Source organism: Taudactylus pleione, unplaced genomic scaffold (assembly GCF_031769625.1).
Source record: "Taudactylus pleione unplaced genomic scaffold, aTauple2 ptg000166l, whole genome shotgun sequence".
Taxonomy (NCBI): domain Eukaryota; kingdom Metazoa; phylum Chordata; class Amphibia; order Anura; family Myobatrachidae; genus Taudactylus; species Taudactylus pleione.
In genome coordinates, this window is record NW_028284568.1 from 1,009,058 (window position 1) to 1,153,236 (window position 144,179).

A 144,179-nucleotide genomic window follows, 5' to 3' on the forward strand; every position below is an offset into this window, starting at 1 on the left:
GAAGTAGGAACACCACTACTTTTACTAAACAATTGACCCTCCAACAGTCCTTAGCGAGGAGGATGAAGTACGACAGCAGTCATCCTGAAGCAAAACGTATAACTGAGGCCTTGACCGCTATGTTGGTGTTAGACGTGCGTCCGGTATCCGCCATTAGTGCAGTGGGATTTAGACAATTGATGGAGGTAGTGTGTCCCCGGTTCCAAATCCCGTCTAGATTCCACTTCACTAGGCAGGCGATACCGAGACTGTACAGAAACGTCAGAAAAAGTGTCCTCAGTGTCCTGAAAAATGCCATTGTACACAATGTCCACTTAACCACGGACATGTGGACAAGTGGAACAGGGCAGACTAAGGACTATATGACTGTGACAGCCCACTGGGTAGATGTATCACCTTACGCAGCAACAGCAGCAGCGTCACCAGTAGCAGCATCTCAGAAATGCCAGCTCGTTACAAGGCAGGCTACGCTGTGTATCACCGGTTTCAGTAAGAGGCACACCGCCGACAACCTCTTAGAGAAACTGAGGGAAATCATCGCCCAGTGGCTTACCCCACTTAGACTCTCCTGGGGATTTGTGATATCTGACAACGCCACCAATATTGTGCGGGCATTACATCTGGGCAAATTCCAGCACGTCCCATGTTTTGCTCACACAATAAACTTGGTGGTGCAGAATTTTCTGAAAAGCGACAGGGGCGTGCAGGAGACGCTTTGGGTGGCCCGAAAAATTTCTGGCCACTTTCGCCATTCAGCGACTGCGTGCCGAAGACTGGAGCGCCAGCAAACACTCTTGAACCTGCCCCGCCATCACCTGAAGCAAGAGGTTGTGACGCGGTGGAACTCAACCCTCTATATGCTTCAGAGGATGGAGGAGCAGCAAAAGGCCATACAAGCCTATACATCCACCTATGACATAGGCAAAGGAGGGGGTATGCACCTGACTCAAGCGCAGTGGAGAATGATTTCCGTGTTGTGCAAGGTTCTCCAGCCCTTCGAACTTGCCACACGTGAAGTCAGTTCAGACACTGCCAGCTTGAGTCAGGTCATTCCCCTCATCAGGCTTTTGCAGAAGCAGCTGGAGAAAGTGAAGGAGGAGCTAAGACGGAGCGATTCCGCTCGGCATGTGGGACTTGTGGATGAAGCCCTTCATTCGCTTTGCCAGGATTCCAGGGTGGTCAATCTGTTGAAATCAGACCACTACGTTTTGGCCACCGTGCTCGATCCTAGGTTTAAAGCCTATGTGGTGTCTCTCTTTCCGGCCGACACAAGCCTGCAGAGGTGCAAAGACCTGCTGGTGAACACACTGTCAGCTGAAGCGGAACGTGACACGTCAACGGCTCCTTCTTCATTTTCTCCTGCAACTGGGGCTGCCAGGAAAAAACTTAGGTATCCTAAGCAACCCGCTGGCGGTGATGCAGGGCAGGCAGGACCAAGTTTGGACATCTGGTCCGGACTGAAGGACCTGGCAACAATTTCTGACATGTCTACTGTCACTGCATATGATACTGTCACCATTGACAGAATGGTGGAGGATTACATCGGTGACAGCATCCAAGTAGGCATGGCAGACAGTCCATACCTGTACTGGCAGGAAAAAGAGGCAATTTGGAGGCCCCTGTACAAACTGGCTCTATTTTACCTGAGTTGCCCCCCCTCCAGTGTGTACTCCGAAAGAGTGTTTAGTGCAGCCGGGAACCTTGTCAGCGAAAGGCGTAGGAGGTTGCTTCCACAGAATGTGGAGAAGATGATGTTCATCAAAATGAATTATCAGCTCTTCCAGGGAGACCAGCCTCCAGAAGGTACAGAGGGACCTGTGGTGGTGGATTCAAGTGGGGACGAGTTAATACTTTGTGAGGATGAGGATGTACACACTGAAGAGGGTGAGGAATCGGTGGATGAGGATGACATCTTGCCTCCATAGAGCCAGTTTGTGCAGGGACACATTAATTGCCAGCTTGTTTTGTGGGGGCCCAAACAAACCAATCATTTCAGCCACAGTTGTGTGGCAGACCCTGGCGCTGAAATGATTGGTTTGTTAAAGTGTGCATGTCCTGTTTATACAACATAAGGGTGGGTGGGAGGGCCCAAGGACAATTCCATCTTGCACCTCTTTTTTTTCTTTGCATTATGTACAGTTTGGGGCCTAGTTTTTCAAACTGCCATCCTGTCTGCCACTGCAGTTTCACGCCTAGATGGGTCACGTGTTTGTGCCGCCCACTCGTGTCGCTTAGCATAGTCATCCAGCTACCTCGGTGCAACGTTTTGGACATAAAAACACTATTGTGAGGTGTGAGGTGTTCAGAATAGACTGGAAATTAGTGGAAATTAAGGTTATTGAGGTTAATAATAGCATAGGAGCAGAAAAACCTACAAATTCTGTGATTTTAGCTGTTTTTATGCTTTTTTAAAAAAAAATACAGATCCAAAACACAAAACCCAGAACCCAAAACACGGAAGGGTGGTTTTGGCAAAACCAATCCAGATCCAAAACACGAAGAAAGATCCAGATCCAAAACCAAAACACAAAACACGAAAAGTGGCCGGTGCACACCCCTACTATTTAGGCATCTAATCTTGTGATTATTAAACTAAAAGGTGCAGAGAACTATACCACATGGAAGTTTGCTATGGAAATCCAACTAAAGCAAGAAAGACAGTGGAAAGTAACAGTACAGTAGATTCCAGGGACAGTCCAAACCCAGATGATATAAAACTGTGGAGCAACATGTATACTAGAAATGTGTGCAGTCCCCCGTGTTTTGGTTTTGCCAAAACCACCCACAAGTATTTTAGTTATGCATATGGATTTCTTTAAAAATTGATAAAAACAACCCAAATCATGTAATTTGGATTGGTTTTTGTTCCTACAGTAGTAGTAACCTTGATTACATTCATTTACAGTCAATTTTGACCACCTCACAGCTCATAATATTGTTTTCAGTTTTCACCCATATTGGCCAAAGGCTGCAGTGAGCTGACTGGCTAAACTAAGTGACAGAGCGGTGATAAAAACACCTGGCAGTTTAAAAAAGAATATAGCACATCTAGGAAACATAGTGGCACTGCAGTGGCAGACATGATGGAAGTTATATATGAACTATATGATACTATAGAACATTTTCATTAATCAGGAACTAGAGCAGAGGCTCAAGGCCAGCACAGGTAAATACAGGTGAAGTACTATTTTAAAGCAGAAGACATTGTCATATCATCGCTGTGAGAATTGTTTTGGGGTGTAGATAAAGAGTGGGAAAACAGATCACACAGAACAGTAATATATGCTGCATTACTCGGCGCAACAAATAACTTCTTGAAATACACCTCTATTTTATACAAAGACTGCAAAAAATGTATGACCCAAATATCTTCTCCTTTTGATTTTAGCCTGTTAAGGTATGAAATTACTCAGGAGAAATCAAACAGTAACATTTCAGTAGTACTTAAGAACTGTGAGCAGTCTAAAAGTTGAGTAGTGTCGATTTCAGTAACAGCACAGTAATAGATCGGACTTAGGCCAGTCTACTGGCCAGTGGCGGGCTGGGCCGGGGGGCAGGGTACCATCTGCCCCCCCGGGCCGGTACAATTGTCCAGCACTAGGGGCCGCCGCTGCGCTCTGTAAGAAGATATCAGTGACAGCAGGTTCCTATGCCTGCCTCCTGGCTGCTACTGTCAGATTGCAGCAGTGCAAGTAATGAAGGTGTCAGCAGACACAGACAGGCACTGGGGAAACTACATGGGTGGTCAGGGGCTGCACCGCACCACCCGTCCTGGCCGCGGCATTTACAAAGTGTGCCGAATCCTAAAGCTGCCTGGAGGTTGTTCTCTCTGCTCGTGTAAGATCAGGCGGTGCCTCCACTGCTCCAGCCGTGTGTGTGGGGGTGATCAGGGGAGCTGTGTGTGTGTGTGTGTGTGTGTGTGTGGGGGGGGTTCTGAGAGGTGGAGGCTGTGTGTGAGTGTAAACGGGGGAGCTGTGTGTGGGGGTGATCGCGGGAGCTGTGTGTGTGGGGAGAGTCTGAGAGGTGGAGGCTGTATGTGTGTGTGTGATCGGAAGAGCTGTGTGTGGGGGGGTTCTGAGAGGCGTAGGCTGTATGTGTGTGTGATTGGGGGAGCTGTGTGTGTGGGGGTGGGGGGGGTTCTGAGAGGTGTAGGCTGTATGTGTGTGTGATTGGGGGAGCTGTGTGTGTGAGTGGGGGGGGTTCTGAGAGGTGGAGGCTGTATGCATGTATGTGATCGGGGGAGCTGTGTGTGTGTGTGTGATCGGGGGAGCAGTATGTGTGTGTGTGTGTGTGGGGGGGTTCTGAGAGGTGGAGACTGTGTGTGTGTGTGATCGGGGGAGCTGTGTGTGTGTGGGGGGGTTCTGAGAGGTGGAGGCTGTATGTGTGTGTGTGATTGGGGGAGCTGTGTGTGTGAGTGGGGGGGGTTCTGAGAGGTGGAGGCTGTATGTGTGTGTATGATCGGGGGAGCTGTGTGTGTGTGTGATCGAGGGAGCTGTATGTGTGTGTGTGATCGGGGGAAGCTGTGTGTGAGGGGGTTTCTTAGAGGTGGAGGCTGTGTGTGTGTGAGATCAGGGGAGCTGTATGTGTGTGAGGGGGGGTTCTGAGAGGTGGAGGCTGTATGTGTGTGTGTGATCGGGGAAGCTGTGTGTGAGGGGGTTTCTTAGAGGTGGAGGCTGTGTGTGTGTGAGATCAGGGGAGCTGTGTGTGTGTGTGAGGGGGGGGTTCTGAGAGGTGGAGGCTGTGTGTGTGTGTGTGATCGGGGGAGCCGTGTGCGTGTGGGGGGGGGTTTATGAGAGGTGGAGGTTGTATGTGTGTGTGTGTGATCGTGGGAGCTGTGTGTGTGCAGTTGGGGGGTGGGTTTTCTGAGAGGTGGAGGCTGTGTGTGTGATCGGGGGAGCTGTGTGTGTGTGGGGGGGGTTCTGAGAGGTGGAGGCTGTGTGTGTGTGTGATTGGGGGAGCTGTGTGTGTGTGGGGATGGGGGAGGGGGAGTTCTGAGAGGTGGAGGCTGTATGTGTGTGTGTGATCGGGGGAGCTGTGTGTGTGTGGGGGGGGTTCTGAGAGGTGGAGGCTGTGTGTGTGATCAGGGGAGCTGTGTGTGGGGGGGGTTCTGAGAGGTGGAGGCTGTGTGTGTGTGTGTGATTGGGGGAGCTGTGTGTGTGTGGTGTTGGGGGGGGGTTCTCAGAGGAGGAGGCTGGCTGTGTGTGTGTGATCGGGGGAGCTGAGTGAGTGGGCAGAGAGCTGTATGGGGGGATATGAGTAAGTGGATGGAGCCATGTGGTGGGGGGTCTGTGTGTGAGGAAGGGAGAGCTATAAGAGGGTGGGATCTGTGTGAGGAGGGGAGAGCAATAAGAGGGTGGGGTCTCTGTGTGAGGAGGGGAGAGCTATAAGAGGGTGGGGTCTGTTTGAGGAAGGAAGAGCTATAAGAGGGTGGGGTCTGTGTGTGAGGAAGGGAGAACTATAAGAGGGTTGGGTTTGTGTGTGAGGAAGGGAGAACTATAATAGGGTGGGGTCTGTGTGTGAGGAAGGGAGAGATATAAGAGGGTGGGGTCTGTGCGCGCTCCAGGTTGCACAGCGTTACAGATACACGCCGTGTTATAGTACCTGCGCTCTAGGTTACACGGCGTTACAGATACACGCCGTGTTATAGTACCTGCGCTCTAGGTTACACGGCGTTACAGATACACGCCGTGTTATAGTACCTGCGCTCTAGGTTACACGGCGTTACAGATACACTCCGTGTTATAGTACCTGCGCTCTAGGTTACACAGCGTTACAGATACATGCCGTGTTATAGTACCTGCGCTCTAGGTTACACGGCGTTACAGATACACGCCGTGTTATAGTACCTGCGCTCTAGGTTACACGGCGTTACAGATACACGCCGTGTTATAGTACCTGCGCTCTAGGTTACACGGCGTTACAGATACACGCCGTGTTATAGTACCTGCGCTCTAGGTTACACGGCGTTACAGATACACGCCGTGTTTTAGTACCTGCGCTCTAGGTTACACGGCGTTACAGATACACGCCGTGTTATAGTACCTGCGCTCTAGGTTACACAGTGTTACAGATATACGCCATGTTATAGTACCTGCGCTCTAGGTTACACAGTGTTACAGATATATGCCATGTTATAGTACCTGCGCTCTAGGTTACACAGCATTACAGATATATGCCGTGTTATAGTACCTGCACTCTATGTTACACAGTGTTACAGATATACGCCGTGTTATAGTACCTGCACTCTAGGTTACACAGCATTACAGATATATGCCGTGTTATAGTACCTGCACTCTATGTTACACAGTGTTACAGATATATGCCATGTTATAGTACCTGCGCTCTAGGTTACACAGTGTTACAGATATACGCCATGTTATAGTACCTGCGCTCTAGGTTACACAGCGTTACAGATATATGCCGTGTTATAGTACCTGCGCTCTAGGTTACACAGCGTTACAGATATATGAAGTGTTATAGTACCTGCGCTCTAGGTTACACAGTGTTACAGATATACGCCATGTTATAGTACCTGCGCTCTAGGTTACACAGCGTTACAGATATATGCCGTGTTATAGTACCTGCGCTCTAGGTTACTCAGTGTTACAGATATATGCCGTGTTATAGTACCTGCGCTCTAGGTTACACAGCGTTACAGATATATGCCATATTATAGTACCTGCGCTCTAGGTTACACAGCATTACAGATATATGCCATGTTATAGTACCTGCACTCTATGTTACACAGTGTTACAGATATAATCCGTGTTCTAGTATCAGCGCTCTGTTACCCAGCGTTACAGATATATGAAGTGTTATAGTACCTGCGCTCTATGTTACCCAGCGTTACAGATACACGCCGTGTTATAGTACCTGCACTCTATGTTACACAGTGTTACAGATATATGCCATGTTATAGTACCTGCGCTCTGTTACACAGTGTTACAGATATACGCCATGTTATAGTACCTGCGCTCTAGGTTACACAGTATTACAGATACACGCCGTGTTATAGTACCTGCGCTCTAGGTTACCCAGCGTTACAGATACACGCCGTGTTATAGTACCTGCACTCTAGGGTACACAGCATTACAGATATATGCCGTGTTATAGTATCTGCGCTCTAGGTTACCCAGCGTTACAGATACACGCCGTGTTATAGTACCTGCACTCTAGGGTACACAGCGTTACAGATATATGCCGTGTTATAGTACTTGCACTCTATGTTACACAGTGTTACAGATATATGACATGTTATAGTACCTGCACTCTATGTTACACAGTGTTACAGATATATGCCATGTTATAGTACCTGCGCTCTATGTTACACAGTATTACAGATATATGCCGTGTTATAGTACCTGCACTCTATGTTACACAGTGTTACAGATATATGCCATGTTATAGTACCTGCGCTCTAGGTTACACGGCGTTACAGATATATGCCGTGTTATAGTACCTGCGCTCTAGGTTACACAGTATTACAGATATATGCCATGTTATAGTACCTGCGCTCTAGGTTACACAGCATTACAGATACACGCCGTGTTATATTACCTGCACTCTAGGGTACACAGCGTTACAGATACATGCCGTGTTATAGTACCTGCGCTCTATGTTACACAGTGTTACAGATATATGCCGTGTTATAGTACCTGCGCTCTAGGTTACACAGTGTTACAGATATACTCCGTGTTATAGTATCTGCGCTCTAGGTTACACAGTGTTACAGATATACGCAGTGTTATAGTACCTGCACTCTATGGTACACAGCGTTACAGATACACGCCGTGTTATAGTACCTGCGCTCTAGGTTACACAGTGTTACAGATATATGCCGTGTTATACTACCTGCGCTCTATGTTACACAGTGTTACAGATATATGCCGTGTTATAGTACCTGCGCTCTAGGTTACACAGCGTTACAGATATATGCCGTGTTATAGTACCTGCACTCTATGTTACACAGTGTTACAGATATATGCCGTGTTATAGTACCTGCACTCTATGTTACACAGTGTTACAGATATACGCCGTGTTATAGTATCTGCGCTCTAGGTTACACAGTATTACAGATACACGCCGTGTTATAGTACCTGCGCTCTAGGTTACACAGTATTACAGATACACGCCGTGTTATAGTATCTGCGCTCTAGGTTACCCAGAGTTACAGATACACGCCGTGTTATAGTACCTGCACTCTAGGGTACACAGCGTTACAGATACACGCCGTGTTATAGTACCTGCACTCTATGTTACACAGCGTTACAGATATATGCCATGTTATAGTACCTGCGCTCTATGTTACACAGTGTTACAGATATACGCCGTGTTATAGTACCTGCACTCTATGTTACACAGTGTTACAGATATATGCCGTGTTATAGTACCTGCACTCTATGTTACACAGTGTTACAGATATATGCCGTGTTATAGTACCTGCGCTCTAGGTTACACAGTGTTACAGATATATACGCCGTGTTATAGTACCTGCGCTCTAGGTTACACAGTGTTACAGATATATGCCGTGTTATAGTACCTGCGCTCTAGGTTACACAGTGTTACAGATATACGCCGTGTTTTAGTACCTGCACTCTATGTTACACAGTGTTACAGATACACGCCGTGTTATAGTACCTGCACTCTATGTTACACAGTGTTACAGATATATGCCGTGTTATAGTACCTGCGCTCTAGGTTACACAGTGTTACAGATATATGCCGTGTTATAGTACCTGCGCTCTATGTTACACAGTGTTACAGATATACGCAGTGTTATAGTACCTGCACTCTATGTTACACAGTGTTACAGATATATGCCGTGTTATAGTACCTGCGCTCTATGTTACACAGCGTTACAAAACAGCCTGGAAAAGAACTTTTACATTAGTGAGACCAGTGATGATACTTTCTTTTCTTCAACAAAGAACTTAATGATAAGTTATGGCCACACTCCCTCCTCACCTCAAGACTTCTGCCATGATGAACATACAGAGTGAAGTAAGCTAGAAGTAATGAAGATATATCTTCTATTATAAACAAGAGTCCATGTTTGCTGCAGCTAAAGCCTTTCCCAGATGTAACAATAGCTGGTGTAGACTAGAGATGTGCGCCGACCCCCGTGTTTTGGTTTTTATCTCCTCTGGTTTTGAATCTGGATTGGTTTTGCCAAAACCGCCGTTCCGTGTTTTGTTTTTTGTTTGGATCTGTATTTTTATTTTTTTTAAATCATAAAAAACCAGCTAAAATCACATAATTTGGGCCTGTTTTTGTTCCTGCAGTATTATTAATCTCAATAACATTTATTTCCACTCATTTCCAGTCAATTTTGACCACCTCACAGCTCATAATATTCATCGAGTTTAGGCCCAGAATTTGCACTAAGCTAGCTGGCTGACTAAAGTAAGCGGCAGCAGTGGGTGGCACAAACACATGGCAGTTCTACTTCCAACATGGCACATCAGGAAACAAATGTTTATATTATTCAAGAGGCCTGAGGGAGTTGGAGTATGTAAGTAGTTGAAGGCAGGGACAGGAAGGGTTGATTGGTAGTAAATTTAATTAAATTTTTTGATTCCAAAGTAAATTTATGAGGGAGAAGTAGATTTGAGGCATTTACAAAATAAATTTTACTCATTCACATCAGTCCTTGCCCCAGAAAAATCCTTGAGCACCGTGCCCTCTGCTGGGAGTGGAATTTCATCTCAGAAGGGGACCAGGAAGACTTCTAGTAGTAAACAAAGTTTTAAACTATTGCGATCCACACTTAATAGGGCAGCTCAGGACCACAGTGATATTCACAAATCATCAGAGTAGCATATAATAAAGAAAAAAAGCCCAGAAGCGCTAATGGGGATTTCTTGTAGTAGGAGAAAAAAGTTTCCTCTTTAAAATAATTATTACATAAATGTTCTTAATCACGTAGATTGTGCATTGTTCATAGCAGGTATTTAAAAAAAAAATATCAGCAGTTCTTAATTTGTTTAGAATGAGTCCAGACAATTCTCTTAACCAGTCACAATATCGCGTTATATACAAACTGTGATTTCAGACGTAGAATAGTCACTCCAATTCCTGGAATATTCCTCCTTCGCCTCGGACCACTTCTACTGCATACAGACCTCTCCGTATGCAGGGCCGTTTCTAGGGGCAGACTGTGCAATCGCACGGGGCGCACCGCCTCCCTGTGAACTGCCGGGCTCCCTCTGAGATTCAGTTACCAGCGGGCGTCCGGCAGAGCAGCCGGAGACGGAGGCTCCTGCTCCCCCAGTGTGCACTATGGGAGGTCGTCATGACGCCTTTCCCATAGTGCAGAGGAGCAGCCGAGCGGAGCGGACGCCGGAGCGGGGCTGAAGGTAAGTATTAGTGAGGTTTTTTTTGTGCAGGCAGCTTTTACTAGGTACAATACTTGGGGGGGGGGGACAACCGGGCACAGCTACTAGGGACATTACTCTGGGGGTACTTCTACTGGGGGAGACTCCACCACTGGGCGCACCCAGGCACTGCTACTGGGGACATTACTCTGGGGGCACTTCTGCTGGGGGAGACACAACTACTGGGGGCACCCAGGCACTACTACTGGGGACATTACTCTGGGGGCACTTCTGCTGGGGGAGACACCACTACAGGTGGCACCCAGGCACTACTACTGGGGACATTACTCTGGAGGCACTTCTGCTGGGGGAGACACCACCACTAGGGGCACCCGGGCACTACTAGTGGGGACATTACTCTGGGGGCACTTCTGCTGGGGGAGACACCACTACTGGGGGCACCCAAGCACTATTACTGGGGACATTAATCTGGGGGCACTTCTACTGGGGGAGACACCACTACAGGGGGCACCCGGGCACTACTACTGGGGACATTATTCTGGGGCACTTCTGCTGGGGGAGACACCACTACTGGGGGCACCCAGGCACTACTACTAGAGGACATTAATCTGGGGGCACTTCTACTTGGGGAGACACCACTACAGGGGGCACCCGGGCACTACTATTGGGGACACTTCTGCTGGGGGAGACACTACTACTGGGGACACCCAGGCACTACTGCTAGGGACATTACTCTGGGGGCACTTCTGCTGGGTGAGACATCACAACTTGGGGCACCCGGGCACTACTACTAGTAGGGACATTACAAGGGGGGCACTTCTACTTTGGGAGACACCACTACTGGGGGCACCCGGGCACTACTACACGGACATTATAAAGGGGGCACTTCTACTGAGGGAGGCACTACCACTGGGGCACCCAGGCACTACTACTGGGGACATTTCTCTGGGGGCACTTCTAATGGGGGAGACACTACTACTGGGGACAGCTGGGCACTACTGCTAGGGACATTACTCTGGGGGCACTTCTGCTGGAAGTTTGCCAACACTGCTAATTAGGACCCCCTATTCACATTGGACATTGGACTTGGTAATTATCTGGCTTGGAATATACAGCATTTGAGCACCAATTACATTGGACTTCATTTGGTCCGAAGCACTTATGGACTAGTCATTTATGGTGGATTGGATGACTAGCTTCTTTAACTTGCTGTCGGCCAGAGTCTATCCCATACAGCTTTTCTCGCCCCAGCGATTTGCGCAAAGCACGAACACTACTTGCACCAGACTCTTCATTGGGGGAGACCATTGCAATTTCACAGGGTCCATTTTTATCTTATTCAAATACTAAAAAAAATAGCCTGAAACAAAACAAGAATTAAGAGAAGAATTAAAATAAGAATTTAAAACAACATCATATTAGAAATCAATACATTTTAAAGAAAAAAAAAATCGGAGGTGGGGGAGGGTCAGGGGGCTCTATCAAGATAGCGGCAATTTAAAAAATAAAATGACCAGATGACCAACTTCTTTTTAAACTCTACGCTTAGAACAACTTCTGTCTCTCAAACATCCAGCAGAAGAAGTATGTACACCACCGATGGATCTTTACTGCTCTGCATGACATCTGGGCTCCCCGTCTCCATATTATGTCCTGCAATGCTTCCCAGCAGTGACTCTCTGTAACTGGGGTACTTGCCTGGCCTGCTCCAGTACAGAATGTTGCATTACAGTGCAGGGTCCTCACACCCCTCGCTATGCATGCGCACTCCAGTACTTTCACAGGAAGTTTTCTCCAATTATTGCAGGTGTCTCCTGGACAGGAATATAGGTATGTATGTGCTAGGTTCATTGGCTGATGGCTAAACTGTACCCTGGAATTTAGAACTGCAAGCTCCAAAAGGGACAGAGGCCCTCATTCAGAGGCGGTTGTAAGCGGCCGCTCGGTCGTACGCCTAACGATCGAGAATCAGAAAAAAAAACAATCGCACGGCCGGGCGATCGCAACCACAGTGATGCCCATACATGAACGAGTGATAACATTTAGCGATCGAGTCAATCGATAATACATAAGTCGCTGTATGTTAATTTTCTTCTGATGGATGCGGCCGCTTGTGTTGTGTGCAAATTACACCAAAAATTAACAAAAAAAACGCATAGAATAAGCCATCCCCATGAAATATATTTATTCTTATTATTCGCTAATGCTAACGCAGCTGAATCAATTACAAGCCAATTAGCAGTGTTATTAGCTTCATCAATCGATTATTAGCTGCTTGCATTGTGTGGCACAAAATAGAAACATCAATCCTAACATCAATAACATTTGATAGTATCGATTATAGTCTGGGGCTTGTGAGAGCACGTACCCAACCTCAAGCTGTACGATCAGCCAGGCCTCTAACCTGCTCGCAGAACGACGTTTTACTACTTCCGGCCTTCTATGTCGGTCGTAGCAGGTAATTTATGTACGAACCTAAAACGCCCTGAAAACGGTGAGGAACGCCTGCGTTTTTAGACCACCACCCCCGTCAACACCCACAAATGGCCTTTCATGTCAATCAATCTCACAAGCCACTTCCTGCTCGTAAGCCGTACGATCGACAGCATTTTGGATCGCAAGGTCTCGTACGCACATGCACACAACTAACCTTACGCATGCGTGGTTTGGAAACATCGGATGCGTATGACAGAGCGGCTGCTTACGACAGACTCTGAATGAGGCCCAGAGACTGATGTGAATGACAAATGTTCTCTGTACAGCGCTCGGTCATTAGAGCTCCTATATTATATATATATATATATATATATATATATATACACACACATTGTGATAGGATCACTGGTAAAGTGGTCTGTGGCAGGTACATTTGTCCCAGATTCCTGTCTTTTGTGTTTTAAACCCCCAGGAGAAAGTCTGCAGTGTAGCAGGCTTGAGTTTCGGTTTGTTTGAAAAGCCGGTTTGGGACCTGGGGGTTGTGGGTGAGAGGAGAGGGAGGGCTCCACCCACGGCCACTCCAGGTTTTGGTTCTCGCAGCCTGGTAACAGGCTTGTTAGTTTTCCACCTGAGAGTGGCCAATATAAGCCTAGTGTGTTTAGGGCTGAGTGTCTCACCTGGGAGAGCAGGCAGGGAGTTTGCTCAGAGACACTTGAAAAACCTATTTGTGAGTACTGTGCTGTGCTTTGTTGCTGGCGAGGGCATTAGGCCCTGCCAGGTTCTGGTAGTGAGGGAACTACCTGTGAAGTTAGTGCCCCGACAGGGCTAGGATTTATATTTATGTTTTCTTTATATTTCTGTCATTGTACAATAAAGACTGGCGCCGACCAGCTTGTACTTGCATCCAGACTGGTGTGCTGCTTCCCTGCTGCTGTGTGTGTGTGTAAGGAAGGAGTCCTCTACCCAGGAGAGGGACCCCCTAACCTAACTGTGTCACAATATGGTGGAGAATGCGGGCACCCACACACACTGAAGTTGCAGCGAGAGGAAAACTTTCTGTTTAAAAATTAAAGGGACAGACACCCAATTTGTGTCCTTGGAGTCCCATAGAGGAGGCATCAGCCAATGCTCAGAGAGGCAAGGTTTAGCTTCCAACCTACACCCCAGGACAAAATGGAGGATATTATTAAGGCCTTGCTTCAAGCTACAGCAGCTCAGCAGGAGACAAACAAACTTCAGCAGGAGACTAACAGACTTCAACAGGTCGCCATTGAGGAAACCCGCCAGGCCTTAGCGGAAAACAGCCAGGCCATAAGAGAGGTGGTACAGCGCCTGGTCGCCCGGCCCAGAGATGTTAATACTGGTCCTCCCACCACCACTCACTCCGTACGAGCCAGTCACTTCCTCCAAAAGATGACTTCGGGCGATGATGTGGAGGCCTATCTCGCCGCATTTGAAAGAACGGCCGAGAGGGAGAGTTGGCCCAAGGAGCAGTGGGCAAGTCTGGTGGCACCTTTTTTGTCTGGGGAGCCACAAAAAGCATATTTCGACTTATGCCTGGCTGATGCCAAGGACTATAAAAAACTAAAACAGGAGATCCTAACTCGCTTGGGAGTCACCACCTTTGTTCGTGCCCAACGGGTCCGCCGCTGGGAATTCCATAAGGACAAGCCTCCACGTTCACAGATGCATGACCTTGTCCATCTGTCCTCAAAATGGCTACAGCCCGAGACGCTGACGGGACCACAGATCGTGGAAAGGGTCGTGATGGACCGGTACCTGCGATCATTACCTGTGACTCTGCGCAAGTGGGTGAGCCATGCAGACCCTAAGTCCGCGGACCAGTTGGTCGAGCTGGTGAGAGGTACGTGGCGGCTGAGGAGCTGATGAGTATGCCCCACCGAGCCCCGATGGCGCACCGGCGAACTCCCACAGACACTGGTAAGACTGTTCCAGGGGAGAAGGGTGCTGGGTGGTGGAATGTACCTAAGACTGAGGGTGTAGAACCTGGAGACAGGCCTGCCAGGCCAGGAAGGTTCTTGCCCTGTAAACGACTAGACATTAATATGACTCAGTGTTTCCGATGTGGTGGCTTCGGCCATATTGCCGCTAATTGTGCACTTACAACTGAACCTATGCAATGTGATACTGCTCATGTCTACCGCAGGGGGTCTTTCTTTGCACAGATAGCCTGTACGGCTGACCGGCAGGCTGTGACTGATAAGCACATGTGTGTACTCACTGTAGATGGCAACCGACTAGAGGCACTGTTAGACTCTGGTAGCTTGGTGACACTTATAAAAGCTGAGCTGGTGAACCCCTTGCGACGTGAGGGGAAAACTGTTGGTGTGACCTGCATACATGGGGATACTCGATATTATGTTACTGCCGAGGTGAACATCGAGACACCATGTGGTTCTGCTATAGTTTCTGTAGGTTTGGTACATGGTCTGATGTACGATGCACTATTGGGGAGAAACTTTGCTCACTTCTGGAAGTTGTGGGAAAGCCGTTTTGTTCCACAGGTGAACAACCCCGATCCATTTGAGAAGGTTGTCAATGTAGTGGAGGAGGGAGTTTCTTCTGAGTCAGAGTTATTCCCTTTTTCTAATATGATTGGCGAACTAGAGAATGCGGAGCGTGACGGTGGCCCGCCAACTGATGTGCCTCCCATTGAGGTGGGAAGTGTTGTTGGGCCAGGTGATCGTCTGCCTGATTTAGAGGTCAGAAGAGAGGTCTTTGCCGTGGAGCAGTTGAATTACCCTACTTTGGTAAAAGCCAGGGAGAATGTAAAAGTAGTTGATGGTAAACCCGTAGACCCTGATAGTCCTTTGTTCTATCCCCACATGGCAATGTGGCAGGATTTGTTATATCAGGTGACTAAGAAGGGGGAAGATGTTGTGGAACAACTAATAGTTCCCAAAGCCTACAGAAGAACAGTGTTGGATCTGGCCCATGGTCATATAACGGCAGGCCATCTAGGGGTAGAGAAAACCACTGAGCGAATAATGCAGAGGTTTTTCTGGCCCGGGCTTCATAAAGAGGTATCTGACTTTTTCGCATCCTGCCCTGAGTGTCAGTATCATGCTCCCAGGCCACATTTTAAGGGTCCACTAGTTCCATTGCCTATCATAGAGGTGCCGTTTGAAAGAATAGCGATGGATTTGGTCGGACCCTTAATGAAGTCTGCCAGGGGACACCAGTATATTCTGGTCATAATGGATTACGCTACCAGGTACCCGGAAGCGATCCCGTTGCGCAATACGTCAACCAAGACCATTGCCAGAGAGCTAGTTCATGTCTTTAGCAGGCTGGGTATACCTAAGGAGATACTAACTGACCAGGGTACACCGTTTATGTCCAAAGTCATGAAAGAGTTATGCCGCCTGTTCAAAATCGAACAGTTAAGAACTTCGGTTTATCACCCCCAAACCGATGGGCTGGTCGAGAGGTTTAACAAGACGTTAAAACACATGCTTAGGAAAGTGGTCGACAAGGATGGTAGGGATTGGGACTACTTATTGCCGTATTTATTGTTGGCCATATGAGAAGTTCCCAGTCCTCCACCGGGTTTTCACCCTTCGACTTGTTGTATGTGAGACACCCAAGGGGGTTACTAGACATTGCCAAAGAGACATGGGAGGGGCAGTCTAGTCCTTACAAAATGGTGATTGAGTATGTTTCTCAAATGCAGGAGAGAATTGCTGCGGTAGTGCCGATAGTGAGAGAGCACCTGGAACAGGCTCAACAGGCACAGCAGAGGGTATACAACCGCAATGCTCGGTTACGCAGCTTTGCTCCTGGGGACAGAGTGTTAGTATTGGTTCCCACTGTGGAAAATAAACTTTTGGCTAAATGGCAAGGGCCCTTTGAAATCTTAGAAAGAGTGGGGCAGGTCAATTACAAAGTTTACCAGCCGGGGAAAAGAAAGCCGGAACAGATATACCATATAAATCTGTTAAAGCCCTGGAAAGATAGAACGGTACTGTCGGCCGTCCGAGACCCTCCAGTAAGTCCAGGGCCCTTAGTTCCCGAAGTGACAGTGGCAAAAACCCTGTCGGCAATTCAACAACAAGAGGTCAAGGAGTTTCTGATTAGAAATAGGGTGCTGTTCTCTGACGTACCTGGGAAAACCTCGGTCATTAAACATGACATCATCACTGACCCAGGGGTTAAAGTTAATCTAAAGCCCTATAGGTTACCAGAAGCACAAAGAGAATCGGTGTCGAAAGAAATTAAAAATATGCTAGAGTTAGGGGTTATTGAAGAATCACATAGTGAATGGTCAAGTCCCATTGTGTTGATTCCAAAGCCCGACGGGAGTGTGCGTTTCTGCAATGACTTCCGAAAGTTGAACAGTGTTTCAAAATTCGATGCCTACCCGATGCCAAGAGTGGATGAACTGATTGAGAGACTAGGGACGGCTAGGTATTTAACCACTCTTGACCTAACCAAAGGGTATTGGCAAGTACCGTTAACCGAGAGCGCCAAACAAAAGACAGCTTTTTCAGCACCAGAGGGCTTGTTTCAGTACAAGATGTTGCCCTTCGGGCTACATGGGGCACCTGCTACCTTCCAAAGAATGATGGACAGGATTCTAAGGCCCCATAGACGGTATGCGGCTGCTTATCTGGATGACGTGATCGTTCATAGTCCTGATTGGCAGTCTCACTTACCCAGGGTATAAGCAGTGTTGGACTCCATCTATAAGGCAGGTTTGACAGCCAACCCAAAAAAGTGTTGTCTAGGCATAGAGGAAGTAAAATATCTGGGATACACCATTGGCAGAGGCCTGATAAAGCCTCAGCTCAATAAAGTTGATGCCATACAAAACTGGCCACGGCCTCTGAATAAGAAGCAGGTGAGAGCCTTCTTGGGAATTACGGGGTACTACAGGAGGTTTATACCCAACTTTGCCACCATGGCAGTCCCACTGACTGACCTGACCAAAGGCAAACAAAAAGTCATGGTAGAATGGAGTCCTGAGGAAGAGAAAGCTTTTCAGGAGTTGAAAGTAGCGTTGTATTCCCAACCAGTCCTGATGACTCCTAATTTTGAAAGGGAATTCATAGTACAAACCGATGCATCAGAAGTAGGTATAGGAGCGGTCCTGTCCCAGAACAAGGAGGGTGAGGAACACCCTATTTTCTATCTAAGTAGAAAGTTGAATGTACATGAGAGAAACTATGCCACAGTGGAGAAGGAGGCGTTGGCCATAAAGTGGGCGTTAGAGGCTCTCAGGTACTACTTGGTCGGAAGAAAGTTCAAATTGATCACTGACCATGCCCCTCTGAAGTGGATGTCTGAAAATAAGGACAGTAATGCGAGAATTACAAGATGGTTCTTGGCGTTACAAACTTTTAAATTTCAGTGGACCACAGGCCAGGAAGCCAGCTGGCCAATGCTGACGTGTTGTCACGCGTTCATTGTTTGGGGGCTTCAGTTGTTCCGCCCCACAGGTCGAAACAAAGGGGGGGATATGTGATAGGATCACTGGTAAAGTGGTCTGTGGCAGGTACATTTGTCCCAGATTCCTGTCTTTTGTGTTTTAAACCCCCAGGAGAAAGTCTGCAGTGTAGCAGGCTTGAGTTTCGGTTTGTTTGAAAAGCCGGTTTGGGACCTGGGGGTTGTGGGTGAGAGGAGAGGGAGGGCTCCACCCACGGCCACTCCAGGTTTTGGTTCTCGTAGCCTGGTAACAGGCTTGTTAGTTTTCCACCTAAGAGTGGCCAATATAAGCCTAGTGTGTTTAGGGCTGAGTGTCTCACCTGGGAGAGCAGGCAGGGAGTTTGCTCAGAGACACTTGAAAAACCTATTTGTGAGTACTGTGCTGTGCTTTGTTGCTGGCGAGGGCATTAGGCCCTGCCAGGTTCTGGTAGTGAGGGAACTACCTGTGAAGTTAGTGCCCCGACAGGGCTAGGATTAATATTTATGTTTTCTTTATATTTCTGTCATTGTACAATAAAGACTGGCGCCGACCAGCTTGTACTTGCATCCAGACTGGTGTGCTGCTTCCCTGCTGCTGTGTGTGTGTGTGTAAGGAAGGAGTCCTCTACCCAGGAGAGGGACCCCCTAACCTAACTGTGTCACAATATACACACACACACACACACACACACACACACACACACATACATACATACTAGGCATGTATGTATATAAGTGATAATTAAAAGCAGCCCCTTTTTACAATCACGTTAGGTCACCTCCCAGTCTTTACTCTGAAACGCTCAGGGATTGCAAACCCCTTCTCAAGCGTTAGCGATGTAATACGCAATTGCGATCATCATCGGACACTTGGGTTTGCTCATGCACATTAAGGATTTCTAGGACTGTTTTCATGCGCAGTAGCAAATAATCGCTCAACTGTGGGAACCTAGAAACTGAATGAGACCCAGCATTGCCTACAGATCCCAGAGTCTCTGGCAGGACTGATAAATAAATGTGGGAAGATAGTATCACCGAGCAAGACCAGAGACCAGCTGTTGTGACTTATTAGTGTACTGTACATTACTTTTACAATTTTTAAACATTTCCTAATTAATGCCAACAATAGTTTTCCATGATTATTTAACTTCTGCTATTTGTTAAAGTTACTTTTGGGCATCGCCCCATGTCGTACTTACCAACATTTTGTTTCACCCCCTGGGAGTGTTTCCGGGAGGAATGATGCAGGACGCACAGTGAGGGGTGGAAGATTTGCGGCATTATGGCCCCCCATGACGCAATTGTGGTATCAGCGAGGAGATGGGGCCAGGATGATGCATTTCATAGAGAATTGCGTTATTATAGGGGAAGGAGGGGGCTGGAGGCTGCAGTGCTTCTGAGGCACTGATGGTGCCCCCAATGTAAGGTGCTCATCCCCCCGTTTAGCATGACTGCTCCCTTTCCCACATAGCGACGCACACTCTGTCCCAGATAATAGACCGTTGAGTCTTTTTTTGTTGCTTTTTTTGTTTTTTAATTACTATGTTTGTTATTCTGGAAAATAATTCTTTAACTTTTTTTAAATATAAATAATAATATTTTCCATTTTTCTTTGAATTGATCTCTCTTTAGTTTGCAGCGTGTTACAGATTTGTTGTCTCTCTCCCTTGGAAGGATTGGCTATATCCCGGACTTGGCATGTTGCATGCTGGCAGTCGGGCTACAGTATAAGGCTGGCCATACTGACTCAGTACACAAGCCTGTATGCAATTTGCTGAATGCTGGCATGCTCTCGCCACTAGAACAGAATGTCCTTAGCTGCTTTTCCACCCTCTTGTGTTCAGCACCCAAATGAGCAATCCTGCTACTCTATCCTACGTGTCTCCCTGCACCGTTACTATATTCTGTCTGCATATTTACTATCTGGCTGGCAGGTGGGGGCCAGAGCTACTTACACTGTTCACAGGAATTGTCCGAGGATCCCAGTTGGAGAGATGTCAAAGAAAGTTCCTCCACAGAGGGAAGACGGAGCTGCCATACTACGCTCACTACAGAACGGCATACTTGCCAGCTCTCCCTCATTGTCAGGGAGACTAACTGTAATAGCAGCAATCTTCCTGAAGAGTCTATTAATCTCCCTGATTGCACCTTACCCCCACTATGTAGCTGTTATATATTTAAAAAAAAAACCCAGAGCTGTATACATTCAAATGGGATCATTAGTATAATTTCCCTGTATTGGGTATAAGGCACAATGGGGGTCATTCAGACCCACTCACGAGCGGCAGTACGCTCGCAAGTGGGTCGATGTTCCCCACTGCGCATGCGCACGACGGAGGGAGCTCCGTCATGCACATGCGCGAGACCCGGCGAGCGACGGGCTTTCCATCGCTCGGGGTCTCGCAACAAAGGGGGCGTGCTGTCGATGTTGATTGACAGCACGCCCCCTTTGGTGGGCGTGCCTGCCAGACGGAGGCGTTCCCATGGGTGATGTCAGTGGGAGTGATTTTGGCTCTGATAGAGCCAAAATCACTCCTGGCCTTGCGGCTGGGAAACCCGACCGCAGGGTTTCCCTCGCAAGTCCGATGGTCGCGATGGTCAAGACCATCGCGACCATCTTTTTGCACGCTCGTATATGCTGTGGGTGGTGACCCACAGCTATACGAGCGTCCAGGAGGACGCTCCATTTTAATGGAGGAGGGCCCTGATTCAGAGCGAGCGCTCTGGTCAGAGCGTCCGGCTCTGAATCAGGGCCTATGATCCCTATGGCTACATGTATTAGTATAATTTCCCTGCATTGGGTATAAGGCACAATGATCCCTATGGCTACATGTATTAGTATAATTTCCCTGCATTGGGTATAAGGCACAATGATCCCTATGGCTACATGTATTAGTATAATTTCCCTGCATTGGGTATAAGGCACAATGATCCCTATGGCTACATGTATTAGTATAATTTCCCTGCATTGGGTATAAGGCACAATGATCCCTATGGTTACATGTATTAGTATAATGTCCCTGCATTGGTTATAAGGCACAATGATCCCTATGGCTGATAATTATCATTGTGTTTTCATCACCAAGTAAAGCTTAGTAACTGTTTTGGGGCTCATTTACCATTGGATGCAAGTCAGTATTAGGACACACCCCTCAGATGTAGCAGTACACGCCCCTCAGATGTATGACACGCCCCTCAGATGTATGACACGCCCCTCAGATGTATGACACGCCCCTCAGATGTAGCAGTACATGCCCCTCAGATGTATGACACGCCTCTCAGATGTAGCAGTACACGCCCCTCAGCTGTATGACACGCCCCTCAGATGTAGCAGTACACACCCCTCAGATGTAGCAGTACACGCTCCTCAGATGTATGACATGCCCCTCAGATGTAGCAGTACACGCCCCTCAGATGTATGACATGCCCCTCAGATGTATGACTCGCCTCTCAGATGTAGCAGTACACACCCCTCAGATGTATGACACGCCCCTCAGATGTAGCAGTACACGCCCCTCAGATGTATGACACGCCCCTCAGATGTAGCAGTACACGCCTCTCAGATGTATGACACGCCCCTCAGATGTAGCAGTACACACACCTCAGATGTATGACACGCCCCTCAGATGTAGCAGTACACGCCCACGTTACCTCCGCACTCATAGGTGCTGCTCTCACACTCTCCCTTACATGCTATTACAGAAGTAGGTAAGTATTACATTATTATATTGTCCAGGGCCAAATTAGGAGCCACATGGTCTTGGGGCTAAAAATGATCCAGGGCCTATTGTGGGAAGCGGAGGAGCGGTGACCAGTGCTGTGTGGACATGTACAAAACCTACACTATCAGCCCCAATATCTCACTATGGAGCCTATTTGTTATACAACACTGTGGTGAAAATTAACGTACACCTACTATTACAGGTCACGGATAGCTCCTGCTTACCTTTCAGTCCCGATCTGGCCGCTGTCACTACACAAACACTACACTATGGGGACCGAAACTCATCAAACTCCAAATATACTATATTATCAGATGGCGCAGATTCCCAGACCCTACTCCTTCCCAGGGGCAGAGAGAGCCGGGATGGGGATGTGGCCTAAGCAGAGGAGGCGTTAACATGCCCCCTTCGGAAGAATAATAAAAGCCCCTCAGTCCAGCGCAAATCCAGGGGGACGGGGGGAAGGAAGAGCGCAATCAGTGTAATCACTCCCCCCCCGGCCCTCAGGCAGAGGAGACTGCTGCGATCAGCCTCACCACCCATGTAAGAGAATGCATAAACAGGGAACGATGGCTATCCACAATCTCACAATGACTCATTTTACTGTAATTGCAGTCCACTTTTAGCTACAGCTTGATTGATGGCAGGGGAAAATTCCAGGACCATTGAACAAAACAGGGGCATGACTCCCTCGTTTTGTAGGTGTGACGAACCCAGGGTCTGTGTCGTTGGATGCAGACTACCTGGGCCCGGCAGACCAGTTGTGATGGCTTATGCAGACTGGCCGAGGGCTGTGATCATCGCGACCGGTGGTCACGATGGTCGGGATGGTGATCCGACGCTGCGACTTTATTTTCGTCTTAGGCGCAGCACTTGGATTGCAGAGGCGTGCATTTGCATTTTAGTTGTTCGGGATTGCACAGCAGATTCCCTGCTCTTTCTGTCCCTGTGTAATACCGTCCACATCAGATCAGACGCAGTGTCTCCACAGTAACATGTATAATAAAATACTTGTGTGCTTGTCTGACACATGGGTGTGGAAGAGTTACTGAAAATGTAACAATATTCCTCTAAATGCAAAAAGACAAAGACAAACACATTTTTAAATGAAGTTTGACAGGATAAAGAAGTCATAAGGTGCAAAATAATAACAGGTGACAAATCATAAAATAATCTGCGCAGCAGCTGCATAAAACAAAAAGCTGATGAAACAGAAACTGAGAAATTAAGATTTTTTGACAGCAACTATGAGGCAGTAGCCAGCTTATTAGTATTACAGTGATCCCAGGAACTGACCAGCTTTTACAGTGCGTCATGTAATGTGGAGACACTTTTTTGCACCTCTGCCTCCCTTCCATACGAGGTCACTACAAAAGGCTGTGTACATGCCTATGACTCAGTGGCATATCTATAATGGGTGCACACAGGCCCCTGGCCACAAGGGGGCCACACCATGCCCCCATTGTTATACTTACCTCTCCGTAATCTCAAAAGTGCTGCCCTGCATCGCTGTGCCGGAACTGGAGAGCAGCAAAGATCACAGGGAAAATGGTGTCGGCAATTTTCCCAGTGACTTGAGCATATGCAGTAGAGATGCCCCCTGGAATAAGATGCAGCCGCCATTTTCCAGGACACCTGCACATGAGCAGTAGATTTTGGTACCAAGCCAGAAATTACTACACTGCCTGAGAGGAGGGGGCCCACACTGAGTCTGCACACAGGATCTCTCCTCTCTTAAAATGCCCCTGCTATGACTGTTATACGCCCCTGCTGTGACCGCTGTACGCCCCTGCTGTGACCGCTGTAGGCCCCCGCTGTGACCGCAGTACGCCCCCGCTATGACCGCTGTATGCCCCCGCTATGAATGCACATCCGCCATAGCTGGGGAGGGTTCCGGTGGATCCCTCTGCCGGCTAATAGCTATGGGCTACACCGAGCACTAACGTCATCTTCAGATGGCGTTAGCTGCAGGGACAATATCTGGATGCATCGCATTATGGATATTGGTACATTTGTCTGCATCGCATCCCCCAAAGAAACCTATAGGGGAGGGGGCTGCCTACAGGAATGGAGGGGTCACAGCAGGTATTGGAGATTCCTGCTGTGGTCCCTCCTTCATACATAAGGGGGATACTTAGTATTTGAGGTAAACCCCCGAAAACGGGTCTTTTCTGGGATTTTACCTCAAATACACTTTGATAAATGAGCCCCTCAGTGAGCTCACAAGTGCCTGTGAGCCAGACGCTTCCGGGTCTGGGGCAGGGCTGGCGTTACCATTAGGAAGCTTTAGGCAGCCACCTAGGGCATCGGCCACTAGAGGGCGCTGCTGAGCTTAGCCTGCTACGACAATAAAGGCTGTCGCCCTGACTACTAATCACTCTGTGCAGACATCTGCATACACACAAAGATATCACGTACGTTACTGAGGAATATACTTTATTATCATCTCTGCTCTTCTGAGGGGCACCTAGTACAATGTGTGCCGGGTGTGTGGTGCACAAGATCCCTGAGTCACGGGGGGCTAATATAATGCAATGCCTATTCTCCTCTATGGGCTAATGTAATCTAATGCCTATTCTCCTCTATGGGCTAATGTAATCTAATGCCTATTCTCCTCTATGGGCTAATGTAATCTAATGCCTATTCTCCTCTATGGGCTAATGTAATCTAATGCCTATTCTCCTCTATGGGCTAATCTAATGCCTATTCTCCTCTATGGGCTAATGTAATCTAATGCCTATTCTCCTCTATGGGCTAATGTAATCTAATGCCTATTCTCCTCTATGGGCTAATATAACATAATGCCTATTCTCCTCTATGGGCTAATGTAATCTAATGCCTATTCTCCTCTATGGGCTAATCTAATGCCTATTCTCCTCTATGGGCTAATGTAACCTAATGCCTATTCTCCTCTATGGGCTAATCTAATGCCTATTCTCCTCTATGGGCTAATGTAACCTAATGCCTATTCTCCTCTATGGGCTAATGTAATCTAATGCCTATTCTCCTCTATGGGCTAATGTAACCTAATGCCTATTCTCCTCTATGGGCTAATGTAACCTAATGCCTATTCTCCTCTATGGGCTAATGTAACCTAATGCCTATTCTCCTCTATGGGCTAATGTAACCTAATGCCTATTCTCCTCTATGGGCTAATGTAACCTAATGCCTATTCTCCTCTATGGGCTAATGTAACCTAATGCCTATTCTCCTCTATGGGCTAATGTAACCTAATGCCTATTCTCCTCTATGGGCTAATGTAACCTAATGCCTATTCTCCTCTATGGGCTAATGTAATCTAATGCCTATTCTCCTCTATGGGATAATATTTAAAGATTGACATTTTTGACATACCTCATTGCGCAGATCATAAAAAGGTACACAGGCCTTTTCAAATGATCAATTTGATTATAAAGTACAGATAAAGACTAAGGGGTTGGTTCAGACCCGGACACTAAGCCACGATCGCTCTCATCCAAAAGGGGCCTGGTATGCAAATTCCACGATCGCACTGTCTGGTGTAAGGATGCCCTCTATGTCTTAGAGAGCGACGGCAGAGTGAGCGCACGCCGGTATAAAGACGCCCACTTTTCTTTCTAAACATGTAATCTCCAGGAAGTGTATGAATAATCAGAACCATCGATAACCATCGGAGTTGCGCCCAGACATGCCGGCGTTCGCAGCACCACTCCCCCATTCACAAGCACGTTCCCCTGTTACCACCCACATTCGGCACTATCTGTCACTCAAAGTAGCGTCCAGTCTGTGTACTACGAGCGCACAATTCCCAGACGCAGTGACTGGTTCGCGCATGCGGATTTTGACGCATGCGCATGGGCAGACGGGCGATAATCACCCATAGCCCGCGTCCCTCAGCTTAGCGACCGGGTCTGAAGCAGGCCCTAAGACCATTGTTTCTTTTTTGTATATTTGTCATTTCCCATGCATAAAATAGACATAAGTAACCAGTGTAATATATAATACAGTGCAGTGAGAAGGACCAATCATTCATTGCTACCAAGTATATTGAAAATGCCACAGAACTAGTAAGACAGAAGTTACATAAGAAATGGGAAAAAAAAGAAAGAGGAAGAAGCAGAGTAGAGGGAAGAGAGAAGGAGAGGTAGGAGAAGGAAGGTATAAGGGGGAACCGGACTAACTCATGGTAAAGACTAAAGGGGATATATTTACTAAAGTGAGAGTTTTTATGATTGGTTGCTATAGGCAACATCTCCACTTCTAAACACTCTCACTTTAGTGAATTTACCCCGAGATGTGCGCTGATCCCCGTATTTTGGTTTTGTATCTGAATTCATCTTCGCGTTTTGGTTTGCAATCCAAAACCTAAGATTCAGATTTAAATTCTGAATTGCTGGAAGACTAGAACTTTGACTCCGATTTATCCAGATTTCCTTAGGAGATTAGAACCGCGACTCAGATCTGTCTGGATTCACAAAATTTGGGTGGATTCGTATTTCTTGAGAACCGAACCGCACATCTCTAGTAAAGACTATGAGGTAGATGTACTAAGCCTTGGAGAAAGATAAACTACCAACCAATCAGCTCCTAGCTGCCATTTTCTACATGCGGCCTGTAAAGTGACAGGACTTGATTGGTTGGTACAGTATTTTATCCACTTAATCTCTCTCTAAGCCTTGATACATCTCCCCATACGGTATGCATGTGACTGAGCATCCTACAGGAAAATGTGAAAAAAATAAAAAATCCCAGGGCACTCTCTCAAATATATAAAAAGAAATGACCAGCAGGAGCCATGGACAACCAGTGTCCATTAAGGAATTTTAAAGACATGGCAGCTATAACTGTACATGAGAGACTCTAAAGCTTTGTACACAGCAGACAGAGAAGAGAATGACCCCGATCCTTTGCACATCTGTTTTACTGTTTACACACAACACAACTATCAGCCCTATCTGAAAGATGAATGCCATTAAGGTGACGTTTTTGGATGCAGTTTTTGGGGCCAATCATGCACACAATGGGCACGATTCTATTCTATGCGATGTGAATAGCGCCGGGAGTGAACTCCCGGAGCTATTCAATACACCGCGCTGCCAAGTCCGACTAGGATTTCTTCTCGCATCCCCCCAGGGATGAGAGCAGAAATCCGTCAAAAATCCTGGCGCGAGGCTGTTTTCTGCCCTTAGCACTGGTAAAACAGCATCGCGCCGGGAAGTTAGGTCGGGGAATGCCCGTTATCGCGCCTTCAACAGGGTGTTTAGTCGCGAGAACGGGCATTCTCCGACTAAACACCGTGCACAATCGAATAGCTCCGGGAGCTATCTCCCGGCGCTATTCACATCGCATAGAATAGAATCGTGCCCAATGTATTTATGGCACAAAATTAGCACATCAGGACTAAGATGGTCATGCAGCTGTTCCAGCTGGTTTGTGAATGACTGTCTGGTCCTGGTGCTGTGTACACACTGTGCAATAATCAGAGCAGCCAGCTGCTTATCTAACTTAGGTCTCTGTGACTTAATAACCCAGCTGGGTGACATGACAGTCTTTGAGGTATGTTTAACCTAGCTACACCATCAGGGGCATATGCAGGATTTCTAAATGGGTGTCCAGATCTTGATTGATAGAGTATAACCATAAATGATAGAGTATAGTCCATAAAGAGGAATAATTAGCACTTGACATGCTACAGTCTTCCTAATACAAAATGTTTGTAATACCTGAGACATATACAGGAGAGCGATCACAATAACTGATGTAGTAGTACAGTCAGCCACCTGAGCTGGGTTTTTTTTTTTCCAGATGTGGGCACCATTCCACAAACCATGTCCCATGATCTGTGGAGCATAGGAGCAAGCCCGCAGTCTTGGGGAGCAGCAGAAGAACCTAGCACTGGCACTGAACATATATGTACACATTGGTCTAGTTCAGAGGTTCTCAAACTCAGTCTTCAAGACCCCACACAGTTCACATTTTCTAGGTCACCTAGCAGGTGCACAGGTGTATTCATTATTCACCAACACATTTTAAAAGATCCACAGGTGTAGCTAATAGGGATGTGCGCCGGACCATTTTTGCCGGATTTGGTTCTATTTCGTCATCCGGCTTTGGATTTGGATTTTCCATACTGTGGTGCCTGGCTTTGGATTTTTTACAAAAATTGTCAAAAAAAGCTAAAATCACATAAATTGGGCTTTTTTTTTCTTCCTAGAGTGTTATTAACCTCAATAACATTAATTTCTAGTCATTTACAGTCAATTTAGACCACCTCACAGCTTAAATTATAGTCTTCACCATTATTGGCCAAAGGTTGCAGTGAGCTGACTGGTTACCAAGCGTCAGAGCAGTGGCACAGACACCACAGTATAAAGCACATCTATGAAACATTGCCACACAGCAGTGGCAGGAATGAACGGTAGTGCAAGATGGAATTGCCCTTGGGCCCTCCCACCCACCCTTATGTTGGATATTAAAAAGGACATGCGCACTTTAACAAACCAAGCATTTCAGCGACAGGGACTGCCACTTTGTGGCCGAAGTGCTTGGTTTGTTTGGGCCCCGACAAAAAATCTACCAATCTGCTAAAGGAAACAGGTCTACAGTGGCAAGATGTCACCATCATTGGCATCCTCACCCTCATCAGTGTGCACATCATCTGAATCCTCACACAATATTAATTCATCCCCGCTGGAATCCACCATTACAGAAGTATCTGTACTGTGACGTGATTGGCGGGTTTTCCTCATGAAATTTCCAGTTCATTTTAATGAACATCATTTGTTCTACATTTTGTGGAAGTAGCCTCCTACATCGTTTGCTCACAAGGTTCCCGGCTGTACTGAAAACTCTCTCCGAGTACACACTGGAGGGTGGGCAGCTTAAGTAATGCAAAGCCAGTTTATACAAGGGTTTCCAAATTGGCTTTTTTTTCTTCCAATATTCGAAGAAAATCTGTGACATGTCTTCTTGTATGGTGTCCTGAAAATAATCCTCCACCATTCTTTGGATGGTAATCGTATTAGATGGTGTTACGGTAGAGGTGTCACTGGTGTTGGGCAATTCTTTTAGACCCGACCAGATGTCAAAATGTTGACTTGACTTATCTGCATCACCACTGGGTCTTTTGGAAAAGGTGAATTTTTTTCTGGCTGCTGCTGGAGAAACCGAAGGAGGAGACATCACCGTAGTGCCATGTGTCACCCATAGCGTGCATCCAAAGCTTAGTGACTGGGTCTGAATCGGGCCCTAAGACCATTGTTCTTTTTTGTATATTTATCATTTCTCATGCATAAACAAAACAAAAGTAACCAGTGTAATATACAATATAGTGCAGTGAGAAGGACCAATCATTCATTGCTACCAAGTACATTGAAAATGCCACAGAACTAGGAAGACACCTTACTCAAGCTAGCAGTGTCAGCACTCACTTCAAATGTGGCAACTTCAAATGGTTTGAGCACCTTGCACAAGACAGAAACTACTCTCCACTGTGCTTGGCTAAGGTACATTCCCCCTCCTCTCCCAATGTCATGGCTTGTCGTATAACTATGGATGGCTTTTTGCTGTTCTTCCATCCGCTGAAGCATGTAAAGGGTGGAGTTCCACCTCGTTACCACTTCTTGCTTCAGTTGATGGCAGGGCAAATTAAACTGCTCTTGTAGGTGCTGCAATCTCCTGCATGCTGCTGCTGAATGCCGAAAATGTCCCGAAATTTTTCCGGGCCACAGACAGTATCTTCTGCACACCCCTGTCATTTTTTAAAAAACCCTGCACCACTAAGTTTATTGTGTGAGCAAAACAGGGGATGTGTTGGAATTCACTCAGCTGTAATGCTCTCATAATATATGTAGCATTGTTAGAAATCACAAATCCTGAGGAGAGTCCAAGTGGGGTAAGCCATGTTTCTATGACATCTCTGAATGAGCTGGCGTTATTTGTTAGATACTGCTGCTGCTGAAGGCGATTCACCCACCCAGTGGGCCGTCACAGTAATGTAATCTTTAGTTTGTCCACTACCGCTTGTCCACATATCTGTGGTTAAGTGGACAGTGGGTACAATAGCATTTTGCAGGCCAATAATTAGGTTCTGTTTAATGTCCTAGTACAGCCGAGGAATGGCTTTTCGGGTAAAATGAAGCAGAGATGGAATTTGGTACCGGGGACACATGACCTCAATTAACTATGTAAATCCCACTGCATTAATTGTGGATATTGGACGCAGATCTAATAATAGCATAGCTGTCATGGCATCAGTGATCCACTGTGCGACAGGGTGAGAGCTGTCATACTTGCTTCCCCTTGCAAGAAATTCTTTAACAGTGAATTGTTTTTTTGGTAAACTACTACTAGTAGTCTTCTTGGTCCACTTCTGGGATGAAGATCCACCCCCAGCAGCAGCAGGCCTAGCACTCAAAGATTGTTTCTTCTGAGGTGCCCTGGAAAGTAGAGTCACCGTGACTTAGCATTAACAAATTGGATGCTGGACTACCACTGATCATTCCTGAGGATATTGAAGAGGAAGGTGTTGTCAGTGGAGATTGCAGGTGCTGGGATTTAGTAGAGAGAAGGCATCTAGCTAATGCTGGGCTGCTTGTTGTTATTTTTTTAGCAATAGTTTCTGTTATCAAACACCTGTCATGAGCTTGCTGCAGATGACGTAATAGCGTGGAGGTTCCTAGATGCTTAACGTCCCTACCTCTACTAACCGTGATCCCACAACGGCTACAAATGGCTTGACAAATGTTGTCAGGTTTGGGTAAAAATAATTCCACACAAAATATGTGGATTTGTTGGTTCTATGCCCAGGCATGGCAATGTCCTTCTTATCTTGGCCAAGAGCTTCTTCCTCTGGTGCCTGACTCATACAAACAATATCCTCATTCTCAACATCCTCATCAGTGCCAGCGTCAGCTGCACATATATTCCCCTCACCATCTTGCAATTCCCCGGTGGCATCCTCAATTTCTATGTCCTTGGCAATACTGCTCATCCCCATAACTACAGATGGAACAGAAACTGTGGAGGGCAGCTTCTCTGAAAGGTCAGGCTTGCACATAGCAATACCACTCGTGGACCCACTTAGACTCTCCTCAGGGATTTCTGACATTTGTGTTTCTGAAAACACAGTTTGATCTACTGCCATATTGGTTTTACATTTTTTTTAGACTTCTTCTATAGTCAGATTGAAAAGGTCTTTTATTGTCATGAGAGGTACAAGATGCCTCACTGACAGTTGCAGAACCGCCACTTAGAAATAAAGGGCAAAGCCTGAGTCTTTCCTTGCCGCTATGTGTGTTGAATGGTATGTTGCCAATTTTCTGTTTCTCTGCAATAGTAGTAGTCTTTAGAGGTTTTTTTTTGTCTTTACCCGTGTGAAATCTAGATTTTTTGATTTCAGGTTCCCTAATTTTTTAAAGCCTCTCCGCTCTTGAGCATCAGCTGTAGATGATAGTGATAGACTTCCAGTCGCTGCAGTGCTAGCATTTGCTTGATGTTTCTGCTCTCCTCTCGGTTTGTTCTAATGACCCATATTAATTTATCAGTGTGAACTGGAGTCACGGAGCTTGTATACACACAGGGCCTGATTCAGAACCACTCGCAAGCGCTATGCGCTCGCGGAGACCCACTCGCAAGCACTATGCGCTCGCGAGCAGATTGATGTTTGGCCACCGCACATGCGCACGCCAGAGCCAGCTCCGATGTGCGCATGCGCGAGACCTGGCTAGTGACGGGCACTCCGTCACTATGGGTCTCGCACCAAAGAGGGGCAGCTGTTGATTTTGATTGACAGCTTGCCCCGTTGGAGGCAGGCAGGAGAAGGGCTGGCCAAATGGAGGCATTCCCAAAGGAATGCCTGCCATTTGGGAGCGGACCCACTGACATCACAAGTGATGTCAGTGGGTGAGCTTCCGGCTCTAACAGAGCGGCCAGGAGGCCACACAAAATAATAATAAAAAAAAAAACGCCCTGATTCAGAGCGAGTACTCTTTCAGAGCATTCGGCTCTGAATCAGGCCCACAGTGGGCTAATGCCCAGTCACGGAGCTTGTATACACCCAGTGGGCTTATTGTATACACACAGTGGGCTAATGCCCAGTCACGGAGCTTGTATACACACAGTGGGCTTATTGTATACACACAGTGGGCTAATGCCCAGTCATGGATTTTGTATACACACAGTGGGCTTATTGTATACACACAGTGGGCTTATGCCCAGTAAGGTCACGGAGAATGTATACACACAGTGGGCTTATGCCCAGACACGGAGCTTGTATACACACAGTGGGCTAATGCCCAGTCACAGAGCTTGTAATGCACACAGTGGGCTTATTGTATACACACAGTGGGCTTATGCCCAGACACGGAGCTTGTATACACACAGTGGGCTTATGCCCAGTAGGGTCACGGAGCTTGTATACACACAGTGGGCTTATGCCCAGACACGGAGCTTGTATACACACAGTGGGCTTATGCCCAGTAAGGTCATGGAGCGTATATACACACACAGCGGGCTTATGCCAAGACACGGAGCTTGTATACACACAGTGGGCTTATGCCCAGTAAGGTCACAGAGTTTGTATACGCACAGTGGGCTTGTGCACTTTCAATGAGCTTGTATACACAATGTGGGCTTATGCCCAGTAAGGTCACGGAGCTTGTATACACACAGTGGGCTTATGCCCTTTCAATGAGCTTGTATACACACTGTGGGCTTATGCCCAGTAAGGTCACATAGCTTGTATACACACAGTGGGCTTATGCCCAGTAAGGTTACGGAGATTGTATACGCACAGTGGGCTTATGCCCAGTCACGGAGTTAATATACACACAGTGGGCTTATGCCCAGTAAGGTCATAGAGCTTTTATACACACAGTGGGCTTATGCCCAGATACGGAGCTTGTATACACACAGTGGGCTTATGCCCAGTAAGGTCACAGAGCTTGTATACACACAGTGGGCTTATGCCCAGTAAGGTTACGGAGCTTGTATACACACAGTGGGCTTGTGCCAGACATGGAGCTTATATACACACAGTGGGCTTATGCCCAGTAAGGTCACGGAGCTTGTATACACACAGCCGTCTTATGCCCTTTCAATGAGTTTGTATTCATACTGTGGGCTTATGCCCAGTAAGGTCATGGAGCTTTTATACACACAGTGGGCTTATGCCCAGATACGGAGCTTGTATACACACAGTGGGCTTATGCCCAGTAAACTCACAGAGCTATATATGCCCAGCCCCAGTCACTGAGCTTTTATATAGCCCTGTCACAGAGCACACACAGTGGACTTATGCTGCCCAGTAAAGTCACGGAGGTCATTTATTTATAATAATATTAATCAAAGTCAGAGGGCTAATGCCCTTTGAAAGTCCAGCGGCAAAAATTTTGAAGAAAAACTACACTAACAGTGCACACTGCACACTAATTAAGTCTACCTAAGTCCTTCCTCTGCTCTGCCTCTGCAAAATGGTGCGAGTCCCGGGGGCGCCGCGCCTTTTATAGAGGCCGAATGTCACCCGAGTTTCGCGAGGTCTCGCGAGAATGTAGCGCCGGCCGAGTGATGTTCAGGCCTCAAGGTGGAATCCGAGTCAGGCGGGAACACCTGAACTTGCGTTCGGGTGGACTCAGATTCCACCTGTTCGGAGCGGTTCAGATTCCTCAGAATCCAAACTGTTCATCTCTAGTAGCTAATTATCTAACTTGTGATTGGGTGAGGAGACCTTGAAATCATGCACTGTTTGGGGTCCTGAGGACAGAGTTTGAGAACCTGTGGTCTACTTGTACACTATATAGTGTATGAAAAAATAAGAGTTATGGAAGACTTACCATTGATAACTTTCTTTGAGGTCCATAGGGTTCACAGGGACACCATGGGGGCACCAAACAGTAAAGCTTTCAGCTCCCAGGATGCCTCAGGTCCTCCTCCACATATACCCAACCCCCGGCCGCAGGCATTAAGTTCTGTAAACAAGCCCAAAGCAGGAGAAGGAAGGACAATCATACAGCAGAAACGCTCACAGAAAATGAGGGAATACCATGCCCGAAAAAATTACCCAATGGAGCCAGATGTATCAGGATGTGTGCCCTGTGGACCTCGAAAAAAAAGTTAACAATGGTAAGTCTACCATAACTCTTATTTTCTTCTTCAGGGACCATTGGGATCCACAGGGATCATGGGCATGTCCTAAAGCAGTTCCCCTAAGGGTGGAGATGCTCCTGAACAGAAAGGAGAACTCGTCGCCCAAAGGAAGCATCCCGAGTGGCAAAAGTATCAAAGGCATAGAACCTAAGAAAAAAGTGTGGACAGAAGACCATGTGGCTGCTTTGCACAATTGCTCAGCAGAAGCACCACAACTAAATGCCCATGATGGCCTCACAGACCGGGAAGAATGTGCTGTTGCTGTGTTTGGGACAGGGAGATCAGACTGTGTATACACAGTGAGAGAAAGTCATACGTAACCATCGAGCCAGAGTCTACTTATTAGCTGGCCATCCTCATTTGCGAAAACCATATAGCACACAGAGCATCTGATTTTCTAACAGTTTGTACAATCCACATAGATACAGAGCACAAACTACATCCAGGGAGGCTTCATCTACAGAGAGGTTTGAAGACTGAAAAGCTGGAACCAAAATCTCTTCATTCACAAGAAAACTGGACACTACCTTAGGAAGGTAACCCTCCCTTGTACAAAGAACAGCTTTATCCTGGTGAAAAATAAAAAATGGGGAGCGACAAGAGCGCTGCCATATCAGAGACTCTGCATGCAGAAGAGATAGCGAGGAGAATAAAAGTGTTTTCGCTGTCAACCATCTCAAATCTACTGATTCCATAGGTTCAAATTGGGGAGCTTGTAGCCCTTTGAGTACCAAAGACAAATCCCACGGTGCTACTGGTGGGACAAATGGTGGCTGAACTTGGAGAACTCCCTGAAAAAAAATTCTAACATCTGGCAGATAAGCAATCCTTCTCTGAAACCAGACTGACAGTACAGAGACCTGTACACTCAGGGTGGCCAGGCAGAGACCAAGGTCTAATCCAGCCTGGGATACCCTAAACACCTTAGGGTCACATTTTCTGTTGGAACACCATCGACTAAAATAATGCTAAACTCTGTAACAGATGCAGGCAGAGGAAGTCTTTTGTGCCCTAAGCATCGTTTGAATCACAGAGCTGGGGAAACCTTTGGCTCTTAAGATGGAAGATTCAAGACCCATATCGTCAAAGAAAGGTGAGGTAAGTGCGGATGCAGGCAGGGACCCTGCGCTAATAGATCCGGCCATAGAGGAAGAGGATAAGGACTGCCTATGGATAGATTCTGTATGTCAGTGAACCAATGATGTCTGGGCCAAGCAGGAGCCACTAGTATTACTGTTCCACCTTCCTGAGATCCCTTGGGAGGACGTAAATCAGAGAAAAGAGATACGCCAGCTTGAAGGCCCATCTTACTGCCAGTGTGTCCATGAAGGCTGCTGAGGGATCTCTGGTTCTGGACCATTACCTGGGTACCTTGTGGTTGTGACGTGATGCCATGAGGTCTGTGTCTGATAGGCCCCATGTGTTTACCAGGAGTTGAAAAAACCCAGGGTGGAGAGACCACTCTCCAGCATGTATGTTCTGACGACTTAGGAAGTTCGCTTCCCAATTGAGTTCTCCCGGGATGAATATTGCCAAGATCACCGGAAGATAACGTTGTGCACAAATCAGAATGTTTGTCACTTCCCTCATGGCTGCATGACTTTGCATGCCTCCCTGATGATTGAGCTACTGTAGGCTACTGTGGTTGAGTTGTCGGACTGGATATGGACCAGCCTGCCCTGGAGCAGTTCCTGTGCCACGATGAGTGGTTTGTATACTGCTCAAAGCTCCAGAATGTTTATGGGCAGATGACTTTCCTGATTTGTCTATCTTCCCTGAAAGGTGTGATGACCTGTCACTGCCCCCCATCCACTAAGACTGGCGTCCGTGGTGAGAAGCACCAAATTTGGAATCCAGAATGGGTGACCTTTGTCCAGATGATCCTTTTGTAGCCACCACAAGAGAGAGAACTCAACCTCTGGAGTGAGAAGGATCCTCTAGGACCTTATTAGATTATATTGTCCATTCCACCTGGAGAGAATCAAATTTTTGCAGAGGCCTGGGATGGAACGGAGCATACCTCACCATGTCAAAGGTGGATACCATTGACCCCAGGACCTGCATCGCTGATAGAATAGATACACTTTGCTTGTGTATCAATTTGTGTACTTGCAATGATAGGGCCACAATCTTGTCCTCTGGCAGAAATACCCCGTGTGCCTGAGAGTCCAGAAGTGCCCCCAGATGTACCATCTGCTGTGTTGGAGAAAGAGAGGATTTCTTCCAATTGGTGATCCATTCTTCTGTAGGCTGTTGGAGATGGTGTTGTAAAACAGCTGGAGACTGTGCCAACATCAGAAGGTCATCCAGATATTGTAGTATTCTGATTCCCTGATGCCTGAGTTAGGCCGTCATAACCGCAATTATTTTGGTAAAGACCAGAGAGGCCGTTGATAGACCAAAAGGTAGTGCTTGAAATTGATAATGTTATTTCAGGACAGCAAACCATAGAAAATGTTGGTGGGATGACGTAATAGGAACATGCAAATATGCATCCTGAATGTCCAGGGAAACCATAAAATTCACAGGCTCCATTGCCAAAAAAATTGACTGAAGAGTTTCATGTGGAACTTGGGTACACGGATAAACTTGAGGGTTTTTAGATTTAGAATAGGGCGGTAAGACCCATTCAGTTTCTGAACCAAAAATAGAGTGGCATAACAACCCCTTCCTTGCTGAAACATACCGGGATTATCACCCCTGCTTGAAGCAGGAAATAAATAGCCTCCTGAAGGGCCAAGGCCTTGATCCCATATAATGGGGGATCTGTGCAAAAAAACTTCTGGGGAGGATGCCTCCGGAAAGTGAGAGCATACCCCTGAGAGACCACTTCTCGGACCATGGCTTCTGTTGTTGTTTGATGCCAGTAATCCATTGTAGAAGTCAGCCTCCCACACTGGGATCCCCCAGGAGGAGGCCCGCCCCATCAGGCAGAAGGTTTGTCATAGGCTTAGAAGTTGGATGTCTGGCCGGTCCAGACCTCTTACAGTAGTTTGTCGCTTGGTTGTCCTGCAAAAACTAGATGGCCTGGAGTGGGAGATATATGTCAGCTGTTCTATCATCTGGTAGAGAATCTTCCAATGCCTCCGTCCATTCTTCAACAGCTTTGGCTAAGAAAGCCCCAGCCATAGCTGGTCGAGTAACAGCTCCAGATGATGAAAATTCTGTTTTAAGACAGGTTTCAATTTTTCTATCTGTGGGATCTTTAGATGGCGAGAGCAATGCGGTCCCCACTGATGACAATGGGGAGCCAACTTTATCTCTTTAATACTGTAGTTTATCCTTATGTATCACTATACTATTTTTTGCATTCTCTATAACAACTTTCTTCTACCCCATTTTGTATGAAGCGGTAGTTCATTTCTTCCATTTGAATGTAAAAAACTTAATTTTCAGTAGTTTTGTTTTATCCTTTTAAGTTGTCCTAAGGGTATTGAATTCCATCAATTTGGATGATGCTGACTGTTTGCATCTATATAGTTGTTTTTCTATAGTTCTTCCTATTTATAACATTATTTTTTATACAGATCTATGAAAATTAAATGATTGGTGCTATATTGAAATGTGAATGTAATATTGAGATCATTACAGTTGAGATATATGAAGAACTATTCTAGCTCTGAAATACAACATTACCAAATGAAAGACATCATCGTTCTGATGGTGCCAGGACACCAGATTCTCCCCGTGATGATTGTTATGACAAAATGTTTATGTTCCACCTCACTATGAATGAATTGTTAAAACTCAGGGCGAATCTGGTGCCCATAGCTGTCCCGACTTGTATATAACAGTTACCCTCAAAATAGAAAGAAAATATTTATCAGAATAAATTCAATACGGTCTAGAATAACCTGTTTAATTCAGATCATATTCAGAATGCAACAAAAATGTCAGGATTCTGCCTGGGATCGGCTGTTACTTACCGCAGCACCGGCTTCTCCTCACTAGTGGGCGCAGTAAGATGCCAGGTGCGGTGGTGGGTGATGCGGTGAGCAATCTTCCCAGGGCCCAGGTGACTTCCACACAATTCTTCATATTGGAGTTCCTGCGGTGCTGGTCATGGGCACAGCCATCTTGGCTGTATCACCTGATAGATCCTTATCCAATGGTAGCCGTGTCAGTTCGCAGCTGACTCCTTCGTCCAATGGACAGCTACAGTACCTAGGGGTTAAAACAGGACTCCAGGTAAACAGGAAGTACTGAGTCCTAGTGGCTTATTCCAGTGTTCATCCTATGTTGGATTTCCAGTGTTCTCAGAACCTCATCCAGTACAGTTTCCCAGAGCACTACTCTGGTGCTCCCCTTTTGACAAGATCCCCAGTGTGTACTCAGTACATCACCTGAGTACTGAATCTTAGTGTCCCATTCCAGTGTTCACCCTGTACTTGGATCTTCAGTCTGTTCACGGAACATCATCACTACTGGTGTATGCTTGTTGTCATTCCATTCCAGGTTCCTGTTCCCCTCCTCAGAGTTATTGTTATATCATCTTGTTATAATCTTCCGGGGCATATGGATTTGCACATTGTGTACTCAGTACACACCGCTGAGTACAATTATCGAACCATCCTCCAGTGCATTTGAATTTGCACATTGTGTACAATTACCACACCATCCTCCAGTGCGTCTGGAGTTGCACTTGGTGTACTCTGTACACACCAACTAAGTATAACCACTGAATCACCTTCTGTACCAATGGTGCACCAGTATCCACACCGTGCAGTGCAACCCCCACCCTCCTCCAGATCCAGCTGAGTATCCTACTCTTCAGTGGACCTTCCCTCTTGTCATTCTGTACCATTACTGCAAGCAACCCCATTATACCAACTCTGTACAAAAGGGTATAGAATATGTATTAGTACTTCTCCAAATTACTTCCTTTGGGCCATAGTGGTGTACCTCTCTCCATTTCCCACTCGTATCAGATACCTGACCAAAGGGTCGCGGCCTGCTTGTCAGAAGCAGTTAAACCAATATCCCTGCTTGGAGGGGTCACTGGTGAACACCTTCCGGCAGGTTAGACTCCATGCCTTTGGTCAGGTATCGTCAACATCCGATACTTGTGGATGAGGAGAACTTACATTCAGGCCTCTTGCGTCAGATTCCTCAACCCAGGACCTCAGCTTTCATCTCCTCAATAGGGGATTCCCCGAAGCAGAGTGTGACAAAAAACTTCCGTACTGCATTAATACCTTTAATGTGGCTAATTATAGAATGCAAAATGGTTATATTACCCATTACCAGGATGTAACCATCTCCAACACTGTATTGATTACATCTTCCAGAACATTGATGGTATCTTTCAAATATACCCTTGTGAGTTTTTATATGTTGGCTGTATCTCAAGACAATTAAAAACATGTCTCAGTGAGCATGGAAGAAATATAAAAATGGGCTTCAGAAATCATTCTGTTTAACTCCTTTATAAAAAAAAAAACGTCACACCTACTCAGAGAAATACAGTACATTAAATGTTTTTGGGGTATACATCAGATTCAAGATAATTGTAAATAAAGATATACTGAAGAAAGATGAGTTAATACGAATGCAGCAGATATTTAATCTAAGAACCTGGGGTATATTAAGAGCTATTGGGTCCCTGACCATAAAATGGGCTCTCCCCCCATGCCTGTTACAATGTGCCAGTCTGCACAGCATCCCAGGTCCATATGCTCATCCTGAGGTGGCATCTTTCTGGTGATAAATTTGGAAAGTCGGCACATGTGCAGAAAACAGTCTATATCTGAATATATCATAAGAAAGATGGCACTGCCCAGGCAGGCCCACTGGTCAGTTCTGGATGCAGGGGGTGTGGTTTAAGGACCCATGTGTACTGTACACCCCGCACCCATGACAGATACACAACTTCTAAAAACTCTAGTACTGAAATGTCCTGTAGATGATTTCTTCTGTGAATACAAGGACACAGACTTTCATTGGGACCCACACACAGGGCTGATGCAAGGTTTCTATGCAGCCTAGGCAACATTTTAGCCCATCACCCTATCCCGTCATTTGTGTCCCAGCTTGCTTACCCCCCATCTTATCACCTGTAATTTGGCTCCTCTGTGCCACTTCCTCCCATCCCATCACCTGTGTCCTGACTCCACTGTGCAACCTCCTCCCATCCCATCACCTATGTCCTGGCTTCTCTAAGGCACTTCCCCCCATCCCATCAGCTGTGTCCTGGCTCCTCTGTGCCACTTCCTCCCATCCCATCACCTGTGTCCTGACTCCACTGTGCAACCTCCTCCCATCCCATCACCTATGTCCTGGCTTATCTAAGGCACTTCCCCCCATCCCATCAGCTGTGTCCTGGCTCCTCTGTGATGCTTCCCCCCATCCCATCTCCTGTGTCCTGGCTCCTCTATAGTGCTACCCCATCTCGTCACCTGTGTCCTGGCTACACTATGATGCTTCCCCCCATCCCATCACCTGTGTCCTGGATCCTCTGTGCCAGTTCCTACCCCCCATCCCATCACGTGTGTCCTGGCTCCACTGTGCCACTTCCTCCCATCACCTGTGTCCTGGCTCCTCTGTGCCACTTCCTCCCCCCCATCCCATCAGCTGTGTCCTGGTTCCTCTGTGCCACCTCCTCCCATCCTATTACCAGTGTCCTGGCTTCTCAAAGGCACTTCCCCCCATCCCATCAGCTGTGTCCTGGCTCCTCTGTGCCACTTACTCCCAAACCATCACCTGTGTCACAGCTCCTCTATGATGCTTCCCCCATCCAATCACATGTGTCCTGGCTTCTCTGTTGCACTTCCTCCCATCTCATTACCTGTGTCCTGGCTCCACTGTGCCACTCACACCCATCCCATCACCTGTGTCCTGGATCTTCTGTGCCATTTCCTCTCATCCCATCACCTGTGTCCTGGCTCCTTTGTGCCACTTCCCCCTGTCCCATCACCTGTGTCCTGGCTCCTTTATGCCAATTCCACCCATCATATCTCCTGTGTCCTGGCTCCTCTGTGCCACTTCCTCCCCCCATCCCATGACCTGTGTCCTGGCTCCTCTGTGCCATTTCCTCCCATCCCATCATCTGTATCATGGCTCCTCTATGATGCTTCCCCCATCCCATCACCCAGCTCCACTATGCCACTTCCTCCAAACCCATCACCAGTGATCTGTCTCCTCTATTATGCTGCTCCTCATCCCATCACCTGTGTCCTGGCTCCTCTATGATGCTTCTCCCCATCCCATCACCTGTGCCCTAGCTCCTCTATGATGCTTCTCCCCATCGCATCACTAGTATCTTGGCTCCTCTATGGCACTTCCCTCCATACCATCACCTGTGCCCTGGCTCTTTTTTTCAAATATCTTTTTATTTTAGTTTTCAGACAAGAAGAAAATACAAAAAGGTAACAAAATACTCGAGTAAGTATAACAATAATAAGTCATTAAATATGACTGAGTAAATACAAACATACTGCTCCATGAAATAAAGACATAAAGACATAAAAGTCGACCAGGAAACAGTCATTACCAAGTATCTCAGACTGAATACAAATGAGTTCGAACAATGTAGAAATAAGGAACTCTAAAAGAAGTTCCCATTTCAAAAATCACATAAAAACTGTAACGATTGAGAACTTCAAGGCTCCAGCTTCTGGTATACTATTAGATATAAACACTTTATATCCTTAGCCAACTAATACAAAATAATACAATAATATAAAGAAAAACTAAAATAAATAGACAATATGCATAATGAAGAAGAAGAAAGAGAGGGAATAGAATAGGGGGGGGGGAGGGGAGAGATAAGTACCCATATTTTTAGGAGTTTCTAGGACTGAGTCTTCTATAGTAGAGACCTTTTAATAATTTAATACCGAAAATTTGCACAAAAGTCTTCCAAAATCCTCAAGGAAAACAGACATAATATATGAGTTAAACCAATTTTTGGTGTAGGTACCATGAAGTGGTTTCAAAAATGTTGTTAATATGGGTTTGAGTGGAGTTATCCAAGTGAGATATATAAAAGCCCCATTTTCTCTGGAAACGTTCCACCCCCTTCTCTATATCCGGGAGAGTATCTCGCCGGTCAAAATAAAGCACTTGAAGTATCATATGTTTAACATCACCAAGAAAAGGAGGGGTCCTTACTGTCCAATTCATGAGAATCGCTTTCTTAGCGATCGTCACTATTGTCGCAAGGAGTGGAATAACTGTTTTCTTATTATGAGGGAATACATTCCAATTACCAAAATTCGCAAGAATTAAAGCTAAGGGATCTTTTAGTAGACATAGTGATAACAAATCATTTATAAAGCACATAAGTTTATCCCAAAATTTGCGGATGCGTCCACATTCCCATATATTGTGCCAGAAAGTGGCTTTAGAGGCTTTGCACTTCACACATTGTCCAGTCTCCTCTACTAACATATGAGCTCTGCTACTCTGTGAAATATAAGCCCTGTGTAAAATCTTCACATGGACTTCCTGTAGGCGTGCAGAGTGTAAAATTTTCAGGGTGGATTCATAATAACTTAAAAGAATTTCAGGAGAATCTATTGTGGGGATATCTACGGCCCATCTCATTGCGCATTTATGCCATAGAGATTTTGCTTTAGATGAAGTGAATTCAGTCGTCAAAAATTTAGTTTTGTAATTATTTTGCATTGTGAATGTAAATATGGAATCTAATGCATCTTTTGCATTTGGGTCTGTCAAAGCAGGAGATATGTGTTGAATAAAATGTCTGACTTGGAGATACATAAAAAATTGGGAGTTAGGAAGATTGAATTTATCCTTAAGAATTTGAAAAGAAAGAAGGGTGCCCCCTGGGTCAAAAACATCTTTGATTTTTGCAAGGCCTTTAGCCTTCCAAATGAGGAAGTGGGAATTATCTAAACTTGGGCTAAACATCGGATTACCCCAGAGAGTGATGTATTTAGTAGAGCAGGCGTTTCGGTTGAGTCTCTGGTTAATGTTCCACCATGCCTTGTAAGTGTCACAAAAAATTATATTACCTAAAATTAGATTAGGGAGTTTGGGTTTAGGTGTGTGTAAAAGGGCACTTGGAGCAAAAGGAGAAAGTAGTTTTGTCTCCAGAGACAGATCTGTATAGATACTACGTCCAAGACACCAATCCAACACATATCTATAAAATACAGCTGCTGAAAAGTCCTTCAGATCTGGAATGCCCAAGCCACCTCTCCCTCTGTCACCCTGAAGCTCAGCAAGAGCTATTCTGGTCTTCCCGCCCCGCCATAAAAACTTGGAGGTAGCCTTCGAGTAAGCATTAATATCATTTTGAGTAAGAGCAATAGGAAGCATTTGAATCAGATAAGCGATCTTTGGAAAAATTATACTCTTCAAAACTGCCACTCTACCCATCAGCGACAAAGGAAGTTCCCGCCAATCCTCTAATTGTTTATAGATTTTTTAGAGTATTGGGGAAAAGTTACAGTTGTAAATTTTAGTAGTTATTTCGGGGATGTAGATTCCCAAATATTTTAAAGTGTTCTGTGATCTCAAAAATTGGGAACAAATAGTGGGTAGGATAGGAGGTGGATCCGTTCCTAAATACAACAATTCAGATTTGCTAAAATTTACTCTATATCCCGAAAAAGATCCAAAACGTGTAATATTTTCTAACATTGAGGGAATAGAAGACTCTGGATGGGATACAAACAACAACATGTCGTCTGCAAATAGAGCCAACTTGGACTCCACTACACCTATCCTAATACCTGAGAACTGACTATCATTCCTCAGCGTGACCGCCAGAGGTTCCAGTGCTAATGCGAACAACAAGGGGGACAATGGGCATCCTTGTCTCGTCCCCCTGCCTATCACAATGGGATGAGATAGGTAACCATTACAGTTTATCTGGGTTATTGGATTGGTATAAATAGCTGAAATTAAATTTATGAAATTATCAGGAAAGCCAAAACGTCTTAGAGATTCGAACAGATGGTCCCATGTTAGTAAATCGAACGCCTTTTCGGCATCCAAAGAGAGAAGTAAAGGCGTCCCCCGGCTCTCTTTGAGTTCTAATCCCTGCATAATCGAAATAACTCTTCGAATATTGGTCACTGAGTGTCTACCCATGATAAAACCTGTTTGGTCAGTAAGTATTACCGCTGGCAGGCATAGTTTAAGACGATCCGCCAAAATTTTTGTAAAAAGTTTATAATCCGAATTTAATAAAGAGATAGGCCTGTAAGACCCTGGATGTTCAGGATCTCTTCCTGGTTTTGGGAGCAATTTAAGAATGGCGCTGTTAAAATAAAGTGGCAGAGATTTATTTTGAAGTATATCATTATACATTTCTAATAGGGTATCTCCAAATTGGGGGAAGAGAATTTTCAAATACTCTCCAGTAAAGCCATCAGGACCTGGAGCTTTATTGGGTTTGAGAGAGCGTATCGCTTTAGAAAGTTCCAATATCGTAACAGGAGCACAGAGATTTTCTGCGGTTTCTTGACTAATCTGGGGTAAGTGTAATTGTTCCCAGAATCTATCTTTTTGTGTATAGTCTATTTGACTGTTTGCATAAAGATCTGAATAAAATATCCTAAGAGTTTCGGATATTTGTGTACCAGTGTGAATACGCTTACCCTTTGGATCTATTAGGGATTGGATGATATTTGTTGTACGAGGGCCACGTAATAAATTGGAAAGTAGACGCCCTGTTTTGTTGCCGAATTTGTGGAATTTAAAATCGGAGATATATTGTGATCTATCATGGTAGTTTGACACAATGGAATCAAAAGTAAATTTTTTATCTAGGTAAATTCTTTTATGTATGGGAGAGAGAGTCAACTTATATTTTTGAAAAGCGTCAGTTAGCTCTCGTTGGGCCTTATGGTAATTATTATAATAATTCTTCGTATGTTGTTTCACATATGATATTATTTCGCCTCTTATTACTGTTTTGGATGCTTGCCAGAACAGGGTAGGGTTTGTGAGCCTGTGTTCTTCATTATGAGTTTTATAGGTTTGCCAGGTGGACTCAAGCATAGATCTAAACTCAATGGAGTTGACCAAATGTGTGGGGAATCTCCATTGTCTATAAGGACCTTTGTCTATTTCTTCATTAATAGTGACCCAAATCAGTGCGTGATCAGAGATACAAATTGTTTCAATATGTGCCTCTTGCACCTTAGGAAAAAGGTTATTCGAGATTAACAGATAGTCGATTCTAGAAAGAGAGCCATGAGCAGCTGATAAACATGTGTATTCTTTTTCTAGTGGATGCAACGCTCTCCATATGTCTATAAGATCTAATTGTTGCTCAAAGGCTGAAATACCAAGCCTAGGTGGTTTAATTGGACAAGTCCTAACTGTTTGTCTGTCTAGAATTGGAGACGAAATGATATTAAAATCTCCTCCCACAATAAGGTTAGTCCCAGAAGGCGAATTTAATTTACGCAGAATTTTTTGGAAGAAAGGTCTGTTGTATACATTTGGCGTATAAACATTGCACAGTCTGTAATTAGTACCATTAATAGTCACATCAACTATTACAAAACGACCCTCTGGGTCCAGGACAGAAGAATGTATCACATAGGAGTGTTTTTTATGTATTAGTATTACTACACCTCTTGCTTTGGAGGTAAACGAGGCATAGGCCATAACTTTATATTGAAACATGTTTAATTTATTTATTTCAGGGTCTAATAAATGGGTTTCCTGAAACATCATTAGATCAATATGTTTTTTGCGGATATAAGTAAACACTCTCTTCTTTTTAATAGGAGAATGTAACCCACCCAGGTTCCACGAGCCAAATTTCAGTGAGCTCATTGTGCAGGAGAAGACCAGGTCTCACACTAGCAGCACTACCAAAGGTTACTCCATATAGTAGTAATAAACTCTAGAACATTTTTAAAAAACTCATGTTGCATATTAAGTATATTATCCTCATCAAGTCGGGGGGAGATGTGTGGGTTAGCAAGTGGAAAGAGAAGAGAAGGGGGGGGAAAGAGAAAAGAAAACATTCAGAAAAATAATTGCAAAATAAAAACACATATAATTACGCTCCAAAGGGAGGTAATCCATAACTGCAGCCCTCAGGCAACACATGAAAACCACTGATATGATTAGCATCAATACCCAAAACCTCAGGTAAAAATATAGAAAAAGAACAGAAAAAAAAACAGTATAACACAATATATTTTTTAGCCTGCCATGGCCCTATGATATATATGTTGACATTTAACTTAAACAGCTAGAGGAACGTTAAAATTCACCAGCAGAAGAAATAAAAAAGAAAAGAAAAAAGGCATTTATGAAAATCGTAGTAATTACCATACTCAATATACACTTTTCATTGACATATTGAAGAAAGTCTCTAGGTCACTCCACTGAAGGGGCAGAGTGAACGGGTGGAGAAACCTGAGCCGTCTCACCCTCTTCCGATAGGAATGCCATCGCATCGGCTGCCGTGGAGAAATCTTGATACGAGGAGCCATCAAACAATTGAAGGCGTGCAGGGAATAATAGTGCGAATTTGCGACCATCTCTAATCAGCCGAGAGCACACTGGGTTGAATTCTTTACGGGCTCTGGTGACCTCGGTAGAATAGTCCTGAAACAAAAATAGCTTGGTGTTTTCCCACATTAGATTGCGCTTGCGTCGAGAGGCTGACCAGATGGCTTCCTTATGTGCAAAATTTAAGCATTTGAAGATGACCACCCTAGGTCTATTTGAGCCTGTATCTCTGACCGGCCCCAGGCGGTGCGCTCGTTCAATTACTAAATCAGAGCTAATATCATTCAACTCCAGCAATTCAGGAAGGGACTGACGTAAGAAATGGTATAAGGCTGTTCCTTTGATAGATTCAGGAAGTCCCACTAGACGCAGGTTGTTCCTTCTGGAACGATTTTCTAAGTCGTCGATCTTATTGCATAGTTGATAATTAGATTTTTCCAGCGTTTCACATTTACTTTTAAGGATTTGTATGTCATGGAAGTTGACCCCCACTCTATTTTCAACTGTGTCCACAAGAGTTTCCACCCGTGCAACATTAGACTTAATATCTGCTATAGCCTGTGTAAAAATGGTTGCTTGATCTTGTAGCATCGGACCCATTGTGTCTATTATAGCCTGCACCATTGATGCGTAACTTATAGGCTGTTCGGGATTGGAATATATAGGCTTATTAGCGATCAAGTCGGAAGTTTGTAAGTTAGAGTCTTTCGCTTGCGGTTCAGTAACCGCGGCCATGGTGGAATCTCTGCGTCTGTCTCCTCGTTATTTCTGACTAGATTTCCCTGGCATGAGTGGAGGGAAAAATTTCTCCATACAGTGGAGACACTGAGCAAGAGACGTAACAAATTAAAAGAGGGGGGGGGTCACAGACACCTAAAAGGTGTTTAATATATGGTCGGGGTGGCAGTGAAGATACAATATAGAACTATGCCATATCACACCGGAGGTTCAGGGTGAGTAGAAAGCGGTTACTACATACTTGGGAATAATAAACAGGCTTGTATAATGAGTAGCAGGCTGGGAATGAGAGTGAACAGCATGCACCAAGTGAGGATAAATGACATTGACCGGTAGATGTGGAGAGAGTCTGCCTCTAAAATATAGAGAGTAGTGAGATTAATAAATCTCCCTTCACCAGAAGTTGTGTTCTGTAGCCGCGAGCCGCGACCAGCTCACTGCTCGTAGCGTGTCTCAAATGGCGCCTGTGTCTCTTCACAATTCCTCTGTGTACCACATTCCAGAGGGCAGCTCCGGCTCCTAAAGACTGCCACGAGAAGATGGGGGTGAGTCTCGGGCGAATCGCTGCAGGGCGGAGGACGGGGGGGGGTGAGTGTCCTTGGTGAGCCGCGCGTATGTTAGCCGCGAGTCCCGACTAAATGCAGCCGGAAATCGAGGCCGTGGTCTGTAAGGCGATCGGAGGCCGCAACCCGCGGCAGCGGTAATACTCACTGCCCGATTCCGCGGACCTCGCGCGCCCGGTACTGAGTGACCCGGATGGGTGAAGGAGGCAGAAATCAGCCACCAGCGTGTGTCAGAAGCCGATTAATCCCTTCAGTCAGCGGGAGCTCCGGCTGCAAGCGTCCATCTTCTTCAAAGCTCAGGCCACGCCCCCGTGCCCTGGCTCTTATGTGCCACTTCCTCCCATCCCATCAACTGTATCCTGGCTCCTATGTGCCACTTCCTCCCAACCCATCACCTGTGTCATGGCTCCTCTATGATGCTTCCTTCTATCCCATCACCTGTGTCCTGGCTTCTCTATGATGCTACCCCCATCCCATCACCTCTGTCCTGGCTCCTCTATAGTGCTTCCCCACATCCCATCATCTATGTCCTGGCTCCACTAGGCCACTTCCTCCCATCCCATCACCTGTGAACTGGCTACACTATGCCACTTTCCCCCATCCAGTCACCTCTGTCCTGGCTCCTCTGTGCCACTTCCTCCCATCCCATCACTATATATATCATGATGCTTCCCCCATCCCATCAACCGTCTCCTGGATCTGCTGTGCCACTCCCTCCCATCACCTCTGTCCTGGCCCCTATGCAGTGCTTACCCCATCCCATCATCTATGTGCAGGCTCCACTGGGCCACATCCTCCCATCCCATCACCTGTGAACTGGTTCCTCTGTGCCACTTCCTCCCATCCCATCACCTGTATCCTGGCTCATCTGTGCCACTTCCTCCCATGCCATCAGCTGTGTCCTGGCTCCTCTGTGCCACTTTGCCCCCCCATCCCATGACCTGTCTCCTGGCTCCTCTATAGTGCTTACCCCATCCCATCATCTACGTGCTGGCTCCACTGGGCCACTTCCTCCTATCCCATCACTTGTGTCCTGGCTCCTCTATGATGCTTCCTCCTATCCCATCACCTATGTCCTGGCTCCTCTATTGTGCCTCCCCCATCCCATCACCTATGTCCTGGCTCCACTGGGCCACTTCCTCCCATCCCATCAACTGTGAACTGGCTACACTTTCCCCCATCCCGTCACCTGTGTCCTGGCTCCTCTGTGCCACTTCCTCCCATGCCATCACTATATATATCTTAAGATACTTCCCCCCATCCCATCACCTGTCTACTGGCTCTGCTGTGTCACTCACTCCCATCACCTCTGTCCTGGCTCCTCTATAGTGCTTACCCCATCCCATCATCTATGTGCCGGCTCCACTGGGCCACTTCCTCCTGCCCCATCACCTGTCTCCTGGCTCCACTGTGCCACTTCCTCCCATCCCATCACCTGTGTCCTGGCTCCTCTATAATGCTTCCCCGCATCCCATCACCTGTGTCCTAGCTCCTCTATGATGCTTCCTCCCATCCTGTCACCTGTTTCCCTGCTACTCTATGATGCTTCTTCCCATCCCATCACCTGTGTCCTGGCTTCTCTATGGCACTTCCCCCCATCCCATCAGCTGTGTCCTGTCTCATCTATAATGCTTCCTCTCATACCATCACCTGTATCACTGCTCCTCTATGATTCTTCCTCCCATCCCATCACCTGTGTCCTGGCTCCTCTATGATACTTCCTCCCATCCCATCACCTGTTTCCCTGCTACTCTATGATGCTTCTTCCCATCCCATCACCTGTGTCCTGGCTTCTCTATGGCACTTCCCCCCATCCCATCAGCTGTGTCCTGTCTCATCTATAATGCTTCCTCTCATACCATCACCTGTATCACTGCTCCTCTATGATTCTTCCTCCCATCCCATCACCTGTGTCCTGGCTCCTCTATGATACTTCCTCCCATCCCATCACCTGTGTCCTGGCTCCTCTATGATACTTCCTCCTATCCCATCATCTGTGTCCTGGCTCCTCTATAATGCTTCCACCCCATTCCATCACCTATGTCCTGGCTCCTCTATGATGCTTGCCCCCCATCCCATCACCTGTATCCCTGCTCCTCTATGATTCTTCCTCCCATCCCATCACCTGTGTCCTGGCTCCTCTATGATACTTCCTCCCATCCCATCATCTGTGGCCTGGCTCCTCTATGATGCTTCCCCCCACCTCATCACCTGTGTCACCTGTGTCCTGGCTCCTTTATGATGCTTACCTCCGACATAACTGGTGTCCTGGCTACTTTATGATGCTTCCTCCCATCCAATCACCTGTGTCCTGGCTCCTCTGTGATGCTTCCTCCCATTCCATCACCTGTGTCCTGGCTCTTCTGTGATGCTTCCTCCCATCCCATCACCTGTGTCCTCGCTCCTCTGTGATGCTTCCTCCCATCCCATCACCTGTGTCCTGTCTCCTCTGTGATGCTTCCTCCCATCCCATCACCTGTGTCCTGGCTCCTCTGTGATGCTTCCTCCCATCCCATCACCTGTGTCCTGGCTCCTCTGTGATGCTTCCTCCCATCCCATCACCTGTGTCCTGGCTCCTCTGTGATGCTTCCTCCCATCCCATCACCTGTGTCCTGGCTCCTCTGTGATGCTTCCTCCCATTCCATCACCTGTGTCCTGGCTCTTCTGTGATGCTTCCTCCCATCCCATCACCTGTGTCCTCGCTCCTCTGTGATGCTTCCTCCCATCCCATCACCTGTGTCCTGTCTCCTCTGTGATGCTTCCTCCCATCCCATCACCTGTGTCCTGGCTCCTCTGTGATGCTTCCTCCCATCCCATCACCTGTGTCCTGGCTCCTCTATGATGCTTTCCCCCCACCCCATCACCTGTGTCCTGGCTCCTCTATGATGCTTCCCCCCCATCCCATCACCAGTGTCTTGGCTCCTCTATAATGCTTCCACCCCATCCCATCACCTATGTCCTGGCTCCTCTATGATGCTTCCCCCCCATCCCATCACCTGTGTCCTGGCTCCTCTATGATGCTTTCTCCCATCCCATCACCTGTGTCCCTGCTCCTCTATGATGCTTCCACCCATCGTAATCACCTGTGTCCTGGCTCCTCTATGATGCTTCCACCCATACCATAACCTGTGTCCTGGCTCCTCTATGATGCTTCCACCCCATCACCTGTGTCCTGGCTCCTCTATGCTGCTTCCCCCCCATCCCATCACCTGTATTCTCACATATTATAATTAAGCAAGGGGAATTAAAAATAAATCTTTTCTTGTGAGCATCAAACCTAAATTCATTTTTAATAAAGGAAGATCACATATGTCTTTGTGTAGACATCAGACATAACCATATAATGCTGATTGGTTGAGCCCATACTCCGTTTCTTCCATTGCCTGCATGACCACCAGCTTTATTTGGTGCATCAGATACAATCCATTGTGAACATGCTTTTGGTTACTCCTAACATTGATTATAAGGCATGTGTTTGGGCTGGGATTAGACCCAGGAACATACCCGTTCCTGTTTCTGCATCACGTCTCATTAGGTCACATCTCCAAGTCTGCATGCTACACTTCTATGATCACACCCTTTCTGTACTTAACGATTGCAGCGCTATGAGACAGCAATGCTAGCCACTGCACCACCCAGTACATAGCAGCTCTTCTACCACTTATAGAAATACTGTAAATATTTGTTGTCATTGTTTCATTGGAATCTACAGTGTAGGGTAGAAACATGTTGACAACCAGCAACCAATCAGATTGCATTCACGTACAGGATAGATCCATGCCCATAACAGAAACTGACAGCAATTGGGTTAACAGGGCGTTTTACATAGCAGTGCAGGGTTTTGGTTGAGTGCATAAGATAACCATGTCGTACCCCTATAGGCATGAACTGCTTAGGCTAAACAGGAGTTTTCAACCTGAAAGCATGTTTCTCATATTTGTTTTATATGCATGCACACGCGTGCACAAAACAGACGCACACACACACAAACATAAACAAGTCCATGTACTTAGCTGGATATTCTATTTAGATAGTCTGAAACATGAGCTCCGGCGTCATTGAGCGATGCTATCGTGCCGAGTAAACACAGGGATGTTTGACTTGTGTCCAATGAGAACAATGAATTGGATAAAGATGCCTGGAGAAATAATTGCAATATAAGCCATAGGGTGCAGACAAGCAGAGGCTGCGTGTGACTTGGTGCCTGTATAACGGCAGAGGAGCGACACTACTGATCAACACGACGCCTACAACTTTTATTTTTTTATACTTTCTTATTTCCAATACTTGTTGCCAATGTTGATGTTTATGGAGTCACTGAATGTTCTGAAAATTGTTCCATGTTTAAAGTACAGGGTTTTAAAATTGCGATTAAGCCTGGCCTACAAGGGTAATGTCCCACCTACTGGAAATTATAAGGATAATATAAATTGCTCCTTGGTGAACTAAAAGTTCCATAATAACTTACAATGGAGGGGGGGGGGGGGGGTATTATTTATCCACATATAATTTACAGGAGTCTAACCATATATTAACATCACCTGTGTATTATATCATATTTCTGAATATGTTTTTTTCTCATATGTTTGTAAATGCAATGAATGGATGCTGCCCTATGAATTACAGGACTATCACTAAGAGATCACAGGAGGAACATTTACCAAATGGCCATGGTCACAAATAAAGCATCTGCCAGTCACAAAAACACCATTTTCATCATTATAAAGAATTGTACAAAATGTTCACTTTAATAAGGCAGTAACAAAGCTACTAGATACAACAGTAACTCCGTGTTTGCAAGTGAGACATTCACTATGGCAGGGGTGTACAAACTTTTTTCTTGGCATGCCATACTAAGAAAATGGCTTTGAATGGAGTGCCACAATAATTTCCCACAGTTACCTCCCAGCAATTAGGCAAGGGTTCACACTATACCACACTGCATTGTCTACAGGCCACATTATACCACTCTGTAGTGACCCCAACTCAAATTATGTCACTCCGTATTACTCACAGGTCACATTATATCACTCTGTAGTGACCCCAGTTCACATTATGTCATGCTGTATTGCCTCCAGTTCACATTATGCCACACTGTATTCTCCCCAGTTCACTCTATATCATATGCTTTACTTCCCCCAGTTCACATTATGCAATGCTGTATTTTTCCCAGTTCACATTATGCCACAATGTATTGTCCCCAGTTCACATTATACCATGCTGTATTGTCCCCAGTTCACATTATGCCATGCTGTATTGACCCCAGTACACATTATGTCATGCTGTATTGACCCCAGTTCACATTATGTCATGCTGTATTGACCCCAGTTCACATTATGCCACACTTGTTATGGACCCAGTTTACATTATGCCATTCTGTATTAACCAGTTGATATTATGCCATACAGTATTGCTCCCAGTTCATATTATGCCATGCTGTATTGCTCCCCATTCACATTATGCCATGCTGTATTGACCCTAGTTCACATTATGCCATGCTGTATTGACCCCAGTACAGATTATGCCACACTGTACTGACCCCAGTACACATTATGCCATGCTGTATTGACCCCAGTACACATTATGTGATGATGTATTGACCCCAGTTCACATTATGCCATGCTGTATTGCTGCCAGTACACATTATGCCATGCTGTATTGCACCCAGTTCACATTATGTTATGCTGTATTGACCACAGTTCACATTATGCCACACTGTATTTTCTTCAATTCACATTATGCCACAATGTATTGCCCCCAGTTCAGATTATACCATGCTCTATTGTCCCCAGTTCACATTATGCTACTCTGTATTGCCCACAATTCATTGTGCCATGCTGTATTGCTCCCCGTTCACATTATGCCACACTGTATTTTCTTCAGTTCACATTATGTCACACTGTATTGACCCCAGTTCACATTATGCCATGCTGTATTGCTCCCAGTAAATATTATGCCACACTGTATTGACCCCAGTTCACATGATGCCATGCTGTATTGACCTCAGTTCACATTATGCCACTCTGTATTGCCCCCACAATTATGTCATGCAGTACTACCATCAGTTCACATTATGCCATGCTGTATTGGACCCAGTTCACATTATGCCATGCTGTATTGGACCCAGTTCACATTATGCCATGCTGTATTGCTCCCCATTCACATTATACCATGCTGTATTGACCCCAGTTCACATTATGCGATGCTGTATTAACCAATTCACATTATGTCATGCTATATTGCTCCCAGTTCACATTATGCCATGCTGTATTGCTCCCAATTCACATTATGCCATGCTTTATTGCTCAGTTTGTTAGAAAACAGTGTGCTCCCGCATGGTCTCCTCACTGTGCAATAGAACCCAGAGTCTGCAGGGAGGTCCATCCCCCAATTTGATGTTTTACTTCACACTTCTGACTGCAGCTCTCTTTACTGTGAGAGAGACATATTGGAAGACAGTAGTCTCCTACTTAGCTCCTAAAGAGAACCTGGTTAATACCTGCTATAAAGCTGTTCCAGCATCCCTGGACTGCTACCCATTTGCAGCATACACTCACCAGCTGGTGAGCTATATAGAACCCCTCTCTGCACAAGCTCCACTCCATTACCAGCATACATGTAACAGTGAGTACGGCTGTTCCTGCTATCTATCAGTAAACCATTAGTGGGTAAGTAACTGGGCTGTTCATAGTATGAGTCAAACGCTGGTGTGTGCCTATATACAGGGGCACCAAAAGGGGGAGCAGGTACTATTTACCCAGGCCCGGGCTTCCTGAGGGAGCCGGCGGAGGCCCGGTACCACCCCCCTCCTTCTCTCTCCCTCACAGCAGCCCAGCACACAGCACATGGTGAGCTGCAGTGGGAGACTGCTCGTGGCTGCTGAGCAGCAGCCACAGCAGTCTCCTATGCCTGTGGGGAGGGAGTGATCACACTGTCGTACCCCCCCTGGCTTTGGGCTGGGCTGAGGGGTTCACAGCACCACCCCAGCATGCAAAAGTGTGTTTTTTTATTTTTCCCTCAAGGGGGCGTGGCCATGTCTCTCGTGATTAGGCCACGCCCCCTCTGTACCTGGGCCCGGCAAGTCTCCACAGCCCTGCCTATATAACTCTGCAATATCAACACCTACACACATCATTTCCAACACAGTTCACATTATGCCATGCTGTACTGTCCCCAGTACACATTATGCCATGCTGTATTCTCCCCAGTACACATTATGCCATGCTGTATTCTCCCCAGTACACATTGTGCCATGCTGTATTCTCCCCAGTACACATTATGCCATGCTGTATTCTCCCCAGTACACATTATGCCATATGCTGTATTGTCCCCAGTACACATTATGCCATATGCTGTATTCTCCCCAGTACACATTATGCCATATGCTGTATTCTCCCCAGTACACATTATGCCATATGCTGTATTGTCCCCAGTACACATTATGCCATATGCTGTATTGTCCCCAGTACACATTATGCCATATGCTGTATTGTCCCCAGTACACATTATGCCATATGCTGTATTCTCCCCAGTACACATTATGCCATGCTGTATTTTCCCCAGTACACATTATGCCATTCTGTATTCTCCCCAGTACACATTATGCCATGCTGTATTCTCCCCAGTACACACTATGCCATGCTGTATTCTCCCCAGTACACATTATACCATATGCTGTATTCTCCCCAGTACACACTATGCCATATGCTGTATTCTCCCCAGTACACATTATGCCATGCTGTATTCTCCCCAGTACACATTATGCCATATGCTGTATTCTCCCCAGTACACATTATGCCATATGCTGTATTCTCCCCAGTACACATTATGCCATATGCTGTATTGTCCCCAGTACACATTATGCCATATGCTGTATTCTCCCCAGTACACATTATGCCATATGCTGTATTCTCCCCAGTACACATTATGCCATATGCTGTATTCTCCCCAGTACACATTATGCCATGCTGTTTTCTCCCCAGTACACATTATGCCATGCTGTATTCTCCCCAGTACACATTATGCCATATGCTGTATTCTCCCCAGTACACATTATGCCATATGCTGTATTCTCCCCAGTACACATTATGCCATATGCTGTATTGTCCCCAGTACACATTATGCCATATGCTGTATTGTCCCCAGTACACATTATGCCATATGCTGTATTCTCCCCAGTACACATTATGCCATATGCTGTATTTTCCCCAGTACACATTATGCCATGCTGTTTTCTCCCCAGTACACATTATGCCATGCTGTATTCTCCCCAGTACACATTATAACATATGCTGTATTCTCCCCAGTACACATTATACCATATGCTGTATTCTCCCCAGTACACACTATGCCATATGCTGTATTCTCCCCAGTACACATTATGCCATGCTGTATTCTCCCCAGTACAGATTATGCCATATGCTGTATTCTCCCCAGTACACATTATGCCATGCTGTATTCTCCCCAGTACACATTATGCCATGCTGTATTCTCCCCAGTACACATTATGCCATGCTGTATTGTTCCCTGTACACATTATATCAGGGACAAGTTGAAAAGTAACCAGCTTTTACCTCTTATAGAAACATGGTTAACTGAATGGTCACAGACACAGTTATGTTACTTGCATGATGTCAGCTGAGGCGCATGGAGCTTACGGAGCATATGCAGAGAGATATATGTAGGTTTAGGAGCTAATGTTAACAACAGAAGAGAATTTACAGTAGTACCAATGTTTTTAAACCATCATGTCCTGATAGCTTCCATAGTGACACATACTCAGCAGGTTTCAGGCCAAGTTACCTGATGGGGGCAAATGCTATTCAGTAGGAATAAGTGAAGAACAGGTCAACAACAGAACCACTGGGCCTGTCCAGGTTTTGGAGAAGGTAGAGTAGCAAGACAACCTTAGAGGTCCCAAAGAGTCTCAATGCATGTCTAAGGGGCCAGAATATCATGCACAAATATTAGTTAATGCAACATTTGTTCCAATTTATAAAAGCCTAATGCAGAAATATCACAGATATCCCCTGCACTCATTTAAGGAGTGATGCACAGCTGATTTTCCTATTTATCAAGATCCAAACTGTACAAGTTTTTCGAGCCTGACTTTGACAGCTAATGCAATCTTCCGATGGGGCTATATAAAGGGTTCTGAGAGACTGAGAGAGCAAGGATGGATCCATCCATTATGGTCTTTAGCTAAATGGGTGTCACTGCGCAACAGCTGGGCATCAGCAAGAAGTCACTAGAATGTGGGAAACAAGATCCGTAAACTCTGGGGCTACACTGCATTACTAGAGGTGAGGACAATAACAGGATCTTCGACAGAGGTCCCTGCAAGGTGGATTGGAGTCTGCTGCATGTAAAATGCAGGACTTAGAACTCCAAGTGAGTACCAGAATTGACTTTAAAAAAATATTGGAAAGATTAGAAGAGAGCCACTGGAGAGGTATGAGGTACTACAATGAGCAAGCAGCTCAGGATACTGGAGCTCTGCACAATGGTGTAACTTGGAATGCTGTAGCACAATATACGGTACCTGATTCTGACCCTTGATCCCAGCATATGAGTGAGATGAATACAGCACAGAGAGATACAGAGCAGTGGAGCCCAACACACAGGAGTGAGATGAATACAGAACAGAGAGATACAGAGCACTGGAGCCCAGCACACAGGAGTGAGATGAATACAGCACAGAGAGAGATACAGAGCTCTGGAGCCCAACACACAGGAGTGAGATGAATATAGCACAGAGAGATACAGAGCACTGGAGCCCAGCACACAGGAGTGAGATGAATACAGCACAGAGAGATACAGAGCGCTGGAGCCTAACACACAGGAGTGAGATGAATATAGCACAGAGAGACACAGAGCTCTGGAGCCCAACACACAGGAGTGAGATGAATATAGCACAGAGAGATACAGAGCACTGGAGCCCAGCACACAGGAGTGAGATGAATACAGCACAGAGAGATACAGAGCGCTGGAGCCTAACACACAGGAGTGAGATAAATACAGCACAGAGAGAGATACAGAGCTCTGGAGCCCAACACACAGGAGTGAGATGAATATAGCACAGAGAGATACAGAGCAATGGAGCCCAACACACAGGAGTGAGATGAATACAGCACACAGAGAGATACAGAGCACTGGAGCCTAACACACAGGAGTGAGATGAATACAGCACAGAGGGGTAGATGTATTATAGCATCACTTAACGTGCTGCTATAACGCTTCCTGCTTTGCCTCTTTACCGAGGCGAAGCAGGAAGCACTACCGATGTGATATATAAACATCTCATCGGCCGGAGAGGGGGAGCGTTAACTCCTCCCTCCGGCGCTACCCGCTGGAGACAGCAGCGCATCAGCCTAGTGCTGATGCGCTGTGTCTCTCTCCCGGCCTGCTCCACTGAGCACGCGCGGGATCTCGCAAGTATCGCAAGATCCCCGCGTGGAGCCTTGGAGCCGTTAGCCACTGCAGCAGGGACAGCGCTGTCCCTGCTGTGGGGATAGGCTAATGCCAGGCTGTAGCTGTTGATAACGACAGCTACAGCCGGCCGAACAGTCATGCGTTATGACCGTTCGTACATAGCCCTGCCGTCGGCGCTGCTATCTTGTAGATAGCAGCGCCGATAATGACAGGTGGCGCATAGCACCCCTGTCATTTACCGCCCAGGCCCCCGATCATACATCGGGGAGAAGCAGTATCAGCGCACATAACGTGCGCTGATACCGCTTCTGGGCTTCGTACATCTACCCCAGAGAGAGATACAGAGCGCTGGAGCCCAGCACACAGGAGTGAGATGAATATAGCACAGAGAGATACAGAGCGCTGGAGCCCAACACACAGGAGTGAGATGAATACAGCACAGAGAGATACAGAGCGCTGGAGCAAAACACACAGGAGTTAGATGAATACAGCACAGAGAGAGATACAGAGCGCTGGAGCAAAACACACAGGAGTGAGATGAATATAGCACAGAGAGATACAGAGCGCTGGAGCCCAACACACAGGAGTGAGATGAATACAGCACAGAGAGAGATACAGAGCGCTGGAGCCCAACACACAGGAGTGAGATGAATACAGCACAGAGAGATACAGAGCACTGTAGCACAGTACACAGAAGGGAGATGAATATCGTTACCTCCAGCTTACAGAACACAAGTGCTTAGCCTATAACAGCCCAGTTTCCTAGACCAACTATCATTCACTGGTACTCGGCAGCCACTAGAACTTCAACTCTAAATAGTGTAAACTCAAGATAACAGACACATACATTTGAAGGGAATAGTACACCTCACAGAACACTAGAACTATATGTAGAAAACAGGAAGACAGATTCTCAGTATAGCACTGCCAATTTGCACTGGAGTATGCTTGCCATTTTCCCCATTAGCACTAATAAATGTTTTGCTGGACAATGACTTCATATAGCAGTTTTTTCAGAATAGAGAATTAATGACAAAAAACAGGTTTTCTGAATGCACATTTAAATTAGGGATGTGCAGGCTCGGATAGGTTCGAGTTTGCACGTGGAGTTCGGATTTTTCCCTCCAAAAAAACGGAACTCAGAACGAGGCAAAACGTCATCTTACATGGACGAACATCATCATTCCTGGACAAAAGACCAGGAATGATGATGTTCGTCCATGTAAGATGACGTTTTGCCTCGTTCTGAGTTCCGTTTTTTTGGAGGGAAAAATCCGAACTCCACGTGCAAACTCGAACCTATCCAAGCCTGCACATCCCTAATTTAAATGCTTTGTAGAAAAATACTGAACAGTTCTTTCCAATAGCAAAAGTATTTTCCACAGTAGAGAATTGGTGGCAAGTAACAGGTTTCTAAATGCACAGGTAAATGCTTTGTAGAGAAACACTGAACAGTTCTGTCAAATAGCAATTATTCACTGTCGAAAATACTTGCTAACAGATAAGGAATTTCCAGAACAGCATGTACTTTATGCAGCAGCAAGCTATTGAGTAGATCTTCAGAACATTTCAGATTAGTTGTACTGTAATGAAATGCTAAACAGTTTTTTAATAGGCACAAATAATTTTCACTGTAGCAAGATACTTAGCAGATCTTTAGAAGAATCCAGGTTAGCTTTACAATAGAGAACTATTACAAGGCAACAGGTTTTCCAAATGACACTGGCAGATGAGGCAGACTGAGCAGCTAGGAACAGGAATCCATACATGTAGAGGACAAGACAGAATCAGACTGATTACAACTGACAACAGAGTGTTCATGGAGACTGCCTATAAAGACTGAACATCCAGTCTGTACTAATCAAAGAACAGAGCAAGGCTCTAACCCTAGCTGTAGCAATCAGCAGCCCATCATGATGAGACCTAGTCTGCACAGATGACTGGTTGCCAGGAGACTGATTGTAGCTCATATTAAAACAATAAAATATGTAAAACCTAAGACCTTATGTCAAGAACAGTTGCCACCATACTAACTGGCTAGTTTCTATTCCCACTGGACAGTTCAAACAGTTGAAAAGAAAGTGTACCAATGAGAAGGTGTTTCTTGATTAAGCCAATGAGAGGAAAAATAGTTTGTCGTGTGGATATGAAAGAGGGGAAATCATAACTACCTTAATCTATTTCACAAGAAAGGATAGAAGAGATATCATTAAAGGTCATAAGAAAGTTAATGAAGATGAAAAAAATTATAATAAATTTGAGTAGGCTTTTGTCACAAATTATTCCTCCCAACACTGATAGGTGATGAAACTTTTAAAGAAAATTGGAACATATTAAAGAAGGACCCCATAATAGGACCAGATTACCGGATATCCCTGTTTGCATTTTTAAAAATCTCCATATCTAAAGTCTAAACTAGTTAATAGCCTGTGTATTGATTTTTATAGATGCGGGGGTTGCCTAGGATGTAAGAATTTAAAGAATAATTTTGGGGGGTAAAATAGAAAAGATTGTAATCAATGCTAAGAAAGACAAAAATTACAGATTTTTTTCTTATTCAAATAACATTATTTATGGTATTGAATGTACATGCTAAAAATTTTACATTGGTATTACCAGTATATGCCTACAAATAAGGATAGGGGGACATCTAGGTAATATTAAAAAGGGAGTAGTTTAGCACTTTCAATGCATGCTAAAGAAGTACTTTAAAGTAATGTTGCCAATATTACATTTTTATATGGAATTATAAAAGTGGAGGGAACATTGGATCCAAACATATGACATGTAGACTAGCTATGGCAGAAATTAGTTGCATTCATATTTAAAAAAAAAAACTTATTTCATCTGGTTTAAATAAGGATTTTTAGTTAAAATGGTTTTTATAATTTTTATTACAACTTTATTGTGACTTATTCACTATGGAAGGGCATACTTTAATATATGTTTTTCTAGTTTTTAGGTGTGATGTATTGGGACCATTCATTAATATACTGTATATATATTTCCAAGATGGCCTCTGTTCTTTATATTATGTCAGTTACAATGGGGACCACCCAGTTCCCTTGGTAACCAAACCCTAACCATTTTAATTGAGATGACAGTCTGGTACTGAACTTTCTTCTGATTTGGGGTCTGAAACTTGAAGTGTGATGGTAAAGGAATGAAGAAGTCTGGGAAAAGTTCCACACCAGTTCTGAAGCCTGTGGATGGAAGTCAGAGGTTCTGGCGGGAATATCAGTTTAAGGAGGATTTCTTTAGACTGAAGAAGAAATCATTGGAGCGGACTTTATAAAACTGAAATGGATTCTATAGGGCTTCATATGGACAACTGGGGAATGTTTAGTGTAGTGAATGCATGTCTAGTTTTAGGATGTTTCTTGTGATTGTCCTTCACTGGACAGCTGTGGTATAATTACTGCTGTTGGAGATTTCCTCTCCTCATGCCTTATGAAAAGATACTAGAGTATTGAAATACGATGGTGAGAAAGAGAATCCAGCTGGTGATTCGTATCCTGAGGAAACCCTTTATCCATTCATGCCCAATTGTCTACCTGCATGTGTAGATAACTTAGCTTGTTCTTGACATGTATAGATGTTTTTTAATTTCATTGCACCTTATTCTATAAATAAATCTGAATTACACTAAAGGGGGATATTGTTTCCTTTATCTGAGCACAAATTGGAGGAATTAAGAACACATTCTGCAGGAGGTGCCCTCGTTAAAAAAAAAAAAAAAGGATCTTCTACATTTTTAAGCACAATAGTCTACCAGCATGTGTAGACTCAACATCTGGTAGGAGTCCATTATTTGGATGTTATTATATTATTATTGGTTTATTCAGGATGACATTGTTTTTTCTGTATCTTTCTCTGTTTTTGAGTTTCATCAAAGGATTCAGGTCATCAGTATGTGTATGAGTCTTCAGTAACGAAAACAAACAAGCTTGTTACACCAATACTAGTTACATCACCACTTTAGAGGACCTTCACTTTTAACAACAAAGGGACGTATTGTATCATTCAAATACAGCACCGGTGTGTTTGTAATTTTTGTTTTCTATCAACAGGAGCAGGCTTAATCATGGACATAAAAGGGAAGACTTTAGACTTAAAAGCAGGCTTCAATAGAGAACAGTAAAAAAGAAATTGATATCTTGAGTGAAGGTAGTAAGGGTCAATACATTTTGGACCCAACTATTGAGATCTTTGCTTAATCCTCAAATTCTGAGTAGATACTTATAAAGTGTCTCCCACCTTGAAGCCATAAGATCTTCTGTGTTTATTAATTGTCCTACAAGAATGTTCCATAGCTCTTCTGAGGGCCATTTAGGTATTTTTTTCGTATTCTGCCAAAGTGAATAGAAACTTCTACTGGAACATCTTCTTGAGGTAATACAAATGAAAAACCTTTAGGATTTAATACATAATTACAGAAAAAAGTTGAAATACCTGAAACATCATATATCATGTTATTTTATGCAAACATGGCCCATGTTAACCAATTCTTTTGATGTTGTGACACATAAAACCTCAAAAATTGTTCCAATGTCTGGTTCTAACCTGCTCCGTCTGTCCATTAGTCTGGGGTTGATATGCAGAAGAAAAACTCAGATTAACTCCCAGCATTAAACAAAAAGACTTCCAAAAACTGGCATAAAACTGTGTTCCTTTATCGAAAACAATGTTACTGGGGATCACATGCAACAGAAAAATATTGGAAACAAAATGTTTTGCTAACTCCTTAGCTGAGGGTAAACCTTATAGGGTAACAAAATGTGCCATCTTAGAAAATCTATCCACTACTACCTAGATAGTAGTGAAACCCATAGATTCAGGGAGTTCCACAATAAAATCCATAGACAGGTGCATCCACGGTTTAGCAGGTATGGGATGTGGAGTAATAGAACACATTGGTTGACCTCTAGGTACTTTAACACAGCCATAATCTAGACAGGAAAGCACAAATTCTCTAGCATCTTCTCGACCACCACACATACTGTGACAACAACTTTAATGACTTTAGACTACCAGGATGGCATGATACTTTAATGGAATGAGTCTCCTGAAGAACCACCTTCAGAAAAGAATCTGGAACAAACAAATGATTAGCTGGTAACTACAGAGGTGCTTGTGCTTGAACGGATATTAACTCTTTGGCTTAGTTCTTAACCAAGCCTAATAACATTTTTCCAGATGGAACAATCATTGTATCAGGAACAACTGTGAATGTAATAGACAGGGCTTCTGCCTTTAAGTTTACAGAGCCAGGGTGATTGAGATGGCAAAATGAAATCTAGAATAAAAAAATGTCCATCTGGCTTGTCTTGAATTCAGCCTCTTGGCTTCCTGTATATGTAGCAATTTTTTGTGGTCAGTATAAAGCAATCTTATACTTTGCTCCTCCTAGCCAGTGTCTTCACTCTTCTAGTGCCCATTTAATAGCCAGCAAGTCACAGTTACCCACATCATTTCTTTCTGAGCCAAAACTTTATTTGAAAAAGGCACAAGGATGAAGCTTGTGGTCGCTGTATGTGCAACAAATGCAGCCTTCCGCTCACCCCCTTCACAAATGCATATCAGGTTACAGGCACCTCTCAAATCAATCTTCATATAGACAGATGCACCCTTCAAATGGTCAAAATATTCTAGAATAAGAGGTGATGGATACCTATTCTGAATCATTATCTTGTTTAGACCTTTATAGTCCATACAATGCCTAAACCCCCATCTATTATTTGCCACAAAGAAGAGGCTTGCTTCCGACAAAAACCTTGAAGGTCTGATAAACCCCTTTTCCAGATTCTTAGTAGCAAAATCTTCAATAGCCTTTCTTCCAGGAACAGGTAAATTAAACGAATGCCCCTTGGGCAAACGACTTGCAGGAAAAAGATCAAATCCACAGTGATATGAGAAATGTGTAGGCAGGATTCAGCTGACTTCTTACTGAATACATCTTCAAATTCCACATAAACATAATGACTCAAAATTACTGTAAGCTAAGATGATAATAATTGAATAGGACGGGTCAAACACGACTTTCAACACTTAGACCTCTATTCAGAGTTTTGTCCCGTCTCCCAACCAATAGTAGGATTATTTGTTTGAAGCCATGGATATCCTAAATTACCGGAAAATAGAGAGAATAAATAACAAAAAAAAATTATCTTCATGCAAAATTCCAAGAGACAACCGAACTGAGAGCCTGATTCAGACCAGGACGCTACGCTGTGCTTGCTCGCATTGAGCAATTTTTTGCAATCTGCGCATGCGTATGAGTTGCAATGCGCGTGCGCAAACCAGTCATTGCGATGAGAAAGTGCTCGCCCGTAGCTTGCAGTCGGGCCGCTATTTTGAGTGACAGTGCCGTTTGTGGGTGGTAACAGGGGAAGGTGCTTGTAAAATGGGGTGTGGATGTGCGAACGCAGGCATGCCCGACCGTCAGAACGACGTTTAATGGGTGTGCATAATTAGCAAAGTAGCGTCATTACACACGTGACTGGGTTGTATTTTAGCCTGAACTGCTTGCAATGTTGTGGTGGGAAAAGGCTACCACAAGCGATGCGAGCAGCTCCGATGGCTCTCGATGTTCTCGATTAATCCTACAACTTCCAGAGAGGATGTGTGTTGCAAGTGGCAAAGGGGCATCTTTATACAGGTGCAAGCGCATAGTGTGGCCACTCGCTATTACTAGGTCCAGAGACTGTCATAGAGGTGATGGCCCTTCCTGAAAGCAAATGTCCATAAAAACCAGTAATAATGACTGGAGTTTCCAAAGGTTGGACCATCAGATTACATTTTTTAACAACTTGTTGGTCAAAAAAGTTCCTTGCTGCTCCACTGTTAATTAAGGCACATAAGGAGGCTGAAGTACTAGAAGTAGAATGCAACAAAATTGTAACATTGAGGGAGTTAACCATATTACTACTCAAAGCAAACAAGAAAGCACTCCCCTTCACCACCTAGGCTTTGAAGTTTTCCAACTTCTTAGGGCACACATCCACCCAATGGCCATTATTTCCGCAATAAATACATTTAAATCGGAATGGGTATGAAATACCGCCGGTCGCATGGCCGGCGGTTCGATTCCCGTCAGCGGCAGCCCGACATGAGCAGAGTTCGAAGCAGCGGAAGCCCGACAGCGCTGGAAATCCTGATCGTGGATAGGTGAGTATCTACTAACCTAACTACCCTAACCCTCCTTAGGGGTGCCTAACCCTACCTTCCCCCCCAAGTGCCTAACCCTAATCCCCCCTCTAAGTGCCTAACCCTAACCACCCCCTTCCCCGCTGCCTAACCCTAACCCTCCCCCTAGCCTAACCCTAACCCTCCTGGGGGGGTGCCTAACCCTGAGTCCCCCCGGGAGCCCTAAACCTAACCCTCCCCCCCGCGGCTGTCCGCTCGCAGCGCCCGGCATCACTATGATCGGGATGCCGGGCGCCGGTCTCCTGGCATCGGGGAAATGCGGGCGTCTACTTCTAGACACCCGGCATTTCACCCTTGCCGGGATATGACAGTCAGGAAGCCGGCTGCCGGTATTTAGGCTGTCGGCTTCCCGATTGCATACCTTTAAATCTGTCTCTTTCTCTTCCATAGATAATCAATTAACTCCAACTTGCAAGGGTTCTTCCTGATTCCTGTAGCATATCATTTGAGAGGAGGATACTGACTCCATAACAAAATTATGTTCTCTAAAACATTGTTCAATCTTAATAGACAGCCCTATCAAGAATTCCAATGATTCAACCACAGGATACTGTAACAGGGCATCCTTAATAGATTCAGATAGCAGTCATCTGAATTGATTTCTCAAGGCTGAATCATTCCAGGTGGAATCTAAAGACCACTTGTAAAGCTTAGTAGCATAATTCTTCCACTGAATAAGATCCTTGTAGTAGGGACCACAATTGTAACTCAGTTGATGCCACATTATCTGGTTCATCATAGAGCAGGCCAAGAGCACTGGAAAACTTATTCATGGAAGATAATGCCTCACAACCTAATTTCAAACCAAAAACCCATGTCTATGGATCACAGACACAAATTTAAAGGTAATAAGTCACCTCACTAAAAGTATAAGTAGAAAACACCAAGCTAGATCCTCATTATAGTACTGGCAATTTCCACTGAAGAGTATGCTTGCCAGTTTTCCAAATAGCACTGATAAATGTTTTTCTGGACAATTCCTTCATATGGCACAAGTTTTTTCACAAATAAAGAATTAATGACAAATATCAGGTTTTTTGAATGCACATATAAAAAAATACTGAACTGTTCTTTCAAATAGCACAAGTATTTTCCACAGTAGAGAATTGATGGCAAGTAACAGGTTTTCTGAATGCACAGGTAATGCCTTGTAGAGAAACACTGAACAGTTCTGTCAAATAGCAATTCTCTACTGTGGAAAATACTTGCTAACAGATAATGGATTTCCAGCAGCAATCTATTGAATAGATCTTCCTAGTACTCCAGATTAGTTGCACTGTAATGAAATGAAATGCTGAACAATTCATTTTAATAGGCACAAATAATTAGCACAGTAGCAAGATACTTAGTGAATCCAGGTTAACTTCACAATAGATAAATATCAGCAGGTAACAGACTTTCCAAATGACAAAGACAGATGAACTGCACTGGGCAGCTCAAAGCAGGTATCCATGCATGCATGAGGACAAGATAGAATCAGATTTGTTATAACTCACAACAGCATGTCCAAGGAGACACCCTATAAGGGCTGACCATCTAGTCAGTGCAGTCAAAAAATCTAGAAAGGCTCTAACCCTGACTGCAGCAATCAGGAGCCAGAACAAAGCCCAGCATGATAAGATCTAGTGTGCACAGATGACTGGTTGAAGCTCACATTATTAACCTGACAACTATCTACTAAGCTGTGCATATTCCAGGTTCTAACAGAGATATAGAGCACTGTAGCCCAACACACAGAAGTGAGATGAATACAGCACTCAGAGAGCTACAGAGAGCTGGATCCCAGCACAGAAGACTGCTAGCTGAGCCCAACTGATAGGGTCATTGGCGGAGTTGATCAGCTGACCAGAGTTTGCAAATGGGAGACTTGGGGGCATGTTCAATTAGGTGCAAGAATAGAAAAAAATCTCACACCTGTGGGGTTGTTCCTATAGGTGCGGGATTTTTTCTATTTAATTAGGTGCAGGGTTTTTCAGTTTTTGAACACTAGGAGGTTGTTTTCCTCGCATCTCCAGAGCAAGTCTGATTTTTCTTAAAATAATAAATTTTAGGAAAAATCTGACGGACTTGCTCTGGGACCATGGCGGAACCCCCTCTGAGAACTAATGAAGTAATTTGAAGTTTCCAATAAGCTTAATTAGTCCTTAATTACTCACCTTCTGAAGCAGTGTCTTCTTCCTCCAGCGTCGGGACCCGGTCTCCTGCAGCAGAGGTGAGCATGTCATTGTGTGTGTGTATAAGTGTGTATGTGTGTGACACACCCTCCCTGTAACGGGTGCTGGAGAACTAAATCTCCCAGCAGCTCTTGCTCCTCCCACCAGCCCCGAAGCCTCCCAACAGCCCCCGTGACTCAAAGCAGCCCCCTCCCCAGTGAAAAGATGAAAGGGAGGACACCGGGAGCTGCGGAAACTCCTGGACACAAATATAATTTTTTTCCACGTACCACCAGCTCTGAAAACCCCACAACCATTTTCTTTAATTGGAAATCACGGGTATCGGGAGCGTGAATATACGCAGATGCAGTATTACAAAATTGACCTTGCTAATCCTCGCGCCAAATTGAATATGCCCCTTGGTCTTACTCTGAAGCAGTGGCGTTTCTATAATGAGTGCAGGGTGTATGGTGGGCATGTGCCCCTGGGATAGGACCAGCATCATGGTTTACAGGAGGAATGGCAGTAAGGGGCCTGGATTGCCTAGGGGCCCACAGTGATCAGACTTTATTTTATATTTAAAGTGCTAGACTCTGGCTCCAGGAGGAGAAGACGGCCGGCCACTGCATATCCTGGTTGTCCATTACCCCTCATCTGCTCCAAAGCCTAGCAATTCATTGCAGGCATGGAGAGGTTGGGTTTGGGGCCCTGCCCTATTATTTGTACTGGGCCTTACAATTTCTGATAGCAGCCAGACTGCACCCCCTGCATGGGAATGTTATCTGCAACCATTGACTTACCTACTTACATTGACCTCCTGTCTGCAGCATGCACAGATGTCTGACATCAGCTTCAGAAAGATGGTGCTGGTGCCATGTTTCCAGAGACTGTATTATACACAGAATGGAAGTTGCTCATAATCATTTTATTGCAGAGTGCTCGGGGAATTTGTGTCTAGTGTTTCCTTTTTCAGAGACCTTTGGCCTGATTCAGATTTGGGAATAGAGTAAAAAAGAGGCAGTAACTGTGTACCTCAACAAAACATTACAGAATGAAAAGCGGAGGGTTTCCATTGTAGCGCTAAGTTAGGGGAAAGTGTGTGTGGGAGGAACGAGCAATTTATGATGGGAACCCACGGATAATGGACTGGAATCCCAAATACACAAAATTAGTACAATAAGGATAGTTTCATACACTTTATAGGCACGTGTAGCTTTAAATAGCAGGACTGGACTATTACCAATCTAGATGTAGAGATAAATCTGATTTCAGACTGATCTTTTCCACCAGATGTAAGGCTAGTGCATGTGCACACTATTAGTGATGCCTATTTTCACCAGTGAATGGATGGGACCAGTGGTGGCTCCAGGGGCAAGGCTGCAGCACAGTCCAACATTCAAGTAGGGGAGTCACACCAACTACCACACCAAACACTGCCAAACATAGATGTTTGGTACTCACTGGCAGTTGGTGTCACTCCCCTATTTGAATGTTGGACTGTGCTGCAGCCTCACCTCTGGAGCCACCACTGAATGGGACACATAGTTGCGTATCACTGGGAATATGGGTGAAGATCCGTACTTAGTTCTGAGTATGCAATGCGGCCACATTTGTGTGTAACTCTGCATCTGGTGCACACTGTCCCCTGATCTCCTTACGCCTTGTCAGATACTTTGCATATTGTAACTGAATATAATTTGATGAAAATAAAATATGAAAAATGTACATTAGAAGAACAATGTTATTTTCTCAAAGTTGAAAATAGGATCCTGGTGCAAAAATTCATCTTGACTTGTTTCCCTTCCTTCAGATTACACTCACTTACTACACGCCCCGATCCTGTAACTCACTAAGGGGTATAATTACTACATGCCCCCTTCTGTAACTCACTAAGGGGTATAATTACTACACGCCCTCCTCCTGTAACTCACTAAGGGGTATAATTACTACACGCCCCCTTCCTGTAACTCACTAAGGGGTATAATTACTACACGCCCCCCTCCTGTAACTCACTAAGGGGTATATTTACTGCACGCCCCCTCCTATAAATCACTAAAGGGTATAATTACTACACGCCCCCCTCCTGTAACTCACCAAGGGGTATAATTACTACACGCCCCTCTCCTGTAACTCACTAAGGGGTATAATTACTACACGCCCCCCTCCTGTAACTCACCAAGAGGTATAATTACTACACACACCCCTCCTGTAACGCACTATGGGCTCTATTTATTATCATTATTTTTACTCAAATAATGTGAAAAAGGGTGTTTTGTGTTTTCTCACCCTTTTCACATTATTTTAGTAACACCTAAAAACTTACTAAAGGGCAATTGGAGTAGAATTAATAAAATTCTACTCCAAGCCCTAATTATCACATATTTTTCGTAGTTACTAAAAATACTGGGGAAAGCGCTGTGATAATAACGCCACCTGGAGGTGGCATTATACAGGGTCTCCCCTGATTTCCAAGCTCCTGCTCTGCTCCAACAGACAGAGCAGAGCATGGAGCCGATCACACACTGATCACTGATCATATACATAATGGAAAAAAAAAAACAACTTACCCGAGTCCATGAACCAGTGATCGGGGCTCCGGTGATCGCAAGCTCTGTCCCTGCAAGGGATCTTTAGTAAATCCCTGGGATATTGTCTGAATTCACTCAAGCACAGGAGTGAAGAGAGAGGGGTGAAGAGACTGCTGATGCGGACGCATCGCAGGGATGGGCTCCTTTGGTGCCTCTGTCCTTGCATGTGAACTTCAATACATTCGGGCAGTACATCATTTCTTATTACTGCGAACTAGCCGTGATAAGAAGTTATAATTATCAGGTCCAAAAATACATAAATATGCCCCAAAATAATAAATAGTCTGAACATTTACAAACCCCTTAACTTTTTTAGTACAACCTTCTGGCCCTTTAAAAAAGTAGCACTATATAATTTCATTACTATTATTACTAGTATGCCCGTGGCGAACATTTTGCCAATTTAAACCCAGAACATAAGTATGGAAAATGCTTCGCTAGATAATGGCTACATCATATGTTAGTATGACGGAATTGGGTAATAAAAGGTGTGCGTGACGCATAACCGGCTAAGCCACGCCCTTTAATGGTTTTTGGGGATTTCTTTATTAGTAACATTTCACCAATTTGTAAGTGCGATGATACATTTGGCCATGGACTCTGAAAATGGACCTTTTGCAGGGACTGCGAGCTCAGCCTCTATAAATGCAAATGAAAATGCACTGTTACTCCGCCTCACCGTCTCCCAAGCCTCTCGCCAATTAGCGGCAGTCGGCAGCTCTCGTGGAAAGCAAAGAGGCGTTGCTTTTGAGGCACAAACTGGGGGCTGATTGGCTGGGAGTTTCGAGCCTGGAATCGAGTAGTTGAAGAAAGTAGGTGAGGTAAGAGCGCCCCCTACGGCAGCAGCCACACGTGTTGTGCCACCCGCGCGCCCTTCCTCATTATGTAGTAGCTACGTCATGCAGCCAGGCGGCCAATCAAGACCCGAACTGGGAAGAACGTAACAGTGCCCGCACTTGGCTAGGGCCCATGTGAGAGCACAGACCACCAGTACTGCGTGAGAACAGCAGCTGGTGGTCACCCCTATCCCGCTTCCCCTGGGTCGCTGTGCCAGCTCTGTGTTCTGGTAACTTTGTTGACATTTTAAGATTAGCTATACCAAAGCATTTATTATGGTTTTTGTCGATTTTTTTCTTTATCAACATTTTGTACAGTTTTATTCCAAATTCTGTAATTTATTGCCGAATGAAATCCATCGCAACAGAATCACATTAATATCTTTTCTTTTTTCGCTCTTAGTCTTTGAGATATTCAAATTCAAAGAGCGTTCCGGACAAAGTATATTTTAAGATTACTACTATTATTATTACAATTATTTTTACTACTATTACTACTACTACTACTATTATTACTGTTATTGTTACTACCTGTATTATAATTATTATTACATAAATAACACATGCAAGCACTGAGTATGCCTGGTAAGGAACTGGTGCTGCATTTGCTCAGTTTACATGAGATCAGGGAAGCCCAAGCAGGCTGTGCTCCCCATAATCTCTGCCCCATCTGGCCTCTAATGGTCATCCAGGGGCACTGACTTCAACAACAATTACCTTCAACATGTGGAGTTGACACTTATTCCATTTGTACATTTCAAGCTGTCCTAGAATATTCCGGCCTTAGCACTGGCACAGCCTCACATTACTGGCTCCTGAGGACAATCTCTAATCGTGGTCGCAATGATGAGGACAATGGGCACCAGCCTTATTTAAAACTATAATACTATTTAAAGAAGAACAACTACTGAGGCCGCATAGAGCAAATGAGTGTAACAGCTTTGCTATGTGTAAAGCACATATGTAGACATTCCTGTGACAATGGCTTCTATTCTAGTGCAAAAAACAGATCAGGATTAATGCTAAAAAACAAACTTCACTTCTAGGGGTGCAGAGATGATGATTACTGTACATTGCAGACCGGGACTTATGGAGCATACACACGGTCAGATTTGTCAGATGAACAATTTGAATGATTTTACCAACGATTTGAACGATTCTTGACTGCATTAAAATGAATGGAATCGTCCAAGTCTGACTGCAAACACATCAGATGTCAGATATCGTTATCTGACCATCTGGAACGCACATCGTTCAAATCTTCATCTTACAGATCTGACAGGTGAGATATGAACGATTGAATGACTTTTTAAATCATTATCGTTCAGATCTGAAGGAAAAATCTGACAGTGTGTATGCACCATCTCTCTTCTGGGACAATTGTCTGCACTCCTGGCATCTAATCTGGGGCACCCTACACAAGAGTAGAAAACTATTTATTACAATCCTGTGGGAGAAATGTAATTGAGCTAATGACTTAGTGGCATGGAGAGAAAACCCAGTGCCATAAAGCTAAATACTGGAGTATACAAGGTAATAAGAGAAGGAGGCAGGAGAATGCAGGGTAAAGATAGGAGGAGACAGGAGAATGCAGGGTAATGATAGGGAGCATGGAGGAGACAGGAGAATGCAGGGTAATGATAGGGGGAGAGGAGGAGATAGGAGAATGCAGCGTAATGATAGGAGGAGACAGGAGAATGAATGGTAATGATAGGGGGAGAGGAGGAGATAGGAGAATGCAGCGTAATGATAGGAGGAGAGGAGGAGACAGGAGAATGCAGGGTAATGATAGGAGGAGACAGGAGAATGCAGGGTAATGATAGGAGGAGAGAGGAGACAGGAGAATGCAGGGTAATGATAGGAGGAGACAGGAGAATGCAGGGTAATGATAGGAGACAGGAGAATGCAGGGTAGTGATAGGAGGAGAGGAGGAGACAGAAGAATGCAGGGTAATGATAGGAGGAGACAGGAGAATGCAGGGTAATGATAGGAAGAGAGGAGGAGACAGCAGAATGCAGGGTAATGATAGGGGGAGAGGAGGAGACAGGAGAATGCAGGGTAATGATAGGAGAGGAGAAGACAGGAGAATAAATATTTGGTATACTGTAGTGCAACTTTTTTTCATTTTTGGGGAGTGGGTCCCCCTGGATTGCCTTTGTGGATCTGTTTCAGGGCACCGCATTATAACACATTTTTCTTCTAGAACACATTTTAACCCTTCACTGTTTGTTTATTATATATGCACATCACTTTTTATTATCATTCTCTATATGCAGCAGTAGCTGCTCTTAACTATCTCTTTCACATTGCACTTTTCTAACTATGGCGGTGCCCTGGAGCGGATTAGCTAGGCTAGTTTGGGGATGTTCTGCGCACTGGATTTGAATCGTAGTAGGTTAGGGACCTACCCTACAGAGGTTACCTGGATATGGTGGGTAGGCCCATAACCTTGGCCAAGATTATGCTAAAAACCTCTATTGATTACAAAATTTAATTGCATTTATATATTATTAATAAATTGGAGTTGTGCACCTGAGATTTGTCTGTTTATGTGCCTGCAATTAGTCTAATCGGGTAGCACCTCCCATTATATATATATATATATATATATATATATATATTTATATTCAGGGTGTGCAGTCCAGAAATCTTTCCCATATAATGATAGGGGGAGACAGGAGAATGCAGGGTAAAGATAGGGGAGAGGAGGAGACAGGAGAATGCAGGGTAATGATAGGGGGAGAGGAGGAGACAGGAGAATGCAGGGTAAGGATATGGGGAGAGGAGGAGACAGGAGAAAGCAGGGTAATGATAGGAGGAGACAGGAGAATGCAGGGTAATGATAGGAGGAGAGGAGGAGAAAGTAGAATGCAGGATAATGATAGGAGGAGACAGGAGAATGCAGGGTAATGATAGGGGGAGAGGAGGAGACAGGAGAATGCAGGGAAAGGATAGGAGGAGACAGGAGAATGCAGGGTAATGATAGGAGGAGAGGAGGAGACAGGAGAATGCAGGGTAATGATAGGAGGAGACAGGAGAATGCAGGGTAATGATAGGAGGAGAGGAGGAGACAGGAGAATGCAGGGTAATGATAGGGGGAGACAGAAGAATGCAGGGTAATGATAGGGGGAGACAGGAGAATGCAGGGTAATGATAGGGGGAGAGGAGTAGACAGGAGAATGCAGGGTAATGATAGGAGGAGACAGGAGAATGCAGGATAATGATAGGGGGAGTGGAGGAGACAGGAGAATGCAGGATAATGATAGGGGGAGACAGGAGAATGCAGGATAATGATAGGGGGAGACAAGAGAATGAAGGATAATGATAGGGGGAGACAAGAGAATGAAGGGTAATGATAGGGGGAGACAGGAGAATGAAGGGTAATGATAGGAGGAGACAGGAGAATGCAGGGTAATGATAGGAGGAGACAGGAGAATGCAGGGGAATGATAGGAGACAGGAGAATGCAGGGTAATATAAGGGGGGAGAGGAGGAGACAGGAGAAGGCAGGGTAATGATAGGAGGAGAGGAGTAGACAAGAGAATGCAGGGTAATGATAGGAGGAGAGGAGGAGACAGGAGAATGCAGGGTAATAATAGGGGGAGAGGAGACAGGAGAATGCAGAGTAATGACAGGGGGAGACAGGAGACTGCAGGGTAATGATAGGAGGAGACAGGAGAATGCAGGGTAATGATAGGGGCAGACAGGAGAATGCAGGGTAATGATAGGGGGAGAGGAGGAGACAGGAGTATGCAGGGTAATGATAGGAGGAGACAGGAGAATGCAGGGTAATGATAGGAGGAGAGGAGGAGACAGGAGAATGCAGGGTAATGATAGGAGGAGACAGCAGAATGTAGGGTAATGATAGGAGGAGACAGGAGAATGCAGGGTAATGATAGGGGGGAGAGGAGGAGACTGGAGAATGCAGGGTAATGATAGGGGGAGACAGGAGAATGCAGGGTAATGATAGGAGGAGACAGGAGAATGCAGGATAATGATAGGGGGGAGAGGAGGAGACAGGAGAATGCAGGGTAATGATAGGGGGAGACAAGAGAATGCAGGGTAATGATAGGGGGAGACAGGAGAATGCAGGGTAATGATAGGGGGAGACAGGAGAATGCAGGGTAATGATAGGGGGGGACAGGAGAATGCAGGGTAATGATAGGGGGGAGAGGAGGAGACAGGAGAATGCAGGGTAATGATAGGGGGAGACAGGAGAATGCAGTGTAATGATAGGAGGAGACAGGATAATGCAGGGTAATGATAGGAGGAGACAGGAGAATGCAGGGTAATAATAGGGGGAGACAGGAGAATGCAGGGTAATGATAGGAGGAGAGGAGGAGAAAGTAGAATGCAGGATAATGATTGGAGGAGACAGGAGAATGCAGGGTAATGATAGGGGGAGAGGAGGAGTCAGGAGAATGCAGGGTAATGATAGGAGGAGACAGGAGAATGCAGGGAAATGATAGGAGGAGACAGGAGAATGCAGGGTAATGATAGGAGGAGACAGGAGAATGCAGGTAATGATAGGAGGAGACAGGAGAATGCAGGGTAATGATAGGGGGGAGAGGAGGAGACAGAAGAATGCAGGGTAATGATAGGGGGAGACAGGAGAATGCAGGGTAATGATAGGAGGAGACAGGAGAATGCAGGGTAATGATAGGAGACAGGAGAATGCAGGGTAATGATAGGAGGAGACAGGAGAATACAGGGTAATGATAGGAGGAGACAGGAGAATACAGGGTAATAGTAGGGGGAGACAGGAGAATGCAGGGTAATGATAGGAGACAGGATAATGCAGGGTAATGATAGGAGGAGAGGAGGAGACAGGAGAATGCAGGGTAATGATAGGAGGAGAGGAGGAGACAGTAGAATGCAGGATAATGATAGGAGGAGTCAGGAGAATGCAGGGTAATGATAGGAGGAGACAGGAGAATGCAAGGTAATTATAGGAGGAGACAGGAGAATGCAGGGTAATGATAGGAGGAGACAGGAGAATGCAGGGTAATGATAGGAGGAGACAGGAGAATGCAGGGTAATGATAGGAGGAGACAGGAGAATGCAGGGTAATGATAGGGGGAGATTGGAGAATGCAGGGTAATGATAGGAGGAGACAGGATAATGCAGGGTAATGATAGGAGGAGACAGGAGAAAGCAGGGTAATGATAGGAGTAGAGGAGGAGACAGGAGAATGCAGGGTAATGATAGGAGGAGAGGAGGAGACAGGAGAATGCAGGATAATGATAGGAGGAGACAGGAGAATGCAGGGTAATGATAGGGGGAGAGGAGGAGTCAGGAGAATGCAGGGTAACGATAGGAGGAGACAGGAGAATCCAGGGTAATGATAGGAGGAGACAGGAGAATGCAGGGTAATGATAGGAGGAGATAGGAGAATGCAGGGTAATGATAGGAGGAGACAGGAGAATCCAGGGTAATGATAGGAGGAGACAGGAGAAAGCAGGATAATGATAGGAGGAGACAGGATTATGCAGGGTAATGATAGGAGGAGACAGGAGAATTCAGGGTAATGATAGGAGGAGACAGGAGAATGCAGGGTAATGATAGGAGGAGACAGGAGAATGCAGGGTAATGATAGGAGGAGACAGGAGAATGCAGGGTAATGATAGGAGGAGACAGGAGAATGCAGGGTAATGATAGGGGGAGAGGAGGAGACAGGAGAATGCAGGGTAATGATAGGAGGAGACAGGAGAATGCAGGGTAATGATAGGAGGAGACAGGAGAATGCAGGGTAATGATAGGGGGGAGAGGAGGAGACAGGAGAATGCAGGGTAATGGTAGGGGGAGACAGGAGAATGCAGGGTAATGACAGGAGGAGACAGGAGAATGCAGGGTAATGATAGGAGGAGACAGGAGAATGCAGGGTAATGATAGGAGGAGACAGGAGAATGCAGGGTAATGATAGGAGGAGACAGGAGAATGCAGGGTAATGATAGGAGGAGACAGGAGAATGCAGGGTAATCATAGGGGGAGACAGGAGAATGCAGGGTAATGATAGGAGGAGACAGGATAATGCAGGGTAATGATAGGAGAAGACAGGAGAATGCAGGGTAATAATAGGGGGAGACAGGAGAATGCAGGGTAAAGATAGGAGGAGAGGAGGAGACAGGAGAATTCAGGGTAATGATAGGAGGTGACAGGAGAATGCAGGGTAATGATAGGAGGAGACAGGAGAATGCAGGGTAATGATAGGAGGAGAGGAGGAGACAGGAGAATGCAGGGTAAAGATAGGAGGAGACAGGAGAATGCAGGTTAATGATAGGAGGAGACAGGAGAATGCAGGGTAATGATAGGGGGGAGAGGAGGAGAGAGGAGAATGCAGGGTAATGATAGGGGGAGACAGGAGAATGCAGGGTAATGATAGGAGGAGACAGGAGAATGCAGGGTAATGATAGGGGCAGATAGGAGAATGCAGGGTAATGATAGGTGGAGAGGAGGAGACAGGAGTATGCAGGGTAATGATAGGAGGAGACAGGAGAATGCAGGGTAATGATAGGAGGAGAGGAGGAGACAGGAGAATGCAGGGAAATGAAAGGAGGAGAGGAGGAGACAGGAGAATGCAGGGTAATGATATGAGGAGACAGGAGAATGCAGGGTAATGATAGAGGGAGAGGAGGAGACAGGAGAATGGAGGGTAATGATAGGGGGAGAGGAGGAGACAGGAGAAAGCAGGGTAATGATAAGGGGAGAGGAGGAGACAGGAGAATGCAGGGTAATGATAGGAGGAGACAGGAGAATGCAGGGGAATGATAGGAGACAGGAGAATGCAGGGCAATGATATGAGGAGACAGGAGAATGCAGGGTAATGATAGAGGGAGAGGAGGAGACAGGAGAATGGAGGGTAATGATAGGGGGAGAGGAGGAGACAGGAGAAAGCAGGGTAATGATAAGGGGAGAGGAGGAGACAGGAGAATGCAGGGTAATGATAGGAGGAGACAGGAGAATGCAGGGGAATGATAGGAGACAGGAGAATGCAGGGCAATGATATGAGGAGACAGGAGAATGCAGGGTAATGATAGGGGGGAGAGGAGGAGACAGGAGAATGCAGGGTAATGATAGGGGGAGACAGGAGAATGCAGGGTAATGATAGGAGGAGACAGGAAAATGCAGGATAATGATAGGGGGGAGAGGAGGAGACAGTAGAATGCAGGATAATGATAGGAGGAGACAGGAGAATGCAGGGTAATGCTAGGGGGGAGAGGAGGAGACAGGAGAATGCAGGGTAATGATAGGAGGAGACAGGAGAATGCAGGGTAATGATAGGAGGAGACAGGAGAATGCAGGGTAATGATAGGAGGAGACAGGGGAATACAGGGTAATGATAGGAGGAGACAGGAGAATACAGGGTAATAGTAGGGGGAGACAGGACAATGCAGGGTAATGATAGGAGGAGACAGGATAATGCAGGGTATTGATAGGAGGAGAGGAGGAGACAGGAGAATGCAGGGTAATGATAGGAGGAGAGGAGGAGACAGGAGAATGCAGGGTAATGATAGGAGGAGACAGGAGAATGCAGGGTAATGATAGGAGGAGAGAGGAGAATGCAGGGTAATGATAGGAGGAGACAGGAGAATGCAGGATAATGATAGGGGGGAGAGGAGGAGACAGGAGAATGCAGGGTAATGATAGGGGGAGACAGGAGAATGCAGGGTAATGATAGGAGGAGACAGGAGAATGCAGGGTAATAATAGGGGGAGACAGGAGAATGCAGGGTAATGATAGGATGAGACAGGATAATGCAGGGTAATGATAGGAGGAGACAGGAGAATGCAGGGTAATAGAAGGGGGAGACAGGAGAATGCAGGGTAATGATAGGAGGAGAGGAGGAGACAGGAGAATGCAGGGTAATGATAGGAGGAGACAGGAGAATGCAGGGTAATGATAGGGGGGAGAGGAGGAGACAGGAGAATGCAGGGTAATGATAGGAGGAGACAGGAGAATGCAGGGTAATGATAGGAGGAGACAGGAGAATGCAGGGTAATGATAGGAGGAGACAGGAGAATGCAGGGTAATGATAGGAGGAGACAGGAGAATACAGGGTAATGATAGGAGGAGACAGGAGAATACAGGGTAATAGTAGGGGGAGACAGGAGAATGCAGGGTAATGATAGGAGGAGACAGGAGAATGCAGGGTAATGATAGGAGGAGAGGAGGAGACAGGAGAATGCAGGGTAATGATAGGAGGAGAGGAGGAGACAGTAGAATGCAGGATAATGATAGGAGGAGTCAGGAGAATGCAGGGTAATGATAGGAGGAGACAGGAGAATGCAGGGTAATGATAGGAGGAGAGAGGAGAATGCAGGGTAATGATAGGAGGAGACAGGAGAATGCAGGGTAATGATAGGAGGAGACAGGAGAATGCAGGGTAATGATAGGAGGAGACAGGAGAATACAGGGTAATGATAGGAGGAGACAGGAGAATACAGGGTAATAGTAGGGGGAGACAGGAGAATGCAGGGTAATGATAGGAGGAGACAGGAGAATGCAGGGTAATGATAGGAGGAGAGGAGGAGACAGTAGAATGCAGGATAATGATAGGAGGAGTCAGGAGAATGCAGGGTAATGATAGGAGGAGACAGGAGAATGCAGGGTAATGATAGGAGGAGAGAGGAGAATGCAGGGTAATGATAGGAGGAGACAGGAGAATGCAGGGTAATGATAGGAGGAGACAGGAGAATACAGGGTAATAATAGGGGGAGACAGGAGAATGCAGGGTAATGATAGGAGGAGACAGGATAATGCAGGGTAATGATAGGAGGAGACAGGAGAATGCAGGGTAATGATAGAAGTAGAGGAGGAGACAGGAGAATGCAGGTTAATGATAGGAGGAGAGGAGGAGACAGGAGAATGCAGGATAATGATAGGAGGAGACAGGAGAATGCAGGGTAATGACAGGGGGAGAGGAGGAGTCAGGAGAATGCAGGGTAATGATAGGAGGAGACAGGAGAATGCAGGGTAATGATAGGGGGGAGAGGAGGAGACAGGAGAATGCAGGGTAATGATAGGGGAGACAGGAGAATGCAGGGTAATGATAGGAGGAGACAGGAGAATGCAGGGTAATGATAGGGGCAGATAGGAGAATGCAGGGTAATGATAGGGGCAGATAGGAGAATGCAGGGTAATGATAGGTGGAGAGGAGGAGACAGGAGTATGCAGGGTAATGATAGGAGGAGACAGGAGAATGCAGGGTAATGATAGGAGGAGACAGGAGAATGCAGGGTAATGATAGGGGCAGATAGGAGAATGCAGGGTAATGATAGGTGGAGAGGAGGAGACAGGAGTATGCAGGGTAATGATAGGAGGAGACAGGAGAATGCAGGGTAATGATAGGAGGAGAGGAGGAGACAGGAGAATGCAGGGTAATGATAGGAGGAGAGGAGGAGACAGGAGAATGTAGGGTAATGATAGGAGGAGAGGAGGAGACAGGAGAATGCAGGGTAATGATAGGAGGAGACAGCAGAATGCAGGGTAATGATAGGAGGATACAGGAGAATGCAGGGTAATGATAGGAGGAGAGGAGGAGACAGGAGAATGGAGGGTAATGATAGGGGGAGAGGAGGAGACAGGAGAAAGCAGGGTAATGATAAGGGGAGAGGAGGAGACAGGAGAATGCAGGGTAATAATAGGAGACAGGAGAATGCAGGGGAATGATAGGAGACAGGAGAATGCAGGGCAATGATATGAGGAGACAGGAGAATGCAGGGTAATGATAGGGGGGAGAGGAGGAGAAAGGAGAATGCAGGGTAATGATAGGGGGAGACAGGAGAATGCAGGGTAATGATAGGAGGAGACAGGAGAATGCAGGATAATGATAGGGGGGAGAGGAGGAGACAGGAGAATGCAGGGTAATGATAGGGGGAGACAGGAGAATGTAGGGTAATGATAGGAGGAGACAGGAGAATGCAGGGTAATAATAGGGGGAGACAGGAGAATGCAGGGTAATGATAGGATGAGACAGGATAATGCAGGGTAATGATAGGAGGAGACAGGAGAATGCAGGGTAATAATAGGGGGAGACAGGAGAATGCAGGGTAATGATAGGAGGAGAGGAGGAGACAGTAGAATGCAGGATAATGATAGGAGGAGACAGGAGAATGCAGGGTAATGATAGGACGAGAGGAGGAGTCAGGAGAATGCAGGGTAATGATAGGAGGAGACAGGAGAATGCAGGGTAATGATAGGACGAGACAGGAGAATGCAGGGTAATGATAGGAGGAGAGGAGGAGACAGGAGAATGCAGGGTAATGATAGGAGGAGACAGGAGAATGCAGGGTAATGATAGGGGGGAGAGGAGGAGACAGGAGAATGCAGGGTAATGATAGGAGGAGACAGGAGAATGCAGGGTAATGATAGGAGGAGACAGGAGAATGCAGGGTAATGATAGGAGGAGACAGGAGAATGCAGGGTAATGATAGGAGGAGACTGGAGAATACAGGGTAATGATAGGAGGAGACAGGAGAATACAGGGTAATAGTAGGGGGAGACAGGAGAATGCAGGGTAATGATAGGAGGAGACAGGATAATGCAGGGTAATGATAGGAGGAGAGGAGGAGACAGTAGAATGCAGGATAATGATAGGAGGAGTCAGGAGAATGCAGTGTAATGATAGGAGGAGACAGGAGAATGCAGGGTAATGATAGGAGGAGAGAGGAGAATGCAGGGTAATGATAGGAGGAGACAGGAGAATGCAGGGTAATGATAGGAGGAGACAGGAGAATACAGGGTAATAATAGGGGGAGACAGGAGAATGCAGGGTAATGATAGAAGTAGAGGAGGAGACAGGAGAATGCAGGGTAATGATAGAAGTAGAGGAGGAGACAGGAGAATGCAGGGTAATGATAGGAGGAGAGGAGGAGACAGGAGAATGCAGGATAATGATAGGAGGAGACAGGAGAATGCAGGGTAATGATAGGGGGAGAGGAGGAGTCAGGAGAATGCAGGGTAATGATAGTAGGAGACAGGAGAATCCAGGGTAATGATAGGAGGAGACAGGAAAATGCAGGGTAATGATAGGAGGAGACAGGAGAATGCAGGGTAATGATAGGAGGAGACTGGAGAATACAGGGTAATGATAGGAGGAGACAGGAGAATACAGGGTAATTATAGGAGGAGACAGGAGAATGCAGGGTAATGATAGGAGGAGACAGGAGAATGCAGGGTAATGATAGGAGGAGACAGGAGAATGCAGGGTAATGATAGGAGGAGACAGGAGAATGCAGGGTAATGATAGGAGGAGACTGGAGAATACAGGGTAATGATAGGAGGAGACAGGAGAATACAGGGTAATAGTAGGGGGAGACAGGAGAATGCAGGGTAATGATAGGAGGAGACAGGATAATGCAGGGTAATGATAGGAGGAGAGGAGGAGACAGTAGAATGCAGGATAATGATAGGAGGAGTCAGGAGAATGCAGTGTAATGATAGGAGGAGACAGGAGAATGCAGGGTAATGATAGGAGGAGAGAGGAGAATGCAGGGTAATGATAGGAGGAGACAGGAGAATGCAGGGTAATGATAGGAGGAGACAGGAGAATACAGGGTAATAATAGGGGGAGACAGGAGAATGCAGGGTAATGATAGAAGTAGAGGAGGAGACAGGAGAATGCAGGGTAATGATAGAAGTAGAGGAGGAGACAGGAGAATGCAGGGTAATGATAGGAGGAGAGGAGGAGACAGGAGAATGCAGGATAATGATAGGAGGAGACAGGAGAATGCAGGGTAATGATAGGGGGAGAGGAGGAGTCAGGAGAATGCAGGGTAATGATAGTAGGAGACAGGAGAATCCAGGGTAATGATAGGAGGAGACAGGAGAATGCAGGGTAATGATAGGAGGAGACAGGAGAATGCAGGGTAATGATAGGAGGAGACAGGAGAATGCTGGGTAGTGACAGGAGGAGATTGGAGAATGCATGTTAATGACAGGGGGGAGAGGAGGAGACAGGAGAATGAAGGGTAATGATAGGGGGGAGAGGAGGAGTCAGGAGAATGCAGGGTAATGATAGGAGGAGACAGTAGAATGCCGGGTAATGATAGGAGGAGACAGGAGAATGCAGGGTAATGATAGGAGGAGAGAGGAGAATGCAGGGTAATGATAGGAGACAGGAGAATGCAGGGTAATGATAGGAGGAGACAGGAGAATACAGGGTAATAATAGGGGGAGACAGGAGAATGCAGGGTAATGATAGGAGGAGACAGGATAATGCAGGGTAATGATAGGAGGAGACAGGAGAATGCAGGGTAATGATAGAAGTAGAGGAGGAGACAGGAGAATGCTGGGTAATGATAGGAGGAGACAGGATAATGCAGGGTAATGATAGGAGGAGACAGGAGAATGCAGGGTAATGATAGAAGTAGAGGAGGAGACAGGAGAATGCAGGGTAATGATAGGAGGAGAGGAGGAGACAGGAGAATGCAGGGTAATGATAGGGGGAGAGGAGGAGTCAGGAGAATGCAGGTTAATGATAGTAGGAGACAGGAGAATCCAGGGTAATGATAGGAGGAGACAGGAGAATGCAGGGTAATGATAGGAGGAGACAGGAGAATGCAGGGTAATGATAGGAGGAGACAGGAGAATGCTGGGTAGTGACAGGAGGAGATTGGAGAATGCATGTTAATGACAGGGGGGAGAGGAGGAGACAGGAGAATGAAGGGTAATGATAGGGGGGAGAGGAGGAGTCAGGAGAATGCAGGGTAATGATAGGAGGAGACAGTAGAATGCCGGGTAATGATAGGAGGAGACAGGAGAATGCAGGGTAATGATAGGAGGAGACAGGAGAATGCAGGGTAATGATAGGAGACAGGAGAATGCAGGGTAATGATAGGAGGAGAGGAGGAGACAGGAGAATGCAGGGTAATGATAGGAGGAGACAGGAGAATGCAGGGTAATGATAGGGGGGAGAGGAGGAGACAGGAGAATGCAGGGTAATGATAGGGGGAGACAGGAGAATGCAGGGTAATGATAGGAGGAGACAGGAGAATGCAGGGTAATGATAGGAGGAGACAGGAGAATACAGGGTAATAATAGGGGGAGACAGGAGAATGAAGGGTAATGATAGGAGGAGACAGGATAATGCAGGGTAATGATAGGAGACAGTAGAATGCAGGATAATGATAGGAGGAGACAGGAGAATGCAGGGTAATGATAGGGGGAGAGGAGGAGTCAGGAGAATGCAGGGTAAGGATAGGAGGAGACAGGAGAATGCAGGGTAATGATAGGAGGAGACAGGAGAATGCAGGATAATGATAGGAGGAGACAGGAGAATGCAGGGTAATGATAGGAGGAGACAGGAGAATGCAGGGTAATGATAGGGGCAGACAGGAGAAAGCAGGGTAATGATAGGGGGAGAGGAGGAGACAGGAAAATGCAGGGTAATTATAGGGGGAGATGAGGAGACAGGAGTATGCAGGGTAATGATAGGAGACAGGAGAATTCAGGGTAATGATAGGAGGAGACAGGAGAATGCAGGGTAATGATAGGAGGAGACAGGAGAATGCAGGGTAATGATAGGAGACAGGAGAATGCAGGGTAATGATAGGAGGAGAGGAGGAGACAGGAGAATGCAGGATAATGATAGGAGGAGACAGGAGAATGCAGGGTAATGATAGGGGGAGAGGAGGAGTCAGGAGAATGCAGGGTAATGATAGTAGGAGACAGGAGAATCCAGGGTAATGATAGGAGGAGACAGGAGAATGCAGGGTAATGATAGGAGGAGACAGGAGAATGCAGGGTAATGATAGGAGGAGACAGGAGAATGCTGGGTAGTGACAGGAGGAGATTGAAGAATGCATGTTAATGACAGGGGGGAGAGGAGGAGACAGGAGAATGAAGGGTAATGATAGGGGGGAGAGGAGGAGTCAGGAGAATGCAGGGTAATGATAGGAGGAGACAGTAGAATGGCGGGTAATGATAGGAGGAGACAGGATAATGCAGGGTAATGATAGGAGGAGAGAGGAGAATGCAGGGTAATGATAGGAGGAGACAGGAGAATGCAGGGTAATGATAGGAGGAGACAGGAGAATACAGGGTAATAATAGGGGGAGACAGGAGAATGCAGGGTAATGATAGGAGGAGACAGGATAATGCAGGGTAATGATAGGAGGAGACAGGAGAATGCAGGGTAATGATAGAAGTAGAGGAGGAGACAGGAGAATGCAGGGTAATGATAGGAGGAGACAGGATAATGCAGGGTAATGATAGGAGGAGACAGGAGAATGCAGGGTAATGATAGAAGTAGAGGAGGAGACAGGAGAATGCAGGGTAATGATAGGAGGAGAGGAGGAGACAGGAGAATGCAGGGTAATGATAGGGGGAGAGGAGGAGTCAGGAGAATGCAGGTTAATGATAGGAGGAGACAGGAGAATCCAGGGTAATGATAGGAGGAGACAGGAGAATGCAGGGTAATGATAGGAGGAGACAGGAGAATGCAGGGTAATGATAGGAGGAGACAGGAGAATGCTGGGTAGTGACAGGAGGAGATTGGAGAATGCATGTTAATGACAGGGGGGAGAGGAGGAGACAGGAGAATGAAGGGTAATGATAGGGGGGAGAGGAGGAGTCAGGAGAATGCAGGGTAATGATAGGAGGAGACAGTAGAATGCCGGGTAATGATAGGAGGAGACAGGAGAATGCAGGGTAATGATAGGAGGAGACAGGAGAATGCAGGGTAATGATAGGAGACAGGAGAATGCAGGGTAATGATAGGAGGAGAGGAGGAGACAGGAGAATGCAGGGTAATGATAGGAGGAGACAGGAGAATGCAGGGTAATGATAGGGGGGAGAGGAGGAGACAGGAGAATGCAGGGTAATGATAGGGGGAGACAGGAGAATGCAGGGTAATGATAGGAGGAGACAGGAGAATGCAGGGTAATGATAGGAGGAGACAGGAGAATACAGGGTAATAATAGGGGGAGACAGGAGAATGAAGGGTAATGATAGGAGACAGGATAATGCAGGGTAATGATAGGAGACAGTAGAATGCAGGATAATGATAGGAGGAGACAGGAGAATGCAGGGTAATGATAGGGGGAGAGGAGGAGTCAGGAGAATGCAGGGTAAGGATAGGAGGAGACAGGAGAATGCAGGGTAATGATAGGAGGAGACAGGAGAATGCAGGATAATGATAGGAGGAGACTGGAGAATGCAGGGTAATGATAGGAGGAGACAGGAGAATGCAGGGTAATGATAGGGGCAGACAGGAGAATGCAGGGTAATGATAGGGGGAGAGGAGAAGACAGGAGAATGCAGGGTAATGATAGTGGGAGAGGAGGAGACAGGAGAATGCAGGGTAATGATAGGAGGAGACAGGAGAATGCAGCGTAATGATAGGGGGAGAGAAGGAGACAGGAGAATGGAGGGTAATGATAGGAAGATAGGAGGAGACAGGAGAATGCAGGGTAATGATAGGGGGAGAGGAGACAGGAGAATGCAGGGTAATGATAGGGGGAGACAGGAGAATGCAGAGTAATGATAGGTGGAGACAGGAGACTGCAGGGTAATGATAGTAGGAGCCAGGAGAATGCAAGGTAATGATAGGAGGAGACAGGAGAATGCAGGGTAATGATAGGGGGAGAGGAGACAGGAGAATGCAGGGTATTGATAGGAGGAGACAGGAGAATGCAGGGTAATGATAGGAGGAGAAAGGAGAATGCCGGGTAATGATAGGAGGAGAAAGGAGAATGCCGGGTAATGATAGGAGGAGACAGGAGAATGCAGGGTAATGATAGGAGGAGAAAGGAGAATGCAGGGTAATGATAGGAGGAGTGGAGGAGACAGGAGAATGCAGGGTAATGATAGGAGGAGACAGGAGAATGCAGGGTAATGATAGGGGGGAGAGGAGGAGACAGGAGAATACAGGGTAATGATAGTGGGAGACAGGAGAATGGATGGTAATGATTTGGGGAGACAGGAGAATGCAGTGTAATGAATGGAGGAGACAGGATAAATCAGGGTAATGAAGGGGGAGAGGAGAAGACAGGAGAATGCAGGGGAATGATAGGGGGAGAGGAGGAGACAGGAGAATGCAGGGTAATGATAGTAAGAGACAGGAGAATGCCGGGTAATGATATGAGGAGACAGGAGAATGCAGGGTAATGATAGGGGGAGACAGGAGAATGCAGGGTAATGATAGGAGGAGAGGAGGAGACAGGCGAATGCAGTGTAATGATAGGAGGAGACAGGAGTAAGAAGGGTAATGATAGGGGGGGAGGAGGAGACATGAGAATGAAGGGTAATGATAGGGGGAGAGGAGCAGACAGGAGAATGAAGGGTACTGATAGTGGGAGGCAGGAGAATGCAGGGTAATGATAGGGGGAGACAGGAGAATGCAGGGTAAAGATTGGAGGAGAGGAGGAGACAGGAGAATGCAGGGTAATGATAGGGGGAGAGGAGGAGATAGGAGAATACAGGGTAATGATTTGGGGAGACAGGAGAATGCAGGGTAATGAAAGGAGGAGACAGGAGAATGCAGGGTAATGATAGGGGGAGACAGGAGAATGCAGGGTAATGATAGGATGAGACAGGATAATGCAGGGTAATGATAGGAGGAGACAGGAGAATGCAGGGTAATGATAGGAGGAGACAGGAGAATGCTGGGTAATGACAGGAGGAGACAGGATAATGCATGTTAATGACAGGGGGGAGAGGAGGAGACAGGAGAATGCAGGGTAATGATTGGAGGAGACAGGAGAATGCAGGCTAATGATAGTGGGAGACAGGAGAATGCATGGTAATGATTTGGGGAGACAGGAGAATGCAGGGTAATGACAGGAGGAGACAGGATAATGCATGTTAATGACAGGGGGGAGAGGAGGAGACAGGAAAATGCAGGGTAATGATAGGAGGAGACAGGAGAATGCAGGGTAATGATAGGAGGAGACAGGAGAATGCAGGGTAATGATAGGAGGAGACAGTAGAATGCAGGGTAATGATAGGAGGAGACAGGAGAATGCAGGGTAATGATAGGAGGAGACAGGAGAATGCAGGGTAATGATAGGAGGAGACAGGAGAATGCAAAGTAATGATAGGGGGGAGAGGAGGAGACAGGAGAATGAAGGGTAATGATAAGGGGGAGAGGAGGAGAAAGGAGAATGAAGGGTAATGATAGGGGGGAGAGGAGGAGACAGGAGAAAGAAGGGTAATGATAGTGGGAGGCAGGAGAATGCAGGGTAATGATAGGAGGAGACAGGAGAATGCAGGGTAATGATAGGAGGAGACAGGAGAATGCAGGGTAATGATAGGAGGAGACAGGAGAATGCTGGGTAATGACAGGAGGAGACAGGAGAATGCATGCTAATGACAGGGGGGAGAGGAGGAGACAGGAGAATGAAGGGTAATGATAGGGGGGAGAGGAGGAGACAGGAGAATGAAGGGTAATGATAGTGGGAGGCAGGAGAATGCAGGGTAATGATAGGAGGAGACAGGAGAATGCAGGGTAATGATAGGAGGAGACAGGAGAATGCAGGGTAATGATAGGGGGAGACAGGAGAATGCAGGGTAAAGATAGGCGGAGAGGAGGAGACATGACAATGCAGGGTAATGATAGGGGGAGACAGGAGAATGCAGGGTAATAGTAGGGGGAGAGGAGACGACAGGAGAATACAGTGTAATGATTTGGGCAGACAGGAGAATGCAGGGTAATGAAAGGAGGAGACAGGAGAATGCAGGGTAATGATAGGGGGAGAGGAGGAGACAGGAGAATGCAGGGTAATGATAGGGGAAAACAGGAGAATGCAGGGTAATGATAGGAGGAGACAGGAGAATGCAGGGTAATGATAGGGGGAGACAGGAGAATGCACGGTAATGATAGGGGGAGAGAAGGAGACTAGAGAATGCAGGGTAATGATAGGAGGAGACAGGAGCATGCAGGGTAATGATAGGAGGAGAAAGGAGAATGCCGGGTAATGATAGGAGGAGACAGGAGAATGCAGGGTAATGATAGGAGGAGACAGGAGAATGCAGGGTAATGATAGTGGGAGACAGGAGAATGCATGGTAATGATTTGGGGAGACAGGAGAATGCAGGGTAATGAAAGGAGGAGGCAGGAGAATGCAGGGTAATGATGGGGGAGAGGAGGAGACAGGAGAATGCAGGGTAATGATAGGAGGAGACAGGCTAATGCAGGGTAATGATAGGAGGAAACAGGAGAATGCAGGGTAATGATAGGAGGAGACAGGAGAATGCAGGGTAATGATAGGAGGAGAAAGGAGAATGCAGGGTAATAATAGGAGAAGAAAGGAGAATGCCGGGAAATGATAGGAGGAGACAGGAGAATGCAGGATAATGATAGTGGGAGGCAGGAGAATGCAGGGCAATGATAGGAGGAGACAGGAGAATGCAGGGTAATGATAGGAGGAGACAGGAGAATGCAGGGTAATGATAGGAGGAGACAGGAGAATGCAGGGTAATGATAGGAGGAGACAGGAGAATGCAGGGTAATGACAGGGGGGAGAGGAGGAGACAGGAGAATGAAGGGTAATGATAGGGGGGGAGGAGGAGACAGGAGAATGAAGGGTAATGATAGGGGGGAGAGGAGGAGACAGGAGAATGAAGGGTAATGATAGGGGGAGGCAGGAGAATGCAGGGTAATGATAGGAGGAGACAGAAGAATGCAGGGTAATGATAGGAGACAGGAGAATGCAGGGTAATGATAGGGGGAGACAGGAGAATGCAGGGTAAAGATAGGAGGAGAGGAGGAGACATGAGAATGCAGGGTAATGATAGGAGGAGACAGGAGAATGAAGGGTAATGATAGGGGGGGAGGAGGAGACAGGAGAATGAAGGGTAATGATTGGGGGGAGAGGAGGAGACAGGAGAATGAAGGGTTCTGATAGTGGGAGGCAGGAGAATGCAGGGTAATGATAGGGGGATACAGGAGAATGCAGGGTAAAGATTGGAGGAGAGGAGGAGACAGGAGTATGCAGGGTAATGATAAGGGGAGACAGGAGAATGCAGGGTAATGATAGGGGGAGAGGAGGAGACAGGAGAATACAGGGTAATGATTTGGGGAGACAGGAGAATGCAGGGTAATGAAAGGTGGAGACAGGAGAATGCAGGGTAATGATAGGGGGAGACAGGAGAATGCAGGGTAATGATAGGAGGAGACAGGAGAATGCAGGGTAATGATAGGAGGAGACAGGAGAATGCTGGGTAATGACAGGAGGAGACAGGAGAATGCATGTTAATGACAGGGGGGAGAGGAGGAGACAGGAGAATGCAGGGTAATGATAGGAGGAGACAGGAGAATGCAGGGTAATGATAGTGGGAGACAGGAGAATGCATGGTAATAATTTGGGGACACAGGAGAATGCAGGGTAATGAAAGGAGGAGACCGGCCAATGCAGGGTAATGATAGGAGGAGACAGTAGAATGCAGGGTAATGATAGGAGGAGACAGGAGAATGCAGGGTAATGATAGGAGGAGACAGGAGAATGCAGGGTAATGATAGGAGGAGACAGGAGAATGCAGGGTAATGATAGGAGGAGACAGGAGAATGCAAAGTAATGATAGGGGGGAGAGGAGGAGACAGGAGAATGAAGGGTAATGATAAGGGGGAGAGGAGGAGAAAGGAGAATGAAGGGTAATGATAGGGGGGAGAGGAGGAGACAGGAGAATGAAGGGTAATGATAGTGGGAGGCAGGAGAATGCAGGGTAATGATAGGAGGAGATAGGAGAATGCAGGGTAATGATAGGAGGAGACAGGAGAATGCAGGGTAATGATAGGAGGAGACAGGAGAATGCTGGGTAATGACAGGAGGAGACAGGAGAATGCATGCTCATGACAGGGGGGAGAGGAGGAGACAGGAGAATGAAGGGTAATGATAGGGGGGAGAGGAGGAGACAGGAGAATGCAGGGTAATGATAGGAGGAGACAGGAGAATGCAGGGTAATGATAGGGGGAGACAGGAGAATGCAGGGTAAAGATAGGAGGAGAGGAGGAGACATGAGAATGCAGGGTAATGATAGAGGGAGACAGGAGAATGCAGGGTAATAGTAGGGGGAGAGGAGACGACAGGAGAATACAGTGTAATGATTTGGGCAGACAGGAGAATGCAGGGTAATGAAAGGAGTAGACAGGAGAATGAAGGGTAATGATTGGGGGGAGAGGAGGAGACAGGAGAATGAAGGGTACTGATAGTGGGAGGCAGGAGAATGCAGGGTAATGATAGGGGGATACAGGAGAATGCAGGGTAAAGATTGGAGGAGAGGAGGAGACAGGAGAATGCAGGGTAATGATAAGGGGAGACAGGAGAATGCAGGGTAATGATAGGGGGAGAGGAGGAGACAGTAGAATACAGGGTAATGATTTGGGCAGACAGGAGAATGCAGGGTAATGAAAAGAGGAGACAGGAGAATGCAGGGTAATGATAGGGTGAGAGGAGGAGACAGGAGAATGCAGGGTAATGATAGGGGAAAACAGGAGAATGCAGGGTAATGATAGGAGGAGACAGGAGAATGCAGGGTAATGATAGGAGGAGACAGGAGAATGCAGGGTAATAATAGGAGGAGACAGGAGAATGCAGGGTAATGATAGGGGGAGACAGGAGAATGCAGGGTAATGATAGGAGGAGACAGGAGAATGCAGGGTAATGATAGGGGGAGACAGGAGAATGCAGGGTAATGAAAGGAGGAGACAGGAGAATGCAGGGTAATGATAGGGGGAGACAGGAGAATGCAGGGTAATGATAGGATGAGACAGGATAATGCAGGGTAATGATAGGAGGAGACAGGAGAATGCAGGGTAATGATAGGAGGAGACAGGAGAATGCTGGGTAATGACAGGAGGAGACAGGAGAATGCATGTTAATGACAGGGGGGAGAGGAGGAGACAGGAGAATGCAGGGTAATGATAGGAGGAGACAGGAGAATGCAGGGTAATGATAGTGGGAGACAGAAGAATGCATGGTAATGATTTGGGGAGACAGGAGAATGCAGGGTAATGAAAGGAGGAGACCGGCCAATGCAGGGTAATGATAGGAGGAGACAGGAGAATGCAGGGTAATGATAGGAGGAGACAGTAGAATGCAGGGTAATGATAGGAGGAGACAGGAGAATGCAGGGTAATGATAGGAGGAGACAGGAGAATGCAGGGTAATGATAGGAGGAGACAGGAGAATGCAAAGTAATGATAGGGGGGAGAGGAGGAGACAGGAGAATGAAGGGTAATGATAAGGGGGAGAGGAGGAGAAAGGAGAATGAAGGGTAATGATAGGGGGGAGAGGAGGAGACAGGAGAATGAAGGGTAATGATAGTGGGAGGCAGGAGAATGCAGGGTAATGATAGGAGGAGACAGGAGAATGCAGGGTAATGATAGGAGGAGACAGGAGAATGCAGGGTAATGATAGGAGGAGACAGGAGAATGCTGGGTAAAGACAGGAGGAGACAGGAGAATGCATGCTAATGACAGGGGGGAGAGGAGGAGTCAGGAGAATGAAGGGTAATGATAGGGGGGAGAGGAGGAGACAGGAGAATGAAGGGTAATGATAGTGGGAGGCAGGAGAATGCAGGGTAATGATAGGAGGAGACAGGAGAATGCAGGGTAATGATAGGAGGAGACAGGAGAATGCAGGGTAATGATAGGGGGAGACAGGAGAAAGCAGGGTAAAGATAGGAGGAGAGGAGGAGACATGAGAATGCAGGGTAATGATAGGGGGAGACAGGAGAATGCAGGGTAATAGTAGGGGGAGAGGAGACGACAGGAGAATACAGTGTAATGATTTGGGCAGACAGGAGAATGCAGGGTAATGAAAGGAGTAGACAGGAGAATGAAGGGTAATGATTGGGGGGAGAGGAGGAGACAGGAGAATGAAGGGTACTGATAGTGGGAGGCAGGAGAATGCAGGGTAATGATAGGGGGATACAGGAGAATGCAGGGTAAAGATTGGAGGAGAGGAGGAGACAGGAGAATGCAGGGTAATGATAAGGGGAGACAGGAGAATGCAGGGTAATGATAGGGGGAGAGGAGGAGACAGGAGAATACAGGGTAATGATTTGGGGAGACAGGAGAATGCAGGGTAATGAAAGGAGGAGACAGGAGAATGCAGGTTAATGATAGGGGGAGAGGAGGAGACAGGAGAATGCAGGGTAATGAGAGGGGAAAACAGGAGAATGCAGGGTAATGATAGGAGGAGACAGGAGAATGCAGGGTAATGATAGTAGGAGACAGGAGAATGCAGGGTAATAATAGGAGGAGACAGGAGAATGAATGGTAATGATAGGGGGAGACAGGAGAATGCACGGTAATGATAGGGGGAGACAGGAGAATGCATGGTAATGATTTGGAGAGACAACAGAATGCAGGGTAATGAAAGGAGGAGGCAGGAGAATGCAGGGTAATGATGGGGGAGAGGAGGAGACAGGAGAATGCAGGGTAACGATAGGAGGAGACAGGCTAATGCAGGGTAATGATAGGAGGAAACAGGAGAATGCAGGGTAATGATAGGAGGAGACAGGAGAATGCAGGGTAATGATAGGAGGAGAAAGGAGAATGCAGGGTAATAATAGGAGGAGAAAGAAGAATGCCGGGAAATGATAGGAGGAGACAGGAGAATGCAGGATAATGATAGTGGGAGGCAGGAGAATGCAGGGTAATGATAGGAGGAGACAGGAGAATGCAGGGTAATGATAGGAGACAGGAGAATGCAGGGTAATAGTAGGGGGAGAGGAGACGACAGGAGAATACAGTGTAATGATTTGGGCAGACAGGAGAATGCAGGGTAATGAAAGGAGTAGACAGGAGAATGAAGGGTAATGATTGGGGGGAGAGGAGGAGACAGGAGAATGAAGGGTACTGATAGTGGGAGGCAGGAGAATGCAGGGTAATGATAGGGGGATACAGGAGAATGCAGGGTAAAGATTGGAGGAGAGGAGGAGACAGGAGAATGCAGGGTAATGATAAGGGGAGACAGGAGAATGCAGGGTAATGATAGGGGGAGAGGAGGAGACAGTAGAATACAGGGTAATGATTTGGGCAGACAGGAGAATGCAGGGTAATGAAAAGAGGAGACAGGAGAATGCAGGGTAATGATAGGGTGAGAGGAGGAGACAGGAGAATGCAGGGTAATGATAGGGGAAAACAGGAGAATGCAGGGTAATGATAGGAGGAGACAGGAGAATGCAGGGTAATGATAGGAGGAGACAGGAGAATGCAGGGTAATAATAGGAGGAGACAGGAGAATGCAGGGTAATGATAGGGGGAGACAGGAGAATGCAGGGTAATGATAGGAGGAGACAGGAGAATGCAGGGTAATGATAGGGGGAGACAGGAGAATGCAGGGTAATGAAAGGAGGAGACAGGAGAATGCAGGGTAATGATAGGGGGAGACAGGAGAATGCAGGGTAATGATAGGATGAGACAGGATAATGCAGGGTAATGATAGGAGGAGACAGGAGAATGCAGGGTAATGATAGGAGGAGACAGGAGAATGCTGGGTAATGACAGGAGGAGACAGGAGAATGCATGTTAATGACAGGGGGGAGAGGAGGAGACAGGAGAATGCAGGGTAATGATAGGAGGAGACAGGAGAATGCAGGGTAATGATAGTGGGAGACAGAAGAATGCATGGTAATGATTTGGGGAGACAGGAGAATGCAGGGTAATGAAAGGAGGAGACCGGCCAATGCAGGGTAATGATAGGAGGAGACAGGAGAATGCAGGGTAATGATAGGAGGAGACAGTAGAATGCAGGGTAATGATAGGAGGAGACAGGAGAATGCAGGGTAATGATAGGAGGAGACAGGAGAATGCAGGGTAATAATAGGAGGAGACAGGAGAATGCAAAGTAATGATAGGGGGGAGAGGAGGAGACAGGAGAATGAAGGGTAATGATAAGGGGGAGAGGAGGAGAAAGGAGAATGAAGGGTAATGATAGGGGGGAGAGGAGGAGACAGGAGAATGAAGGGTAATGATAGTGGGAGGCAGGAGAATGCAGGGTAATGATAGGAGGAGACAGGAGAATGCAGGGTAATGATAGGAGGAGACAGGAGAATGCAGGGTAATGATAGGAGGAGACAGGAGAATGCTGGGTAAAGACAGGAGGAGACAGGAGAATGCATGCTAATGACAGGGGGGAGAGGAGGAGTCAGGAGAATGAAGGGTAATGATAGGGGGGAGAGGAGGAGACAGGAGAATGAAGGGTAATGATAGTGGGAGGCAGGAGAATGCAGGGTAATGATAGGAGGAGACAGGAGAATGCAGGGTAATGATAGGAGGAGACAGGAGAATGCAGGGTAATGATAGGGGGAGACAGGAGAAAGCAGGGTAAAGATAGGAGGAGAGGAGGAGACATGAGAATGCAGGGTAATGATAGGGGGAGACAGGAGAATGCAGGGTAATAGTAGGGGGAGAGGAGACGACAGGAGAATACAGTGTAATGATTTGGGCAGACAGGAGAATGCAGGGTAATGAAAGGAGTAGACAGGAGAATGAAGGGTAATGATTGGGGGGAGAGGAGGAGACAGGAGAATGAAGGGTACTGATAGTGGGAGGCAGGAGAATGCAGGGTAATGATAGGGGGATACAGGAGAATGCAGGGTAAAGATTGGAGGAGAGGAGGAGACAGGAGAATGCAGGGTAATGATAAGGGGAGACAGGAGAATGCAGGGTAATGATAGGGGGAGAGGAGGAGACAGGAGAATACAGGGTAATGATTTGGGGAGACAGGAGAATGCAGGGTAATGAAAGGAGGAGACAGGAGAATGCAGGTTAATGATAGGGGGAGAGGAGGAGACAGGAGAATGCAGGGTAATGAGAGGGGAAAACAGGAGAATGCAGGGTAATGATAGGAGGAGACAGGAGAATGCAGGGTAATGATAGTAGGAGACAGGAGAATGCAGGGTAATAATAGGAGGAGACAGGAGAATGAATGGTAATGATAGGGGGAGACAGGAGAATGCACGGTAATGATAGGGGGAGACAGGAGAATGCATGGTAATGATTTGGAGAGACAACAGAATGCAGGGTAATGAAAGGAGGAGGCAGGAGAATGCAGGGTAATGATGGGGGAGAGGAGGAGACAGGAGAATGCAGGGTAATGATAGGAGGAGACAGGCTAATGCAGGGTAATGATAGGAGGAAACAGGAGAATGCAGGGTAATGATAGGAGGAGACAGGAGAATGCAGGGTAATGATAGGAGGAGAAAGGAGAATGCAGGGTAATAATAGGAGGAGAAAGAAGAATGCCGGGAAATGATAGGAGGAGACAGGAGAATGCAGGATAATGATAGTGGGAGGCAGGAGAATGCAGGGTAATGATAGGAGGAGACAGGAGAATGCAGGGTAATGATAGGAGACAGGAGAATGCAGGGTAATCATAGGAGGAGACAGGAGAATGCAGGGTAATGACAGGGGGGAGAGGAGGAGACAGGAGAATGAAGGGTAATGATAGGGGGGAGAGGAGGAGACAGGAGAATGAAGGGTAATGATAGGGGGGAGAGGAGGAGACAGGAGAATGAAGGGTAATGATAGGGGGAGGCAGGAGAATGCAGGGTAATGATAGGAGGAGACAGAAGAATGCAGGGTAATGATAGGAGACAGGAGAATGCAGGGTAATGATAGGGGGAGACAGGAGAATGCAGGGTAAAGATAGGAGGAGAGGAGGAGACATGAGAATGCAGGGTAATGATAGGGGGAGACAGGAGAATGCAGGGTAATAGTAGGGGGAGAGGAGGAGACAGGAGAATACAGGGTAATGATTTGGGGAGACAGGAGAATGCAGGGTAAAGAAAGGAGGAGACAGGAGAATGCAGGGTAATGATAGGGGGGAGAGGAGGAGACAGGAGAATGAAGGGTAATGATAGGGGGGAGAGGAGGAGAAAGGAGAATGAAGGGTAATGATAGGGGGGAGAGGAGGAGACAGGAGAATGAAGGGTAATGATAGTGGGAGGCAGGAGAATGCAGGGTAATGATAGGAGGAGACAGGAGAATGCAGGGTAATGATAGGAGGAGACAGGAGAATGCTGGGTAATGACAGGAGGAGACAGGAGAATGCATGCTAATGACAGGTGGGAGAGGAGGAGACAGTAGAATGAAGGGTAATGATAGGGGGGAGAGGAGGAGACAGGAGAATGCAGGGTAATGATGGGGGGAGACAGGAGAATGCAGGGTAATGATAGGAGGAGACAGGAGAATGCAGGGTAATGATAGGAGGAGACAGGAGAATGCAGGGTAATGATAGGGGGAGACAGGAGAATGCAGGGTAAAGATAGGAGGAGAGGAGGAGACATGAGAATGCAGGGTAATGATAGGGGGAGACAGGAGAATGCAGGGTAATAGTAGGGGGAGAGGAGACGACAGGAGAATACAGTGTAATGATTTGGGCAGACAGGAGAATGCAGGGTAATGAAAGGAGGAGACAGGAGAATGCAGGGTAATGATAGGGGGAGAGGAGGAGACAGGAGAATGCAGGGTAATGATAGGGGAAAACAGGAGAATGCAGGGTAATGATAGGAGGAGACAGTAGAATGCAGGGTAATGATAGGAGGAGACAGGAGAATGCAGGGTAATAATAGGAGGAGACAGGAGAATGCAGGGTAATGATAGGGGGAGACAGGAGAATGCACGGTAATGATAGGGGGAGAGAAGGAGACAAGAGAATGCAGGGTAATGATAGGAGGAGACAGGAGCATGCAGGGTAATGATAGGAGGAGAAAGGAGAATGCCGGGTAATGATAGGAGGAGACAGGAGAATGCAGGGTAATGATAGGAGGAGACAGGAGAATGCAGGGTAATGATAGTGGGAGACAGGAGAATGCATGGTAATGATTTGGGGAGACAGGAGAATGCAGGGTAATGAAAGGAGGAGGCAGGAGAATGCAGGGTAATGATGGGGGAGAGGAGGAGACAGGAGAATGCAGGGTAATGATAGGAGGAGACAGGCTAATGCAGGGTAATGATAGGAGGAAACAGGAGAATGCAGGGTAATGATAGGAGGAGACAGGAGAATGCAGGGTAATGATAGTAGGAGACAGGAGAATGCAGGGTAATGATAGGAGGAGACAGGAGAATGCAGGGTAATGATAGGTGGAGACAGGAGAATTCAGGGTAATGATAGGGGGAGACAGATGAATGCAGGGTAATGATAGGTGGATACAGGAGAATGCAGGGTAATGATGGGGGGAGACAGGAGAATGCAGGGTAATGATAGGAGGAGACAGGAGAATGCAGGATAATGATAGTGGGAGGCAGGAGAATGCAGGGTAATGATAGGAGGAGACAGGAGAATGCAGGGTAATGATAGGAGGAGACAGGAGAATGCAGGGTAATGATAGGAGGAGACAGGAGAATGCAGGGTAATGACAGGGGGGAGAGGAGGAGACAGGAGAATGAAGGGTAATGATAGGGGGGAGAGGAGGAGACAGGAGAATGAAGGGTAATGATAGGGGGGAGAGGAGGAGACAGGAGAATGAAGGGTAATGATAGGGGGAGGCAGGAGAATGCAGGGTAATGATAGGAGGAGACAGAAGAATGCAGGGTAATGATAGGAGACAGGAGAATGCAGGGTAATGATAGGAGACAGGAGAATGCAGGGTAATGATAGGGGGAGACAGGAGAATGCAGGGTAAAGATAGGAGGAGAGGAGGAGACATGAGAATGCAGGGTAATGATAGGGGGAGACAGGAGAATGCAGGGTAATAGTAGGGGGAGAGGAGGAGACAGGAGAATACAGGGTAATGATTTGGGGAGACAGGAGAATGCAGGGTAATGAAAGGAGGAGACAGGAGAATGCAGGGAAATGATAGGGGGAGAGGAGGAGACAGGAGAATGCAGGGTAATGATAGGAGGAGACAGGCGAATGCAGGGTAATGATAGGAGGAGACAGGAGAATGCAGGGTAATGATAGGGGGAGACAGGAGAATGCAGGGTAATGAAAGGAGGAGACAGGAGAATGCAGGGTAATGATAGGAGGAGAGGAGGAGACAGGAGAATGCCAAGTAATAATAGGAGGAGACAGGAGAATGCCGGGTAATGATAGGAGGAGACAGGAGAATGCCGGGTAATGATAGGAGGAGACAGGAGAATGCAGGGTAATGATAGTAGGAGACAGGAGAATGCAGGGTAATGATAGGAGGAGACAGGAGAATGCAGGGTAATGATAGGTGGAGACAGGAGAATTCAGTGTAATGATAGGGGGAGACAGATGAATGCAGGGTAATGATAGGTGGATACAGGAGAATGCAGGGTAATGATGGGGGGAGACAGGAGAATGCAGGGTAATGATAGGAGGAGACAGGAGAATGCAGGGTAATGATAGGGGGAGACAGGAGAATGTAGGGTAATGATAGGGGGAGACAGGAGAATGCAGGGTAATGATATGGGGAGACAGGAGAATGCAGGGTAATGATAGGGGAAGAATGAAGGAGGATTTTGTGGAAAAGTGAGAGAGATGATTGTTAGATAGTTCGGGGCCCAGCATTGGACGGGTTACCCAGGATGTGCCTCGGTACAGCTTGTTCTCAGAGATTGCCTCTATTGGCGTTAGATAAAAAAAATTCTTCCTTTGTTGTGTCACAGCTAATATTACACTGTGTCCTCCAGCTAAATGAATCTGAATAGCTGGAATGGACTGCAGCAATCCAAATGTCCTTTATTCTTTTCAATTAAGTAGGAAGAATGACTAACACTCAGAAACCAATGGTATCGCTGTTTTCATAAATTTAATTTGCAAAAGATTGAACAAAGCAAGGATCTGATTAGTTACAACAGATTACGGCTTATTTGTGCTTTTCAACACATTATGTTAGTGTTAGAAAAAATAGATTTAAAATAGACACACAAGGGCTGATGCAGTACTGATCTTATATAAAATAGACACACAAGGACTGATGCAGTACTGATCTTATATAAAATAGACATACAAGGACTGATGCAGTACTGATCATATATAAAATAGACACACAAGGACTGATGCAGTACTGAACATATACTGTATAAAATAGACACACAAGGGCTGATGCAGTACTGATCATATATAAAATAGACACATAAGGACTGATGCAGTACTGATCATATATAAAATAGACACACAAGGACTGATGCAGTACTGATCATATATAAAATAGACACACAAGGACTGATGCAGTACTGATCATATATAAAATAGACACACAAGGACTGATGCAGTACTGATCATATACAAGATAGACACACAAGGACTGATGCAGTACTGATCATATATAAAATAGAAACACAAGGGCTGATGCAGTACTGACCATATATAAAATAGACACACAAGGGCTGATGCAGTACTGATCTTATATAAAATAGACATACAAGGACTGATGGAGTACTGATCATATATAAAATAGACACACAAGGGCTGATGCAGTACTGATCATATATAAAATAGACACACAAGGACTGATGCAGTACTGATCTTATATAAAATAGACACACAAGGGCTGATGCAGTACTGATCATATATAAGATAGACACACAAGGGCTGATGCAGTGCTGATCACATATAAAATAGACACACAAGGGCTTATGCAGTACTGATCATATATAAAATAGACATACAAGGGCTGATGCAGTACTGATCATATATAAAATAGATACACAAGGACTGATGCAGTACTGATCTTATATAAAATAGACACACAAGGACTGATGCAGTACTGATCATATATAATATAGACACACAAGGGCTTATGCAGTACTGATCATATATAAAATAGACACACAAGGGCTTATGCAGTACTGATCATATATAAAATAGACACACAAGGGCTGATGCAGTACTGATCATATACTGTATAAAATAGTTACACAAGGGCTGATGCAGTACTGATCATATATAAAATAGACACACAAGGGCTGATACAGTACTGAACATATACTGTATAAAGTAGACACACAAGGGCTGATGCAGTGCTGATCATATATAAAATAGACACACAAGGGCTGAAGCAGTACTGATCATATAAAAAATAGACACACAAGGGCTGATGCAGTACTGATCATATATAAAATAGACACACAAGGGCTTATGCAGTACTGATCATATATAAAATAGACACACAAGGACTGATGCAGTACTGATCATATATAAAATAGACACACAAGGGCTGATGCAGTACTGATCATATATAAAATAGACACACAAGGACTGATGCAGTACTGATCATATATAAAATAGACATACAAGGACTGATGCAGTACTGATCATATATAAAATAGACACACAAGGACTGATGCAGTACTGATCATATATAAAATAGACACACAAGGACTGATGCAGTACTGATCATATATAAAATAGACACACAAGGACTGATGCAGTACTGATCATATATAAAATAGACACACAAGGGCTGATGCAGTACTGATCATATATAAAATAGACACACAAGGACTGATGCAGTACTGATCATATATAAAATAGACACACAAGGACTGATGCAGTACTGAACATATACTGTATAAAATAGACACACAAGGGCTGATGCAGTACTGATCATATATAAAATAGACACACAAGGGCTGATGCAGTACTGACCATATATAAAATAGACACACAAGGACTGATGCAGTACTGAACATATACTGTATAAAATAGACACACAAGGGCTGATGCAGTGCTGATCATATATAAAATAGACACACAAGGACTGATGCAGTACTGAACATATAATGTATAAAATAGACACACAAGGGCTGATGCAGTACTGATCATATATAAAATAGACACACAAGGACTGATGCAGTACTGATCATATATAAAATAGACACACAAGGACTGATGCAGTACTGAACATATACTGTATAAAATAGACATACAAGGACTGATGCAGTACTGATCATATATAAAATAGACACACAAGGACTGATGCAGTACTGATCATATATAAAATAGACACACAAGGACTGATGCATTACTGATCATATATAAAATAGACACACAAGGACTGATGCAGTACTGATCATATATAAAATAGACACACAAGGGCTGAGGCAGTACTGAACATATACTGTATAAAATAGACACACAAGGGCTGATGCAGTACTGATCATATATAAAATAGACACACAAGGGCTGATGCAGAACTGATCATATATAAAATAGACACACAAGGGCTGATGCAGTACTGATCATATATAAAATAGACACACAAGAGCTGATGCAGTACTGATCATATATAAAATCGACACACAAGGACTGATACAGTACTGATCATATATAAAATAGACACACAAGGACTGATGCAGTGCTGATCATATATAAAATAGACACACAAGGACTGATGCAGTACTGATCATATATAAAATAGACACACAAGGACGGATGCAGTACTGAACATATACTGTATAAAATAGTTACACAAGGGCTGATGCAGTACTGATCATATATAAAATAGACACACAAGGGCTGATACAGTACTGAACATATACTGTATAAAATAGACACACAAGGGCTGATGCAGTGCTGATCATATATAAAATAGACACACAAGGGCTGCAGCAGTACTGATCATATATAAAATAGACACACAAGGGCTGATGCAGTACTGATCATATATAAAATAGTCACACAAGGGCTGATGCAGTACTGATCATATATAAAATAGACACACAAGGACTGATGCAGTACTGATCATATATAAAATAGACACACAAGGGCTGATGCAGTACTGATCATATATAAAATAGACACACAAGGACTGATGCAGTACTGATCATATATAAAATAGACACACAAGGACTGATGCAGTACTGATCATATATAAAATAGACACACAAGAGCTGATGCAGTACTGATCATATATAAAATCGACACACAAGGACTGATACAGTACTGATCATATATAAAATAGACACACAAGGACTGATGCAGTACTGAACATATACTGTATAAAATAGACACACAAGGGCTGATGCAGTACTGATCATATATAAAATAGACACACAAGGACTGATGCAGTACTGATCATATATAAAATAGACAAACAAGGACTGATGCAGTACTGAACATATACTGTATAAAATAGACATACAAGGACTGATGCAGTACTGATCATATATAAAATAGACACGCAAGGACTGATGCAGTACTGATCATATATAAAATAGACACACAAGGGCTGATGCAGTACTGATCATATATAAAATAGACACACAAGGACTGATGCAGTACTGATCATATATAAAATAGACACACAAGGACTGATGCAGTACTGAACATATACTGTATAATATAGACACACAAGGGCTGATGCAGTACTGATCATATATAAAATAGACACACAAGGGCTGATGCAGTACTGATCATATATAAAATAGACACACAAGAACGGATGCAGTACTGAACATATACTGTATAAAATAGACACACAAGGGCTGATGCAGTGCTGATCATATATAAAATAGACACACAAGGACTGATGCAGTACTGAACATATAATGTATAAAATAGACACACAAGGGCTGATGCAGTACTGATCATATATAAAATAGACACACAAGGACTGATGCAGTACTGATCATATATAAAATAGACACACAAGGACTGATGCAGTACTGAACATATACTGTATAAAATAGACATACAAGGACTGATGCAGTACTGATCATATATAAAATAGACACGCAAGGACTGATGCAGTACTGATCATATATAAAATAGACACACAAGGACTGATGCAGTACTGATCATATATAAAATAGACACACAAGGACTGATGCATTACTGATCATATATAAAATAGACACACAAGGACTGATGCAGTACTGATCATATATAAAATAGACACACAAGGGCTGAGGCAGTACTGAACATATACTGTATAAAATAGACACACAAGGGCTGATGCAGTACTGATCATATATAAAATAGACACACAAGGGCTGATGCAGTACTGACCATATATAAAATAGACACACAAGGGCTGATACAGTACTGAACATATACTGTATAAAATAGACACACAAGGGCTGATGCAGTGCTGATCATATATAAAATAGGCACACAAGGGCTGATGCAGTGCTGATCATATATAAAATAGACACACAAGGGCTGATGCAGTGCTGATCATATATAAAATAGACACACAAGGACTGATGCAGTACTGATCATATATAAAATATACACACAAGGACTGATGCAGTACTGAACATATAATGTATAAAATAGACACACAAGGGCTGATGCAGTGCTGATCATATATAAAATAGACACACAAGGACTGATGCAGTACTGATCATATATAAAATAGACACACAAGGGCTGATGCAGTACTGATCTTATATAAAATAGACACACAAGGGCTGATGCAGTACTGATCTTATATAAAATAGACATACAAGGACTGATGCAGTACTGATCATATATAAAATAGACATACAAGGGCTGATGCAGTACTGATCATATATAAAATAGACACACAAGGGCTTATGCAGTACTGATCATATATAAAATAGACATACAAGGGCTGATGCAGTACTGATCTTATATAAAATAGACACACAAGGGCTTATGCAGTACTGATCTTATATAAAATAGACACACAAGAGCTGATGCAGTACTGATCATATATAAAATAGACATACAAGGGCTGATGCAGTACTGATCATATATAAAATAGATACACAAGGACTGATGCAGTACTGATCTTATATAAAATAGACACACAAGGACTGATGCAGTACTGATCATATATAATATAGACACACAAGGGCTTATGCAGTACTGATCATATATAAAATAGACACACAAGGGCTTATGCAGTACTGATCATATATAAAATAGACACACAAGGGCTGATGCAGTACTGATCATATACTGTATAAAATAGTTACACAAGGACTGATGCAGTACTGATCATATATAAAATAGACACACAAGGGCTGATACAGTACTGAACATATACTGTATAAAATAGACACACAAGGGCTGATGCAGTGCTGATCATATATAAAATAGACACACAAGGGCTGAAGCAGTACTGATCATATAAAAAATAGACACACAAGGGCTGATGCAGTACTGATCATATATAAAATAGACACACAAGGGCTTATGCAGTACTGATCATATATAAAATAGACACACAAGGACTGATGCAGTACTGATCATATATAAAATAGACACACAAGGGCTGATGCAGTACTGATCATATATAAAATAGACACACAAGGACTGATGCAGTACTGATCATATATAAAATAGACATACAAGGACTGATGCAGTACTGATCATATATAAAATAGACACACAAGGACTGATGCAGTACTGATCATATATAAAATAGACACACAAGGACTGATGCAGTACTGATCATATATAAAATAGACACACAAGGACTGATGCAGTACTGATCATATATAAAATAGACACACAAGGGCTGATGCAGTACTGATCATATATAAAATAGACACACAAGGACTGATGCAGTACTGATCATATATAAAATAGACACACAAGGACTGATGCAGTACTGAACATATACTGTATAAAATAGACACACAAGGGCTGATGCAGTACTGATCATATATAAAATAGACACACAAGGGCTGATGCAGTACTGACCATATATAAAATAGACACACAAGGACTGATGCAGTACTGAACATATACTGTATAAAATAGACACACAAGGGCTGATGCAGTGCTGATCATATATAAAATAGACACACAAGGACTGATGCAGTACTGAACATATAATGTATAAAATAGACACACAAGGGCTGATGCAGTACTGATCATATATAAAATAGACACACAAGGACTGATGCAGTACTGATCATATATAAAATAGACACACAAGGACTGATGCAGTACTGAACATATACTGTATAAAATAGACATACAAGGACTGATGCAGTACTGATCATATATAAAATAGACACGCAAGGACTGATGCAGTACTGATCATATATAAAATAGACACACAAGGACTGATGCAGTACTGATCATATATAAAATAGACACACAAGGACTGATGCATTACTGATCATATATAAAATAGACACACAAGGACTGATGCAGTACTGATCATATATAAAATAGACACACAAGGGCTGAGGCAGTACTGAACATATACTGTATAAAATAGACACACAAGGGCTGATGCAGTACTGATCATATATAAAATAGACACACAAGGGCTGATGCAGAACTGATCATATATAAAATAGACACACAAGGGCTGATGCAGTACTGATCATATATAAAATAGACACACAAGGACTGATGCAGTGCTGATCATATATAAAATAGACACACAAGGACGGATGCAGTACTGAACATATACTGTATAAAATAGTTACACAAGGGCTGATGCAGTACTGATCATATATAAAATAGACACACAAGGGCTGATACAGTACTGAACATATACTGTATAAAATAGACACACAAGGGCTGATGCAGTGCTGATCATATATAAAATAGACACACAAGGGCTGCAGCAGTACTGATCATATATAAAATAGACACACAAGGGCTGATGCAGTACTGATCATATATAAAATAGTCACACAAGGGCTGATGCAGTACTGATCATATATAAAATAGACACACAAGGACTGATGCAGTACTGATCATATATAAAATAGACACACAAGGGCTGATGCAGTACTGATCATATATAAAATAGACACACAAGGACTGATGCAGTACTGATCATATATAAAATAGACACACAAGGGCTGATGCAGTACTGATCATATTTAAAATAGACACACAAGGACTGATGCAGTACTGATCATATATAAAATAGACACACAAGGACTGATGCAGTACTGATCATATATAAAATAGACACACAAGGACTGATGCAGTACTGATCATATATAAAATAGACACACAAGAGCTGATGCAGTACTGATCATATATAAAATCGACACACAAGGACTGATACAGTACTGATCATATATAAAATAGACACACAAGGACTGATGCAGTACTGAACATATACTGTATAAAATAGACACACAAGGGCTGATGCAGTACTGATCATATATAAAATAGACACACAAGGACTGATGCAGTACTGATCATATATAAAATAGACACACAAGGACTGATGCAGTACTGAACATATACTGTATAAAATAGACATACAAGGACTGATGCAGTACTGATCATATATAAAATAGACACGCAAGGACTGATGCAGTACTGATCATATATAAAATAGACACACAAGGGCTGATGCAGTACTGATCATATATAAAATAGACACACAAGGACTGATGCAGTACTGAACATATACTGTATAATATAGACACACAAGGGCTGATGCAGTACTGATCATATATAAAATAGACACACAAGGGCTGATGCAGTACTGATCATATATAAAATAGACACACAAGAACGGATGCAGTACTGAACATATACTGTATAAAATAGACACACAAGGGCTGATGCAGTGCTGATCATATATAAAATAGACACACAAGGACTGATGCAGTACTGAACATATAATGTATAAAATAGACACACAAGGGCTGATGCAGTACTGATCATATATAAAATAGACACACAAGGACTGATGCAGTACTGATCATATATAAAATAGACACACAAGGACTGATGCAGTACTGAACATATACTGTATAAAATAGACATACAAGGACTGATGCAGTACTGATCATATATAAAATAGACACGCAAGGACTGATGCAGTACTGATCATATATAAAATAGACACACAAGGACTGATGCAGTACTGATCATATATAAAATAGACACACAAGGGCTGAGGCAGTACTGAACATATACTGTATAAAATAGACACACAAGGGCTGATGCAGTACTGATCATATATAAAATAGACACACAAGGGCTGATGCAGTACTGACCACATATAAAATAGACACACAAGGGCTGATACAGTACTGAACATATACTGTATAAAATAGACACACAAGGGCTGATGCAGTGCTGATCATATATAAAATAGGCACACAAGGGCTGATGCAGTGCTGATCATATATAAAATAGACACACAAGGGCTGATGCAGTGCTGATCATATATAAAATAGACACACAAGGACTGATGCAGTACTGATCATATATAAAATATACACACAAGGACTGATGCAGTACTGAACATATAATGTATAAAATAGACACACAAGGGCTGATGCAGTGCTGATCATATATAAAATAGACACACAAGGACTGATGCAGTACTGATCATATATAAAATAGACACACAAGGGCTGATGCAGTACTGATCTTATATAAAATAGACACACAAGGGCTGATGCAGTACTGATCTTATATAAAATAGACATACAAGGACTGATGCAGTACTGATCATATATAAAATAGACATACAAGGGCTGATGCAGTACTGATCATATATAAAATAGACACACAAGGGCTTATGCAGTACTGATCATATATAAAATAGACATACAAGGGCTGATGCAGTACTGATCTTATATAAAATAGACACACAAGGGCTTATGCAGTACTGATCTTATATAAAATAGACACACAAGAGCTGATGCAGTACTGATCATATACTGTATAAAATAGACACGCAAGGGCTGATGCAGTACTGATCATATATAAAATAGACACACAAGGACTGATGCAGTACTGATCATATATAAAATAGACACACAAGGACTGATGCAGTACTGAACATATACTGTATAAAATAGACACACAAGGGCTGATGCAGTACTGATCATATATAAAATAGACACACAAGGACTGATGCAGTACTGAACATATACTGTATAAAATAGACACACAAGGACTGATGCAGTACTGATCATATATAAAATAGACACATAAGGGCTGATGCAGTACTGATCATATATAAAATAGACACACAAGGACTGATGCAGTACTGATCATATATAAAATAGACACACAAGGGCTAATGCAGTACAGATCATATATAAAATAGACACACAAGGACTGATGCAGTACTGATCATATATATAAAATAGACACACAAGGGCTGATGCAGTACTGATCATATATAAAATAGACACACAAGGACTGATGCAGTACTGATCATATATAAAATAGACACACAAGGACTGATGCAGTACTGAACATATACTGTATAAAATAGACACACAAGGACTGATGCAGTACTGATCATATATAAAATAGACACACAAGGACTGATGCAGTACTGATCATATATAAAATAGACACACAAGGGCTGATACAGTACTGAACATATACTGTATAAAATAGACACACAAGGGCTGATGCAGTGCTGATCATATATAAAATAGACACACAAGGGCTGATGCAGTACTGATCATATATAAAATAGACACACAAGGACTGATGCAGTTCTGATCATATATAAAATAGACACACAAGGACTGATGCAGTACTGATCATATATAAAATAGACACACAAGGGCTGATGCAGTACTGATCATATATAAAATAGACACACAAGGACTGATGCAGTACTGATCATATATAAAATAGACACACAAGGACTGATGCAGTACTGATCATATATAAAATAGACACACAAGGACTGATGCAGTACTGATCATATACTGTATAAAATAGACACACAAGGGCTTATGCAGTACTGATCATATATAAAATAGACACACAAGGGCTGATGCAGTACTGATCATATATAAAATAGACACACAAGGACTGATGCAGTACTGATCTTATATAAAATAGACACACAAGGACTGATGCAGTACTGAACATATACTGTATAAAATAGACACACAAGGGCTGATGCAGTACTGATCATATATAAAATAGACACACAAGGGCTGATGCAGTACTGATCATATATAAAATAGACACACAAGGACTGATACAGTACTGAACATATACTGTATAAAATAGACACACAAGGGCTGATGCAGTGCTGATCATATATAAAATAGACACACAAGGACTGATGCAGTACTGATCATATATAAAATAGACACACAAGGACTGATGCAGTACTGATCATATATAAAATAGACACACAAGGGCTGATGCAGCACTGATCATATACTGTATAAAATAGACACAAGGGCTGATGCAGTACTGATCATATATAAAATAGACACACAAGGGCTGATGCAGTACTGATCATATATAAAATAGACACACAAGGGCTGATGCAGTACTGATCATATATAAAATAGACACACAAGGGCTGATGCAGTGCTGAACATATATAAAATAGAAGCTGGCTTGAAAGTAGGGCACACTCCATGACAAAATACTAATTGGGAGCCTGAAACAACTAGTATAATACAGGTTGAGTCTCCCATATCCAAATATTCCGAAATATTCCAAAATACAGAATAATTTTGGCATGACAGATAGTAAAACCTTTGATTTTTGATGGTTCAATGTACACAAACTTTGTCTAAGGCACAAATTATTGAAAATATTGTATAAAATTACTTTCAGGCTGTGTGTATAAGGTTTATATGAAACATAAATGAATTCTGTGTGTATATTGGGTCCTATTCCCAAGATATGTCATTATGGCATGTACATATTGCAAAATACGGAATGTTCCGTTATCCAAAATGCCCCTGGTCCCAAGCATTTTGGATATGGGAGTCTCAACCTGTAGTACATAATATCGTCACTCCAATGTTAAATTTAATGCATAGACCCGAGAAAGCACTGTTATATTATGAAACGTTGCAAATGTAATAAAGCAATGGGTTTATGCACTGGATGTGACTTTGGAGTGCAGATTATCATGAACTTTTGCATTTACATTTTTTTTGCTAACACTATTGTATGACATATGTGATGGTAACAGTTGTGTACAGAGTATTTGGCGCCACTGTGAGGAGCAGAAGCACATACTGATAAAATGTGACATTATTTGCTAAGTAACATTTGTTTGTGGGTAGTTACAGCATATCTGTAATTATCATCATTTATCTATTCATTCATTTTGCTAATTGATAAAAACTAAACTTAACACTTCTGTTTTTAAAAACATTCTTATGGGGCCTATCCATTAGGTGACCTGAAAAAACTGAACGTCTAGCGTTGTCCTTCAGGTCGACGGGTGCAGTGCCTGCACTGAATGGCGTTCACTGAACATCATTCAGTGCAGGAGACCGACCTCCTATCTGGGAACATGTGGAACCTGACGATCGTCATCAGGTTGACCAGCATTTTCTGTAGATAGTCGGGGTCGGCATGAACCGAGCGTGCATGTGCATCACTGGACCTTGCCGGCTATCCATTAGACGACTTTCTGAACGTTCCAACCAAAACCTCCTGGTGTAATCTATAGGCCCCTTAACTTTGTAGCATTTTTTTCCACACTTGCCTCAAACTTTTGCTCAGTATTGTACATTCGGCAATGACAGGCTATGGCCCCCTGCACTTATGATCTGCAGAGAGTAGAGATGATATATCAGGTATTATAGCAATGAGAGGCTATGGCCCCCCCTGCACTCATGATCTGCAGAGGGTAGAGATGAAATATCAGGTAGTAGGGCTATGAGAGGAAGGCTCACTCACTACCTTTGCTGCAGGTAATCTCCATGTATTACTCAGCAAGGCTTGGGGTGGTGTAGACATCGCTGGGATTCTGCAATGTATAACATGCTCTTATTTCTCTTTCTATTCTATGATATGTTGTGTTGAAATTATAATTTGCCTTATTGGGAATTGATTGTTGGTAGAAAGTTGTGTCAATGCTATTTGTTAGTTTATAGCTCTATAAGAAGCACAGTAACTCCAGAGATATAGAAACATATTCGCTATTATTAGTATCTCTTTGCTAGGTTAGGTTTAGCTGCCCCCCATCTCCTTGGTGGTACATACAGTCAGGTGCATAAATATTGGGACATTGACAGAATTTTCATATTTTGGCCTCTATTCACCACCACAATGGCTTTGAAATGAAAAAAATCAAGATGTGCTTTAACTGCAGACTTTCAGATTTAATTTGAGGGTAATTACATCCAAATCAGGTGAGCGGTGTAGGAATTACAACGGTTTCTATATGTGCCTCCCACTTTTTAAGGGGCCAAAAGTAATGGGACAATCAACTCAAAAGCTATTTCATGGACAGGTGTGGGCTATTCCCTCATTATTTCATTATCAATTAAGCAGGTAAAAGGTCTGGAGTTGATTCTAGGTGTGACATTTGCATTTGGAATCAGTTGCTGTCGGCTCTCAATATGAGATCCAAAGAGCTGTCACTATCAGAGAAGCAAGCCATCATTAGGCTGAAAAATCAAAACAAACCCATCAGAGAGATAGCAAAAACTTTAGGTGTGGCCAAATCAACTGTTCGGAACATTCTTAAAAGGAAAGAACGCACCGGAGAGCTCAGCAACACCAAAATACCCGGAAGACCGCGGAAAACAACTGTGGTGGATGACAGAAGGACTATTTCCCTGGTGAAGAAAAACCCCTTCACAACAGTTGGCCAAATCAAGAACACTCTCCAGGAGGTAGGTGTATATGTGTCAAAGTCAACAATCAAGAGAAGACTTCACAAGAGTGAATATAGAGGGTTCACCACAAGATTTAAACCATTGGTGAGCCTCAAAAACAGGAAGACCAGAAAAGAGTTTGCCAAACAACATCTAAAAAAGCCATTACAGTTCTGGAACAACATCCTATGGACAGATGAGACAAAGATCAACTTGTACCAGAGTGATGGGAAGAGAAGAGTATTGGAGAAGGAAAGGAACTGCTCATGATACAAAACATACCACCTCATCAGTGAAGCATGGCGGTGGTAGTGTCATGGCGTGGGCGTGTATGGCTGCCAATGGAACTGGTATTTATTGATGATGTGACTGCTGACAAAAGCAGCAGAATGAATTCTGAAGTGTTTCAGGCAATATTATATGTTCATATTCAGTCAAATGCTTCAGAACTCATTTGACGGCGCTTCACAATGCAGATGGACAATGACCCGAAGCATACTGCAAAAGCAACCAAAGAGTTTTTTAAGGCAAAAAAGTGGAATGTTATGCAATGGCCAGGTCAATCCCCTGACCTGAATCCGATTGAGCATGCATTTCACTTGATGAAGAGAAAACTGAAGGGAAAATGCCCCAAGAACAAGCAGGAATTGAAGACATTTGCAGTAGAGGCCTGGCAGAGCATCACCAGGGATGAAACCCAGCGTCTGGTGATGTCTATGCTTTCCAGACTTCAGGCTGTAATTGCCTGCAAAGGATTTGCAACAAAGTATTAAAAAGTAAAAGTTAGATTTAGGATTGTTTAGTTTGTCCCATTACTTTTGGCCCCTTAAAAAGTGGGAGGCACATATAGAAACCGTTGTAATTCCTACACCGTTCACCTGATTTGGATGTAATTACCCTCAAACTAAATCTGAAAGTCTGCAGTTTAAGCACATCTTGTTTGTTTCATTTCAAAGCCATTGTGGTGGTGAATAGAGGTCAAAATATTACAATTCTGTCAATGTCCCAATATTTATGCACCTGACTGTATGTACTCTAAGACCCTGCATCTCCTGTACATGCATGTGCACTACATGTGCCAGAATACAGAAAGCTGTTGCCGTCCCTAATTATATCTCCTAGTGCAATGGTTCTCAAATTCCGTCCTCAGGATCCCACACAGGTCACGTTTTGCAGGTCTCCCAGCAGGTGCACAGGTGTATTCATTACTCATTGACACTTTTTAAAAGGTCCACAGGAGGAGCTAATTATTTCACTTGATTCAGTGTGGAGACATGGAAAACATGCACTGTTTGGGGTCCTGAGGACCCAGTTGGAGAACCTGTGTCCTAGTCCTAGTGGACCAAAAAGTTGGATTAAAATTACAACTTTGTGTGATTTCTACTATAGAGAGTGCTGTTATTTTATTATGTTGTCAGGGATTTGCATATATATATATATCCTTCTAATGTCCAGTATTCTGGAAGGAGGTACTCTCCATTTTAGTCAAATATTTTATTTATTGAGTGAATACCAAGTGACTATAATCCGCCATGCACTTTACCCGGCCCATCATGACTGGATATATATATATATATATATATATATATATATATATATATATATATATGAGCGTGTGTGTAAAGTGCTATTTTTCAGCAGGAAGAAGTAGGAATTTAGGGCCTGATTCATCACCGATTTCAACTGCGATTCTGTAGATAATCGGCCGATTGTTACATTCTGCGCATGCATTGCAGTGCCTATGCAGACCCATTGCAGAGTGATTGACAGGAAGAGCCATTTGTGGTTGGTGACAGGGGGTGGTCGGCGAAACGCAGGCGTGCCAGTGCATTTGAACGTTGCTGCAGTGGCGTGCATAAATTATCAACTGCACTCAGGGGCGCAGACAGCCGCGCTGGGCCGTGGGGAAGAAGGGGGCATGGCCTAATCGAGAGTGGGGTTGCCCCCATCACAAAAAACATACAATTTTTCCAGCACCACGGAGCATCGCTGCGCTCTGGGGAGGGGGCGCTGTGAGCTTCTCAGCCCAGCGCATAGCCAGTGGGGGGCGCAATTAGTGTGATCGCTCTCCGCACAGGCATAGGAGACTGCTATGGCTGCTACTCAGCTGCCGCAAGCAGTCTCCCAGTGCAGCCCAGCACACAGCAGCATGTGCTGGGCTGCTTTGATGTAAGAGGGACAGGGGGGGCGGCGACAGACCCGGACCCCTCCAGCAAGCCCGGGTAATTAGTACGTGCTCACTCCCCCTCTCGGCACCTCTGACTGCAATGCCATACACAGCCCGAGTACTCATAGCATGCGCTGAGGTTAGTAATTCCTGACTAAGGTCAGAGCCTGTGTAAGTGTGTGTGAGGCTGTGATGGTACTCCATGTTACTGATGGTGTCTCAGTCTTGTGTAAATACTGTGTGTGATGAGGTTAGTAATTCCTGAGTAAGGTCAGAGCCTGTGTAAGTGTGTGTGAGGATGTGATGGTACTCCATGTTACTGATGGTGTCTCAGTCTTGTGTAAATACGGTGTGTGATGAGGTTAGTAATTCCTGAGTAAGGTCAGAACCTGTGTAAGTGTGTGAGAGGATGTGATGGTACTCCATGTTACTGATGGTGTCTCAGTCTTGTGTAAATACTGTGTGTGATGAGGTTAGTAATTCCTGAGTAAGGTCAGAGGTTGTGTAAGTGTGTGTGAGGCTGTGATGGTACTCCATGTTACTGATGGTTTCTCAGACTTGTGTAATCACTGCGTGTGATGATGTTACTGATGGTTTCTCAGTCTTGTATAGTCACTGTGTGTGATGAGGTTAGTAATTCCTGAGTAAGGTCAGAGCCTGTATAAGTGTGTGTGAGGCTGTGATGGTACTCCATGTTACTGATGGTTTCTCAGTCTTGTGTAGTCACGTGTGATGAGGTTAGTAATTCCTGAGTAAGGTCAGAGCCTGTGTAAGTGTGTGTGAGGCTGTGATGGTACTCCATGTTACTGATGGTGTCTCAGTCTTGTGTAATCACTGTGTGTGATGAGGTTAGTAATTCCTGAGTAAGGTCAGAGCCTGTGTAAGTGTGTGTGAGGCTGTGATGGTACTCCATGTTACTGATGGTATCTCAGGCTTGCTAAGAATTACAGATGTGTGTAAGGCAAAGTGAGCGTCCTTATGTTGTACTGCAATGGCATAGCGATCGCAATGGATTAGTATACTATCACAGTGAGACCACATATGTAATCACTATTGCAATTTCAATCCATAATGAATCAAACCCTTAGTTCCTGAACCTCTCATCAACCATAACGTAGTGTCCTGCTCCAAAATATAGGACATTGTGTATATATATATATATATATATATATATATATACACACATATATATACACACACACACATATACTCACATATACATGGATTTATTCAGATTAAATATATTAAGCCATAAGCAAGTGCTATTACAGAGTCCTGGAGTCTCAGCCCCATCTCCTTCCTGCTGTCCTCCATGTCTGCGCCTCTCCAGGTCTGGCTCTGCAGCTGCTGTCCTCCATGTCTGCGCCTCTCCAGGTCTGGCTCTGCAGCTGCTGTCCTCCATGTCTGCGCCTCTCCAGGTCTGAGTCTGCAGCTGCTGTCCTCCATGTCTGCGCATATTCAGGTCTGAGTCTGCAGCTGCTGTCCTCCATGTCTGCGCATTTCCAGGTCTGAGTCTGCAGCTGCTGTCCTCCATGTCTGCGCATTTCAGGGTCTGAGTCTGCAGCTGCTGTCCTCCATGTCTGCGCCTCTCCGGGTCTGAGTCTGCAGCTGCTGTCCTCCATGTCTGCGCCTCTCCAGCTCTGGCTCTGCAGCTGCTGTCCTCCCTGTCTGCGCCTCTCCAGGTCTGGCTCTGCAGCTGCTGTCCTCCCTGTCTGCGCCTCTCCAGGTCTGGCTCTGCAGCTGCTGTCCTCCATGTCTGCGCCTCTCCAGGTATGGCTCTGCAGCTGCTGTCCTCCCTGTCTGAGCCTCTCCAGGTCTCTATGCAGCTGCTGTCCTCCATTTCTGCACCTCTCCAGGTCTGGGTCTGCAGCTGCTGACCTCCCTGTCTGTGCCTCTCCATGTATGGCTCTGCAGCTGCTGTCCTCCATGTCTGCGCCTCTCTGGGTCTGAGTCTGCAGCTGCTGTCCTTCATGTCTGCACCTTTCCAGGTCTGGCTCTGCAGCTGCTGTCCTCCCTGTCTGCGCCTCTCCAGGTCTGGCTCTGCAGCTGCTGTCCTCCCTGTCTGCGCCTCTCCAGGTCTGGCTCTGCAGCTGCTGTCCTCCCTGTCTGCACCTCTCCAGGTCTGGCTCTGCAGCTGCTGTCCTCCCTGTCTGCGCCTCTCCAGGTCTGGCTCTGCAGCTGCTGTCCTCCCTGTCTGCGCCTCTCCAGGTCTGAGTCTGCAGCTGCTGTCCTCCATGTCTGCTCCTCTCCAGGTCTGAGTCTGCAGCTACTGTCCTCCATGTCTGTGCCTCTCCAGGTCTGGCTCTGTAGCTGCTGTCCTCCAGGTCTGAGTCTGCAGCTGCTGTCCTCCATGTCTGCGCATATTCAGGTCTGAGTCTGCAGCTGCTGTCCTCCATGTCTGCGCATTTCCAGGTCTGAGTCTGCAGCTGCTGTCATCCATGTCTGCGCATTTCAGGGTCTGAGTCTGCAGCTTCTGTCCTCCATGTCTGCGCCTCTCCGGGTCTGAGTCTGCAGCTGCTGTCCTCCATGTCTGCGCCTCTCCAGCTCTGGCTCTGCAGCTGCTGTCCTCCCTGTCTGCGCCTCTCCAGGTCTGGCTCTGCAGCTGCTGTCCTCCATGTCTGCACCTCTCCAGGTATGGCTCTGCAGCTGCTGTCCTCCCTGTCTGAGCCTCTCCAGGTCTCTATGCAGCTGCTGTCCTCCAGGTCCGAGTCTGCAGCTGCTGTCCTCCATGTCTGCACCTCTCCAGGTCTGGCCTTCCTTTCTGCACCTCACCAGGTCTGGCCTCCCTTTCTGCGCGTCTCCAGGTCTGTCCTCCCTTTCTGCGCCTCTCCAGGTCTGGCCTCCCTTTCTGCGCCTCTCCAGGTCTGGTTCTGCAGCTGCTGGCCTCCCTTTCTGCACCTCTCCAGGTCTGGCCTCCCTTTCTGTGCCTCTCCAGGTCTGGCCTCCCTGTCTGTGCCTCTCCAGGCCTGAGTCTGCAGCTGCTATCCTCCATGTCTGTGCCTCTCCAGATCTGGCCTCCCTTTCTGCACCTCTCCAGGTCTGGCCTCCCTTTCTGCACCTCTACAGGTCTGGCCTCCCTTTCTGCGCCTCTCAGGTCTGGCCTCCCTTTCTGCACCTCTCCAGGTCTGGCTCTGCAGCTGCTGGCCTCCCTTTCTGTGCCTCTCCAGGTCTGGCCTCCCTTTCTGTGCCTCTCCAGGTCTGGCCTCCCTGTCTGTGCCTCTCCAGGTCTGAGTCTGCAGCTGCTGGCCTCCCTGTCTGCGCCTCTCCAGGTCTGAGTCTGCAGCTGCTGGCCTCCCTGTCTGCGCCTCTCCAGGTCTGGCCTCCCTGTCTGCGCCTCTCCAGGTCTGGCCTCCCTGTCTGCGCCTCTCCAGGTCTGGCCTCCCTGTCTGCGCCTCTCCTTTTTTCGTTGTTGACGTCTCCTAGCTTTCTGTATTCCTCCCAGCTGGTGCCTCTCTGGATTACAGCCATGTAACATGTATGATCTGTGATCTGCACACAGAACAGTAAGAAGAACACAATAAATAAGAGGGAGCTGAGGAATCGTTTCCCTAATTAGAAGCTGTTGGGTCACCTGAGGTGACTCCGCGGCCCCACAATCCGCACTTCACATCCAGCTCTTACATCACGATGACATTAATGGGAAAGGAGAAGGATTTGGATGGAATTATTACAGCAGCCGGATGTTTGTTCTCAAATAACTCTTCTATCATTGTTCATATAGAGAGAGAACTAATACAAAGGTTCAGTAATACAAATCTATTGTGATCGCAGTGTGGTCACATCGTCATTATAAGAGTTCATACTAATGTTACTATATAGCACTTTTGTCAGAGAAGACTGAAGTCACTTTATGAAGATAATACAGATATTTATATCAGAATAAAATATATATTGTATAAACCCAAGATTTCAGCACCTCCAAAAAAGTTACTGATAGCTGCACAATATAAAACACCATTTATTTATTTATTTATTTATTTCAGATATAATATTAGTAGTAACGATAATAATACTAATAATTATTATTATACCACTTACTTTAGATTACTATTTACTAATCATGTTGAGGATTATTTATACCATTTTTTATTTTAACTATACGTAATTAATTCCTGATTTTTATTTCATTTTAATTATTTTCATACCAACTAACAAATGCAACAAGTACAGCAAGAAACAAAATGATACAGCCCACACATAACGTTACATATGTTCTCTTCCTACACTCACATGTCCCGCTGACCCCAGGCCAACACTCCTGTGTGACGGGATAATACAGCTCGCCGAGACCCTCTGCAGTCTGTATGCAGTATGTAGCACCTATCCTTGTGTATCAGATTCCGATTTCCCTATAGAGTGTAAGTATATAAAAAAAAAGAGCGCTTGTGTAATGGGTACAATGTACAAATATGGATCTGAATAAAAAGTGATGAGAGTAATAAAATAATGTAATAAGCTGAAGATGAATGAGTACAAAGAAGTAAAATGAGATAAAAGGTAACGGGATGCAGTCAGGAAACCGCCGGTCGAAATCCCGACCGCCTGCTTCCCGATTGTTAAATCCCGGCACGTGACTAATGATCGGTATCATTATCCTGACGCCCATCATTACCCACCCTCCTACATCCGACGCGTGGCATACCGAACAAAGGTAAGCCAGGCGTCGAGAGCGGATAGCCGCGGGAGGGAGAGTTAGGTTTCAGGGCTCCTGGGGGGCCTCAGGGTTAGGCAACCCCCCGTGAGGGTTAGGTTTAGGCTAGGGAAAGGGTTAGGGTTGGGCACAAGCGGGGGGAGGTTAGGGTTACGCACTAGGGGGAGAGGTTAGGGTTAGGCACTAGGGGGAGAGGTTAGGGTTAGGCACCAGGGGGGGGAGGTTAGGGTTAGGCACTAGGGGGGGAGGTTAGGGTTAGGCACCAGGGGGGGGAGGTTAGGGTTAGGCACTAGGGGGGGGGAGGTTAGGGTTAGGCACTAGGGGGGGGAGGTTAGGGTTAGGCACTAGGGGGGAGGTTAGGGTTAGGCACTAGGGGGGGGAGGTTAGGGTTAGGCACTAGGGGGGGAGGTTAGGGTTAGGCACTAGGGGGGGAGGTTAGGGTTAGGCACTAGGGGGGAGGGTTAGGCACTAGGGGGGGAGGGTTAGGTACTAGGGGGGGAGGGTTAGGGTTAGGCACTAGGGGGGGAGGTTAGGGTTAGGCACTGGGGGGGTTATTAGGGTTAGGCACTAGGGGGGAGGTTAGGGTTAGGCACTAGGGGGGGAGGGTTAGGCACTAGGGGGGGAGGGTTAGGGTTAGGCACTAGGGGGGGAGGGTTAGGGTTAGGCACTAGGGAGGGAGAGGTTAGGGTTAGGCACTGGGGGGGAGGTTCGGGTTAGGCACTAGGGGGGAGGTTCGGGTTAGGCACTAGGGGGGAGGTTCGGGTTAGGCACTAGGGGGGAGGTTCGGGTTAGGCACTAGGGGGGAGGTTCGGGTTAGGCACTAGGGGGGTTGTTCGGGTTAGGCACTAGGGGGGTTGTGCGGGTTAGGCACTAGGGGGGTTGTGCGGGTTAGGCACTAGGGGGGTTGTGCGGGTTAGGCACTAGGGGGGTTGTGCGGGTTAGGCACTAGGGGGGTTGTTAGAGTTAGGCACTGGGGGGAGGTTAGGGTTAGGCACTGGGGGGAGGTTAGGGTTAGGCACTGGGGGGAGGTTAGGGTTAGGCACTAGGGGGGAGGTTAGGGTTAGGCACTGGGGGGGAGGTTAGGGTTAGGCACTAAGGGGGGGGAGGTTAGGGTTAGGCACTAAGGGGGGGGAGGTTAGGGTTAGGCACTAAGGGGGGGGAGGTTAGGGTTAGGCACTAAGGGGGGGGAGGTTAGGGTTAGGCACTAAGGGGGAGGTTAGGGTTTGGCACTAAGGGGGAGGTTAGGGTTTGGCACTAAGGGGGAGGTTAGGGTTTGGCACTAAGGGGGAGGTTAGGGTTAGGCACTGGGGGGAGGTTAGGGTTAGGCACTAGGGGGGGAGGTTAGGGTTAGGCTCTAGGGGGGAGGTTAGGGTTAGGCACTAGGGGGGAGGTTAGGTTTAAGCACTATTGGGGGGAGATTAGGGTTAGGCATTAGGGGGGAGGTTAGGGTTAGGCACTAGGGGGGAGGTTAGGGTTAGGCACTAGGGGGGGAGGTTAGGGTTAGGCACTAGGGGGGGAGGTTAGGGTTAGGCACTAGGGGGGGAGGTTAGGGTTAGGCACTAGGGGGGGAGGGTTAGGGTTAGGCACTAGGGGGGAGGGGTTAGGGTTAGGCACTAGGGGGGGGTTAGGCACTGGGGGGGTTATTAGGGTTAGGCACTAGGGGGGAGGTTTGGGTTAGGCACTAAGGTGGAGGTTAGGGTTAGGCACTAGGGGGGAGGTTAGGGTTAGGCACTATGGGGGGGAGGTTTGGGTTAGGCACTATGTGGGGGAGGTTTGGGTTAGGCACTGGGGGGAGGTTATGGTTAGGCACTAGGGGGGAGGTTAGGTTTAGGCACTATGAGAGGGAGGTTAGGGTTAGGCACTAGGGGGGAGGTTAGGGTTAGGCACTGGGGGGGGAGGTTAGGGTTAGGCACTAGGGGGGAGGTTAGGGTTAGGCACTAGGGGGGGAGGGTTAGGATTAGGCACTAGGGGGGGAGGTTAGGGTTAGGCACCCCTAAGGGAGGGTTAGGGTGGGAAAGGGGTAGGGATAGTATACTTACAGGTGCTGTTGGGATCTTCACCAATAGTGCTGCGGCTTCTGGATCTTGACCGGATGTTCATATCACACCCAAGTTAGTAGATGAAATGAGAATAAAAATAGAATATAATTATAATAATATTCAGGCAATTCTGTGTAAAAAACTTAAAAGTTAGAGATTGTAGTGTTAGCCACTATACTATATGTTTATAGCAAGTATTTGTGTGGGGTGGGGCTGTGGGGGATGTAGATGTAGCGGGCTCTGAGAGCTGTGGGGCATGTAGATGTAGCGGGCTCTGAGGGCTGTGGGGGTTGTAGATGTAGTGGGCTCTGAGGGCTGTGGGAGCTGTAGATGTAGCGGGCTCTGAGGGCTGTGGGGGCTGTAGATGTAGTGGGCTCTGAGGGCTGTGGGGGTTGTAGATGTAGCGGGCTATGGGGCATGTAGATGTAGCGGGCTCTGAGGGCTGTGGGGGATGTAGATGTAGCGGGCTCTGAGGGTTGTAGATGTAGCGGGCTCTGAGGGCTGTGGGGGATGTAGATGTAGCGGGCTCTGAGGGCTGTGGGGGCTGTAGATGTAGCGGGCTCTGAGGGCTGTCGGGGATGTAGATGTAGCGGGCTCTGAGGGCTGTGGGGGATGTAGATGTAGCGGGCTGAAGGCTGTGGGGGATGTAGATGTTGCGGGCTCTGAGGGCTGTGGGGGATGTAGATATGGCGGGCTCTGAGGGCTGTGGGGGTTGTAGATGTAGCGGGCTCTGAGGGCTGTCGGGGATGTAGATGTAGCAGGCTCTGAGGGCTGTGGGGGATGTAGATGTAGCGGGCTCTGAGGGCTGTGGGGGTTGTAGATGTACCGGGCTCTAAGGGCTCTGAGGGCCGTGTCACTTGCTCCATGTTTGGAGACACTGGCAGGTTCTAACTAGGTGACCCTAATCCTACCTTTGTCTCCTGGCTGCGGTCACCTTTTCCTCCTTGCAGCGATGTCCTGAGTCCCTGTCAGCGTCTTCTGGCTCCCATAATTGGTCACGATCGCACTTCCGGTTCAGCGTGTATCTGCTTTCCCACCCTATAGAGTGTAAGCGTGTGAGCAGGGCCCTCACACCTCTATCTGCCTGTTATTACCCAGCCTGTGTTTTATTACTGGTTGTCCCTAATTGTAAAGCGGAACGGAACATGCTAGCGCTATCTAAGTAACTGATAATAAATAAATGCTGTTCAACATCAGGAATAATGAAAAGGAAAAACAAGATAGGAAAGTGAGAAAGCACAGTCAGAGCGTACATTCCTTGATCATTACAATAGAACTTGTGGAATAGCGGCCACTATGGTCCGGTCAGCGCCATGGTCAGGTCAGCCCTACGGTCAGGTCAGTGCCATGGTCAGGACAGCGATACGGTCAGGATAGTGCCACGGTCAGGTCAGAACAGCGTTACGGTCAGGTCAGGACAGCTTTATGGTCAGGACAGAGCTACGGTCAGGTCAGGACAGTGCTACGGTCAGGTCAGGACAGCGCTATGGTCAGGTCTTAATACTGTGATGAGATTATGCAGCAGTTGTATCTTTCAGTCTGGTCACTCACTGCCATCACCAAGCCTGTGCTTCCTGCCTATGAGTGCTGGTGACCTGTAACCACTGGCACCTGTGTCTGTGGTGAGAACGCTATTTATGCCTGCTGTCCATATATCTGTGGTCACTGCAAGTAATGCTGGGTACACACTGGCCGATATATTGGATACTTTGGATCCCACTTCCGGATGTATGAGCGGCCATTGCTGTGGTCGGATACTTTGGATCCCACTTCCGGATGCATGAGCGGCCATTGCTGTGGTCGGATACTTTGGATCCCACTTCCGGATGTATGAGTGGCCATTGCTGTAGTTGGATACTTTGGATCCCACTTCCGGATGCATGATCGGCCATTGCTGGTGTTGGATTGTTTGGATCCCACTTCCGGATGCATGAGCGGCCACTGCTGTGATCGGATACTTTGGACCATCATCTGCAGATATATCTGTCAGGTGTGTACCCAGCTTAACTCATCGGGTTCAATGAAGTGTAAACGTCTGCAGGGCTGGGCTTGCCCACAGGGGTACAGAGGAAATCCCTGGTTAGCTCCACCCTCCTCTAGGTGTCATGTTCCAGGCTGTGCACTGAACTGTACATTGTTACTGTATTAGAGGGTTAGTTACCTTGAGGAGTAGGACCACTGATAAACATTGATTCTTGGTTTCCTTCTGTAGAAAGTACACTAAGATTTGCCTAATTGTTAGCCAAGCGTCTGTGGTGGATGACCACACTCCCTATGGTGGATGACTACACCCTTTAAGCATGGGCCCCTATCCCCGCATTCACCCGGTGGACCCTTTACGCCTCAGTCCGACACTTAAACGTCTGTTACCACCACAACACTAAGGTGTATATTTACTAAAGGTCAATTTTAATTAATTTAAAAATCGATCAACATCGATGTTTAGTTTCTGGGACTAAATCATACATTTACTAATACTTAAAACAACTAATTCAAGAGTTGACTGCTGTATATGTGTGATTAAACCACAGAAACACAACAACAATTTTAATCGATTTTGAATGGGTTCAGGGTGTGCAGTGCATTGTGGGGGCGTACCTATAATGGGTGCAGGGTGTGCAGTGCATTGTGGGGACGTACCTATAATGGGTGCAGGGTGTGCAGTGCATTGTGGGGACGTACCTATAATGGGTGCAGGGTGTGCAGTGCATTGTGGGGACGTACCTATAATGGGTGTAGGGTGTGCAGTGCATTGTGGGGACGTACCTATAATGGGTGCAGGGTGTGCAGTGCATTGTGGGTGCATACCTATATTGGGTGCAGGGTGTGCAGTGCATTGTGGGGGCGTACCTATAATGGGGGCAGGGTGTGCAGTGCATTGTGAGGGCGTACCTATAATGGGGGCAGTGTGTGCAGTGCATTGTGGGGGCGTACCTATAATGGGTGCAGGGTGTGCAGTGCATTGTGGGGGTGTACCTATAATGGGGGCAGGGTGTGCAGTGCATTGTGGGGGCGTACCTATAATGGGTGCAGGGTGTGCAGTGCATTGTGGGGGCTTACCTATAATGGGTGCAGGGTGTGCAGTGCACACAGGGGGGGGGCGTAGTTATAATGGGTGTATTGTGTGCAGTGCATTGTGGGGGCGTACCTATAATGGGTGCAGGGAGTGCAGTGCATTGTTGGGGTGTACCTATAATGGGTACAGGGTGTGCAGTGCATTGTGGGGGCGTACCTATAATGGGGGCAGGGAGTGCAGTGCTCACAGGGGGGCATACCTATAATGGGTGCAGGGTGTGCAATGCTCACAGGGGGGGCGTACCTATAATGGGGGCAGGGAGTGCAGTGCTCACAGGGGGCGTACCTATAAAGGGTGTGCAGTGCTCACAGGGGGGGTGTACCTTTAATGGGGGCAGGGAGTGCAGTGCATTGTGGGGGCATACCTATAATGGGTTCAGGGTGTGCAGTGCACACAGGAGGGGCGTACCTATAATGGGTGCAGGGTGTGCAGTGCACACAGGGGGGGCGTACCTATAATGGGTGTAGGGTGTGCAGTGCATACAGGGGGGCGTACCTATAATGGGTGTAGGGTGTGCAGTGCACACGGAGGCCCACACTGCACAACTTGCACCCATATATAGTTATACTTACCTTTCCGTAGTCTCCAGAGTGAAGCTCTGCAGAGCTGGGCTAGCTTTGCAGAGCATCACAAATCACATGGAAAATATCACTGGCATGCGAAGAAAAGATTTCCTTGGGAATATGGCGCAGGTGCTATTTTCCCGATGCCAGAATCTACTTCCACTGCCAGAGAGGAGGGTGCCCAAATGGAGGCTGCACAGGGGCCCCATCCTCTATTAATTGGAGTAACTTAAATTTCATAAATGTCACGTTGGGGGAATATTTATTATTTATCGGGAATTTGACCCAATAATTATAATTTCTTATCATGCCAAAAAGCCATAAAGGATCAATGGAATGTATCAAAATTCACATCCAGGGTCATGGGCTGTGATAGGATGTGATGTGTCTGCAAAGTGTGACAGTGATCGCTAATATGACACTTCACTTCCGGTTGCATGAGCGGCCATTGCTGTGGTCGGATACTTTGGATCCCACTTCCGGATGCATGAGCGGCCATTGCTGTGGTCGGATACTTTGGATCCCACTTCCGGATGTATGAGCGGCCATTGCTGTGGTCGGATACTTTGGATCCCACTTCCGGATGCATGAGCGGCCATTGCTGTGGTCGGATACTTTGGATCCCACTTCCGGATGTATGAGCGGCCATTGCTGTGGTCGGATACTTTGGATCCCACTTCCGGATGTATGAGCGGCCATTGCTGTGGTCGGATACTTTGGATCTCACTTCCGGATACATGAGTGGCAATTGCTGTGGTCGGATACTTTGGATCCCACTTCCGGATGCATGAGCGGCCATTGCTGTGGTTGGATTGTTTGGATCCCACTTCCGGATGCATGAGCGGCCATTGCTGTGGTTGGATTGTTTGGATCCCACTTCCGGATGTATGAGCGGCCATTGCTGTGGTCGGATACTTTGGATCCCACTTCCGGATGCATGAGCGGCCATTGCTGTGGTTGGATTGTTTGGATCCCACTTCCGGATGCATGAGCGGCCATTGCTGTGGTTGGATTGTTTGGATCCCACTTCCGGATGCATGATCGGCCATTGCTGGTGTTGGATTGTTTGGATCCCACTTCCGGATGCATGAGCGGCCACTGCTGTGATCGGATACTTTGGATCCCACTTCCGGATGTATGAGCGGCCATTGCTGTGGTCGGATACTTTGGATCTCACTTCCGGATGCATGAGCGGCCATTGCTGTGGTTGGATACTTTGGATCTCACTTCCGGATACATGAGTGGCAATTGCTGTGGTCGGATACTTTGGATCCCACTTCCGGATGCATGAGCGGCCATTGCTGTGGTTGGATTGTTTGGATCCCACTTCCGGAAAGCATGATCGGCCATTGCTGGTGTTGGATTGTTTGGATCCCACTTCCGGATGCATGAGCGGCCATTGCTGTGATCGGATACTTTAGATCCCACTTCCGGATGCATGAGCGGCCACTGCAGTGGTCGGATACTTTGGATCCCACTTCCGGATGTATGAGCGGCCATTGCTGTGGTCGGATACTTTGGATCCCACTTCCGGATGCATGAGCGGCCATTGCTGTGGTTGGATTGTTTGGATCCCACTTCCGGATGCATGAGCGGCCATTGCTGTGGTTGGATTGTTTGGATCCCACTTCCGGATGCATGATCGGCCATTGCTGGTGTTGGATTGTTTGGATCCCACTTCCGGATGCATGAGCGGCCACTGCTGTGATCGGATACTTTGGATCCCACTTCCGGATGTATGAGCGGCCATTGCTGTGGTCGGATACTTTGGATCTCACTTCCGGATGCATGAGCGGCCATTGCTGTGGTTGGATACTTTGGATCTCACTTCCGGATACATGAGTGGCAATTGCTGTGGTCGGATACTTTGGATCCCACTTCCGGATGCATGAGCGGCCATTGCTGTGGTTGGATTGTTTGGATCCCACTTCCGGAAAGCATGATCGGCCATTGCTGGTGTTGGATTGTTTGGATCCCACTTCCGGATGCATGAGCGGCCATTGCTGTGATCGGATACTTTAGATCCCACTTCCGGATGCATGAGCGGCCACTGCAGTGGTCGGATACTTTGGATCCCACTTCCGGATGCATGAGCGGCCATTGCTGTGGTCGGATACTTTGGATCCCACTTCCGGATGCATGAGCGGCCATTGCTGTGGTCAGATACTTTAGATCCCTCTTCTGTAAGGTTTTGCAGAATGTAGCCCATAGGATACAATGACTGAAAAGGGCGTTGCTTCTAGGGTCAAGCACCGGAATACTTTGCATTTCCGAACTTTGTAAATTTGGCACTTAAGGAGCATCCAGACAGGGGAAGCTTAATATTTGTGAGTAGCCATTCAAAAAGTGTGTTTCATGGGGATATCCTGCTAATATTTTTAGATAAATATGTCCCTTAAATTTCTAGGGTGGGATGCATCAAGCATCGCATTTTGGATGTGATGTTTCCAGCCACTAATTGCATGCATACCAGAGTTTAGTAATGTCGTATACATTAAGATTTAAGCAAAGGACAGCTCTCTCTATAACAGTTGTCCTTTGCGGAGTGTTTGCTTCCAGGTTGATGACCAGGGAGTCATTCTGCTCATGAGCAGCTAACGTCCAGAGCATGCACAAGCCGCGTGGGACCCTGTGAGTGATCCTATTGGTTTTCTCTCATGGAAAACTCCCATAAGAAGCCCATAGGCTTCTGTTAGGCAACAATGGTGTTTCCTAATGGGAATAAAGATTCAGGAGCTTGGTGCATATACTGATTGTGGTCATTCCTCCAGAAACTGCATTTTTGGAGGTTTGACCTCATGCTCAGTGTTGATGCATCCCGCCCCTCATAATGCTTCACGTAGATCACAGGTTCTCAAACTCAGGACCTGATTCAGACCTGCTTGCTAGATGCGTTTGCTCGCATGATGTGTATGTAATTTGCTTAGGCAGGGAGATCGCACAGTAAGGCATTAGCATGCCCACTAAGTCTTAGAGTGCGATCGCATTGTGTATGCAGACGCCCACCGGCCTGTCTTAGGACGCCCACTAGCGCACATCATCTCCATGAAGTATGCAACCATCGGTACATCGGGTAACATCGGATGTGATCGCAGCGCTTGAGGTTGACCATACCCTGCCGCAAGCACTGCAATCACTTCAGTGTAAAAACCAGCCAGGTGACGTGTACAATGACGCTCCTTTTAAATTATGCATGCCTGTAAAATGGCGTTAGGTTGCTCAGACACCTGCGTGCGCACATCCACTCCTCCATTATTAATGGCCAGCCCCTGTCACCACCCACAAACGGCTTCTCCTGTCACTCACTCTGCTGGGCTGTCTATGCGCAGTGAGTGAACGCATTCTGATCTTTCGCAGTGGTTCGCGCTCACGCACTACGATGCGTACGCATGCGCAGAATGCAAAAATCATCCAGCTATGAGCAAACACATCCTAGCGAGCGGGTCTGAATCAGGTCCTCAGTCCAGACAGCTACCTCCCAGAAGGAGGGAGCTAAAAGTCTGCAAGTATGGAGTAATGAGTACACCTGTGCACCTGCTGGGTGACCTGCAAAACGTGACCTGTGTGGGGTCATAAGGACAGAGGGCCTGATTCAGACCCGCTCGCGAGTGCTGAGCGCTCGCAAGCGGGTCGATGTTGCCCAAGTGCACATGCGCACGACGGACCCGGGTCCGTCGTGCGCATGCGCGAGACCCAAATAACGACGGCCAAGCCGTCGTTATGGGTCTCGCACCAAAGAAGGCGTGCTGTCGATGGTGATTGACAGCACGCCCCCGAAGGCTTTCCCATGGGAACACCTACCGTCTGGGGCCGGCCCCACTGACATCACTAGTGATGTCAGTGGGAGTGCTTTTGGCTCTGATAGAGCCAAAAGCACTCCAGGGCTTGCGGCAGCGAGACCCTACCGCAGGGTCTCGTCGCAAGTCCGATGGTCGCAATGGTCTTGACCATCACGACCATCATTTTGGCCGCTCGCTATAGCTGTGGGTGGTCACCCACAGCTATGCGAGCGGCCAGGAGGCCGCTCCAAAAAGGAGCAAGGGCGGCCCTGATTCAGAGCGAGCGCTCTGTCAGAGCGTCCGCCTCTGAATCAGGGCCAGAGTTAGAGAACCACTGACGTAGATAATTGGTTTGCAAAATTAAAAATGTCTTGTAATCACATTGTCATCCCACTAAACCCCCCTCCCCGAACACACAGCATGTGTAAGGAGATCATGAGCTCATGGCCAGAGTAAAGAGGTGAGCACCAGTCTTAGGGGTCTATGTACTAAGCCAATGGTTCTCAAACTCGGTCCTCAGGACCCCACACAGTTCACTTTTTGCAGGTCACCCAGCAGGTGCACAGGTGTAATCATTAGTCACTGACATGTTTTAAAAGATCCACAGGTGCAGCTAACAGTTGCACTAGTAATTATGTGAGGAGACCTGCAAAACATGCACTGTTTGGGGTCCTGAGGACAGAGTTTGAGAACCTGTGTACTAAGCAGTGTTAGGAGACAGAGAGAAAAGTTATAAAAAAGTGATAAGGTGCCAGCCAATCAGCTCCCAACTATCATCTCACAGGCTGTGTTTGAAAAATGACAGTTGGGAGCAGATTGGCTGGTACCTTATCACTTTTCACTCTGTCTCCTAACACTGCTTAGTACATAGACCCCTTAGTGGCAAAGGACTGTTTTACACTACTAGAATGATTCTTCAGACTGTCCCTGCCCTCCCACTCACATGGAATACATGTCATAGAAAAGAGATCAGAATACATTAGGGTGCTATTATTCAGTACTACATAAAGAAAATGTTCACTAAATTAGAAGATAACAATGATTTTTATATCCATCAAACTCTAGCTGAATCTCCCAGATTTCCTCATTGAAACCAGCAAATCTGTTTATACGTTTAAAAGTAATTAAAACAAAAATTCCTTAAATCAGGGAAAGTGTTCTTAGCGCTCTGCTCTCTCCTCGCTGGAGACTTGTGGCTTTGGCATTGGTTACGCTCTACACTTCCAGGCATTGCCGTACTCCCGGCCTTTCAGATCATGGCCCCAGCCGACCAATTTCCTGTTTTCCTGCACATTATTTCAGCTCTCCAAAAAACAAGGTGGGATCGGTGCTAAAGGTATTTGGTAAGTTCTGTAACTATGAGGGGAAAAAGAATCATAGTAAAATGACATAACGCAGGTATACAAAGTCTCAGCATCCAGCAAAGTATGATACTGGTGTTTACATTTAGGTGGTGGGGGGATGGGAGCCGTCAAGTGAGCAGTTGCCATGAATTGTACATATTACCGGATAATTCAATAGTAGATCTTTACAGTTACACAACCATTAGTTTCAAAAATGTGTCATTCATCAGTGACTGCAGTAATTAGCTGTCTGCCTCTGACGTTGGGAGGGGCTTTCTATAATCATGGGAAACGAGGCATTATTCTGAGTATACTTAGATGGAAGGAATTACATTATTCTAAAGTACCCAAAAGTTTACAAACCGCAGAGGCAGCCATTTTGGGGTCTGTATCAATATCCATGAAAATAAGGTGCATCGATCTGCTAGGAACCAGTAACATCACTAATGTACCTGGAGAAAGAACCCTGTAACTGTTATACACTGCATCAATGCTCTGGGCTACCCCAATATCCATCAGCAAACAGCCCACTAATTCACTGGAAACCAGTGAACTCCCTGACGCACAGTACTATATGATTTGTAGCATTTAATAGAAGAAAATAAACCTGAGAAACCTTTATCCCTGCTGCAGCTAATCTGGGCGCAGCGCCATTTATGGGACAATACAGAATTACACTCGCAGTGCGTACATGGAAATAAATGTGGATATTTATATGTACGCAGAGTATTATGCGTCTATGTATCTGTGCTCCCCCTACCCATAGCTGGCCCTAGGCAAGATTTTAGGTGGTGCCCCCTCCGCGTGGGATCCTGAAAAGGGGTGTGGCCACACCCACCACCCCTATCCCAGCAGAGCACCCCTCTCCCAGCAGTGAGCACCACAGCACCCCAGCCCTCTCCCAGGTCCAAACCGACTTTACTTGAGCGCAGCCTGCCGAGCTGTCCGACACAAGGTGCAGCAAGCTGCGGGCGGCAGATCCGCATTTCCCTCTCAGGCTGGCAGACCACAGTAATGCGTGATGATCGCTGGAGGCGGATCCCAGAGCCATGAGGCGTCACTCACTACTCCAAGCTCCGCAAAGGCCCATGGTGCAGCAGCCCGCCCACGGCCGCGACCATTTACTTATAGTCCTGAATGAGCCTCTGCCCATGCGCAGAAGCTCATTCTTGTTGTGACGCCTCAGAGCAGGCCTGGCGCTAACCACTAGCTGCCGTCCAGGTGTCCTGCCCCTGCAAACTGCCGCCAGCTGTTCCGCTCACTGGGCTCATTCAGAGCCGCTCGCAAGCGGCCGCTCGTTCGTTCCGAGCGATGTTCGCACATCTGCGCATGCGTACGGATTGTAATACGCATGCGCGAACCAGTCAGTGCGGCCGAAAATCGTGTGCTCGCTAAATAGCGAATGCCTGCTAATATGAGTGACAGGAGGAGGCGTATGTGGGTGGTAACAGGGGAAGGTGCTTGAAAACGGGGAGTAGAGATCAGAACGCAGGCGTGCCTAAAGGTCAAAACGGGCGTTTTAAGGGTGTGCATAATTAATACAGCAGCGTCATCGGCCACGTCACTTGGTTGTTTTATAGTCAGAACCGCTCGCAAGATTGCGGTAGGAAAAACCAACCACAAGAATAGCGAGCAGTTCATACGCCGTTCGATGTACTCGATTAATCTAATAAATAGCGGACATGACGTATGATGCGAGCGGCCAGGGGGCGTTTTTTCCAAAATTACGACCGCAAGTTTTGTTCGCTCGTTCAGACATAGAGGCGTCAACAGACCGCAAAGAGCGAACGGTTAATTTGAATAGCCACCCCCTTTTTCAGAACGAGCGAGCGCAAATAGCGTCCGGCTCTGAATCAGGCCCACTGTTTGCTGCTGCCAGGCACGATTGGAGCTGTCAGGTGATCTCAGATTATGGACGCTGCGCAGCGGCAGTAGCAGCTGCCAGATTCTCTGCCCAGCTGGCAGCAGGTGCCCCGGCCGTGCCTGCACCAAACCTCCACCGCCCTAGGCTTTTGCTTAGTTTGTCTATGCCTAGGACCAGCTCTGCTCCTACCCATACACATGTGGGAGCAGCCGCCATGGCTATCAGTGCGCACACTCCCCAGCCCTTTAGCTGCATGCGGACTGGTTGCGCACATCTCTGGATCGCGCACAGCTTCGTATGCTCAGCTACATCAATCTGCAGAACCGAGTTGTTTGCCGCACTAAGCCAGGCCATGGGCAGGACAGTCCCAGCGGAGGGTGGGGAGGTTTATGCACGAATAGCAGGGCAGCTGCAGGCAAGTGGCGTGACATTGCGCACCCTGACAGGTCACACGTACAGAAAGCGACAGAGCACAAAGGTTTGCCCTGATTCCCGGGAGGGTGACTATACCACCAAAGACTAACTATTCCCTTCTGTTCTACATATTTACCATTCCATTATAGCAGTGCTTCCTAAATCCAGTTCTCGGGACACACTTACAGCGCATGTTTTCCAGATGTCCTAGTTGGTGCACAAGTGTATTTATTACTGAATGACACATTTTAAAAGCTCTACAGGTGGAGATAATCATTTCTAGGGATGTGATCTCTCAGGAAATCAGAACCGCAACTCGGATTTACCCAGATTCATGAAATTACTGTGGATTCGGATTTCTGGAAAACGGAACATCTCTAATTATTTTCCATGTGATTCTGGGAGGAGACCTGGAAAACATGCACGGTTAGTGTGTCCTGAGTGCTGGATTTGGGAAGCACATCATTATGGCGTCACACTGTGTGATGTCACACGTCTGGACAGACAGAATAATCAGAAAACATAATAAATGTCACATAGTAATAACACAGCAGAGAGAGTTATTCCCAGCAGTTGGGAAGTGTTGTGCGGCCTCTGCAATGTAAAGCATAGTGATTACGTACAGCAGTTATCCGCTTTTACCGCTGAATGAAAGCATATGTCAGGAGTACACTTCTGTCAGCAAGCTGGCACTATGCTGAGGAAAATCAGCCAAATTGGCATGACCAGCTGTCGGCCTTTATTAGGCGTCTGCTGCTCCCGAAATAATTATCTCTGCTCATTCAGTGAGAGCATATCAGCCAGCAGAGTCCAGCACCAGCACCATTATGATATTGGCATTTGATTAATAACACACATGTGACAGTAATTCCAGCAGAGATGCCAGTTACTGCCCGTGTACTGAGTACATAACGGGTCTCAGTCAGGGGGCAGCTATCCTCATGTGGAAATCACTAGTGAGACCCTATACAATAGCTTTTACTCTGCTAACCCTGGGGCAATAATATTCAGAAATCAGTTCTAGTTCTTCTTGGCTGTTATATCGCTCCATGATTTATTTCCTATATACAAAGCTTGCTGTGACCATGGATTGAGATGGTGCAGGGTCAGTATTCAGCACCTATAGGAAATGGATCTCATTAGTCCAACATCTTATACTGGGCAAAAGACAACGGTTTTCTATACTTGTCCTAAACAGTGCCGCTCTAAATGATGACACCCCCACCCCAAACTCTGATGTGGTGCCCCCCGTCCACCCCAACCTGGCCTCCTCCACTCCTCACACTCAGGGGTCTATTTATCAAGCAGTGAAAAGTGTGGAGAAATGATCAGTGGAGACGTTGCCCATAGCAACCAATCAGCTTTGAGCCCTGAGTATCTGGGGCTTGTCCTGGCCATCACAGGCAAACGCCACACTCCCAGCATAATACCGGTCTGGAGAAGTGCCCGTTACCAGTAAGGAGCTGGTCGCTGCAAGTGCTCTGTGTGGCAACACTGCGAGGACATTAAAAACACTGGGCGAATTACATTATATAATTCAATATATGTCTTAGTGCCATTATATATGGACACATAGGGGCAGATTCAATTAGCTGCGGGTTGATCCGCACGGTTCAGTTCTCCCAGGTAAATTGTCCACAAAAATTCATTTACAGAGCCATGATAAACCCAATACGCATAGACTGCAGCCTTGGAGCTGTGTTTTAGCTGATTGTAGCTCTTATATATCTGCGCACTTTACACAGGAGAACAGAGAACCCGCTGCTGACTGAAAGGTTACAAAAATCCAAGCAATGAATTGTGAGAGCAATTTATGTATAATTCATTATCTTGTGCAAAACACAGTTTACTTCTGTACTTGTCATTAGGGCCGTTATCTAGCGGAGAAATATATCTGCAATTTATTCCTCTCTCTTACAGGCCGCCTTCTCTATGTGTGCAGGGGCAAATACTCTTCAGGTCACTACCTATAGTATAGACCCCTAACTTTGTCATCAATAATATTACAGAAGCTCCTGTCTTCACACGCATATTAAAAGTCACACGTTAGGGAAATACGTTTAGGATTCCAGTAACACGCTAAAGTACCAGCACATTCGGTGCACGAGCTTTGGGAGCGGTCCCAGAGAAAGGCTCGTTTTGCCTCTATGGGATTTTGTTTTGACTTAGGGAAAATGTGAATTTGATTAAGAAAATCTGGATCTACAGTATGTTATTTTCTTTCCTGTTTAAGTATGTGTGTCACTTACAATTGGTTTAGCATTTTTAAACTAATAAAATAATGCTTTTCATTACCACCAAAAAATAATGTTATTGCTGATTAATGGTGACACTGTTTACTGAGAGCCGGCAGTCCAACCCCGCAGGCTGGATATATTATACGGGAAGGAATACGCCATAAGTCAGTCACCTGCTGTTTTCAAGGTGAATGATACACAAATGATTAAATGTATAACTCGGCACTCTAGGTTTGCGGTTAGAGGGACCAGGAGTACAGGGACCCCTACGATCTCATACAGTAGATGGTGGCACTTTGCGGCAAATTACACCATAAACAACACTATAGCCCATTAGTCTATTGTAACTAGCCACAGATACTTTTATTAGCATAAATGTAAGTATGTCTATTTGAGGGGGAGCCTAGTGTCCAACCTACAGACAGAAAGGTTTTGTAGGTAAGTTTGTTGGTCAAGAGGCTTGTCACCTAGCGACAGCAGGCGGCAAGATGAGCAAACCTCCCGATTACAGCTGAAACAAGATGTCACTTAGCATGTCCCTAAAGAGGAGGGCGGGGCCAAGCAACTGCGCTCTAATAGTCATGTGACCACTTGAGCCCGCCCTAATGCAGATTTTTTTACAGCGCAGACATGGCAGGAAGCTGGGTCTGTGGGGTCCAGTGGTGTAACTAGGGCAGGGCTGCCAAGGCTCATGCCATGGGCGCTGTGGGATCGGCGGCATGGGGGGGGCGCCGCCGGCCATGGTACAGGGCCGCCCTAGTCAGTCAGTGTAGTGCAGACTGCAGTGAGCGTGGTCCGCACTATACAGTTAAACACACATAGCTGCAGGCGCTGGGTAGTACTCTCGTACTACCCGATGACGATGTGTGTGTTTCAGCAGCCAAAGAGTCAGAGAGACTCTTATTGGCTGCTGCGCCCACTACTAGAGCCAGTCTGGAGCTCACTCATGAGCGCTGCCTTCCGGCTCCTGCAGTGGGTGATGGGAGAGACGTCCCATAGTACCGAGCCGGAGGATGGAGGAGCAGACAGCGGTGGGCATGGCAGGAGCAGGGATTCAGGTAAATCAGTGTTATGTGTATGTCTGTCTGTCTGTGTGTGTTATGCACTACTGGCCGGGGGCACTACGGAAAGCACTGTATAAGGGGCACAGCATAGGGATGATCACTACTGGGGGCACTGTATAAGGGGCACTGCATAGGGATGAGCACTACAGAGGGCACTGTATAAGGGGCACAGCATAGGGATGATCACTACTGGGGGCACTGTATAAGGGGCACTGCATATGGATGAGCACTACAGAGGGCACTGTATAAGGGGCACAGCATAGGGATGATCACTACTGGGGGCACTGTATAAGGGGCATTGCATAGGGATGAGCACTACAGGGGGCACTATATAAGAGGCACTGCATAGGGATGAGCACTACAGGGGGCACTGTATAAGGGGCACTGCATAGGGATGATCACTACTGGGGGCACTGTATAAGGGGCACTGCATAGGGATGAGCACTACAGAGGGCACTGTATAAGGGGCACAGCATAGGGATGATCACTACTGGGGGCACTGTATAAGGGGCACTGCATAAGGATGATCACTACAGGAGGCAGTGTATAAGGGGCATTGCATAGGGATGAGCACTACAGGGGGCACTATATAAGTGGCACTGCATAGGGATGAGCACTACAGGGGGCACTGTATAAGGGGCACTGCATAGGGATGATCACTACTGGGGGCACTGTATAAGGGCACTGCATAGGAAGGATCACTACTGGGGGCACTGTATAAGGGGCATTGCATAAAGAGGATCACTACTGGGGGCACTGCACAGGGAGGATCACTACTGGGGGCACTGTATAAGGGCACTGCATAGGAAGGATCACTACTGGAGGCACTGTATAAGGGGCACTGCATAGGGAGGATCACTACTGGGGGCACTGTATAAGGGGCAATGCACAGGGAGGATCACTACTGGGGGCACTGTATAAAAGGAAGTACATAGGTAGTATCACTACTGGGGGCACTGCATAGGGAGGATCACTACTGGAGGCACTGTATAAGGGGCACTGTATAAGGGGCACTGCATAGGGATGATCACTACTGGAGGCACTGTATAAGGGGCACTGCATAGGGATGATCACTACTGGAGGCACAGTATAAGGGGCACTGCATAGGGAGGATCACTACTGGGGGCACTGTATAAGGGGCACTGCATAGGGAGGATCACTACTGGGGGCACTGTATAAGGGGCAAGGCACAGGGAGGATCACTACTGGGGGCACTGTATAAGGGGCACTGCATAGGGAGGATCACTACTGGGGGCACAGTATAAAAGGAAGTACATAGGGAGTATCACTACTGGGGGCACTGCATAAGGAGGATCACTACTGGAGGCACTGTATAAGGGGCACTGCATAGGGAGGATCACTACTGGGGGCACTGTATAAGGGGCACTGCATAGGGAGGATCACTACTGGGGGCACTATATAAGTGGCACTGCTTAGGGAGGATCACTACTGGGGGCACTGTATAAGGGGGTCTGCATAGGGATGATCACTACTGGAGGCACTGTATAAGAGGCACTGCATAGGGAGGATCACTACTGGGGGCACTGTATAAGGGGCACTGCATAAGGAGGATCACTACTGGGGGCACTGTATAAGGGGCACTGCATAGGGAGGATCATACTGGGGGCACTGTATAAGGGGCACTGCATAGGGAGGATCACTACTGGGGGCACTGTATAAAGGGAACTGCATAGGGGGATCACTACTGGGGGCACTGCATAAGGTGGATCACTACTGGGGGCACTGTATAAGGGGCACTGCATAGGGAGGATCACTACTGGGGGCACTGTATAAAGGAAACTGCATAGGGAGGATCACTACTAGGGGCACTGTGTAAGGGGCACTGCATAGGGAGGATCACTACTGGGGGCACTGCATAAGGAGCACTGCATAGGGGGATCACTACTGGGGGCACTGTATAAGGGGTACTTCATAGGGAGGATCACTACTGGGGGCACTGTATAAAGGGAAATGCATAGGGAGGATCACTACTGGGGGCACTGCATAAGGGGCACTGCATAGGGGGATCACTACTGGGGGCACTGCATAGGGAGGATCACTACTCGGGGCACTGTCTAAGGGGCACTGCATAGGTGGGATCACTACTGGGGGCACTGTATAAGGGGCACTGCATAAGGAGGATCACTACTGGGGGCACTGTATAAGGGGCACTGCATAAGGAGGATCACTACTGGGGGCACTGTATAAAGGGAACTACATAGGGAGGATCACTCCTGGGGGCACTGTATAAAGGGGACTGCATAGGGGGATCACTACTGGGGGCACTGCATAAGGAGGATCACTACTGGGGGCACTGTATAAGGGGCACTGCATAGGGAGGATCACTACTGGGGGCACTGTATAAGGGGCACTGCATAGGTAGGATCACTACTGGGGGCACTGTATAAAGGGAACTGCATAGGGAGGATCACTACTGGGGGCACTGTGTAAGGGGCACTGCATAGGGAGGATCACTACTGGGGGCACTGCATAAGGAGCACTACATAGGGGGATCACTACTGGGGGCACTGTATAAGGGGCACTTCATAGGGAGGATCACTACTAGGGGGACTGTATAAAAGGAAATGCATAGGGAGGATCTCTACTGGGGGCACTGTATAAGGAGCACTGCATAGGGGGATCACTACTGGGGGCACTGCATAGTGAGGATCACTACTGGAGGCACTGTATAAGGGGCACTGCATAGGGGTATCACTACTGGGGGCACTGCATAGGGAGGATCACTACTGGGGGCACTGTATAAGGGGCACTGCATAGTGAGGATCACTACTGGGGGCACTGTATAAGGGGCACTGCATAGGGAGGATCACTACTGGGGGCACAGTATAAGGGGAACTGCATAGGGATGATCTCTACTGGAGGCACTGTTTAAGGGGCACTGCATAGGGAGGATCACTACTTGGGGCACTGTATAAGGGGCACTGCATAAGGAGGATCTCTACTGGGGGCACTGTATAAAGGGCACTGCACAGGGAGGATCACTACTTGGGGCGCTGTATAAGGGGCACTGCACAGGGAGGATCACTACTGGGGGCACTGTATAAAGGGAAATACATAGGGAGGATCACTACTGGGGGCACTGTATAAATGGAACTGCATAGGGGGATCACTACTGGGAGCACTGTATAAGGGGTACTGCATAGGGAGGATCATTATTGGGGGCACTGTATAAGGGGCACTGCATAGGGAGGATCACTACTGGGGGCACTGTATAAAGGGAACTGCATAGGGAGAATCACTGCTGGGGGCACTGTATAAGGGGCACTGCATAGGGGGATCACTACTGGGGGCACTGCATTGGGAGGATCACTACTGGAGGCACTGTATAAGGGGCACTGCATAGGGAGGATTACTACTGGGGCACTGTATAAGGGGCACTGCATAGGGAGGATCACTACTAGGGGCACTGCATAAGGAGCACTGCATAGGGGGATCACTACTGGGGGCACTGTATAAGGGACACTGCATAGGGAGGATCACTACTGGGGGCACTGCATAAGGAGCACTGCATAGGGGGATCACTACTGGGGCACTGCATAGGGAGGATCACTACTGGGGGCACAGCATAAGGAGCACTGCATAGGGGGATCACTACTGGGGGCACTGCATAGAGAGGATCACTACTGGGGGCACAGCATAGGGGGGATCACTACTGGGGGCACAGCATAGGGAGGATCACTACTGGGGCACTGCATGGGGGGGACACTACTGGGGGCACTGCATAAGAAGCACTGCATAGGGAGGATCACTACTGGGGACACTGCATAGGGGGGATCACTACTGGGGGCACTGTATAAGGGGCACTGCATAGGGATGAGCACTACAGGGGACACTATATAAGTGGCACTGCATAGGGAGGATCACTACTGGGGGCACTGTACAAGGGGGTCTGCATAGGGAGGATCACTACTGGAGGCACTGTATAAGGGGCACTGCATAAGGAGGATCTCTACTGGGGGCACTGTATAAGGGGCACTGCACAGGGAGGATCACTACTGGCGGCACTGTATAAGGGGCACTGCACAGGGAGGATCACTACTGGGGGCACTGTATAAGGGGCACTGCATAGGGAGGATCACTACTGGGGGCACTGTATAAAGGGAACTGCATAGGGAGGATCACTACTGGGGGCACTGCATAGGGGGATCACTATTGGGGGCACTGCATAGGGAGGATCACTACTGGGGGCACAGTATAAGGGGCACTGCATAGGGAGGATCACTACTGGGGGCACTGTATAAGGGGCATTGCATAGGGAGGATCACTACTGGGGCACTGTATAAGGGGCACTGCATAGGGAGGATCACTACTAGGGGCACTGCATAAGGAGCACTGCATAGGGGGATCACTACTGGGGGCACTGTATAAGGGACACTGCATAGGGAGGATCACTACTGGGGGCACTGCATAAGGAGCACTGCATAGGGGGATCACTACTGGGGCACTGTATAGGGAGGATCACTACTGGGGGCACTGCATAAGGAGCACTGCATAGGGGGATCACTACTGGGGGCACTGCATAGAGAGGATCACTACTGGGGGCACTGTATAAGGGGTACAGCATAGGGGGGATCACTACTGGGGGCACTGCATAGGGAGGATCACTACTGGGGCACTGCATGGGGGGGACACTACTGGGGGCACTGCATAAGGAGCACTGCATAGGGGGGATCACTACTGGGGGCACTGTATAAGGGGCACAGCATAGGTGGGATCACTACTGGGGGCACTGCATAGTTGGGATCACTACTGGGGGCACTGTATAAAGGGAACTGCATAGGGAGGATCACTACTGGGGGCACTGTATAAGGGGCACTGCATAGGGAGGATCACTACTGGGGGCACTGTATAAAGGGAACTGCATAGGGAGGATCACTACTGGGGGCACTGCATAGGGGGATCACTATTGGGGGCACTGCATAGGGAGGATCACTACTGGGGGCACAGTATAAGGGGCACTGCATAGGGAGGATCACTACTGGGGGCACTGTATAAGGGGCATTGCATAGGGAGGATCACTACTGGGGCACTGTATAAGGGGCACTGCATAGGGAGGATCACTACTAGGGGCACTGCATAAGGAGCACTGCATAGGGGGATCACTACTGGGGGCACTGTATAAGGGACACTGCATAGGGAGGATCACTACTGGGGGCACTGCATAAGGAGCACTGCATAGGGGGATCACTACTGGGGCACTGTATAGGGAGGATCACTACTGGGGGCACTGCATAAGGAGCACTGCATAGTGGGATCACTACTGGGGGCACTGCATAGAGAGGATCACTACTGGGGGCACTGTGTAAGGGGTACAGCATAGGGGGGATCACTACTGGGGGCACTGCATAGGGAGGATCACTACTAGGGCACTGCATGGGGGGGACACTACTGGGGGCACTGCATAAGGAGCACTGCATAGGGGGGATCACTACTGGGGGCACTGTATAAGGGGCACAGCATAGGTGGGATCACTACTGGGGGCACTGCATAGTTGGGATCACTACAGGGGGCACTGTATAAGGGGCACTACTGGGGACATTGCATACTGGGGGTACTGTAAAAGGGGCACTGCATAGGGGGGACTGTATACTGGACTATGTAAGGGTGCACTACTGGAGGCACTGTATAAAGGGCACTACTACATGGGGCACTGCTACTGGGGACATTGCATAAAGGGCACTACTACTCGGGGCATTAAGGTGCATATATGGAATGGAAAGGAATGTTCCCAGAGTGATGAGAAAGGGGTGTGTGTCATGTTGACAAGCCCCATTTTCCAGTGGCCACGTCTCTTGTGGCATGTGACCACGCCCATTTTTTGACACATGCACTTGCAGCGTGCGCACATAGGGGGAGGGGGGATCCATTTTTCATTTTGCCCTGGGCTTCAAATACCCTAGTTACGCCACTGGTGGGGTCTATTTACTAAGCTTTGTTAGAAAATAAAGTGAACAAAGATAAGGCACCAACCAAACAGCTCCTAACTGCTCTCTCACAGGCTGTGTTTGAAAAATGACAGTTAGGAGCTGATTGGCTGGTACCTCTTCTCCGTTCACTTTATCTTCTAACAAAGCTTAGTAAATAGACCCCAGTGTGTCTGACAGACTGCTTACTTCTGTCTCCCATACCTGCCAATAATGTGACAGGAGCCACTAAGCTCTGCTGGCCGTCATTTATCATTTACACTGTTCATTCTGATGAAAATATACAGTACATGTCGTTTGAGCATCATCCATTTTTGATGGTGGTTCCCAAGCCAAGAAGATTAAAATGTCATCAACATGAGTGCTGGAGATCTTTGAAAATCTCATTCATTTATACCTTGAGACTTGTGTCAAAAGTGGTCTTCCACTCATCTCCTTGACGTATCCGGATAAGGTTATGGGCCCCCCTCAGGTACAGCTTGGTAAAGAGATTGGCCCCTATCAGGCAGTTGAATGGTTCATAAATGAGTGGAATAGGGTTTTTAATGGCTATGGCTAGAGATGTGTGGTTCGGTTCTCCAGAAATCCGCTTCCACTCGAATTTCGTGAATATGGACTGATCCAAGTCTTGTTTCTGATCTTCCCATGTTTTGGAATTTAGATTTTAAATCTGAATTTCAGGTTTTGGATTGCAAAAATGTCATGATTTTAGCGGTTTTTAAAAACTTTATCAATTAAAAAAATAAATAAATACCCAGATCCAAAACCAAAATAAACACTTGAGGGTGGCTTTGCAAATCCAAAACCAAAACACAAAGATGAATTCAGATCCAAAATCAAAGCACAGGGGTCAGCGCACATCTCTAGTTATGGCATTGAGACCCGTGTAGTTGATGCAAGGACACAGTGCTCCATTTTTCTTGGCTACAAAGAAGAACCCAACGAGAGTGGGTTATTTGGACTTTTGAATAAATTCCTTTGCTAGGTTCACCTGGATGTAGTCTGATATCACCTGGATCCCTCGAAATGACTGTGTAAAAACCCATCAAAGTGGAGACTTTTCTGAAACCAGGTCAATCCAGCAGTCACCCTCCAAGTGGAATGGAATCTGGTCTGTTCTCCATTTACCGAAGACATTTGAAAATTCAGAGTAGCGTGGGGATAGGGTGGTGGTGACCCCAGAGTGGCATAGCATCTTGGATTTACTCTTGACCACTTTGGTAGCAGTACTACCGTGTGTGATGGATGGAGATGTCTGGGATCTTACCCCGATCCATGGAAGTAAAGTTGGAGACAACTGTCTTTTATCAAAGTCAGCAGAAATGAAGTTGTTGGCTACCTGGGAGTTGATAAATTTTTGTACACTGGTTTTGCTCTTGGGCGTACTGAGGGTGTTGGGTACCAAGAAGAGTTTGGATTAATGAAAAAATTTCAGCCGGCGGCCATTTTAGGTAGAAGCTCCCCCTACTTTGCTGGCACTGCCAGTCAGGTGCCCGGCGGTGTGCCAATGCACTTAACACCGCCTAGTTGGCTCCCCACGCATAGTGTTGGGGTGCCTTTTAGTTTTGTGTCACATGCCCCTTTTCAGCCCCCTTGGTACACTGCAGCGAGTAGTCAGGCAACTGCGTTCACTACATCTATGCCCATTTCCATGGCCGGCCCTTCTTAGAGTCAGGCATCCTGTATCTCAGGCGTAGCTCCTCCCATTTTAGCTTTCTCTGCGGTAGCCCCTCCCACCTACCATTATGCATCACAATTTGCGGCATCTTCCATATCCTATCCTTCAGCTTTGCAGCAACCCCAATTTCCTTACCCCTGCCTGCCTCCTCTGCAATTTTACCCCCCCCTGCCCCTGCCGCACCACTTCTTCAGCCACTGCTTCCTCCTCCCATCCCACACACAGTGCCCTTGCCCCCCGTATATGTACAGGCCCAGTCAGTCATCTCCTACTCGGGCCCCACACATTCCCCCTCCTGTTTTGGCCCCGTCGCCTCCATCTGTAACTGCTACTTTGTCCATGTTGCCGTTGCCTCACCCGTCTTCATCAGTTTTAGGTTCCGATGTTGTGAGCGGTCTATCCGGAGTGGTGTATGTGTTTCCTTTGTTGCCCGTTCCGGGTCAAGATGAGTCGACCCCGGTGACAGAGACAGGGGAGGCATCAAGAGGTAAAGCTGGCGAGGCGGTTCCTGGGCCATCCGGTTCTGGTGAGTATGAAACTGCTATGTCTTTTTCTGATTCTTCTTCATCCTCCTCACACTCTTCTGGTTCCCCTGCATGCCCCCGTAAGATTGCTAGAATGGTAGCGTGGCGTTTGGCTAAAAAGTCAGGTTGCGTTGCTAGGAAGGATGATGAGACAGGGGCTAAGGCGCAGTCACAGTCCACTGTGCAAATACTGCGGTACTCCGCGGCTTGCGTAAAAGTGTCAAAGGCAGGATTCGTAGAGGAACATTCGTGGACCTTTGGTCGCTCACGGTTGTAATGAAAAAGGTTTTCACTCAGGCTAAGAGGACGGGGGGCTTTGGTAGGATGCCTTTTGCTTCTTTAACACATGTTGAAGGGCATGCTCAGTTCGCGGCATGTTACTTAGAGACCAGGGCGGTAGTGCATGTAGACACTATCAGATATTTATTTATGATGCTGTGCATGTTCGTCCGGTCTCGTGAATTGGCGTG